This window comes from Fusarium poae (assembly GCF_019609905.1).
Source record: "Fusarium poae strain DAOMC 252244 chromosome Unknown contig_1, whole genome shotgun sequence".
NCBI lineage: Eukaryota > Fungi > Ascomycota > Sordariomycetes > Hypocreales > Nectriaceae > Fusarium > Fusarium poae.
The window spans coordinates 1,603,074-1,724,470 of NW_025408659.1; the positions used below are offsets into that span (position 1 = coordinate 1,603,074).

At 48.9% G+C, this 121,397-nt stretch overlaps 42 protein-coding genes across 42 annotated transcripts; 26 read left to right on the top strand and 16 right to left on the bottom strand.

Moving 5' to 3' along the window:
• Nucleotides 1–2,228: 2,228 nt before the first annotated feature.
• Nucleotides 2,229–4,164, bottom strand: FPOAC1_013230 (uncharacterized protein; the record flags this gene model as incomplete). The annotated part of the gene is made up of 2 exons (XM_044857571.1): nt 2,229–2,630; nt 3,391–4,164. The coding sequence occupies 2 exons, from the start codon at nt 4,162–4,164 to the stop codon at nt 2,229–2,231; spliced, it is 1,176 nt and encodes a 391-aa protein (XP_044701754.1).
• Nucleotides 4,165–4,413: 249 nt separating this feature from the next.
• FPOAC1_013231 (uncharacterized protein) lies at nt 4,414–5,414 on the bottom strand (the record flags this gene model as incomplete). Its single annotated transcript, XM_044857572.1, has 2 exons — nt 4,414–4,939; nt 4,993–5,414. The coding sequence occupies 2 exons, from the start codon at nt 5,412–5,414 to the stop codon at nt 4,414–4,416; spliced, it is 948 nt and encodes a 315-aa protein (XP_044701755.1).
• Nucleotides 5,415–12,918: 7,504 nt separating this feature from the next.
• On the bottom strand, nt 12,919–13,775 carry FPOAC1_013232 (uncharacterized protein; the record flags this gene model as incomplete). Its single annotated transcript, XM_044857573.1, has 4 exons — nt 12,919–13,253; nt 13,315–13,486; nt 13,552–13,617; nt 13,710–13,775. 4 exons carry the CDS (start codon nt 13,773–13,775, stop codon nt 12,919–12,921), a joined length of 639 nt encoding a protein of 212 aa, XP_044701756.1.
• A 4,455-nt stretch (nt 13,776–18,230) lies between these two features.
• On the bottom strand, nt 18,231–18,740 carry FPOAC1_013233 (uncharacterized protein; the record flags this gene model as incomplete). The annotated part of the gene is made up of 3 exons (XM_044857574.1): nt 18,231–18,338; nt 18,536–18,672; nt 18,725–18,740. The coding sequence occupies 3 exons, from the start codon at nt 18,738–18,740 to the stop codon at nt 18,231–18,233; spliced, it is 261 nt and encodes an 86-aa protein (XP_044701757.1).
• A 1,610-nt stretch (nt 18,741–20,350) lies between these two features.
• FPOAC1_013234 (uncharacterized protein) lies at nt 20,351–20,734 on the bottom strand (the record flags this gene model as incomplete). Its single annotated transcript, XM_044857575.1, has 1 exon — nt 20,351–20,734. One exon carries the CDS (start codon nt 20,732–20,734, stop codon nt 20,351–20,353), a length of 384 nt encoding a protein of 127 aa, XP_044701758.1.
• A 2,254-nt stretch (nt 20,735–22,988) lies between these two features.
• On the top strand, nt 22,989–24,170 carry FPOAC1_013235 (uncharacterized protein; the record flags this gene model as incomplete). The annotated part of the gene is made up of 1 exon (XM_044857576.1): nt 22,989–24,170. The coding sequence occupies one exon, from the start codon at nt 22,989–22,991 to the stop codon at nt 24,168–24,170; it is 1,182 nt and encodes a 393-aa protein (XP_044701759.1).
• A 1,597-nt stretch (nt 24,171–25,767) lies between these two features.
• On the top strand, nt 25,768–26,558 carry FPOAC1_013236 (uncharacterized protein; the record flags this gene model as incomplete). The annotated part of the gene is made up of 4 exons (XM_044857577.1): nt 25,768–26,086; nt 26,135–26,382; nt 26,431–26,487; nt 26,538–26,558. 4 exons carry the CDS (start codon nt 25,768–25,770, stop codon nt 26,556–26,558), a joined length of 645 nt encoding a protein of 214 aa, XP_044701760.1.
• A 1,892-nt stretch (nt 26,559–28,450) lies between these two features.
• Nucleotides 28,451–29,918, bottom strand: FPOAC1_013237 (uncharacterized protein; the record flags this gene model as incomplete). Its single annotated transcript, XM_044857578.1, has 4 exons — nt 28,451–28,512; nt 28,573–29,018; nt 29,414–29,449; nt 29,512–29,918. The coding sequence occupies 4 exons, from the start codon at nt 29,916–29,918 to the stop codon at nt 28,451–28,453; spliced, it is 951 nt and encodes a 316-aa protein (XP_044701761.1).
• A 1,288-nt stretch (nt 29,919–31,206) lies between these two features.
• FPOAC1_013238 (uncharacterized protein) lies at nt 31,207–32,076 on the top strand (the record flags this gene model as incomplete). The annotated part of the gene is made up of 1 exon (XM_044857579.1): nt 31,207–32,076. The coding sequence occupies one exon, from the start codon at nt 31,207–31,209 to the stop codon at nt 32,074–32,076; it is 870 nt and encodes a 289-aa protein (XP_044701762.1).
• A 4,138-nt stretch (nt 32,077–36,214) lies between these two features.
• ATP2_2 (atp2, beta subunit of the F1 sector of mitochondrial F1F0 ATP synthase) lies at nt 36,215–38,183 on the top strand (the record flags this gene model as incomplete). The annotated part of the gene is made up of 7 exons (XM_044857580.1): nt 36,215–36,237; nt 36,347–36,476; nt 36,533–36,554; nt 36,631–36,716; nt 36,769–36,811; nt 36,874–37,428; nt 37,492–38,183. The coding sequence occupies 7 exons, from the start codon at nt 36,215–36,217 to the stop codon at nt 38,181–38,183; spliced, it is 1,551 nt and encodes a 516-aa protein (XP_044701763.1).
• A 609-nt stretch (nt 38,184–38,792) lies between these two features.
• FPOAC1_013240 (uncharacterized protein) lies at nt 38,793–39,377 on the top strand (the record flags this gene model as incomplete). The annotated part of the gene is made up of 1 exon (XM_044857581.1): nt 38,793–39,377. One exon carries the CDS (start codon nt 38,793–38,795, stop codon nt 39,375–39,377), a length of 585 nt encoding a protein of 194 aa, XP_044701764.1.
• A 9,552-nt stretch (nt 39,378–48,929) lies between these two features.
• Nucleotides 48,930–49,784, bottom strand: FPOAC1_013241 (uncharacterized protein; the record flags this gene model as incomplete). Its single annotated transcript, XM_044857582.1, has 1 exon — nt 48,930–49,784. The coding sequence occupies one exon, from the start codon at nt 49,782–49,784 to the stop codon at nt 48,930–48,932; it is 855 nt and encodes a 284-aa protein (XP_044701765.1).
• Nucleotides 49,785–52,917: 3,133 nt separating this feature from the next.
• On the top strand, nt 52,918–56,139 carry FPOAC1_013242 (uncharacterized protein; the record flags this gene model as incomplete). Its single annotated transcript, XM_044857583.1, has 3 exons — nt 52,918–53,336; nt 53,388–53,594; nt 53,643–56,139. The coding sequence occupies 3 exons, from the start codon at nt 52,918–52,920 to the stop codon at nt 56,137–56,139; spliced, it is 3,123 nt and encodes a 1,040-aa protein (XP_044701766.1).
• Nucleotides 56,140–57,060: 921 nt separating this feature from the next.
• On the top strand, nt 57,061–57,576 carry FPOAC1_013243 (uncharacterized protein; the record flags this gene model as incomplete). Its single annotated transcript, XM_044857584.1, has 1 exon — nt 57,061–57,576. The coding sequence occupies one exon, from the start codon at nt 57,061–57,063 to the stop codon at nt 57,574–57,576; it is 516 nt and encodes a 171-aa protein (XP_044701767.1).
• Nucleotides 57,577–58,646: 1,070 nt separating this feature from the next.
• FPOAC1_013244 (uncharacterized protein) lies at nt 58,647–59,710 on the bottom strand (the record flags this gene model as incomplete). Its single annotated transcript, XM_044857585.1, has 5 exons — nt 58,647–58,671; nt 58,745–58,765; nt 58,848–58,868; nt 59,004–59,114; nt 59,406–59,710. The coding sequence occupies 5 exons, from the start codon at nt 59,708–59,710 to the stop codon at nt 58,647–58,649; spliced, it is 483 nt and encodes a 160-aa protein (XP_044701768.1).
• A 673-nt stretch (nt 59,711–60,383) lies between these two features.
• Nucleotides 60,384–62,225, top strand: FPOAC1_013245 (uncharacterized protein; the record flags this gene model as incomplete). The annotated part of the gene is made up of 2 exons (XM_044857586.1): nt 60,384–60,611; nt 60,687–62,225. The coding sequence occupies 2 exons, from the start codon at nt 60,384–60,386 to the stop codon at nt 62,223–62,225; spliced, it is 1,767 nt and encodes a 588-aa protein (XP_044701769.1).
• An 800-nt stretch (nt 62,226–63,025) lies between these two features.
• FPOAC1_013246 (uncharacterized protein) lies at nt 63,026–63,553 on the top strand (the record flags this gene model as incomplete). The annotated part of the gene is made up of 1 exon (XM_044857587.1): nt 63,026–63,553. One exon carries the CDS (start codon nt 63,026–63,028, stop codon nt 63,551–63,553), a length of 528 nt encoding a protein of 175 aa, XP_044701770.1.
• A 149-nt stretch (nt 63,554–63,702) lies between these two features.
• Nucleotides 63,703–64,143, top strand: FPOAC1_013247 (uncharacterized protein; the record flags this gene model as incomplete). The annotated part of the gene is made up of 1 exon (XM_044857588.1): nt 63,703–64,143. One exon carries the CDS (start codon nt 63,703–63,705, stop codon nt 64,141–64,143), a length of 441 nt encoding a protein of 146 aa, XP_044701771.1.
• A 605-nt stretch (nt 64,144–64,748) lies between these two features.
• On the top strand, nt 64,749–66,020 carry FPOAC1_013248 (uncharacterized protein; the record flags this gene model as incomplete). Its single annotated transcript, XM_044857589.1, has 1 exon — nt 64,749–66,020. The coding sequence occupies one exon, from the start codon at nt 64,749–64,751 to the stop codon at nt 66,018–66,020; it is 1,272 nt and encodes a 423-aa protein (XP_044701772.1).
• A 651-nt stretch (nt 66,021–66,671) lies between these two features.
• On the top strand, nt 66,672–67,961 carry FPOAC1_013249 (uncharacterized protein; the record flags this gene model as incomplete). The annotated part of the gene is made up of 1 exon (XM_044857590.1): nt 66,672–67,961. One exon carries the CDS (start codon nt 66,672–66,674, stop codon nt 67,959–67,961), a length of 1,290 nt encoding a protein of 429 aa, XP_044701773.1.
• Nucleotides 67,962–69,691: 1,730 nt separating this feature from the next.
• On the top strand, nt 69,692–70,819 carry FPOAC1_013250 (uncharacterized protein; the record flags this gene model as incomplete). The annotated part of the gene is made up of 3 exons (XM_044857591.1): nt 69,692–69,759; nt 69,867–70,116; nt 70,169–70,819. The coding sequence occupies 3 exons, from the start codon at nt 69,692–69,694 to the stop codon at nt 70,817–70,819; spliced, it is 969 nt and encodes a 322-aa protein (XP_044701774.1).
• An 878-nt stretch (nt 70,820–71,697) lies between these two features.
• On the bottom strand, nt 71,698–72,193 carry FPOAC1_013251 (uncharacterized protein; the record flags this gene model as incomplete). The annotated part of the gene is made up of 2 exons (XM_044857592.1): nt 71,698–72,089; nt 72,142–72,193. 2 exons carry the CDS (start codon nt 72,191–72,193, stop codon nt 71,698–71,700), a joined length of 444 nt encoding a protein of 147 aa, XP_044701775.1.
• Nucleotides 72,194–74,564: 2,371 nt separating this feature from the next.
• On the top strand, nt 74,565–75,407 carry FPOAC1_013252 (uncharacterized protein; the record flags this gene model as incomplete). Its single annotated transcript, XM_044857593.1, has 1 exon — nt 74,565–75,407. The coding sequence occupies one exon, from the start codon at nt 74,565–74,567 to the stop codon at nt 75,405–75,407; it is 843 nt and encodes a 280-aa protein (XP_044701776.1).
• Nucleotides 75,408–76,832: 1,425 nt separating this feature from the next.
• Nucleotides 76,833–77,513, top strand: FPOAC1_013253 (uncharacterized protein; the record flags this gene model as incomplete). Its single annotated transcript, XM_044857594.1, has 1 exon — nt 76,833–77,513. One exon carries the CDS (start codon nt 76,833–76,835, stop codon nt 77,511–77,513), a length of 681 nt encoding a protein of 226 aa, XP_044701777.1.
• A 2,765-nt stretch (nt 77,514–80,278) lies between these two features.
• FPOAC1_013254 (uncharacterized protein) lies at nt 80,279–82,442 on the top strand (the record flags this gene model as incomplete). Its single annotated transcript, XM_044857595.1, has 4 exons — nt 80,279–80,398; nt 80,453–81,220; nt 81,267–81,569; nt 81,795–82,442. 4 exons carry the CDS (start codon nt 80,279–80,281, stop codon nt 82,440–82,442), a joined length of 1,839 nt encoding a protein of 612 aa, XP_044701778.1.
• A 1,841-nt stretch (nt 82,443–84,283) lies between these two features.
• FPOAC1_013255 (uncharacterized protein) lies at nt 84,284–85,249 on the top strand (the record flags this gene model as incomplete). Its single annotated transcript, XM_044857596.1, has 2 exons — nt 84,284–84,686; nt 85,191–85,249. The coding sequence occupies 2 exons, from the start codon at nt 84,284–84,286 to the stop codon at nt 85,247–85,249; spliced, it is 462 nt and encodes a 153-aa protein (XP_044701779.1).
• A 370-nt stretch (nt 85,250–85,619) lies between these two features.
• FPOAC1_013256 (uncharacterized protein) lies at nt 85,620–86,618 on the top strand (the record flags this gene model as incomplete). Its single annotated transcript, XM_044857597.1, has 3 exons — nt 85,620–85,709; nt 85,788–85,923; nt 85,990–86,618. The coding sequence occupies 3 exons, from the start codon at nt 85,620–85,622 to the stop codon at nt 86,616–86,618; spliced, it is 855 nt and encodes a 284-aa protein (XP_044701780.1).
• A 2,276-nt stretch (nt 86,619–88,894) lies between these two features.
• On the top strand, nt 88,895–89,183 carry FPOAC1_013257 (uncharacterized protein; the record flags this gene model as incomplete). Its single annotated transcript, XM_044857598.1, has 3 exons — nt 88,895–88,935; nt 88,994–89,073; nt 89,125–89,183. The coding sequence occupies 3 exons, from the start codon at nt 88,895–88,897 to the stop codon at nt 89,181–89,183; spliced, it is 180 nt and encodes a 59-aa protein (XP_044701781.1).
• Nucleotides 89,184–89,256: 73 nt separating this feature from the next.
• Nucleotides 89,257–90,000, top strand: FPOAC1_013258 (uncharacterized protein; the record flags this gene model as incomplete). Its single annotated transcript, XM_044857599.1, has 1 exon — nt 89,257–90,000. One exon carries the CDS (start codon nt 89,257–89,259, stop codon nt 89,998–90,000), a length of 744 nt encoding a protein of 247 aa, XP_044701782.1.
• A 2,716-nt stretch (nt 90,001–92,716) lies between these two features.
• FPOAC1_013259 (uncharacterized protein) lies at nt 92,717–93,376 on the top strand (the record flags this gene model as incomplete). The annotated part of the gene is made up of 1 exon (XM_044857600.1): nt 92,717–93,376. The coding sequence occupies one exon, from the start codon at nt 92,717–92,719 to the stop codon at nt 93,374–93,376; it is 660 nt and encodes a 219-aa protein (XP_044701783.1).
• Nucleotides 93,377–93,725: 349 nt separating this feature from the next.
• On the bottom strand, nt 93,726–94,259 carry FPOAC1_013260 (uncharacterized protein; the record flags this gene model as incomplete). Its single annotated transcript, XM_044857601.1, has 2 exons — nt 93,726–93,731; nt 93,789–94,259. 2 exons carry the CDS (start codon nt 94,257–94,259, stop codon nt 93,726–93,728), a joined length of 477 nt encoding a protein of 158 aa, XP_044701784.1.
• A 143-nt stretch (nt 94,260–94,402) lies between these two features.
• On the top strand, nt 94,403–94,677 carry FPOAC1_013261 (uncharacterized protein; the record flags this gene model as incomplete). Its single annotated transcript, XM_044857602.1, has 2 exons — nt 94,403–94,409; nt 94,442–94,677. The coding sequence occupies 2 exons, from the start codon at nt 94,403–94,405 to the stop codon at nt 94,675–94,677; spliced, it is 243 nt and encodes an 80-aa protein (XP_044701785.1).
• An 824-nt stretch (nt 94,678–95,501) lies between these two features.
• FPOAC1_013262 (uncharacterized protein) lies at nt 95,502–96,002 on the bottom strand (the record flags this gene model as incomplete). The annotated part of the gene is made up of 1 exon (XM_044857603.1): nt 95,502–96,002. The coding sequence occupies one exon, from the start codon at nt 96,000–96,002 to the stop codon at nt 95,502–95,504; it is 501 nt and encodes a 166-aa protein (XP_044701786.1).
• Nucleotides 96,003–97,813: 1,811 nt separating this feature from the next.
• Nucleotides 97,814–98,179, bottom strand: FPOAC1_013263 (uncharacterized protein; the record flags this gene model as incomplete). Its single annotated transcript, XM_044857604.1, has 1 exon — nt 97,814–98,179. The coding sequence occupies one exon, from the start codon at nt 98,177–98,179 to the stop codon at nt 97,814–97,816; it is 366 nt and encodes a 121-aa protein (XP_044701787.1).
• A 1,156-nt stretch (nt 98,180–99,335) lies between these two features.
• Nucleotides 99,336–101,127, top strand: FPOAC1_013264 (uncharacterized protein; the record flags this gene model as incomplete). Its single annotated transcript, XM_044857605.1, has 3 exons — nt 99,336–99,456; nt 99,524–99,806; nt 99,954–101,127. 3 exons carry the CDS (start codon nt 99,336–99,338, stop codon nt 101,125–101,127), a joined length of 1,578 nt encoding a protein of 525 aa, XP_044701788.1.
• A 702-nt stretch (nt 101,128–101,829) lies between these two features.
• On the top strand, nt 101,830–102,414 carry FPOAC1_013265 (uncharacterized protein; the record flags this gene model as incomplete). The annotated part of the gene is made up of 1 exon (XM_044857606.1): nt 101,830–102,414. The coding sequence occupies one exon, from the start codon at nt 101,830–101,832 to the stop codon at nt 102,412–102,414; it is 585 nt and encodes a 194-aa protein (XP_044701789.1).
• A 1,149-nt stretch (nt 102,415–103,563) lies between these two features.
• On the bottom strand, nt 103,564–103,956 carry FPOAC1_013266 (uncharacterized protein; the record flags this gene model as incomplete). The annotated part of the gene is made up of 2 exons (XM_044857607.1): nt 103,564–103,746; nt 103,771–103,956. 2 exons carry the CDS (start codon nt 103,954–103,956, stop codon nt 103,564–103,566), a joined length of 369 nt encoding a protein of 122 aa, XP_044701790.1.
• Nucleotides 103,957–104,811: 855 nt separating this feature from the next.
• FPOAC1_013267 (uncharacterized protein) lies at nt 104,812–106,542 on the bottom strand (the record flags this gene model as incomplete). Its single annotated transcript, XM_044857608.1, has 1 exon — nt 104,812–106,542. One exon carries the CDS (start codon nt 106,540–106,542, stop codon nt 104,812–104,814), a length of 1,731 nt encoding a protein of 576 aa, XP_044701791.1.
• A 1,623-nt stretch (nt 106,543–108,165) lies between these two features.
• FPOAC1_013268 (uncharacterized protein) lies at nt 108,166–108,927 on the bottom strand (the record flags this gene model as incomplete). The annotated part of the gene is made up of 2 exons (XM_044857609.1): nt 108,166–108,522; nt 108,583–108,927. 2 exons carry the CDS (start codon nt 108,925–108,927, stop codon nt 108,166–108,168), a joined length of 702 nt encoding a protein of 233 aa, XP_044701792.1.
• Nucleotides 108,928–108,992: 65 nt separating this feature from the next.
• Nucleotides 108,993–109,661, top strand: FPOAC1_013269 (uncharacterized protein; the record flags this gene model as incomplete). Its single annotated transcript, XM_044857610.1, has 3 exons — nt 108,993–109,097; nt 109,122–109,213; nt 109,262–109,661. The coding sequence occupies 3 exons, from the start codon at nt 108,993–108,995 to the stop codon at nt 109,659–109,661; spliced, it is 597 nt and encodes a 198-aa protein (XP_044701793.1).
• Nucleotides 109,662–115,606: 5,945 nt separating this feature from the next.
• On the bottom strand, nt 115,607–117,809 carry FPOAC1_013270 (uncharacterized protein; the record flags this gene model as incomplete). The annotated part of the gene is made up of 2 exons (XM_044857611.1): nt 115,607–116,378; nt 117,223–117,809. 2 exons carry the CDS (start codon nt 117,807–117,809, stop codon nt 115,607–115,609), a joined length of 1,359 nt encoding a protein of 452 aa, XP_044701794.1.
• A 1,653-nt stretch (nt 117,810–119,462) lies between these two features.
• FPOAC1_013271 (uncharacterized protein) lies at nt 119,463–120,844 on the top strand (the record flags this gene model as incomplete). Its single annotated transcript, XM_044857612.1, has 4 exons — nt 119,463–119,648; nt 119,746–120,278; nt 120,389–120,466; nt 120,523–120,844. 4 exons carry the CDS (start codon nt 119,463–119,465, stop codon nt 120,842–120,844), a joined length of 1,119 nt encoding a protein of 372 aa, XP_044701795.1.
• Nucleotides 120,845–121,397: the final 553 nt, after the last annotated feature.

The window sequence follows — 121,397 nt, forward strand, 5'->3', positions numbered from 1 at the left end:
AAATAGGCTCAAACTGATGAAAAGGCGTAGTTTGAAGCTTCTATTGATTTACTGGCTATTTCAGAATGGGAGAAATGGCTGCGACGGCCCTGGTGATGCTCTGGCAAGGGAAACAGCTTCTCTGCCAAAATGTGCCGTATATCTGTTTCCTTAGCCAATAAGGCTATCTTCTTGTGCCGTTCTTATTCCCCTGATGATATCACGAAGTGACTCATGAAGCTGCGTGTGGTGTTGATAGGGACAAGTGTTACTGTTGAACGGATCGCGTGCGCCTTGATGTCCTTAATTGTATGTCTATTGTTCAACTTTTTTCCCCCGCCTTCCTTGGAGAGGGGTCTGCTTATTATGCTTTCCTGAATGGGTCTAGGGTCGCCGACAGCTGACCGATAGGTCACACGATACCCCGTGCGGCCATCCTACTGTTCAACACGCCCCTTCAGCGTGAGGGCCTCGCCGTCATGCTGCTCCCTTCTATAGCTCCTCTTCTAGCTCCCTTCTTCTGGTCATAACGAGCTTCTCCGATAAGTCAGCGAGACGTAGCCGCTGCATAAAGAGTTCAAATTTATCCCCCGGCAGAGCCTTCGTAAACCCATCTGCTAACAGCTGTGCTGACGATGTGTATACCACATCTATCCTTCCTTGCGTTATCTCCTGCCTTAACCAGTGGTTGTGTATATCCACGTGCCGTAATTTCGTCCGTAGCTTGATAAGTTCTTCCTTTACTAGCCGTATCGTCTGCTTATTGTCGCACTCAATGGTGACTCGCGATGGTTGAGAGGTGCGCCGCCTTGCGGTGGGTGCTGAAAGGTCGATCTTTATAGCGGAGAGGAGTCGACTCGCGAATAGAGCCTCTTTTGCCGCTTGTGAGAGCGCAAGGAGCTCTGCTTCTGTAGTTGAAGTTGTGACAGTGTCTTGTTTATTGGCTTTCCATGATGTGATCCCTCCGAATAGCCTCATTGTGAAGGCTTGAGAACTGCGGCGGTCTAGCGAGTTATCACCGAAGCTGGCGTCTGATGCTACTTGTAGTCCATCCTCCTTGCTTCCTGGCTCTGATCCGAATTCGAGGGAATGGCCTCTGGTTTGTAATAGGTACCATAGGACACGATCTGCTGCTTTGTGGTGTGAGGGACCCGGGTTCTGGTTGAATCTTGCTAGCCTGCTCGATGCAAAGGCTATGTCTGGCCGTGTCATCACCGCTGCATACATCAGTGTGCCAACCTTGCGTTGGTATGAGTTCGTGCTGCCTGGGCTTGCGATCCCTTCATAGGGCAGGAGCTCTTCTTGTGTCATCGGTATGACCTTCTTCGGTATCGGCATTGTATCGGGGAGCAGTCGCTTCATCTTGTCGATATAGACTGACTGCGAGAGCCATAAGCGGCGCGTGGGCCGGTCTCGGATAACTTCGATGCCCAGGAACCATTGGAGGGGCTGGCCTCCTTCGATATGGTATATCCTCTGTAAGTTTCCCATTAGTTTGGATGCCTCTTTCTTCATTGTCTCAGGGAAGCAGAGGACACAGTCGTCCACATAGAAGAAGAAGATAATGTCGCCGTGTAACCAGCAACAGTCTTCGCCGGGTACTCTCTGGAATCCTGTTCGTATTAGGCCTTTCTCGAAGTGCTTTTGCCACAGAAGAGGAGATCTCCGTAGGCCATAGAGTGCTTTTCGCAGCTTCAATATTCTGCCTTTCTTGCGGTAGCCCATCGGCATCTCCATATAGATATCTTCGTCGATTGTGGCGTGCACAAAGGCATTTACCGCGTCATACTGGAGCATCTCGTAATCAAATCTATTAGCAAGCGCCACAAGTGTTCGGAATGACATGCCTGCGAGCGTGGCTGCATATGTGTCTCGCTCATCCTTATCCTGTTGGTCGCCGCGGATTACAAGACGTGCCTTGATCTTGACTAGCCGCCCGTGCTTATCAAGCTTATAAGTATATACCCAATGGCAGCCGAGTATTTGACGGCCTCTCGCCGTACTCTTTGCGACTTCTTCCCATGAGTTTGATTGTTTGTGGCTTTGAAGATGTGCTTTCTCGGCCTCTAAAATCGCATCCCGGTATGGATGACTTTTTATCTGCATATGGGAGCTCGGCAGTTTCTCCAGCAAGCTCCAATGTATACCGACAATGTGCTGCTCTTTTCCCTTGTATTGTGGTGGGAGGAGAGGTTTGTTCCTGCCACCTCCTGCTCTTGATGATACGGGAGTGGCCACTCCGTCTGTCATTATTTGGCAGGTGCTCCGATGCTTGTGTTTCGGCGCTTGTATGCCGCCAGCGAGGAATGCAGCTTTGAATGAAATTCTTTGCCTTCGTGTCGCTGGGGTGGAATTTTTTCCACCGACTGATCCACTCGCCCCTTCACGCCGAGACCGAAGGCCTCGGCGTGGAAGAACGCAGTCGGTGGCGATGGGGGCGGTGTAGGTAACACCTCAAACCTTGAGGTTGTGTACTCACTCGTCGATCCATCGCCCTCTTCCCCTCTCGGAGGCAGCTTCGCGTGCTGGTCCTCCTCCGAGGTGGAGGCATCCTGCTGCGCCAACTGGTCGCTGCAGGGTATGTCTTCATCGTTTAGGACTTCCTCATGCTCCTCGTCAGGTAGCTGAGTTGTCCATTGCGATGGCTGCTCCTGTGCCATTATTAGCTCTTGGATTCGCTTTTGTATTGCTTCTAGGTCTGCCTGTAATAGGTCATCCCTGAGGCTTTCCGTGCGTCCGTCAAAATGTTGCCGCTCGTTGAATGTGACATCCCTCATTGTGAACACTTCACTCTGGAGGGGGTTCCAGATGCGAAATGAGTTACTCGAAGTATACCCAATCAGAAAACCGATCCAGGCCCTTGGGGCCTGCTTCTGCAACCGCTTGCGCCTTAGCTGTGTATCTGCAGTCAGGGCAAAAGCCTTGCAGCCGTACGAACGCAAGTGGGCTAAATCAGGCTTCGCCGTAGGGTCGCCTGGTTCTCGGCTAGCTGAGTGGAATATCTCATACGGGGTCTTCCCTATCTCGGCGGAGCGACGGTGTACGGTTGTAGAGATATGTAGCTGCTTTCATAGTTTCAGGCCATAGATACGCTGGTAACTTGGCTGCTATTCTCATGGCTCGGCTTTTCTCAATGATCACTGCTGCGACTCTTTCTGCTCCCCCGTTCTGGGCCTGTGTATTCGGCGCCGAGGGTTCACAGATAATTCCCCTTTCTCTGATATCATCTGCCACTCGAGTATGTATCTCAGTGATTTCATTGTCACACTCGATGACTTTAACTTTGATAGAGTATTGTACCTCTAACATTCTGAGGAAACTTTGGATCATTGATCGGAGAGTGGGCGTCGAGCGCTCGGTTAGGTAGTAGTCCCACGAGTAGCCTGATGCTCTGTCAGTCAGGATGCATACCGAAGTGTAGCCTGCGTATCCCAGGGTAAGTGGGTGAAAATCTATTGCGATGCGGTCTCCCGGCCTTGCTCTTGCTGTAGCTTGTCGCGGTGCTCGGCGGATAAGCCGGTGAGCTTTCGCTGTGCCACAGGCGTCGCAGTTAACCGTAGTAATCCTCTGGGGTCCTTTAGGGGTGTCTCCCTTGATTCTGACGCCCCTTGAGGCTGTTGTAAGGTATCTTAGGACCTCGGGGCCTGGATGACCGAGCCTCTTGTGCCAGGTTAAGGAGTCTCCCTTCAGCGGTCTTCTGGGAGTCCATGAGGTATACTGCTTGCGTTGCCGCGGTTTTGACGATACTTTAGCAATCAGCGCGGCTCTTAAGGTCGCGGCAGGTTCATAGCTTGTGCGATATTCCAGGACTTGTTGGCCGTTAATCTCTTTCACTTCACCTAGATAGCTCCCGTCTGCTCTTTGTAGGCAGTTGTTACCTGGTTTTGTATCCCACCAGTAGCCCCTCTTCCTCAACTTTGAGAAAGATACAAGGTTTGTAGTGAGAGCCGTACATAGGGCAACGTTGTACAGAGTGAGATAAGTCGGCGAGCCATCGCCGGATTTGAGGATAATTCGGGCCTCCCCGTAGCCATCGATCGGCACCTGTGTTGTTCCTGACCATAGGAAGTCTCCGATAGGGGCCGCTCGCAGGCTTTTCATCCGCTTCGTATCTCTGAAGATGTGGAGCGTAGCTCCCGAGTCGAGGAGCACGCTCTCCTGCAGCGGGTATTCTTCGGCGATCATTAGGGCTGCCTTGGAGTTACAGGTGCCCACCGGCCGTAGTCAGGCTGACTTCTCCATCTTAATCTTCTTAATCTTCTCAGCTACGCCATTAGCATTGTCGTCAATTCTCTGCCGCACTAAGTCAGTGGTGCGCTGAGATATCTTAAAGTTAGCTGGTCGTAGATGTGGGAAGACATGGAAACACTTGTCCAAGGGATGACTTCGTTGGCAAGCTGGGCATTCGGCCGGTCTATCGCCGCCCTCTCGGCGTTATTTCTTCTTTGGAGGTTGCTTTCTTTTATTCTCCTTTCTTGGTGTGTCCTTGTCACTATCGGCCTCTTCCTCCGTCCCTTCAGCTGTGAAGAAGGCTCCATGGGTAACACGAGGTCGTTTCGCCGGTTCTGGGTGCTCGGAGATGGCTAGGCGAATGGCCGCTAGAGCTTCTCCGACCTTAAGTGTGTTCACCTGAGCGCTGCTGCGTTGGGAAACAGCATAGGCGTTTATCCATGACTCTAGTGGGGAGGCTCGGAGAGCAGCGACTAGGTCCTTGAACCATAAGTCTGCTTCCTTGGCTTCCTGTAGGTCAACATCTCTTGCTTCGTTGATTGCATCCCTCCAAATTGTGATCCATTCTCTAGTTGACTTAAGTGTGGCCAGCCGAGACTGGTGAGGTTTCCCTAGATGCTCACGGTATTCTCGCCTTGCCTTATCCCTTCTTTCTTCACCAACTAGGGAGAACTCCTCGTGGATAGACTTGATCCAGTCTGCAAGCGACTCCTCTTCGTTGAAGTTGTGTCTCGCAAGTGGTTGATCAACTGTCTCTATGACCCAGTCTTGGAGCACCGAGACTTTTTCTTGAGGGCTTCGTGCCTCTTGGAGAGATGCTCGTAGTTGGTCCATAGTGCATTGTATACACGAAGGCCTTTCTCTGAGAGGTCGGCGACATCTTGAGCCAAGATAGCAGCATCGTCGTCTTCCCTCGCTCGATAGTCCTCGTCCATCTCCGTTGGGTCGGCGACGATCGTGTCTTGGGTCGCTGACGAAGGGGTATTCGTGTTCGATACAGTTGATCTCGTGATAGCTGAGCTTCTTTTTCGGAAGTCCTTTATATTCGGCGGAGTTGGTGCGGTGGAGATCAGTAGGGGTTTATGCGGCTTTGTGGGGTCAAGATATTCCCAAAGATCTTGGTTCTTAGCTTTTGTCTTCAGGGCCTTGAACCAGATTGTCCAGTCTTCATTGGTGACTAGTTTGATCGTCGGGGCATTAGACATGTTCGGCGGTAGTCCTGCGATCGGTCCCCGATTGGTGCTTCAAGGGTAGATAATGGATGATAGCGTATGAGACTCTTAATTGTTGAACGGATCGCGTGCGCCTTGATGTCCTTAATTGTATGTCTATTGTTCAACTTTTTTCCCCCGCCTTCCTTGGAGAGGGGTCTGCTTATTATGCTTTCCTGAATGGGTCTAGGGTCGCCGACAGCTGACCGATAGGTCACACGATACCCCGTGCGGCCATCCTACTGTTCAACACAAAAGGCATAAAAGTAGCTCTCCAGAGTCGATTCTATAAGCATTGAGGTCCTCTTCCAAGGGAACAAAGATAGTTATGCATAAGGTTGCCTTATTAGAGGCCAGGGTCCAAGATCTTGAACAGGCAAATAAGATACTAAGCCGGCGGCGGAGGGCAAAAAGAACCCGGCTACAGAAAGGAGGGGTGATGACAGTAGAGGAAGGAAGGCAAGTAATTGATCAAACGGATGTTGATGCGCAGGCGGTGGCTGGACCATCGAGAAGTGGTGGTCAAGGAGGGCCTACGCGAATGAAGGAAAGGCGCTGTGGAGCGTGCGGCAAGACAGGACATAATGCAAGGACCTGTCAGATAGTTGTCGCTATGTCTATGGAAGAATATAGCGATTAATTTTACTTAATTAATAGTCTGTTGTGTTTTTATCGCTATTTCTATCTGAGATGTTGGGATGTTGTGTTGCACTCGCTTGTCTGTTGCACCCGCTTATCATGTACGTTAAGTTATTATTTTTAAATATTTCTTCTTAACTACCCCTAAGCTAGAATAACTCTTATAAAATAAAATACTATCTCTTCTAAGTAAATAACTTAAAAACTATCTAGAAGATCTTAACTATAGAAGCGCTACTATTATATAGTATGCACTTATTAACATTTTCCTAAGTGTAACGGTTGCACCTAACCGCTAAGCCACAGGGCAAAAGATCGGGCCATAATCACTATGCTAGCGATTACAGTGGTGCTTACAGCTGCCTATAGGGGCCGATCGTAACACTAAGGTACTAGACTGAAATATAGGTCGGAACCTCTGATATCAGCTCGCTTCTATAGCTCAAGCATGGGCCAGATTTCTATTGGGTGGACACTTTACCAGTAACTCAACCACTGAAATAACTCGCTATAAGGGCGCTGTGGGCTGTCACGCCTCGTCCAGTGGGTGACTGCCTGGCAATGCAATACTATAGATCGCATCACCATGCTGTAACTGTTGCTGCCCAGCATGACGTAACTGTAAATTATCTTTAACGTACATGATAAGCGGGTGCAACAGACAAGCGAGTGCAACACAACATCACAACATCTCAGATAGAAATAGCAATAAAAACACAACAGACTATTAATTAAGTAAAATTAATCGCTATATTCTTCCATAGACATAGCGACAACTATCTGACAGGTCCTTGCATTATGTCCTGTCTTGCCGCACGCTCCACAGCGCCTTTCCTTCATTCGCGGAGGCCCTCCTTGACCACCACTTCTCGATGGTCCAGCCACCGCCTGCGCATCAACATCCGTTTGATCAATTACTTGCCTTCCTTCCTCTACTGTCATCACCCCTCCTTTCTGTAGCCGGGTTCTTTTTGCCCTCCGCCGCCGGCTTAGTATCTTATTTGCCTGTTCAAGATCTTGGACCCTGGCCTCTAATAAGGCAACCTTATGCATAACTATCTTTGTTCCCTTGGAAGAAGACCTCAATGCTTCTAGAATTGACTCTGGAGAGCTACTTTTATGCCTTTTGATTCTCTTTTCAAGATATTCAAGCTGAGAGTCGGCTTCAAGGATAGTCTTTGGGGTCTTTGAGACCCAAGGGGTCGAGGGGCTAACTACCTCCTCCACAGGCGTTGGAGTCCGCAGCTGCACATCGAGCTTCGAGATTACACTTTCTGGGTCGAGAGGAGCAAGTCCGGCTCCTCTAAAGGCTGCTTTAATATTTTTCTCTGTCATTGTGGCCTGGTAGGCGGTGTAAAAAGCCGGCAAGAACTCGGTTTTGGAAATGTGGGTTACGGAGTGTTACGACCAACAGGTCCTTATGCACGCGGAATAAGCACCCCACTTTTCGCTCCAATCATCAACTACCTACCCTGTAGAAGTCGAATGCACGCCATTCGACTTGCATATTGTCAAGCGCACGCCATTCGGCTTGCATATTGTCGAACCGACCTCGTTCGATTTGCATACCTCCAAGTATATATACATTCTCTTAGCACTAGATAGAACTTAGCTCACTAGCTATCAACAAAACTTCTTTACCTGAATACGCCTTACCCGCACTATTCATTATTAAGAGACGTGACACTTCGCTACCGCTCAGTGACAACGCCCTACGCATCTGCCAACATAAACCTAGTACGGACTAGTTTATCCCTTGGGAATCACAACCGTCACACGTTGATAGCTCTTGTTCAGACCGTACCGCGTTAACACTGAGCAATAACATACTGTCAAGATGTCCAGCAACAACACCAACAACGCTCCAGCTCCCCCTTACACAGGACCACCCCCAAGCACCGCCGAAATGATGGCTGAACTTCAGCTACTCCGGAACACCGTACGCACCCTGCAGGCACGGGTCACTGAACTACCTGCAGTGGCACCCCCGGTCAACCCTGTGGACAACCAGCGGGACCTTGGAGAAGTCATCAAGCCAACTCCCCCGGAGCCATTCAAGGGAAAGGCAGCGGACGTCATACCATTCCTGACACGAATGAAAGGATACTTCCGCCTGTTCCCACGCAAACTGGATACAGCAGCCAAGAAGATGCTATACACCGCACCACTGATCCAGGGAGACGCCAAAGACTGGTTCGAACCCATCTGGAAGGATTACCTTGAGAACGAATACAATCAGCAGGACCAGGAAACACAGAATATCTTCGCAGACTGGCTTAATTTCGAGGCACTCCTTAAGGACAACTTTGGAGTCATCAATGAAGAACGACAAGCCGCCGCTGAAATCCTGGCCCTCAAACAACACGGCTCATGCGCAGCTCACTCAGCCAAGTTTCGACAGCTCGCAGCCAAAACAGAATGGGACGACGAAGCACTCATGGAAATATACTACCGCAGCCTTAAAGAAGAAGTCAAAGATGAACTATACAAAGCCGACAGACCCGACAACCTCACGGAGTATATCACCATGGCCGTCAAAATTGACGAACGACAGTATGAACGCAGAAAGGAGAAATCCAGTGCCGGCAGGAAAGGGAGTAATTACAACCCATACTACCCTAATCAGCATAACCGCCGCAATCAAACAACTGGACCCCGAAACGGCAGCAACCAAGGAGGGACACAGCAAAATGACACCTCCTATGGCAGCCACTCCGGCCCAATGACTATTGGAGCCACTCGAGCATACAGGCCACCAACTTGCTGGAACTGTGGCAGGAAGGGACACAAAGAAACGGATTGCTATAACCCTGTGAAGACTAACCAGAAGTACCGACCGGTACCTGAAGGAAGGAACGTACGAAATACTAACTTACAGGAGAACGAAGCGCAAATGGCAATTCGCACTACACGACGAACCAATGCCACCACACAGGTAACTCGCAAGAACTGGCAACCAGTGCCTGAGCACCCAACCATGGAACAACAAGGAAGCAGGATTGCTGTGACCAGAAGAGGCAAGAGCGCCCCTGACACGGGATCGACCAAGCAAGCCCCAGGTAGCAACCTGCACGATCAAAAGATAGGCAACATTCCCGTCAGGACAACAAGACCGGGATCCAATCTGCACTACGAGGACCCTAACTTCGTTAGCGCACGACAAGCAACAAAGGAACTCGACAACGAACGAGCCATCGAAGAGTGGAGACAGAACACAAGGAGAGATCCAGACAGGAGAGACACTCCAAACCCCCAGGAACTAAGACTCATCGAGCAAGAAAACGCACGGGATAACCAACTCGCGTCAGAACATCAAGAAGTACTGAGCCGAGAACACCGATGCCCACACAACGAACAATGTCTAGACGAAGAATGCGACTTACGTCACCCTGGCCAACAGGGAAAAGACAACAGCCTGCTGTACTGGTAGAGCCACAGCACGGCGATGAGAGCAGAAGGGTTACAACAACACCCTCAAGAGCTCTACGAACGACCAAGAATGGTCAACGGACCTGCCTAGAACTGAAAGTACGAATCAGGGGAACATGGCTAACCGCTCTTGTGGATAGCGGAGCTGACGTCAATGCAATCGACCCTCGCACGGTCAATCGCTTGAAGCTACCATGGAAAGACAAGACCCATCCTTACCCGATGAGGAACTTGGAAGGTCAACTATTTGACTACGAAGGAGGACTTATCACTCGCGAGATTGATCACCTCAAAATGTTTGTCGGAACTCGAAGACAAAACATTGACCTCGACATCATCCCCACACCAGGACACGACCTGATGCTAGGATACCCATGGCTACAACGCTATAACCCCCACGTCGACTGGAGGACTGGCCAGATCAGCGGTTACGCTGACCCCTCCGACGACGAGGCCGCAGATTCAGAAACAGACGATGAATTGAGATCTCAAACTTCGACCGACACCCACGGCGAAGAACGGCGTGAACAGAGAATTCACCCACCTCCAAACGGAGTACGACACAAGCAAGCACAAGGCAGGGCGAGACGAGTCAGAAGGACCCTCGCATCATTTGGGAATCAGTTAAGAACACTGAACGAACGGCTAGAACAACAGCCAGAAACGACAGACAGGCTTAGGAACGTACCAGAGGAGTACCGCATCTACGATAGGCTATTTAAGGAGGAGCTCGATACGAAGGTGCCGCAGCATTCACGCTGGGACCACGAGATCTGCCTCACATCAGATGAACTACCCTTCCAGAAGATTTACAACCTTAACGAGATGGAACTCACCACTCTCAAGGAATACCTGGAAGAGGAACTACGAAAGGGTAACATACGAGAATCCTCATCCGCTGCAGGATTTCCTGTTATGTTCGTACCCAAGAAAAATGGAAAACTACGACTTGTTGTGGATTACAGAAGGTTGAACGCTCTCACCATCAAGGACCGGACACCACTTCCGCTCATCACGGAACTCAAGGACCGCCTGCAAGGAAAACAAGTTTTTACTGCCCTTGACCTCAAAGGAGCTTACAACCTGATCCGCATCAAGGAAGGCGACGAATGGAAGACCGCCTTTAGAACGAAATTCGGATTGTTCGAATACCTGGTCATGCCTTTTGGACTCACCAATGCTCCGGCAACATTCCAAAGGATGATCAACAATGTTCTACGACAATATCTCGACGTCTTTGTGGTATGCTACCTGGATGATATCCTAATCTTCTCAGATAACGATGAAGAACACAAGGAACACGTCCACAAGGTCCTCAAAGCACTCCAAGACGCCAATCTTCTAGTAGAACCAGAGAAGAGCCACTTCCATGTTACAGAAGTTGACTTTCTCGGACATACCATCTCACCAGGAGAAATCCGAATGGACCGAAAGAAGATCGCAGCAGTACGAGATTGGCCAATACCAACAACAGTCAAGGAAGTACAAAGCTTCTTAGGATTCGCCAACTACTACCGACGCTTTATTAGAGACTTCAGCAAGATCGCAAACCCACTTACGGAACTCACGAAGAAGGACCGCAAGTTCGTTTGGATCAAGGACGCGCAAGATGCATTCGAGAGATTACGCGACGCCATCCTCGAAGAACCAGTTTTGATCATGTTTGACCCCACGAAGGAGATTGAGTTAGAAACGGACTCATCGGACTTCGCCTTGGGAGGACAGATCGGTCAACGAGATGACAACGGAAAGCTACATCCGATAGCCTTTTACTCTCACAAACTACACGGAGCTGAACTCAATTACCCCATCTACGACAAAGAATTCCTAGCCATCGTCAATTGTTTTTAAGGAATTTCGACACTACCTTATGGGAAGCCTCCACCAGATCAAGGTCTACACCGACCATCAGAACATTTCGCACTTCGCCACCACTCAAGAGCTGAACCGACGACAACTTCGTTACGCAGAGTATCTATGCGAGTTTGATTTCACAATCATCCATCGCAAGGGATCAGACAATGGACGCGCAGACGCCATCAGCAGAAGACCAGATTACGACACTGGCATCACGAAAGCCAAGGAACAAGTCCTTGAGCTCAACGGAAAGGGAGAATACCAGTTCACCCAACCGGCACGAACAATCGCACGAACGATGCGAGGAACCCCGGATCCAGGAGATCACGAGGACCAAGAACAACGAAAACAGACAGTACGGGAAATACACGAACATCCCCTACATGGACATCAGGGTGTCACAAAGACCCTCAAGCGATTACAGAGCCATTACGATTGGCCCAACATGAGGAGACTAGTCGAAACTGTCATCAAACAATGCGACGTTTGCATGAGGACTAAGTCACAAAGGCATAAGCCTTACGGAACACTACAAGCACTCCCAGTTGCTCAGAGACCTTGGGATTCGATCACGATGGACTTCATTACCAAGTTACCCTTGTCAGAAGAACCCTCAACCGGCATCTTTTATGACAGTATCATGGTCATCGTGGATCGTCTTACGAAATTTTCTTATTATCTACCATACAGAGAAGCAACAGACGCAGAAGAGCTCGCGTACGTCTTCTATAGGCATGTTGTCAGCATACATGGCCTACCACGAGAGATCCTATCCGACAGAGGACCGACATTCGCCGCCAAGTTCTGGCAAGCACTCATGTCCCATCTAGGACTCAACCACCGACTTACCACGGCATTCCGACCACAAGCGGACGGACAGACCGAACGAATGAATCAAGTTTTGGAACAGTATCTACGATGCTATATCAACTACGAACAAAATGATTGGGTTGAAAAGCTACCAGTTGCACAACTAGCTTACAACACCGCCTACAACGAAAGCACGAGATTGACACCAGCTTACGCCAACTTTGGATTCACACCCGACAGTTATCACGCCGCCCGTGAAACCCCGACAATCAACCCTGCCGCACAAATCAAGGCAGAAGATATGAAGAATCTACACGAAGAAATGAAGAAGGAACTGGAATTTGTCAGAAAACGGATGACAAAGTACTATAACACGAAAAGGATTGAGAGACCAACCTTCAAGGAGGGAGAGATGGTCTACCTATCGACAAAAACATTACAACAAAACGGCCGACACACAAGCTCGACTTCAAGTTCATCGGACCTTACAAAATCCTACGAAAAATCTCAGAAAACAACTACGAACTGGACCTGCCACCGAAGGTCAGGATCCATCCAATCTTTCACATTTCCTTACTCGAATCAGCCGCCGACACGATTCAAGTCAAGATCGGCAACGAACCAGAAGAAATCGACGGACCGGAAACCTACGAAGCCGAAGCAATCAGAGATATGCAGAAAATCGACGGAAAAACAATGTATTTGGTGAAATGGAAAAACTACCCGGAAAACGAAAACACATGGGAACCACCAAAACACCTGATTAATGCTCAACGACTCCTGAAGAACTTCCACCAGCCCCAAGGAAGAAAGAATCGGGAACGGAACTCCAGTCAATAACATCATTACCCTCAAGCAACTGGATGTCATTCAAAGCAGAAGACTCAGCCGCCTGACGATCGGAGGATTCCTGCGCCTCTGAGGCCTCCAATTCATCCAAATCCTCACATCCCCGACGCACCATCTCGGCAGCTTTCTCACGCAAATGTTTTTCCTGACAACGTAACCTCTGGAGACGAGCCAAGGCATCCTGAAGATCTGCCTCCGCCTGCTCCTTTTGCTCATCAATACGATCCTTTTCACGAGATACTCGCGCAACTGCAAATTAGCGATATAACTACACATTCATTCGAAAACCCACAAGATTGAGACGACACACCGCCGAAGTCACAGTTAAAGTACTTTTTGGACACACAGAAATCGCAGCGCTGCTTTCCCTCAGAAACAACGCAATGAGGACGCTCCGCACGAAAACACGCCGAACAACGGGGCATCTCGAAACCGAATTTGTGAATCAAGTTGGAAATATCTTCACGGCGTTCAGCAGCCACCTTGGGACGATTAGTACGCTTGGAAACACGGCTCGACATGACAAGCAACAAGGAAAAATAATTACAGGAAGAAGTTTGGAGCCAACACAAGGCTTAGCGCTCGGTCGCTTTACAGGCCTTGAGGGCAAGACCTTGAAAGAGGGAGAGATCGTGTTACGACCAACAGGTCCTTATGCACGCGGAATAAGCACCCCACTTTTCGCTCCAATCATCAACTACCTACCCTGTAGAAGTCGAATGCACGCCATTCGACTTGCATATTGTCAAGCGCACGCCATTCGGCTTGCATATTGTCGAACCGACCTCGTTCGATTTGCATACCTCCAAGTATATATACATTCTCTTAGCACTAGATAGAACTTAGCTCACTAGCTATCAACAAAACTTCTTTACCTGAATACGCCTTACCCGCACTATTCATTATTAAGAGACGTGACACTTCGCTACCGCTCAGTGACAACGCCCTACGCATCTGCCAACATAAACCTAGTACGGACTAGTTTATCCCTTGGGAATCACAACCGTCACACGGAGCATCTGATCAAATGCTCGATTTCTCGCCCGTAAGCCTTCTTAAGCAGGCCAAAGCACCCGACATCAAGAGGCTGCAGCAGATGAGACGAATGAGGCGGTATACAAAGCGTGATGATTTTATTTGCCTTGCAATATCTCTCAAAGTCGACCGAGTGGTGACTTTGGTGTCCGTCGAGGATCAGGAGACGATAGCGATTCTTTGATTGCTTGGTAGTACACCGGTCGAAGTGCTTTAGCCACTCGAGGACTATCTCGTTATCTGTCCAGCCATTAGGACTCGTCGCAATAGCCCAATCGCCCGGGAGGTTGCTTTCTCGGTACCAGTGGGCGAGGTGATATTGGCCCGCACCTATGATGAACGGCGGGATCGCTTGGCCCTCGGCATTGATCGCCTGAATGACTGTAATCCATTCCCGGTTTCCAGGCTGCACTGATTTTGGTCTTCCACGCCTTTCAGCACCTGTGACGACCATTCCGCTCGCAATAACGCCCATCATAAAGCCAGTCTCGTCAAAGTTGTAGATTTCATCAGGTCGGATGCCATACTTCGCAATTACATTTGCTACGAGCCTAAACCAGTTGCGAATAATGGTCGGATCTTCACATTTGGCTCTCTGGTAGTCATATTTACGGGGGAAATGCGTCTTGAGGTCTTTGTGTCGCTTGACGAAGTTAGAGGCCCAGCGCTTGCCGACAGGCGGCGTCTCGCGGTCGGCGAGCAATCGGTTAGCCATCTCCTCAACACAACGCAGTCGCGGGGGAAACCCTCGCGAATCCAGATCGAGAATGAACTGAACTATGATCTGTTCTTCTAGATCAGATAGTTTGCGTGATTTTGGGATAGAATCACGCGTAGAAAGGATACCCTTCTGTCGGCGATATAAAGTCCAATAACGGACCTGGTAGATGCCTGCGGCGCGTCGGAGACTTAATTTTGGGTCATTTTGAAGGGCACGAAGTGCAAGAAGAATCCTAGCCTCAATATTTGGGTCTGGCATATTTGGTGGTTGAAAATTAATTGATTAAGTTGAGAAGATGTAAATTGCGGGATTTTTTGTTGCACTCGCTTGTCTGTTGCACCCGCTTATCATGTACGTTATCTCATTATGTCTTATCGCATCTTATCTTATCAGACAAGTGCCGTACGTAGGTCAGATTCCTGCGCAGCCAATCGGCTCAAGGTTATCCGCCCGTCTCGTCGACTACTGATATCATGATTGGCTCGTTACGCATATCCCCAGCTAGCTCTGCAGGTTTCCACCAAACTGAGGTACATACCAAGACACTAAATGGAGCCGAGTTCTAGGGTAGCGACATCAGACAAACACAAGTACCGTATTGAGTACGGAGTACATTTCCATGAAATTGAAGAGCTTGAGCGTCACGGCTGACTTATATTAGCGGACCTTCCCGTGTCACTCCCTTCTATAGATTATCTTGTTTAGATGACAAAGAGCAGTGAGGCTCTTAATAATTTGCGTGAGGCTCTGAAAATACGCCAGGCATCCATTTCACCTCATCCATAACAGATACGTACTTGTACCGATAGGCAACCATGCAGAGGATACCAAAGAAGTCCTTTTTCACTTGAATACAACTAACAAAAGCAGTCAAGTGAATTATTATTATGCTTATGATCATGAGATCTAAGGAATATTATTCACTAATATAGATAATTGCCATAACTTAACATCGATGAAAACACTAGTTGAAACGAGCGACAGCTGAGTTTAAATGTCTAATAAAGTGGCAAAGCAGAACATCACAGGGGCTGCAGCAAGACCGTTACAAAAATGATTGAAGTCTTATAATCATCAATTTGTGTTATAAGAATCCATTGTTATGTCCAGGGTTCAAATCCACGACACATCTGGGCTCAGTGTAGTGGAAACAGGGGTTGCACGTGGCGCAAAAAGATCCGTGTACTCATGCACGGATCGCTATGTGATCCTAAATCCACCAGAAGTGCTAGTGTAGTGTCGTGGATTTGAACCCTGGTTATGTCCCTCTATCACGTTTTGTTGAACTTCACGTGGACAAGATGTGGACCTAGGAGGATGACAAACATGTTGTACATAATACCCAAGCTTGTGTGCTGGTAGCTAGCCTACAGTACCGTCCTGATCCCAGATCCTGAGCGTGGTGCTACAGCGTCTGACGTCTGCAGTAACACCCTCCGCAATCTGTCGCTCAAACCCTTCCTCAACAGATAAAGGGCATGTTTGAGGACCTTTTCCTGGTATAGAGGTGGGTGATATAGTACCCTCGGCATTGGGAATATTGCATCTGCAGAAACTGAATGGATATTGAGGCTCTGCGCAGTCTCGTGAAAATTCAGAAGAATCGTTCAGAGGACCAAGAAAGCGAGAAAGCGACATAGGTAGCTTGATTAAGATTTCCAAGTATAATCAATACAAAAAGTGGGAGACGGTCAGGCAGTATTTGGGAAACAAGACCATCTTTGTGGGATCTATCGCTGGTGACTCTTCACTGGGAACCTGGTCATGGCTCGAGAAGGACGCACTTGAGCAGCATTCTATGAAACGTCACGTTGACATTTAGTCTATCACTGGCGATATTCCAGATAGCTGTTAACTGAAATCACTAGAGGTGGTCAAAAAAACTCTCTCTTATATCTTATAGGTAGGGAACAATGGGAAAGATCAACGGCCAAATTTGTACTACTACTGACTTCCCACGTATTCACGGAATCGGTAGAAGTGATATGAGAGGAGGTAGGCTGTACTACAAGTTCCATGGACAGCCTCCATATCCGCATACACCATCTAGCTCGTCTCAGTATGCACTGAGTGAATGCATGTAAGCGTTGGGGTTGGTTCACAGATGTATAGGCGGCTACAGGAGACGCCAGTATATTAAGACCAACAGGACCAGAATACACAAGTATAGCGAGACAACATGCAGTACAGAAAGCGTTCAGACAAGGCTTTTGGATGGACAAATTCTGTCTTTGTTGCACTGGATACAATTGCATATTTATCGATCCATACTCCCTAAAGTGCAGAACTGTTTTTTGAAACCATAAGTCTCGTCACATTGTTTTCATTCAAAAGGATAAATACTTCAATCGATATTCCGTATTGGCCCGCCTTAATATCTACAGTCAGTAATAGCGCCCCATCTTGTCTGGCCCTGTTCGATCCTAGATACAGAAATTCAACAAGGTGGCCTTGCTTACCTAGTACGATGCTCCCATGTCTATGAGATATGTGAAGTTCATAAGCGCCATGCGATGTGAATGATATTACAAGTGACAAATCAACACATGTTCTGCCTACACAAGGTCTAACATAACAGACCAAAGATATCAGGCATGAATAGGGGTGGTGAAGTCTGAGCGCGCATTTGACGGCCATGTAAACTGAACATGGTAGCTTCACAACTTGTTTCTGGGTTCATTCTCGTCTCCTCCGCTACTGAATGCGAGTGCGCTGATGCTTGGATTGCTGCTGTAGGGATTTCGACATGCCACGGTCACATATATAACGAGATGTAGTTCCCCAAGATGTCTCAAGCGAAATGGACATAGGTTTCAAGTCGCAAAGGGCATCTGGTCTGGTGCGTTAGCTGAGATAAATACGACGGGCTCGTGGACACAATGTTCAACGACGAAGAACTGCTTTTTATCTTGGTACGGGTAGTTTATGGCATTTGTTGCTCTCGTGGAGAAAGGAGAAACATGGCGCAGTGGGCAGCGCTTATTGAGTTGCCGTGGTGGCTACTATTCGAGGCTGGTGGTTGTCGTAGAGGCCAGTCAAAGTTGTTCGAATCCAGAGTGGAAAGAGAACCGACCTATACTATCGACGTCGAAGCGATTAGATGTAGTCGGAAAGTGGGCAGTCATGCTTTCATGTTGAATATCGGACGACGTAGAGTTGCAAAGTCTGCTTGTGGCCTCGTGCGCCAGCCGCAGCAGCTATGATCCGGCTTCCTGCCAGAGCGATGAGATAATTGTTGATGTATGTATCGCAGAGTGTGCATGCAACAGAGAGTACAATACCATGGAGTGGTTGAGATAAAAGCTGTGTGAATTGTGCGTTGAAAAAGGTCTTGACGGCCTGTGTGGCTTTCATAGCTTTATGCAACACCTGTGCGCTCTGCATCGACCTTTTACACTTTTAATTTCCTCTACAGCCTTTTCTAATATCTCTGACTTCTCAATTACCTTCACTGTCGCTGCATCTTACTCTTAGTCCATCTGGTCCTTGAGATATGCCAGCTCGTTACCCTGCCACTGCGCTCTTCCCCATATGACAGCGCGATCAGAATTTGTATCACGCTGGAGGCAATAGTTGAGCTTCGTTATGGTGCGTCAGATGTGGTTGCGTATCTCGTCGCGCATACTGATCTTGCCTTATACGCTCTCAAGTCCGCAACGCTGGTCGTTCAAGAGCGCTTTGTGACGAGTCCTGGCAGTGGCGAGATGGCTCCAGAATATCCATTGAGACATTTACAGTACGCTGTTAACCGATGGGGGTGAAAAGTAAGACGAACGCGGAGTAGTTTAGGGACCAAGGATGTTGGAATTGTTTGTTGTGTCGATATCGGATTGCAGGTCCAGATCGTTCCAGTGCCGAGTGAGTCGAGCGAGGGGTGGTCTTGTTGGGAGTGATATCGATAGGCGTAAGTGCCTATAAAACAGAGTCAGGGCAAGATTCGCACAAGACAATATGAGGAACATACCAAAGTCTTTGCGCATGTGATTTTAATGACCTGCCCTCATGCGTTGAACGAAGCCCCTTGGGGTGATGAGAGAAAAGGGCGGCTGCTGTGTGTGCATCTTTTGTGTGCTGTTATGGCGGAGCCGACAACTTGCGCATGGCAAATCTTGATAATAAGGGAGGGAAAGATGTTTGAAGGACAAGGCAGAAAGAGGAAATTAGTGAGTGAGCCGTGGTACACAGTACGTTCTATGTACTCGACTCTTCTCTTTACTACGCAGTCTCGGGTTAATGTGCATAATATGAAGATAAGCACCAAAACAATATGGCCGATATTCACCACACGGTGTTTGACTACCTACCATATGCATCATACGTGCCAGTAAGTCGGAGCCATCAATTATTTGTTTCCCCCACCAGAAGAGAATGTCCCTTTTCTTTTCCTTTTACTACGCGCCGACTTAACCAGGCATCCTGTCTTTTATTCCTGACCAACTGATGTTTTCTCTTTCTCTTGTGCGAATATTTTTCTTCTCATATCGCGACCGCGCCACCCTGCGAACACCAACAAACAAGACTCGAGTGCACCGACGCTACGTTCCTCCATCTGCTTTAAAGTGGACCAGTTTGGACCCTCGTCGATATTCCAAGATTGTTTTCAGTCTCAGAAACATCATTCGACTCCTACTCAATAATAACGTCGCGCGCTTCTCAATCAAGGGCACCCAGCATGTTTTCTGTATTGCAGTTATTGCAGATGGCGCTGCCCAATCTGTCTGCCCTAGAAATTCTCTGGCACCGCTACGCCTGACCAACGCTACAGCCAAGTATCGAACCGAATCTCTACTGAGACGATATCACGTATTAGTAAGGTTCCTCGAAACTCTTGCGCAGGAAAGTTCCGACCTCTAGCCCGGCCTCGCCTCGCTTCGTCACTTGAGACCCCAGTCCATCCACAGCACCGAGCTTGTCCGACTTCGAACTGGCACTCGCTCGCCATCAACGACAACGCGACTAGCTACCTGAAGGCTACAGATTGCCCGATGCCCAGTGGTCGACGCCCTCTCCTAATGTTATTCTGTTCTTCCTCCACATCTATTAAACTGAGACATATGTCAACACTGTGTACGGCCATTAATACCTACGTCAGAGGAACGCTACGACTCGCTTGTCCAGTCATACCTTTTGGATCTTGCATACTTGTTGGAAAAAGCAACTAGGGTTGAACTCGATCAGTGGAACGGTGTGGAGAGAAAGAATTCGCGATGATCGGGGGGCAGGGCCAGGCTGGAAGTAAAGGACATTCCTCGGCCAGCGTTTGCCCCATATTCAATCAGGATAGGAAAATGAGACGAAAGTGTCTTACTGACTTGCATGGCTGCATCTGTACCGTCTCTTTTCCATTCTACTACCAGCCTCCACAGTTGGCACAAAGCACAATTTGCAACTCGCCATAGATATTCGACAAGCATGTCCAACATGTACTTCGCTTCCCTTCACTTCATTCCAAGACCCAACCGAGCCTAATAGGCCTTTTGTTACAAGTCTACGCAGTAAAATCAACATATTGTCTTATCAGTCGGTCATGCGACTCTTCTTATACTTCCATAACCCTTTCTCTTGATACTGACAGATGACATGCATCAGATCAAGACTTCGGAGACCCCGACTCGACCGTAACGTCACAGGTTACCATTATGGCAACACCACGAATGATACGCCTTTGCGCTTCTATTATTACTCTCTCCTTTCTCATCTGTGCTACTGTCTCTTCCTGTAGTGCTCCATCTAAAGTCGTTCTCACGGCTTCTACCATCTCCACCTGTATCGCATTTACGTCCCCTGGTACTGCCCCTGCGTCGTTCATTTTAGGCGCCGCGGTCTGCTGCCTTCTAGAGGACATGGATCCTAGGTTTGTGTGTGCTGTCGGCGAGTAGCTTGTCGAGAAGTAGTGAGTCATGAGAAAAACGGATTGTAGTACCTCGAAGTTCATGGTCTCGAGTGGAATGAGTTCCTGAACCTTGGTGGTCATCTTGAGCCGTCTCAAAGGCCGCACTCTATCTCAATCTCCTAGACGTCTTGATCAGCCATCTTTTATCTATCAGTCGTCTGGCCGTCGAAGCTTTCTTCATGCTCCCATGCCAGCATCAAGATCTCAGTCCCAATGCCATTATCTAGGTGCAGATCAACTTCATAGACGGCCTCATCAATTTAAGCGACGACAATGTCATTCTTGCAAAAATGTAGCAAGTCAACTTTGCTTTATGAGGTGACTCAGACACAAGGCAAAGAAGTTAACTATGGTTCCACTGGTGCTCTCTTTTTGCTGGTAAGATTCGTATGGGAGCTTTCGCTAAAATAAACTATCTCTGTCCTGGTGTCATTATTTGCGCCTTTAAGAAGTTTAGCCGCATTTAAGATCAGCAAGTTGGCTATGGTACTACCTATTATTGTCGTAAGCTATGGAGTATGAGTCTCTTGCAATGTCTGGTTGAGCATTCCACTGGTATCCTTTGTCTCAGCTCCAATAATACTTACTACATCGTCACCTACAAGCCTCGAAACGATATCTATACATGCTAGTAATAGGTAGTCCCTAAGATATTAGTAGTAGATGATGCCCTGGTCGCCCATTCTAGTTCACAATGCCCGGCGCGTCAAGTGTCAATACAGTGAGGCCGCAGCGCGTTTAGACATATTTTATTGGGAGCGTCTTAGCTTCATTTTCGGATAGTCAGCTATTGATAATTTGTGGTCTAGGCCAAATTTAGTGCAGAGCCATGAGATAAAGGGCCTTTAAAAGACCAAGTGACAGCATGTAATGAGCCACTGGACCCAGGTACCAGCAAATCATATTTCCCTGAGCCTTGTTTTTTTTTTCGGATTCTTCTATCTCGTAGCAAAACGAATGCAAACTCCGTGAGGAGGAATGTGGGACGTTGTGATCTTGAGGTCATGCTGATACACACGTAAGTCAACCATAGGTTTTACTTCATGGGCTTATCTAAGGAAACCCTTCGTATTGTGTCTCCCGTACCTTCCCAGATCCAGATCCAGATCCAAGCTGTGATGATGTGAGTGATATCAACCCTACGTCGTCTAGTCTGTCCACTTCCACTTTTGGGCAGTTCCCATACTTGCCACCATTACCCTGTTTCACACTTGTTTATTGACTTTGCTTGTCTCCATCTCTTCCATATTCAATTCAACAACAACATCCTCAATATGTTAAGTCAATTGTTTTACAGCGTCTTCGATTCTGCGTATCCTATAGTCATGTTCTGATTCAACGCGACGAAGCCTCATCTTGCATTGCCTTTACTCCCAGTTTTCCGTCGACGCCGTCGTTTGCCAAGTCCCCTCTTATATGGTGCCAATCCATCAACAGAACAGAATACTTCCAACTAGACCATGTTTTATCGAAACCAGCAAGTTAATCCTATATTCTTTGCAGCCAGAGGTCTCTGCTGCGATGGTCGCAAGATTGCCAAACCTGCAAGCAAGACAAATCGAATAACATGACATCCATTTCGCCACTCAACATCGCTACCGATTCTATGCGACTTCGCCAAACGTCCAAAAGTTGCTGTGATCAGAAGCCATTATTGCCAAGATAGAGCATGCCAAAGGGGAATTAACGAGACTTATTTTTCTATCTAAAAGAGGGTATCTCGATGACCTGTTTTGTTCAATCGAGCATCGTTGCACATGGGTGACAGCTCGGCAAATCAGGGTGTCTCATTGGATGACCCATGTCTTATCGAGCATGGCATGGCATGGCATGGCTTATCTTATCTTATCGAGATCAATGCTAATTCACGCGCTATCACGTGATAGCGCCAATTTCCCAGCGACTCAGTAATTTCTCCTCTTTTATCCTCCCTCTCCATTATCATCATCATCAACATGCATGCTATGCTCTACCACACCGCAACGGACCGAACACCGACCTCCAGCGTTCCGAAAAGGAAGCCCGTCAATAGCTGCTACACCGTTGTAAATTTCCGGCTTATACCCACTGAACGAGCAAACGAAAGCGCGCGCCCGCGCGTCGCTGCTACTTTTGTGGAATAACCGGGGTGTAGAAGGGACCAGCGCTTTGGACTTGCAGTTTATCTGGAGTCTGAGCTTGACCTCGCAGTTTATCTGGAGGTCACTGGTCGCCTGTCGGCAATACTGGTTTTTCCTTTGAGGTTACGGTAGATGGGGTGTTTTGCATGTCAAGTCCAGGTGCGTATGTGTCTTCCTTATTTGGTTTGCTAAACAATCAGTAGCGCGTCTTTGCCATGTCGTTAGATGAGGCGTCAGTCGAATTGAATGAGGTAAAGGCAGCGCTTCGGTGGCACAGCAATGATACGCCGCGATACCTCTCTGAGCCAGACCCTAAAAGCTCATTTATCCGATTCACATTACATCTCGACACAACATCGGCCCTATTTGCAGTACAAATTCCCATTAGCTATAAGCAACACACCAAAATCTCGACCATCTACATACACATTCACCCTCGATCTATCCTCTCCCTCACGCACTCCATTCAACAAGAGCTCCCCGATGCCGTCAAGCCCATCTTTGACTCTGCGTCTCCATCTGCGATATGTCTTGATTTAAAGCTCAGCGACCCTGTTGCCATTCTTATTCCGACCTTCATCAGCGAGCCAGTTACGGCAGCCCGGTTGCGCTCGGGTATCATACTTGATTCAGTCCATGATCTGGTACAAACAACAACAACCTCTCTTCGGATTTACATGCCAAATGATGCATTATCTCCACATCAGCTCCAGGTTGTTTGCGATGCAAATACCTTACGTCTGTTTTCTAACTCGGACTATGGCGACCATTCTCGATGGTTCTCGGACCGTGGCGCTAAGATTACAACACTTTTAAAGCCTTCGCCACCTTCTTACAATGCAAGCACGGATGCTCAAGAGAACACTCCCTTGTATAACGAATCAGCAATCTTCGCCCCCCCTGCGACTTCCCACAAGCGTAAACGAAGCCAAGACCTTGTCGACAAGCCTGACCGTGTCCCTAGTGCGGCCGTAATCTGGGACAGGTTACTAGAACTCGAGGCTGTGGTCCAGCATCGCCCACAATCAATTATCTCAAAGGATCAATCACAACACGTCCAAAAGCTACATGACGCCATCGCCGACCTGCAAACACAACTTACGCAATGCGAGAACAAGGTTACAGATCGAGATGCCGTCATCGCCAAACTGCAAACACAGCTCGCTCAATGCGAAAAGAAAGTTGAAGTGTTAGACACCGAAATTGCATCTTTGCGAGAAGCCCAAGACGAAGCCAATAACGAAGAGAGTGTGGCAATGATCGACATTCACGACAGCCTCCGCGACTTTGAGCAAAAGTTGGACTTTATCACAAGGGGGAAGGATGACGATGAGTTTAAACACACTCTGAAAGAGGACCTGTTCGAGGAACTAATAGCAAGACTATCCCGCGGCTGAGGTTTTTCCATGCCTGTCATACACCCTCAATAAATACCCATACGACGAAAGCTTGTGGTGTCAGACCACACATGTCTCGAGAGGTATTACGCGTGTTGTCTACAAATTTGATGCATTCCCCTGCTAATCACGATACCTTCAGTCCACATTGAATTGTCCATGCTGTGCCAAGGGCATCTTGTCTCCATTGAGCAATCGACTCCAGCTCACGATATGTGCTTAGTCCGGGACCAGTTGCTCGCCCTGTGTCATCTTTCATCGGCTATCAAGAAGGCCGGTGGCACTGGATCTACACTTGGGCTGCGACAATGACTTTTTCATTGTCAGGTCCATCCATCCGCCGCCCGTTTTATCTATCAAGATTGTCTCAGTTGTCATCCCAAACTCCATCAGATGTCCAGTCGTTGATTTCGAGTTGTACGTATGACGAGAGGGACCCATGACTTTTGCGCAACGCGTTTAGTTCCTTTTCATTATAGGATGTGTTCAGGCGGTCCAAATCGTGCTATTTTAAGCTTTGCTCGCCGACAACGAATAGTAGCAAAGAGAGGGTCATGTTACAGCTGATTGATAGGGAGATTTTGGAGGCTCTTGCATCTGAAGGTCTTGAGATGAATCTTAGGAAGCGGAATATTTGCCCTGATTCTGGTATGAGTAATAATGCTGCTCTGCACTACTTGCACTTGCACTACACTGCGTTGCTTGCACTCGCACTGCTTTGCACTGCTCATATAGACTGGCACTTCTAACTAGCATTAACTTCTGCAACCTCCCGGAATTTACATCTGCATTACTGTCATACATTACATCATTATATTTATTGTTTCCTCTTCTCCAAACCCAAAAGTAGAGCAATTTCCTTTTCCCTAAATCATCCGCCCAAGAATAAAGCCTCCGTACAGCAACCATTCCTCCCTCACTCCTCCTTTATTACCAATCTGCATCTCTTCCCTTTGACCATGTCTCAGAAGACTAAATCTATCGGCCAAACTTGCAAAGCCCCAGACTGCACCCGGACTGTGCTCTTGGGGCGTTTAGGTCTCTGCGCACTTCACGACCCGCCCAAGCCCATTCATCCGCCTGTTCCCCGTTTGGAGGATACGTCTTGGATCCCTACCATCATCCGAGATCAGGGGCGAGCGGCCCTTTAAGTATCGCAGAGGCACTCATGTCTCACTGGCAACCGTCTTGCTAAGAAACATAATGACAAGGAAAAGGAGTGGCACAGGTACGTGCTTGGTCGGCTTTCCCAAAAGCTTCATCGTCCACGATCAATCTGACCGTAATGATAGCATTGCCAAGTATTAACACGGCAATCGATCCGGTAATGAGGCAGGACGATCCAGAATGCCCAGATCGACCAAAAGCTTCATTTCGCATATTTCTGTTCGAGGCCTCAGTTATCAGGAAATAGCGAAAAAGTCGTTGGAGCATCTTCATAAACTGCTAGTAATGTCTCGGTGCTGGAGAGCCATACTTTCACATAATCAGTAGGCGAGGGTCTGAATTGCTGCACGATCGGTTACGCCTAGGGTTCGAAAGAACAAAGACAGAGTTCTCTCTATAAGTTATTCATTACCGTACACGAGAGCGCTCTATGGATCGTGTCAACAGCGGAGACTTCAGTCCCGAGATTTTCATTGGCCGAATCGGCTCGGGTAATACAGTCATGAAGAGCGGGGAAGATCGAGACTGCATCGCGGATGAACATGACCTCATTGCCTTCGAGATGGAGGGCGCTGGATCATGGGATGAGGTTCCGTGCATCGTTGTCAAGGGCATTTATAACTATGCGGACAGTCACAAGAACAAAGGCTGGCAAGACTTTGCAGCCGCTACGGCAGCGTCTGTGGCGAAGGCTATTCTCGGACGATACGCGATCCATGATGGAGATCGGGATACACCCTCAAGGAATTGTACAGATTGGTCTCCCGTTCGAGATTCTTGAGCTAACGTGCGGGCAGATCACGTGCCCTCAATCACACACACTGTTTCAGGCAATTCCTTTGGAAATGGGACCTGGATCAATCAGGGTGCCGTGCTGGGTAGCCTGGCTTATTCAGACCCTGCCAGATTTCTGGAAAGAACTGAGGACATAGGTGAACAAAAGTGGGAGAAAATAATCAACCGTTGGAAACGGACAAACGGTTGTCTCAACTGCGGATCGGGAGAGCATTGGGAGCGAGAATGCCAAGAGTTCTGTGGTAAATGTGTGGCCGCATGCTCTTTTTCACAAGGGCCCTGCTAATAATGCTGCCAGGTCTTTATCAGGGGCACAAGGCGACCTGGTGTAATCATCCAGTCCGTTGCCTCAAGTGTGCGTCTCTAGCCTACTCTATTGTGAAGAGGCCCACTGACAATGCTTAGGTGGAGAACAAGGTCACATAGGAGAAGATTGCTCGGATGACGCATAATCAAGCGTCTTGCTGGGTTCGGTTCACCAGAGCACCCTGCCCCAGAGAACTTTGGGGAAGCAACAACGTTGCAGAAGAGAACTCTAGAGGAACGACAAAAGATGCCAGGAGATGAACACCTACGTACGATCTCAGAAATGATCAATCTGTGGCCAGCAATGCTGCAGAGGTTGCACACGTTTGTGGTCTTGACATTCGTCGAGCATCCGCAGCGCGGTGATTGGTCTACCTCGGCCTCAACCTGCCTGTGTGAAATTAGCGCGTTCTTTCATTTGAGGATCAAAGACAAGCTTCATCCACTGTACTGTAAGTTGAGAAAAGAGTCGGTATACTCTTTATCGGAGTACGCATAGTGCCACCCAGGAGTAGGGTGCGTGATCCAATTAGCTTGATGTGTCGATGCGGGCCAGATGATCATTGGATTCAGATGCTTGCCGTCGCCACTCACACATTCGATAGCCGTGACTGTGGTCCGCTTGACAAGGCTGAGGCTTGACACGTGCGACTCGATAGCCTTGTGGATTGTCCTTGGTGACAAGGACTTGAATAGAGTTCGGGTTGGACAGCATGACTCCAGTCTCATCCATATTGTACACGTTCTCTTGCAACACATCCGGATCCTCAAGCACTTTGCTGATCGCCTCAAACCAGTGTATCACCTTATCGCGAATGTCATAACGCTTCCAGTCCAGGGCTTTGCTTTGTTTCGCTTGAAGTTCTGGATGGCGCTTGCAGAAGGACCGAGGCCAGTTCTTACCAGGCGGCTTGCCTGGTCTGTCTGTCAGTGTCCGTCTTTGTCTGGCAAGACTGAACGCGATCGAGGCTACATGTTTGATGCGAATCAAACGCCCGAGGGCATCTTGTTGCGCTAAGAACTTGACGGGAGCCTTTTCCTCCCACGGATGGAGATAATGTTGGCTTTGGGCTTTCTCTTGGTTCGATCGTCGTCCAAGTGCATGATGCTGTAGGGCAGTGCGCGCGACATCACTATGGTCAGCCAAAGCACGAAATGATTTGCGCACACCATCGGGACTACCTTGAGCTAGTACCTGACTGGCCTTGTCCATGATATCTGAGATTTTGCAAAGATCAACTACGGGCGCCAACTTCTGGGGTCCATGAAGCGGAACTAGGCACCAGTGCTTGCGGAATGGGTGGAACCCGCACCTCCATGTCGTCCCCAACTTACGTCTGTGGAGGCAGAATGTAACGATGCGATCTCACTTGGTAAGACCTAACGTAGGTTTTCTGTTATCGGATAAGCTAGGCTTATTCTCACTTCGTATGAGGAAGTGTTATCACTTGTCGAGCAGTAGTAACAATGATCTTGATCGTCAGGAAATGAATCCCATTCAATTGCAGCGCTCATCATATGTCAATCAAATCAACTTTGGCCCCGAAGTTGATTTGATTGACAGCCCTCGAGCTCAAAGTTGATTTGTTTGATTTGATTGATACCCTTTTCAATTCCGTGAGTGGGGGCCCCGACCCGAAGTCATCCCCCTCGTGTACACCAACACTCAGCTACCCACCCAACTACCTAACCTTACTCCGCCTTGCCTGACCCAGTTCTTGAGGCATTGAACATGTTCCAATGTATCTGCGCCCATCGAGGGCCTCTGAGAAGTCAACGTCAGCTTCGCTAGGCTGAATTGTCTCTCACAATCGCTCGCCATCGCTGGAATAGCAAAGACATCCAGGGCAAAGCTGCTCAGTGAAGGAAACGAAGCCCTGTGGTCTCTCCACCATTCGATAGCATCCTGCGTATCCTGTGGCTCGAGACGGAGGTACCTTTCGAGCTCGCCGACACTGTCACCCGTCGCAAACGCTTTCTTTGTCTTGCTATTAATCCACTGAGTGTACTGATCATCCTCTTGACCCGTCGTCGTTGGCGCTGCGTCGTACTTCGTTGTTTCCTCGCACAGTCCCTGGTTCGCGTCGTACCAACGGGTGAAGTAATCCTTGATTCCAGCCTTGGCATCACGAACCCAAGCGAGTTTGCTCCTCAGACACCCAAGTCGCCTCTAACCAGCTGATCCCGAACCTCGGGTGAAGAATGATTGCTGCCGCAAACAAGGGAGATTCTCCGAGCTTGTCATAATACTCATTCAGCTTCTTCCACCCGTTGTTGATTGATGCCCGGATGTAGGCTCGATGGTCCGCTCGTAATGTGCTCTTTTGCGACGTCTCGGACGCCGATCGTTTCTCCGCCGTAGAATAATCAGCCCGAGAATGCAACGGTAAGGCAGATTCTACGAATCTCGGAGGTTGACTCCGCTGTGGTAGCGCGTAAACCTCATCCTCCTCAAAGCGGGCAGGGAGACGGCGAACGCGGCTTGGCCGACCGTTGGACTCTCGGAAATTTGCCGACGCCGTTGCAATCTGCTCCGCAGCATCCACTTGAGTTTCTCCCATCGTCTCCTCTGTAACCTCACTATAGAAGACCTTCCAGTCCTCAAAATGCTCCAACAGATATTCCATTCCTATCACCACCTCCCACAGGCGTCCATGGCTGTCACCTTTACCCCAGCCTTGCGTCCGCATCGTCTGAAGGTATATGGGTTTGAGAATCTCGTTGACTTCGCCAAGAACCCGCCAGTCTTCGCTGGACAATATGTCCTCCGCCGGGATCCGTCTTGCCCCGTCTTCCTCTTCTTGAGTTGCAAAGATAAATGCTCTGATATCTGTCTGCTTTCGCAAAGCCCTCTCAATCATCATGTAAGTGGAGTTCCACCGCGTTTCGTTGTTCATGACGACCTCGAGCTCGGCCGTGGATTCCTCGCAGAGCCGGTATTCCTCGTGATCCTGCTCTCGGGCAACTCGCTTGACTCGCTAGACTGGCTAGCTGGGGTGATCCGGTGAGCTCTACGCAGGTCTGTCAGCTGCTGGATATCTTGTCAATGAGATTGAACGGGATAAGCACAGACTTTCGAAGATGGTCCGCTGCGGAAGACGTGGCTTGCACCGAAAAGAACTCCGCTGCGCCTCTCATATCACATCGATTGCAGCACCAGACGTGACCTATCGGTAGATCCTGATAGTTCAGCTCAACTAGGAAGGTCCCGTGCGACCTAATCCAGCTCTTCCTGCCCTTTGCACCTTTTCGAGCTAACAAATCCTCCTGGACGAAGCGACGGTTCTTCCAGGTAATCTTGGACAGATTCTCAATGGTCGGGTTGGGAGGTAAAGCTCCAACGGCTGCTTCTTCCAACTGCTTGGCGACCGTTTTAGGCTGAGACAATCGTGAGAAGACGGAAGAAGGAGGTGTAGGGCAAGGTGTCAATGTTGTTGGCGGAAAGCCAGCTGGCGACGGGGAGAGTGGCGAGTTCGACATCCTACTGGTGAAATGGAATAAAAACCACGTGTAGAAGGGATTATTTTGATGGCGCGACATGGTTGGAAAACGCGTTCCACATTGCATACGCGCGGTGGGGTCATGCGTTAGATCACGATAGCAGATACTTAGCTTTGCCGCTAACCTCCCCGCCATTTGAGAGTAGACTTCCATCTGCGACTATCTAGTGTAGGGTAGTGGCTCGGGAAGATCTGGATTTTCCCTCGAGATTAGACGATCACATGATGCATATGTAATATGTCAATTATTTCAACTTTAGAAATGTGTGATTTGATTTGATTGAAAGGAAGAATTCGACGATTTGATTGATTTGATTGGGGTGATTGATTGATTGAGTTGACATATGATGAGCGCTGACAATCATCCTATGCGCCGAGGCGCTTGGCAAGCTATTGCTTGGACCTTCTTACTGGGTGTAGTGCTAGTAAACAGCTTCCTCCTACAGCTACATGGCCAGCCGGCCTGGGACTGTTACACGAACCAGAAGAAGTGGAGGGAATGCCTCTACAACGACTTCCACTCGGCAAGCCAATCAAGGCAGCTTTTTCGAGCTGGAGACGAATTCACGCCTGCTACACAACATAAACATGTCCGAAGAGGAAAAAAGTCAAACTGCCACGCTTGCCAGGGACTTCAATTAGGGCAGCCAAGGTCAAGAAGCTCAAGAAGGCCGTTGGAGCCGGTCAGTCGCAATAAAAGGAGGCGTCAGACCGTTTGGGGGTGTCAGCAGTGTAATGTAGCGATTTGTCACTCGAGGGATTGCTGGTACTTCTATCATGGGCTAAAATAGGTGGGATGCTAGGTATCTATGATTTGGCTCATTTTAATTGGTTGCACCACTCTGCCGTGACCTGGCCGGAGCTCCTCCACAATTGAAGGGATGAGATTCGTTCCCCCGGGCGTAATAAACTCCATCTACCTATCAGGCTCCAACGTGTAGAATAGGTTAGGCAAAGGGGGGGGTCGGTCTCAAGATCCTACCCGAGTACTGCCACATTGTCACAGGCTGACAGCACAATCAGATGTTCAATGAAACCTACTCGGATTAGCCTTTGCCCAATGGCTTCTGTGAAAGCTTCTGTTCCGCGATGACAGCTGATGTGGCGTGATGGCCAGGCAGCGATTTTGGTGATCGTGTCCATCAGATTATCTCGCTGGCCCAGCCGGATACATGATACCACGCTCTATACCCCAGTCTTTACAAGACATCTATAACTAACTATAAATTCAAGAATTTATCTAGAAAACCCTCCACGACGCACAGATCATGGATTTCGAAAGGACCACCACAGAATTCATTCCCTCCACCGCGGGTCCTTTTTTCGAACCTGACGAGTTTATTGATACCCAGTATTTCTTTAATCTTGCTTCGCAGGATATCCCTGAATACGCTGTGCCATGGCATTGGATGGCTTCATCAATTGAGTCACTTCCAACAGATCCATGTAACACGAAAGTCAAGTTTCTGCCGGCTCCAGCTTCGGAGTATCCTCCTGATTGTCAGTTCGATGAGACGGGCTTCAGTACGGCTCAACCACCACCCGCCCTTCACACATTCCAACAGCCTGCTGAATTTAATCTTCCCACATCACAAACTTCTCCATACAAGGACATTATACAAATCTCTACCAGAAACCGACATAGCGGTCAAGGAACAGCGACTTGGATCAATGCACCAGATTTGAGCAACTATCAATCGGCACCAGAGCCGCCCAAAAAGAAGGCTAGGAGGAAGTCTACAAACGGTCAGTTACTAGGCAACAAAAAAGATTCCCGGGGGAGATATAACAAACTTCTGGAACGAAACCGACGTGCCGCTGCTAAATGCCGTGATCGCAAACAACAAGAAGCAGACGCACTAATCTCCGAGGTAGAAGAATTGCAAGATCAGCACCAACAACTTTTATTCACCTATGTCGATTTAAGAGAGCAGATTTTTCATCTCAAGTCAGAGATCCTGAAGCATGGCGACTGCGACTATGTTTTGATTCAACAGTACATTAGTAAGGAGGCACATAAAACTGTGGATAACTTGGCAAGAAAAGGGTCATCCTCTAAAGACAAAAATTGGATTATGACTTCGCGGCAAGATGGTAGCGGAAACGGTAATGGTCTACAGGGTATGATTTTCGGGTGACCAGGTTTTTGTTAGATACGCACGAATACGATGGGGTGAGTGTATTAAAGTGTGGACCAGAATATGGTTGTTTTTTATTGATTGTGTCCTTGATTCTTTTTGATCAGTCTGTCAGGGAGGGGTTGATTCGATTCCCACCCTTTTCTGGATACAAGAATAATATGGAAAGTGGAGCCCATTCCCAGCTGCCAATCTAACAGTTTTTTGACCCGCCAGAGGGTAATAAGGCTGTATTACCAGACGCATCTTAAGCCCCAAGACATTAATGGTATCAAATAGCTGTCTTGATATATTCGGCTACGTGAATCAAGTGTTTTAATTCGTCTTTTCTTGCGTTGATAGACCCATGTTGGTTGACTAAAGTCCTACTTTACGGAGAAAGAATGCCGGAAGGGGAAATGTGGATCTGTCCTTTCAACCGGGTGAGACCAAGCGCTTATCTCCCCTTGATTCCTCATGTGTGCGACGATCGACCAAGCATTATCGCCTTTGCTTGTGATTGTGACACCACTATGACCTTTCCAACAAGTCAAGGATCCAGGGTTCAGAATGACGGAAATAACGCAGCTTAGGTACATGAAGCTGGAAAATGTTGAAGTCGGTATAAGAAGCACCATTTGTCAATTATCAATTACCATACCATAAGACTGCTGTACGTCAATCCCTGGTTATTATACCACCTATAGTGACCGGATACGCCTCCAAATAGTCAATCACAGCACGGCTACCAGTACCGTGGCTACCAGTTCTCTTGGATTGTGTTTGAGAAACAATAAACGCCAACCTGAGGTAAGTGAACGGGACCGACGACCCTTGGGCCCCTTCGTTCAATTGATTTCCATGTGGACAAGTCTTTACATCTCTGGTCTCCTGCTGTGCCCCAGCATGCTCACACCTTCCAGACACCATCTTCGTTGATCCTTCATGTGGAATAGCACCATACTGTGACGGTTGGGTTTTCCAAGGGATAAACTAGTCCGTACTAGGTTTATGTTGGCAGAGTCGTAGGGCGTGTGATACTGAGCAGGGCGAAGTGTCACGTCTCTTAATAGTGAATAAGGCGGGTAAGGCGTATTCAGGTAAAGATGTTTTATTGATAGCTGGTGAGCTAAGTTCTATCTAGTGCTAAAAGAGTGTTCTATATATAATAGTCTGAGGATACAAGGCAATAGGTATTGTCTTGTATCTACCGTGGACCGAGAAGTGAATGTGTCGGTCCTGGACCGTGGTGTAAGTCGTTCGGTCCATAGTTGATTGGTTCGTTGTGAAATGTTGAAGTGGGGCTTCGTGAGGACCGAAGGTTGACGATTCGGTCCTGTGGTGATTGGCGTAAATGAGGAGTAAAAGTGGGGCCTGTAAAAGTGAAAATGTGGGGTACACATGACTTCGTCATTTGGGTCGTAACACATACGACCTTCCAACCAATGTCTCTGTTCCAGACTTTCCATCATCATTCCAAGCATCACTATACCCCTCTCCCGCTGATCTTTTCACATCAAACTTCAGTCTCCCCTTTCTACTTCCACCTGCAGATCGAGAGTTTATGGCACATTCCAAACACCCGGCGGGGTTCCAGAGTTCCCAGTTGAATACTGTTACGTCCTGGCCTGAAATAAATCATACAACGATCTTGGCTAGGCCAAACGAAACCAATAGTCCCGAAAGCAACGGCAATGTTAATAAATATCCTGGCGACAACCAGAAAAAACAGCGAAGAGGACAAAAACAAACGACTTTCAGTTCAGATCCAAGAGTTCGAAGACATAGTCGTTAGTCAACAGAGGCAATTCTAGATGGGAACTTGAAAACATCGCCAACTCGATTTGAGTGGGCTTTTAAGTATTAAATGCAATTTGGACATTCACGGCATTGTATCTTATGATGTCATGAACAAAGAGGTAATAAAGCTACCACCAGCGTTGGTTTTAAGCAAAACCTTAATTCCCCCGAAAAAGCCAATCGACGAAGAGGGAAATGGCCCCAAGCGTCACACGCAGCTGAGATTAGTTTATTGCATAGCGCCGGACCAATAGAACTGACCTGACGGTGCGCCTGATGATCCGGTTTATAATAACAATTTGCTCTCGGCCGAAGCTGTGTGCCTCGAAAATAATCTGATTGGACACCCAGGCAGTTTGCGCCACTGCCGAGGCATGGCACAATCATGACGTTTGATTGCCAGCTCATTGAAGAAAACATGTTTTTTATAACTATCCTTTTTCAAAATTTATACATTGCATAGAATTGGGCTTATTGGAGACCCCCATGTGTAAAACATATGTTCTTTACTATTATGGCTAGTTACCTTTACATCGCGTTATATTATCCCATCTGATATCATCATGTGAGATGGGCTTTCGAGGCATTTCCTGATACACATTCAGGTGCTCTTGGTCACATTATATTCAAATCTGGCCAATAAATATTGGTTTGACCAAGTTATACGATTTTACTTCATCAATCAACTAGTCACCAAGGCAGAGGTCAAGCCATTTATTCTTTACACATATGTCGCGCCCATTGTAGACGCGGTTCCCCCCTAGCCTAGGGCGGTCGAAAAGCAAATATACCTACAGGGCGACGATAAAGGGTGCAAAATTGTTAGATTTTACCAACTACACCACACGCCACCAAAATGGGAATCCCCACTTAGAGCAATGCATGAGTGGTTTTTAGATCTGACAAAAATATGGAAAAGGATAAGTGGGGAATTTTTATTCGGCACTATCTATCCGGCGTTTTGTTGTTATGATGCGCAGTCATGCCGGGTGCATTTGTGTGGAAGAATTCAGTTGTTAATTGTTGTTCTTCTATTCAAGAATCATCAAGGTCTTTTATACTTGAGTTATCCTTGAGTTCTCGAATCTTCTATGTATTATTAACTTTGATCATGATGTGAGGGGAAACCCTGGTACTTCCAACACGTTTCCGTACAGTGTTTGTGCTGGATATAACAGGCGGTCCAGATTAGGCAAATCACCTTTAACGTCCTTGGTGCCGGTCCTGGGACAGCGATATATAGGCCCAGCTTGTATAAGCTCAGGGTCCATGTGAAATTAATGGCTACGCTTAACATATTGGAATGCCACGAATTGATATAGTAGGCTGGCTATTTAGACATAAATCGCTGCTTTGGAAGGACTTCGCTTCGAATAAAGAGGACGTATTCATTACTTGCAGCCGCCATGCAATCCAATGCTGCAGCCGGGAATGTTTAGGGCATAATCACGAGCTAGCTCAAGCTTCTTGGAGATCTTATACTACTCGGGTTAGGAATGACACTGATTCTAGATGCTGATAAGAACTCAAGCTGCCGTTTTCCACAGAATGACATGATTTTGCGTTTTAAAGACCCACACATGAGAACACTCCGACACCAACCAAGCCCCGCGAGCCAGGCCGAAAGTATCAAAAACGACTTCTTGATCCTGTCTGCCTTATTTACTAGTCGCACGGAATTTGCGACATCTGTATTCTTACCGTGTTGCAGAAGAGTCCGATATGCGTTGCTGTTGCGACACCACAGAACAGACAGACTGGTCCCCTGTCGCCAGCCATAAAAGGCCTGCTCCATCTTCAACACACGACAATGTCTGCAAGCTTCGCGCAGAAGCTCTCACGCCTAGTAATCTAATGACCCTAACCGGGGGTGGAGCATTGCCCCCTGCGGCTAAACTAATGCTATAAGTGGTTACGGTGGTCGACAAGCAAGGAACGTCCAGCTAGAGGTAACAAGAACACACCAACACGGCCCATGAAACCCAAAAGTCCTGGGGGAAACGGACAGATAAACAAACGAAGCCGAGGCTGGAGGGATACTGTGGGTGTGGGTATATAGAACCAGAAATAGCACTTTGCACAAACCACCGATTGAGCTTAATACAAAGCTACGGAAAGAGGAAGTCTAAAGGGAGAGCACAAGGAGACTCCATGTACAGGACACAGAAGTAAACTATTCTTTAACCGGAGGTACGCACATAGGTAGATTAGACAGAGCATCAGGCAGTCTGGTTAAGACAGTGTGTGGCATCACTCAATGCACGACGACGGAAGATACAGGGAGTCTAGGTAACATGGGAGGGGAAGTTGTGGCTGGCCCATGACGACGTTATTTTAAGTATAACTAACATCTCCCATCATGTCACCCCATCCCCGCCGTTCGTCTCCCTCTCATCCCAAACGCTTTCTGCCATTTAGCATGTTGAAGAGGCGAGTTACGGCACCTGGATATCACAAGCTGAGCTAGCTGACCCGGTTTCCTCTGGAATAGCATTCAATCCTTTGGCAGTCGCTCCTCCGTGGCCGTGGCCTCTCAACGCCCCACCCGCCTTGCTCCTCTCCGGACCGTCAACTTCCGGCTGGCTAGCACTGGTACTGTTGGTACCGGTAAGATTTACCAGGTGAGATTCAGTTCTACTTCCCTCGAAGAGCTCGGCATCGGCTAAATCTTAAACAGATTATTGGTGCTGTTGTCGATGGTGAGCCCCTCATGACTAGGCTCTATCTAGCGAGCTTAATGGGTCATTAGATATAGTTAACTTAACAGCTTTGAAGTCAAGTTCAATGGCGCCACGCTTCCTGCTATCCTAAACTCCCTCGAAACCGCCAACAATGGCCAGAAGCTGGTCCTCGAAGTTGCGGTATGTACGAGCTAATCTAAAGCACAGTAGCATCTCCATTGACTTTGGGCAGCAACATCTCGGTGAGCATGTTGTCCGGTGCATTGCTATGGATGGTGAGTCACTCATCGCGTTGCTCGGTCCAGTCTGCAATCGTCACTGAAAAATGCCAAAACAGGAACCGAGGGTCTCGTCCGAGGCACGAAGGTGGTTGACACTGGTGCTCCTATCACAATCCCTGTTGGCACTGCAACCCTTGGCCGCATATTGAACGTGACTGGTGACCCGATTGACGAGCGCGGACCTATTAAAACGGACAAGTATTTACCCATTCATGCCGACCCCCCCGAGTTCATTGACCAGTCCACCTCTGCTGAGATTCTGGCGACTGGTATTAAGGTTGTCGATCTCCTCGCCCCCTACGCTCGTGGTGGAAAGATTGGTCTCTTCGGTGGTGCCGGGGTCGGCAAGACTGTGTTTATTCAGGAGCTCATCAACAATATCGCCAAGGCTCACGGCGGCTACTCCGTCTTTACTGGTGTCGGTGAGCGAACACGTGAGGGCAACGACCTGTACCACGAAATGCAGGAGACTTCCGTCATTCAGCTCGACGGCGAGTCCAAGGTCGCCCTAGTGTTTGGCCAGATGAACGAGCCGCCAGGAGCCCGCGCGCGCGTTGCTCTTACCGGCCTAACTATTGCTGAGTACTTCCGTGATGAGGAGGGTCAGGATGGTGAGTAAAATCTAGAGAAGGGAAGCAAGGCAAGGCGAGAAAGTTAACGGATATCTATGATAGTGCTTCTCTTTATTGACAACATCTTCCGATTCACGCAAGCTGGTTCCGAGGTCTCTGCTCTACTCGGCCGCATCCCGTCTGCAGTTGGATATCAGCCGACTCTCGCCTTAGACATGGGCCTCCTCCAGGAGCGCATCACCACTACCAAGAAGGGCTCTATTACTTCCGTTCAGGCTGTCTATGTCCCTGCGGATGATCTGACTGATCCTGCCCCTGCCACTACTTTTGCTCACTTGGATGCCACCACTGTTTTATCCCGAAGCATCTCTGAGTTGGGTATCTACCCGGCTGTCGACCCTCTTGACTCGACATCCCGTATGCTTGACCCCAGAGTTCTCGGCCAGGACCACTACGATACAGCCACCCGCGTCCAGCAGATTCTCCAGGAGTACAAGGGCCTACAGGACATTATCGCTATCCTGGGCATGGATGAGCTATCGGAAGCTGACAGACTTACCGTCGAGCGTGCTCGTAAAATTCAGCGGTTCCTCAGCCAGCCCTTTACCGTTGCACAGGTCTTTACTGGTATCGACGGCGTTCTTGTTGATATTAAAGACACTGTCGCCTCCTTTAAAGCCATCCTGGACGGCGAGGGTGATTCCCTACCTGAGGGTGCCTTCTATATGGTCGGCGACTTTAACTCAGCTAGAGAAAAGGGCAAGAATATTCTTGCGGACCTGGAGAAGAATTAGAAAATACTGGTTCTTGGCTGGGCTGCTGTTACGGATTAGCGGCTATTTTAATATCGCCTCTATCTACAGGACAAAAGTATAAGGTCTTTCTCGATTATTATTGTTAATAGGTGCTGGAGTGTTACGTGCAAGTAGGGGTACTTTAAGATTGCGCACTAAAATGGTAATAGAACCTTTTAAGATTTTAACAGAACAGAACGTGAATAACGTACTTGATAAGCGAGTGAGTCAGACAAGCGTGTCACGGCCAAGGGTGTGCACCACTCAATTCAATCAACTGAATGGCTCGGTGGCGGTGAGTTGATCTGGTCAACCACTCTCTCCAGTGGCGTTGATCAATTATCCATCAAATTGAGTTGAATGGACACTGGTTGAAGTCGTTGATCTCCAAGCCGAGCTATTTCACTCCCACTCCAGGCTGGCGAATCTATCTACCGATGTAGATGAAATGTAGATGTAGATAGATGTAGATCTACATCTATCTATCTACCAGAGGGCATGTGGGTCATCTATCTATCTACCTGGAGGTCCGGTAGATAGACGAAATGTAGATAGATGCCAAGACGGCTGGTGAAAATTGGGTAAGGTAGCTGTACTTTCTCGGTACTAATGGCATCCTCCTACTCCGAAGTATTGATACCTCTGACGATCCCTTCCCCAACCGTCCTCCCATTTCCCGATTTCCCCACGCCCTCCCCCTTTTTCGATTGGGTCTTGGTTTGGCAGATTCTCATTGCCCTTGATGCCACCCAGAACATTGCCCAAATGGCATCTCAAAGCGATTTATTTAGTTACGCAACTGATGCTAACATATCGGAAATATCCTATCCAGGAGATCCAACCTTGCCGATGCACGATTCCGCGTCTCGCAGCAGCCGTTCAATCATCAAAGACTGGGATGCAGTATCGCAGGCTGTCCGCAGCCATTGGGTCCTCTCAGCTCGAACTGGACAAGCTACCGGCTGGTTTTGGGCTCACGGCTATGACGTTCAAGCTAGGTCCAAAGGCAATGAGTCTGGCCCCCATACGTGGTTCTGTTGTCACTGTGTCCAGCATGGCGTTCCCCGGCCAAAGGCTTACGTCTCGTCCAATACTCGGAACATTGAAGGTCATCTCAGCAAGGCCCACAATATTTTTCATCCAGATCCATCAAAAGCAACACGATATATGCAGGAGCGCCCCCTAATCAATTAACCCTTCATGATTTGGCAGCCAAGAAACGGAAGAGGGACGACTTTCACGACGAGTTGGTTACTCGATTTGACAAGACCACGTTCCAGCGCCACATTGTCCAGTGGATCACCGATGTAAATCTGTCATTTCGCGTACCGGAGCATAAAGGCCTCCAAAAGGTCTTTCAGTACCTGAACCCCTTGGTTCACGAGACTTCCGCCAATCTAACCCATGAAACGGTTCGAGTTAGGATCAGTGTGTCCAACAACCAAGTAAAGCAAAATTTGGACCCTTTTTTTTACTTGGTTGACAGAACCCCTTGCTTGACTTGGTTTACTCGGCAACAGCGGCTTGATTTACTTGGTTGGTTGACATTACTCGACTATTTTTCATGCCCTGTATAGCTACGGTGGTAGATCTAGGCTAATATTCCGCTTCGAAGCAAGTGCTTCTGGCATTCAATCGCTGCTACCGTGTCCGAACTGAGCCGGTTCCGTTCATCCGTAATGACCTTCTTTGTCTGTGAGAAGACGCGCTCACATTCAGCGCTCATTGCTGGGCAACTGAACAAGTCAAACGCCATCTTCGACAGGATAGGATAGTCAGATGCATGGCGAACCCACCACTCCAGAGGATCCTCAACATCCAGATCAGCCTTGTTAGTCCTCGCCATAAACTCATCCAGCTCAGACGTCAACTTTACCCGCTTCTTTCCTCGTGTAGCTGACATCGCAGTGACAGCAAGCCTCTGCCGACGCTTACGAGCTTGCTGAAGTGGATCAAGAGCGATACTGTTGTCAGCAATTGCTTCCTCCTCCAGCTCCTCCGGCTCCTCCTCTTGTCCTACTCCGTCCATTCGGTCCGCTTCCGCAGCTGCTGCCTCGTATTGTGCAAAAACCTCCTGTACCACTCTCTTTGCGCCGCTGATCCATTGCCTGTTGTGACTCCATTCAAGCTCGAAATAGGTAAATTTGTTAGCCGGATGTAGGGCAACTGCACACCGGTATGCAGGGGTGGCATCAGTGAGGCCAAAATATTCCTCAAGCTTGATACGAGCGGCATCAATAGCATGGGAATAGTATGTTGACACCACGTCAGGGTGATCATCTGCGAACTTCCCAGCCTCTTGGAGCTTCTTGAAGAGCACATCCAGCGACTCGAGAGTCTCGTGAAGTGAGCCATGTGATCCTTCCGAGCCAGATTTGTTAGCCCGGCCCTCCATGCGTTTTGTTAGATCCTTGAAAGGTTTGAGGATATTGAGGAAGTGATCGAGATCAACCCAATCCTGCGGAGTTAGGATATCTTGTGAGATATCGTATCCTTCGGCGACGATGCGGCGATAGTTGAGAAAGAAGAGATCAATGGCGTGGCGGAGTTTCAGAGCTCTCTCAATCATGGAATATACAGAGTTCCAGCGGATACCACCATCGACCAGGACCCTGGTGTAGAGGTGTTCGATACTGCCTTCGTCATAAGCCCGCAGGATGTACTGTTTCAGCCGCTCCCGTCTCTGGTCGCTTCTGTTGATCCACACGCAGAAGTTATGGAGCTTGCCAATACAGCTTTGCTTCCTCCATATCTCAAACCGCTCGTCATCGGATGCAGCGCGCAGCTGTTTCTCCAGCTTGCTAACGCCCTTGCCAAAGAGAAGAGCTTTGACGATGATGTTCAGCATATGGCCGACGCACCGAAGGCGGCTTTCGCGGTTGATTGTCGGGTACTGCTCTGCTAGCTCTTGGATGCATACATCGTTGCTTGCAGCGTTGTCCATCATGAAGAAGCCAATGATTGGCGAGACGTCGTAAAAGTCGATGACGGTCGACAACACTTTGGCAATGTTCTCACCGGAATGAGGACCCTTTAGAGGTGGGAGGTCTAGAAGAGCTGTTTGTAACTTGTGGCGCTCATCCAGGAAGTGAGCGACAACGGCAAGATAGTTTGTCCCTTCTTCAGATGTCCATGCATCCATCGATACATGGACCTTGCTTTCGGCGGATTGCAGCTTTGTCCTTGGCCAAACGCGTCTCCCACCATCGCCAAGCCACTTCTCTTTGACCCAACTGCCAAGAGTAAATGGGCTTCTGGGAAGGATCTTATCGATATCCTCCAGATAATTGATAAACATCTCATTCGTCCGCTGATGAGTCGCCTGACGAAATGTGAGGCCAAGGTCAATCACCCAGTCAGTAAAATCGTCCTTGAATTTCAGGTCGTTGAACACCGCGCGCCGGCTTCCGAGGTATGGCGTAAGGCTTGCTGTCCTCTTGGCTATGCTGAAAGGATCGGCTCCTATGGCTTTGTAACCGAATTCTTCCAGTCTGTGCTGCTGTTTAAGGTGATAATTGATGCTGGTCGTGCTCTCACTGGCAAAAAGCGCAGCATCGTGATGGCCGCTACTATGGCAATACTTGCAGAGCCAGAACTTATTGTTCCCATCTGTGGTAAGCTGTGCGCCGTGCCTGTAGATTGCTGAAGGCTGGGATTTGGAGTTGATGGCGCGCTTGTGGGGCTGGCGGTATCGAATAGATGGTACTGGCTTCCTGTTGTAGCGGATTTTGTCCCAGTCGATAGGGAAAGGGCACTGAGAGGCGTCCGGCGCACCTCTTTCGTCAGAAAGCCTTGAAGGGGAGGGCTTATCGTTAGGCACATGGGTTTGAGTTGAGGCGGAGCTAGGAGTGCTCGGCTGGGCGGGGCCGAGCGACTCAGAAGGGGTCCTAGGAGGAGTGGTTTTTTCGAGCCTTCCATGAGGCTTAAAGAATGGGCGCGAAGACATATTTGGTTTGTTCTTCAAGTTATTGGACCAAATCGGCAGCCTTGGCTCTGTGGAAAGGTTGGAGGAGAAAGAAAAGGAGATCCTCACTCATTTCATTTAAAGACTGGGCCAATCAGGGTGCGCTGTCTTCCTAGCCTGCCCTATTAAGGTTAGACTTTGTTGGCCACTTTCCCAATCCGGTAACTTAGTCGAGTAACTTCAAGTTAACTCGAGTAAGCCAAAAAGGCTTGCTTGTGGTTGGTCGGAGGGGGTCTTACTTGTGGTTGGTTGTTACGTAATCAACCAACCACAACCAAGCAAATCAAATAACTTGGTTATTGGACACACTGGTTAGGATCATCGACGAGTTCAACACATACAAATCGCGCGTCATCCACGCACTGTCACGAAGCCCAAGCCAGGTTCATATTGCATTTGATGGCTGGACGTCCCGGAACAGACATTCATTCTTCTCCATAAATGCCTTCTTCCTCGATGAAGATACATTCCAGCCACGGAAGATCGTCCTTGGCCTCCCAAACGTCGCCATAGCGCACACGGGAGAAAATATCTGAGCCGCTATTATGGAGGTGTTGGATGACTTCGGGTTGATTGCAAGCAACAAGGTTGGATGCATTATTCTCGATAACGCCGCAAGCAATGAAGGAGCAGTCGAAGCGATAGGCCACAAGCTTCAGTGGCAGAATCCGGCCAGCAGAAGGATTCGGTGTTTCGGGCATATTCTTCATCTCGTCGCCAAAGCGCTCCTCTTCATTAAAGACAGCAATACACTCGAGGACCTTGATGCGGACGATTTTACAGAGTGGACAAAAAGAGGTCCAGTAGGTAAACTCCACAACCTTGTCGTCTGGGTCAATCGGTCGAATAAGGCGACAGCAATTCTGCGGAAAATACAATATGAGGACCCTGACAAGTCCTATCCAGGCACTCTTGATGTCGTGCTTGACAACGGCACACGCTGGCTGTCTCAATATTATATGATCGAGCGAGCAATTAAGCTCCGACGCTATCTGACTCGAATGGCTTCTAGAAAGTGGCCATGACTGACTGCATTCAACGGTTTAGTGAGTCCGTCTGCTACCTGCTCGTGTGTGCTAACGTATTGCACATCAATGTTCCCGGCTTCAACTTCTTCTCGGATATGGTGCTCGGTTAACGGAATGTGCTTTGTCCTTTGGTGGAGCTCAGGGTTTCTGCATAGCTTTAGGGAACCCTGGTTGTCGCCGTTCAGTAGGATGGGCATATGTAGCGGAAGGAGCAGTTCAGAAAAGAGGTTCCTAACCCAGGCCAATTCTCTGGCACACTGGGAGAGTGCTGTATATTCAGCCTCAGTGGTCGATAGTGCTACTGTTTCGTGCCGTTTGGCCCTCCATGAGACTGTAGACCCTTCAAGTTGAACGAGCCACCCGAACGTCGATCTTCCCGTAACGGTGTCGCCTTTCCAATCTGAGTCGGCCCAAGCTGTGATGCTCCAAGCGGATTCAGGATCTTTCTTGACGCCCCCAAGCACTAGGCCGTGGTCTCTTGTCTGCTGTAGATAGCGAAGACTTCTTTTGATCAGTCGTGAATGTGCTGGTGATGGATTCGACATGTATCTCGAGAGTACCGAGAGAAGAAAAAGCTAAATCGGGTCTGGTTTGGGTCATTCCATACATCAACGAGCCGGTTTTCGAGCTATAGTCTTCTCGTTCTTCTGGAGAAGCCGAGTCGCCATTGTCTCTTGGTTGCAGTGTCGAGAGTGAATTTCGCTCCATCGGGGTCTTGACCGGTCGGCAATCCTCTAAGCCGAATTTCTTCAGTATTCTGGTAAAATATGCATCCTGGGAAAGGTAGATCAGCCTTGAGTTCCTGTCTCGGGTTATTCTTACTCCAAGAAAATGGCTAGCGGGACCAAGATCAGTCATGGTAAAGATCTCTCCCAGGCGGGCTTTGTACCCTTGGATTGCTTCCTTGTTGCTGCCCATGATGAGGAAGTCATCCACATATGTGATGATGATCACTCCCGTTGTGGGATTGTGATATACGGCCGTGTCAGACGTTGCTTGTCTGAAGTCAAGGGATTCCAAGGTCTCCTTCAGCTTCTTTTGCCATTGCCGAGGCGCCTGCTTGAGCCCATAGAGGGATTTGATCAATTTGCAGATCTTCTCAGTTGAAAATCCTGGCGGACGGTCTTCTGGGTGTTGGTCAAAATACTCGACAAGTCCTTCCGGCATTTCGATGAAGACTTCTTCGTCGAGGTCCCCTTCCAAGAACGCCGTCGACACGTCCATCTGCTCAATTTCCCAGTCAAGACAGGCAGCAACGGTGAGGAGGATTCTCCAGGTCGCCGATTTGGCAACAGAGGCAAAGGTCTGGTTGTAGTCAAAGCCGAACTGTTGTTCAAAGCCTCTGACCACCAGCCGCGCCTTGAACTTGTCCAGGTTGCCGTCCTCTTTTTCTTGACCTTGAATACCCACTTGACTGTAAGTGGCCTATTGTGAGCTTGGTTGCGGTCCAGCATGCGCCAAGTTCCTTTCGTGAGGAGACTGCGCAGCTCACTGTGTATTGCTCTGAGCCAATGCTCCCTTTGCGGACCTTGAAGCGCTTCAGTCATTGTTTTGGGCTCAGTGATCACCTCTTTTCGGGGATCTGGCAGCTTAGCTGATGTCATGGATGTTGTCGTCTGTCCATGCTGAGGATTATGCACCTCGGCATGCTGAAGATTGTTCACTTCAGACCTTCGTGGGCTCGGAGTTTCTGTCTGCTCCGTGACTGACTGTGGCCGGCTTGAGATGGGAGCTCCGTTCTTGCGGATTTCCGGCTCAACATCATGCTCAGTTTCGGTCAGGAGTTCTTTCTCCCCGACCTTTTCGTAGAATTTCACATTTGCAGAGCGGACGATCTGATGTCCCTTTCTGCGAGAGGGCACCCAGCAGGTGTAGATCTGTGAACCTTCCATGCATAGGTAGATTCCAGCCTCTCCTCTTGGACCAAACTTGTGTGATCTCAATCTTCGTTCTTTTGGTATGTGTATCGTGACTTGTGAGCCACAAATTCGTTCTCCGGATAGATCCGGCTTGTTGTCTTGTCCGGGGAAGGCCTCGTTGAGAAAGCTTTCCATGGGAGTGAGGCCATCAATTGCCCTGGTGGCTGTCACGTTTGTCTTGCGCACCATATCTTCCAGGACCAATGGCCAGAGCTCTATCGGGATTCTTTCCGATTCCATGGTTGCTCTGACTTTGTCAAAGATGATGCGGTTAGAGCGCTCAGCAACTCCGTTAAATTCAGGAGTATATGGTGTCGTCTTGATGATTTTGACGCCGTGGGTGTACTCGAGGTTCTTGAGAGACGCACCATAGAGCTCAGAGCCGCCATCCATCTGGATTGCGTACACTCGGATGCCATACTGAGTTCGTATCTTCGAGATGAGCTGGCCTAGAAGTTCCGAAGCCATTCCCTTCCTCGTGAATGTGTAGGCCCATCTCATTCGATGTTTATCATCTGTGGCAATCATTCCCCATCGTTCGCCTCTAATACCCGGTGGATTGACTTTGAAGGTGTCAACATGGATGAAACCGGCCTTGGAGGCTCGCTTCCGTTTGTTTCGTGGAGTCCATCGTAGGGCCTTTGCGATATCGCAGGCGAGGCAGTAATTGAAAGGCTCATGATTGTGGTGGCTGTCGCAGAACATTCCTCTCGTCATTTTGGCAGTCTGCGATACCTGATATACGTTGACGTGGCCGAGTCTTCGGTGCCAAAGATCGACATCCAGGCATTGCTTTGATGAAACAATGTGGTGATTGCATGGTTCTGGCTGGAGTTCGGAGACGGCCTGGTTTGAAACGGCTGTCTCTCTGACCTCAGTGTTGACGTACAGACCGTCCCTTCCTATACGGAGGAGACCAAAGACGTCTCCTGTTGGGTCGTATATGTCGTTACCGTCAATCCAGCCGCCGTTCTTGTACAGCCTGAGCCCTGACATGACGTTTACCGGAAACTCAGGGATGAATAGCGTGTCTTTGAGGTTGACTGTGACCTGATCGCCCCATTTGTTTATGAAGCAAATTTTGACTGTCCCTCGACCGGATGGGTACACCTTCCCACCGCCCGTAACGAGGACCGTTCGGGTTGCAGGCTGCAGCACTGTGAATAGTCTTTGGTCGTTGCAAATGTGGACTGACGAACCCGTGTCGAACAGCCATTCTGCGGTTGAAGAGATGCTATCAAGGGAGACCTTACACGTTTCTGTATTGTCCATAGGCGGCTCGTCTGAGACGCTGTCTTCAAGAATCAGAAAAGATCGCTCGACTGTCATGTGATTTGATTCCTTAATATGGAGATTCTTGCTGTTGTCGCGTTGACGATCATGCTCCATGAGTTCCTTGGCGAGACGGACTGCCCAGTCGGGCCGCTTACCCTTATGGGCGAACCAACAATCATTTTCGTGATGTCCTCTCTTCTTGCAGTTTGTGCAGGTATAATCCTTGTGCTTGCCGACTCGATGATTGGTCTCCTGGTTAAACTTGTTCGCGGCTCGCTGGTTCTTTGAAGAGCCTCTCCTCCGTCCACTTGCCTCTTGCTTTCTTGTGGTTAGGCCCTTCCTCCCGGTCTTTTTACCGTGGGCCCAGTACGTAGAGGCAGTACCATGACTGTCATCGTCATCTGATGACCTGTTTTCATCAATGAGATCTTGCTGCATTGATCGTAGTGTTGGCGGATGCTCAGAGCGAAGGAGAGCCCGTTGTCTGGCAGTCCAGTCGGGGTACTCGTTCTCACAGGCAGTCAGATAGACCACCTTTTGAGGGTATCTGAGATTGGTTCCTTTTGCTCGAGGAGAAGTTTGACGAGTCGTTCGAAATCGACATTGAATTGTGGAATTGTCTCGTAAGAGCTTGATTTGATCCGGATAAACTGGTAAAGTGTTGTCTGCAGGAGAACTGGGCCTGTGCCAATACAGTAGGCCTGGAGAAGGTTGAACATCTCCTGGGGGTTTTCAATCCCGACCAGTTGACTGAGTGCTTCTCCAGTGCAGTTACCTCGGATGGAGACGGCAGCTTTCGCCGCCCTGATCTTTTGATCCATTGTCTGCTGTTCCTCGGGAGGGTAATCACCAAAGACAGCATCTTCGAGACCATTGATCCGAAGAATGGCCTTCTGAGCTGGGCAATATTGCTCCCAATTGGAGGGGCCGCCTAGCTTGAGCTCTTGCGGAAGGAAAAGAGTATTCTTTTCGGAGATGACCGTGGTACTGTCATAGGTTGAAGATGGTGTGTGGTCTTGACCTGAAGCACCAGATCGCGACGATTCGGATGCAGGCGACACTCTGATGGTGTTGCGAGTTTGCATAGTGAAAGGTGGGGCTCGACGTGAGGCCATTTTGGGATGAGGTTAAAGTTCGGTTCTTTGATTCAGAAGAGAAACCCGGTGTTTGCTAACCCGGGCTCATAACCTAATGTTTATATTGCGCAGTAGTGCTGGGTGAAAATGTATTTTATAAAACTTGATTGTTCATTATTGATATGAGAGTTCTTCTCGGGTTTATATCTCTAGATGATTTCATCTAGGACTTTGAACTCTAAATCTAGGACTTTCAGTCTGACAGTCTAAACCCTGAAAGGAAGGGGGATCCCCGGATTTTCCAACAGTCTTTTGCCATTTAGTGCAGCGGTAAGACCCTGAATGCATCCAGGGACCCTGGCCGTGACAATATATAAGTCCTAAAATAAGCTTGATTAGATTTTTTAAAACTTAAAAATAATTCTATAAGGTCAGTATAACTATTAAATAGCTACTTATACTATATATATGTTACGATTGGTTACCGTAACAGCGCTATAAGGCTCTATAAGCAGCTGTAAGCACTACCGTAATTGCTACAATAGCAGTTATGGCCCGATCTTTTGCCCTGTGGCTTAACGGTTAGGTGCAACCGTTACACTGATAGAGCAATCGAACAACGATTGGAAACAGAATATACAGGCCCTTGAGTCGTGAGCCGCTACGTCAGATGGCTGGCGACTGATACGTGGGCGCCTGGGCGCGCCCACTGACTAATCACCACACAATACCTTCTCCCATTGGTGCTTATGGGTCGCGCTCTGCAGCAGCAATAATCAGTCATCAAACTGCATGTTAGAAATGGCCCAAACGTTCGTGGAGGATGCCCTCCCCCCGGAAGGTACCTACTCAGCACTATACGGCACAACTTCCGCAAGTAATAGTGTCGGGACCACAAGACATGCTTGCTGAAGTCGAAGACTTCTATAGACTGTCATTGTGTCCGCAACAAGAGCAGTGGACGCGTTACGGCCCTCCGGTCGAGGGTACAACCACTGGATAACTACCTGTACATGAGAGATGCAGCATACCAACCACTTTGAAATAAATTCTGGTGTCTGCATCGTTTACTCTCCTTGCATGACATTCGTCGATACGCCAGGAAGCGCGATGTGGTTATCGGATTTCATCCGAGCTTTTGACATCATCACCAGTACAGTTCACCAATTGCGATACTTGTAGCGCTAGGATGAAGGGCATAGTACCGACACTAATCGAGCCTTGACGAAGAAAAACAGAATTGCAAATTAGAAGTAGCCCATGGATAGAATACTGCTTGTTCGCTGATCGCGGTTTCCTACAACAAGGCTTCCCACACATGAAGTGCTACGATGTGGAGGTTGATCTATGCCACATTTCGCGCGTCGGCACCGTGGGCGCTATCCACTGAACGTCAGCAATGTTGTTGGCGGGTCGGAACGTAAAGACTCCATAAGAAAAGAGCCTATAGGGGTGCGAACTGAAATACTGTTTAATTCTATGATTCAGTAGAAATAGAGTGCCCAAGGCTGTCCCGTGTTTACTCCAGCCTCTAAGGAAGACCCACTTCGGTCAACCAAAAGCTTTATCTTTGGTCTTTTGTCTCCGGCATAATACTTCCTCGCCATTGAACTTTCCAAGTAATTGCATAGCACCCATCCCATGTAGGTGCGATGATGCCACTCGCCGTCTGGTGCGGGCGCGTCTACCAATTTACTCATTCGGCTGAGCATTTCCTCATCATGCCGTATCGTTTCCTGCCAATTTATAGCCTGGTGCTCTTCGACAGTATCTGATGGTATAATGATGATTATGGTCTGTAGAGAAGGAAGTCTTGCTAGTGCTTCAAAAAGGGGGAAAAGATCAGGGCTGTCCGCAACATTGATGGCGACGTGCTCTATAGGTAGCATGAGATGCTCCAGCTGCGAGTCTGTGACTGCGGACGGAGGAACTAGAAAGAGGGTCCGCGGGACAAATAGATACTCCGGAGCTCGATCAGGTCCTTCGCAAATGCTAATGGAGCGAAACCATTCGCTTCTAGCCTCCTTACACGCATGTGCGATTGGTGGCGATCGACCATGCGCGGAGCGAGGATGGCTTACCGTGATTTCACACCAATCGTGCGCGAAGGTGCAGACTCCAACGGCCGGGTCTATGCTTGCAAAAGCCGCCCGCCAGATTGCGAGACGAAGCTCAGTTGGTAGGTATTTGAAACGGGGAAATTTCGCTATACCTCCGTGTCTTTGTGTGCTTGTGCATTCCTCTCTATATTTGTTTGAACATTGATCCTCATACCGGCTAATCTCCTGCGTGCAATTAGTAGGCTCTTGCCACGTAAGTCCTACGTAAGGAAGCAGCATTTAGACATCGACACACAAAGGTCCGTAACAGAAACACGATGCTGGTTTTGAAAAGGCAGGAAGCCTTATCTTAAGTATCCGGGATGCATTGAGATCCTTGCCTGGACAGTCTACCATGTCAACAACGTTGGAAGTCCATTATCAGAGTTTACAGATATAGGATAATCGCTTGATTTGTCTTGGAGAAGCCAGTACCGGCCGACTTCATCTATTTTGAGACCCTGTGTGTTAGTCGCTTTGCGTAACCCAGCCTGGCAAATGAAGAAGGGATTCGGTGCAATCCGAATCGCGTATCGTCCCAGCCTTGAAATTCTACATGATTTCCTTCGCAATCCTGAACCCGCCTGACAGGTCTAATTTTCCAACAAACACGCACCGGATAATGTCAGGAGACACAGAACGGAAGAGGATAGATCTCGTACTTAAAGTAAGCACAGTCGAATACTGTACTATAGCTAATCACATCCTGAGTTGCCAAGACGAAATACCTTGTCAACCCAATGAAGCCACAGACATAAAATGTCGAGTAAGCGTCGATGTTGTAAATACAATACAATACAATACAATACAATACAATACAATACAATACAATACAATACAATACAATACAATACAATACAATACAATACAATACAATACAATACAATACAATACAATACAATACAATACAATACAATACAATACAATACAATACAATACAATACAATACAATACAATACAATACAATACAATACAATACAATACAATACAATACAATACAATTTATTACGCCCGGCGGCCTGTTCTGGCCGAAAGGGCACTAGTCGCTAATGCTTACATACAACGCCTGCTTTCCGTCCTCGTTTCCCTAAATATTATACAGGGTGGTGCGGGTTCAGCGTCAGTAGTTTATTATTGATGTTTTATTGAGAATGTCCCAAAACGGACTAAGCGCGGCGCACGCCATATGCACAGCCAGAGCGGATATCAACCCCGCCATGTCTCAGTCATAATAGGATCTGAATATTTCGGCGTCCGGGCTTCGAAGACATGTACTGTAATCGACTTACAGTTATGTACTTAATTCTTATATACAGTATTGAACACCGATAGCTTCCTCTCCTACAACAATCGTTCTCAATGAAGGATGTTTCCACATCTGAAGTATATGTACCCTAGACACGCTGTACGCGCTGTGACTTAGTTTATCTTTTGTTTCTCAAAGTACCTACCGAGTCTGTACCTGGAGAGAGTACTTCTATCTCGCACTGCTGACTTGTCCCCACTCCCCCAGATTTTTTAGGCAGCAGCGATATTTCTGGGTACTTCTTTCACGCATTCAAAAATTGCTTACGCACGCATAATGCAGCCAAATTCAGACAAAATAATTGCTTACTAGGTAGATCTATGTACCGAAGTGTCTCCACTCTGGATTTTATAAAGAGAATGTTGTTTTGAAGCGGAAGGTGGAGGTGTTCAGCACTGTAGTACTGAGCATTGACAGCTTCCGCTCCAAAAATAACATGCTTGTATCAAGTCTAGGGTGGGGGCCATTAGGTACATGACTCTACCCAGGAAGCAGATGTTGTGTCAGAATCAGGCCCTTAAACCGGCCTACAATCAATTTCTGGCTGGTTGAGGGAAGTATCCACAAGTATCGCGGATGCCTAAAGACTGGGGCTCGAACGCGGGGGAGTGGAGACCGTTTAACAGTGCGAGTAAAGGGTACTTTGACCTTCCGTAAGCCATTGAAGTACTTCAATTCACTCACTGATTTCTGCCCATACCATATTCACAGTGAATATAGCTACATATTGTGCACTGTGTGGAAATTGTCGGTGCTCAATACTGTAAGGCACACAACAGATTATTTTCTTCATTTTGGCTGGCCCTGCATGGAGTCTAAAACTGGTGCCCAGCTAAATGCTGTTAGTGAGTACGAAAGGCAGGGATCATACTTAGCGTCGTTAGTACAAGGGGCGTGCGCCACGTTTAGTCCATTTTGGGGCGATCTCAAAAAAACATCAATAATAAAATACTGACGCTGGACTCGCATCACCCTGTACATATAGACGCAAAGTTCGTAATATTCACCGACTAACATGGCGCAAAATGTTCTACTAAGAGCCCGAGATTCCTTTTGCCCACTCCCCAACTAGTATCAACGCCGTCTGCGGGTGTGTTTTGCTTTTCTTGCTTTGCTTCTCTTATGCTAACCTGATGGTGCAGCCCAATTCAGCTTCCAATGGGAATTTTATAATACGGCTTGTAACTCAAACTCTGTAGCACAGGGAGTACGAGGCAACGACAGCTCTGAAATATTTAGAATTCCATTAGGGAAAAGCGTCCGGCGTAGGGTAACGTCTCGTAACGCATCATGCATGTCGGAGCCACTTAACCTTTCTAGAGACGCAATTGTTGTATCAAATTTACTTCAGCTCGTGGTAGCCGTCATTTCGAAGATTGAGATTGTATGATGTGAAGTGGAAACTTGGGAAAGAATCCACAATCAGTTTTGTAACTATACAGTGAGGTGCAGGTCCAGCGTCAGTAAGCTGCCATTGTAATTTTACCAAAAATGCCCAAAAGTGGATTAAGCGTGGCGCATGCACAGTGCACCACTAGCTCTAACATGATCCCTGCCCTTTCCAAGCACTAACAGCATGTAAGCGCCTGAATATTCAGAAAGCAAGAGCCATGGACGACCAACTAAAGATGGACCTGCAATATTCTAATGTCCGTTTCTGACCAAAAATCTATACAACATTTATCAGCAGTTACGCATACACATCCCACTGACGAAGACGTAAAAACGTCGATTACTGTGGCCCTCATGTGGCCTAGCCCAAGGGTAGGTGCGAAGAACGAACTTCCTGCGTACAACATACAGCTGATCGGCCAATATGCCAACTACAACGCCGGACAATTCCTCGTTTGGCGCTCTTGTACTGAGGAAGCCTGCCTCATGGATTATCAAGTTGCTGTTGGGGCACCAGCCAGTCGCCATCACCATCATCGCCTACCAATCATGATCAACGAATGCTCAGCTGCGCCTACCCCTCCCCGCAGATGGAGGCCTCACAGAAATGAGGGGTATTCCAACTTTCCCACGTCATTCCACGGTATCGATCATTAGATGTGAGCCGGAACGGTCATGGAAGGACTCGGAGTCGCCGCCAACATAATCGCTGTCATCGACCTCTCCGCCAAGGTCGCGACGCTGTGCTTCCAGTATTCCAAAGATGTCTCTAGCGCCCGAGCGGATATCGAGCGTCTCCGCAACCAGGTCGAACACCTGGGGACTGCTCTGCGGGCTACGCAGTGCCTGGTAGAAGGGACCAAAAGCTTGTCGCTTTCGATATCCAAGGGACTTGTTGGCTCATTCCGCAGCTGCATCGCCGACCTGGAGCGATTGGAGAAAAAGCTTGATCCAAATCCTGTACGTACCGCTATGCGGCGCTATGGCATTCGAGCACTCAAATGGCCATTTAACAGCAAAGAGGTCGACCAACTTCTGGCCGGTCTTGACCGTCACGAGAAAACCATCTTACTCGGACTCCAGGTTGATCAGACGTACGAGCACAGACAAATTCCCTGTCGCTACCAAGACTAACATATTACCAGGGCCATACTCGTCGACATGCATGAAAGGGTCAAACGACTGGGGCTTCAGCCGACCGAGGATGCCTCGGTTTCCCGCAAGCCCCATTTCATGATGCCGTTCACTCCTGACCCAGACTTTGTCCACCGTCCTATGATCGAGAAATGGATGCAAGACAAATACAGCCAACCCAGCCAGCGGATGGCTTTGGTCGGCATGGGCGGCTTCGGGTAATGAATCCTCGCTATTTCTCCATGCTGGCACTAACAGGGTAATAGGAAATCCCAGCTGGCCATCCAGTTTGCACACCACGTCTATGCGGCTGAGCCCGGAACCAGTGTATTCTGGGTGCATGGCCGCAGCAAGGCGACGTTCGAGGAGTCGTACCGCGCTCTTGCAGATGTTCTCGCCTTGCCTCGTCGGCACGAACCAGAGGTCAACGTGCTGGCACTCGTGCGTGACTGGCTGCAGAGGGATGACATCAATCCGTGGCTGATGGTCGTCGACAATGCCGATGATATCAAGCTATTCTTTCTTGACAAGGGACACGATGACGCCTTACAAGATCGAGTTGCCTCGTATTTGCCCAAATCAACCAAGGGCAAGATTCTCGTCACATCGCGCAGCCTTGACGCAGCAGAAAAGCTAGTCGGTAGTAGCCAAGCAACGTTGCGAATCCCCACCATGGGAGAGGAGCAAGCTCTGGAACTTTTGCAGAGGAGGCTGGAAAACAAGACAGACGAAGCTGCAGCAAAGGATCTTGTCCGCACACTTGATTGCATCCCGCTAGCAGTAAACCAGGCAGCAGCATACATCAATCGACGCAGCCCACGAGTGACTACCAAGTCATATCTGAATGAATTTTACAGAAGTGAAAAGCGAAGAGATAGCCTTCTTCGCAGCGATAAAGGAGATCTTGGTCGGCAAGATGGGGTTTCCAACTCTGTTGTGGTGACGTGGCAGGTGACGTTCGAGCAGATCAGGCGGGAGCAACCGCGCGCCGCCAATCTTCTATCGTTGATGAGCCAATTTCAGGCTCAAAACATACCTGAGATCATGCTTCATAGCTACAACGACGACGACGAAGACACCACGGCGGACGAGGGGAATGATGTAGACGGCATAGACATTGGAAGCGAAAGCGACGGTGAAAGCGAACGAACAGGCTTTGAGAACGATATGGACGTGCTGCGAGGCTACTCTCTTGTTCATATTTCGACGGTGGGACTCTGTGAGATGCATTCGCTGGTCCAGTTCTGCACTCGCTCGTGGATCTCGGAATATGGTGACCCAGCAAAGTGGAGTCGGCTGTTCATGAAGCTAGCAGCCGACCATTTCCCCTCTGGCGCGTTCGAGACATGGGCCGTCTGTCAAAGTCTTCTTCCTCACGTCGAACCTTTAGTTGAGAGAAAGCCAAGAGAGGAGAGCATTGTTGCAAATTGGGCTAAAGTACTGACAAATATATCTTGGTACATGCTGATGATTGGCGAATACACACGAGCAGAGACGCTGGCAAAGGCAGCTGTTCAGGCAAGAATTTGCATCAATGGTCTCGATCATCCCTCGACGCTGACCAGTATGGCCAACTTAGCTTCGACGTTTTGGAACCAGGGTCGATGGGAGGAGGCAAAGAAGCTATTTGTGGAAGTGATGGAGACTCGCAAGGCGAAGCTTGGGGTCGATCATCCCGACACGCTGACCAGTATGGCCAACTTAGCTTCGACGTACAGGAACCAGGGTCGATGGGAGGAGGCAGAGAAGCTTGAGGTGGAAGTGATGGAGACGAGCAAGGCGAAGCTTGGGGTCGATCATCCCTCGACGCTGACCAGTATGGCCAACTTAGCTTCGACGTTTTGGAACCAGGGTCGATGGGAGGAGGCAAAGAAGCTATTTGTGGAAGTGATGGAGACTCGCAAGGCGAAGCTTGGGGTCGATCATCCCGACACGCTGACCAGTATGGCCAACTTAGCTTCAACGTACAGCAACCAGGGTCGATGGGAGGAGGCAGAGAAGCTATTTGTGGAAGTGATGGAGACTCGCAAGGCGAAGCTTGGGGTCGATCATCCCGACACGCTGACCAGTATGGCCAACTTAGCTTCAACGTACAGCAACCAGGGTCGATGGGAGGAGGCAGAGAAGCTATTTGTGGAAGTGATGGAGACTCGCAAGGCGAAGCTTGGGGTCGATCATCCCTCGACGCTGACCAGTATGGCCAGCTTAGCTTCGACGTACAGGAACCAGGGTCGATGGGAGGAGGCAGAGAAGCTTGAGGTGGAAGTGATGGAGACTCGCAAGGCGAAGCTTGGGGTCGATCATCCCGACACGCTGTCCAGTATGGCCAACTTAGCTTCAACGTACAGCAACCAGGGTCGATGGGAGGAGGCAGAGAAGCTTGACGTGGAAGTGATGGAGACTCGCAAGGCGAAGCTTGGGGTCGATCATCCCTCGACGCTGACCAGTATGGCCAACTTAGCTTCAACGTACAGCAACCAGGGTCGATGGGAGGAGGCAAAGAAGCTATTTGTGGAAGTGATGGAGACGAGCAAGGCGAAGCTTGGGGTCGATCATCCCGACACGCTGACCAGTATGGCCAACCTAGCATTCACTTGGCACAGTCAAGGCCGGCTTGAAGATTCTCTTACTTTGATGCAAGGCTGCGCTCATCTACGTCAAAAGAAGTTGGGCCACACCCATCCGCACACTCAGTCATCAGTCGCAACGCTGCATTCATGGCAGGCTAGTCGTCTCGCGCTGGAAGGTGCCTCCAGTTATTAAATTCGTTTCCTAGCGTAATTATATATTTATTCTTTTTTTTATTAGTGCTTTCTCAGTAAGCTCATTGCTTAGCCACGGCGACGGCCTTCACAATTTCTACTTCATCGAATGTCGCATTTTCTACATGATTGACGGCGATGGGAAGAGAGGGAGCCGGTCAACTGGAGGGCAGATCGAAACCCCACAAGAGTAGAAACCTCGATTCAAGTCCACCTCCACCCAAAGGTCCATATCCTCCATAGTAGATATTAACTAGCTTAGCTGGCAAAGTAATCGATACGAATTTTACAGTTTTTTCAACGGAATTTCAATGATTGTAGCTTTCATGCAGAAACATATGGCCATTGGAGTGTTGTAATCATAGACGATCTTCAAAGTTGGTCGTGGGCAGGGTCATTTAAGGTCTTATTTTCCAGGCACCAGGTTGTAGTTGGTCTAGGAAGAGGTCATATAGGCACTAGTGGCACACTGTGCATGCACCACGCTTAGTCCACTTTTGGGCATTTTTGGTAAAATTACAATGTCAACTTACTGACGCTGGACCCGCACCCTACTGTACGTATTGGATAACCAAGGTATTACGCTATACTGGGTGGAGCTTCATGCAATCAGTGACAAAGGACCGTCACTCGGGCGTCCGGGCCAAATTGGTCTTGAAGTTGTCCTAAATAACCGCTAGCATTATTGAGTCGAGGACAAAACGAACTTGAAAACAGCAGAAGAAAACAGCCTTTTATATGACAAGACAACGAATCGAAAACATAAATAGTCCTCGTCACGGTACACTGAACTACATATTATATTGTATATGAGTGTGAATGTAATGCCAGACGTCATTCTTATCATTGGGGCCTTGTATTAAGATAGCCTCATCGAAACTTTCTTTTGGCTATTGAAGTATTACGAAGCCAACCGATTAAAATGAGTTCACCCCCTAGCGTCCCTTCGCCACGCCGCATTCTGCAGCCTCATACAATGACTGTTGAGCAGTTACCCCATTTCCTACAAGAGATGAATCAAATGCTTGCACTAGAAAACGAAAAGCTGCACCAACAATGCGCTTCCCTCAACACATCAGTCGACCAAATGGAGGCTGTACTGGATTTGCAACAGCGCCTTATCCGTTTGGGAGAGGAACATATAACCTTGCTCGAGGAAATACTCCAGAGGCCGTCAACTGAGGCAACGAAGGCGACCCCACCAACGAATTTGCTGCCTCATGTCGTTGAGCATCAGTTCCAGCAACAGATCTGCAGCTCACCTCTAGACACGCCGCCCAGCTTGAGACTTGACTCCAATCAATTCGAAGACAGTAGGTCGTTTGCGGCTGTCGTGCCCGGGGATCACTACAGACTAGACCTTGCTCAGGACCATTCGGAGATGTTGCAACGGTGCACTGAGTCGGAGGCTTTGGCATACTTAGCATCTTACTGTTAGTTGTGTTTGAATTGAATGAGGGGGGGGAGACAGATCTATCCTTTTTTATCGCTTCTGCAATAACAGCCTGTGACGTATATCTCAACGGTCTCTGTCGTGAGGTGACTCAGTACAGCCTGTACATATGTTTCAGCACGTGGATGTGATTCGCGATCCTAGTTAGCCCAACCTTTGGTATAAAGTATATTCTTTTATTTAGTGTGACGTGATCTCCCTTTTCCGGTCCACTTGATTAACTTTCACAGCGCGTTGTGTCACCAATCCATCCCTCCCATATATGTCCACATATTCATTCATTCACTGGCTCTTACTCGCACAAAAACATGTATGAAGATTTACTTGAAATACCTGTGCCTATTCATTTCCATCGTTTTCGGTGCTAGTTGTCAACCCTCCAACATTCATCAACACTATCCCTGTACCCCATTGTTCCCTTGTCCTGCCCGGTTGTTGTTCGTCAAGTTGGAAGGATCGACAGAGTCCAATCCCATGTGAAAAGCTGTCTGATTTGTGGATCCTTGCGTAAGAAGGTTGGGCTGCTCCTGAGCTAAGTGTACTATGCTACTGGAGAGCTTAAGTGGTAGTTGGTCCATGCTTTGGATCCTGTTAGTGATCTAGAGAAAACGGATGGACGGGTTGGCAAGAGTCAGGATGTGACCAAAACTTACCGGCTGTCCACTTGATGCGTACTTGTGAAAGACGTTAGTCAGAGGGAACATAGCAGAAAAGCAGGAAAGCAGGAAAGAAAGGTACAAAAGTGATGAGAAACTAAAATAAAGTAAAAGGGAAAGAAGAGAAAAAGAAGCGAGCTAAGAGAAACACTGGCTCAATAGCTCTGATAACTCACGTTGTCACGAGTTCTTCCAGTCTGCGGTATGGGAAAGCCGTCAGCATCCGGCCATCCGTCGGCGTAAAAGCAGCTTTGGAAGTGCTACAAGGCGTCCATCTACTCACGTCTGAAGGTTCTCACCCGACCTAATCGATAGTGAAGGCATACGTCAACCAACGAACATTCCCCGACCACAGGGGAAGGGGTCAGAAGCACCAAGCATGCTCGGACCCTATGTAACTCACTGGCGAGATAGATGTTTCAACCTGTACATGAACACGGTGTTAGAGATGGACGTCCGCCAGCAGTAATGACCGTGATACTTTGGAGGATACTTACACGGCGTCAGCCTTTACTTGTCTGCCACACAAGATCAGAAAGGTTAGTTTCCAACATGTTCACAGCGATTATCGATCGCCGAAAGGCTTGGGAGACCGCTTACCTTTTCTTTTGTTCCTCGAACCTGCAGAATTCAAACCAGTTTCGTCAGCAACACTCTTGGAAGGATGTCAACGCGGAAGCAAACGTAGTCCTACACGCGCCCAACGTCTGTCCAAAAAAAGAACAATTGGGCTACATTGGTGCAGGGCTAACTCACCCATGAGATAGGGATGTTAACTGAGACTGGACATCAGATAGGATTTCCATAATGGCGCCAATGGTTTGCGGCATTGGCTCCTCATCATAGGAATATTGACCGAAGCTACCTCTATGGTATTAGTCAGCCTATGTCGGGGCAAGCTGAAGTTGGAGAGGCAACGGGGAGGAACAGGAATAGTCAAATCAAGCAGATTAGGGACATGATCGCCGGAGATGGATGGAATGGGAAAAGGCACGACGAATTTGGCTTCGAGAATACACAATTGGCCAAAACAGGTGGACAAGCAAGTAGGGGTGAAAAGTGAAAAGTGAAAAGTGAAAAAGTGAAAAAGTGAAAACAATGAAAAGAAAAGGGAAGAGGGTGAGTAGGTATGTAAGGGAAAGCAGAAACAGGACAAACTCTTCATCAGGATAAAGCAAATCATCATCTTCGACGTCTTCGGGAGTACCAACAAACTGTGGCTGCCGATCATAATGGTGGTGAGCTGGAATCTTTCTTTTTTGAGGAACTCCGTTGAAAGACTGCTGGTAGGGCCTCTGCGAGCTAGGTTGAACACCCTGAGGCACCAGGGCAGCAGTCGATTTGTGCTTTCCTCGGGTGCGGCTCGTGGGCATACGCAGCTGGCCCGGGGCCGAGGACGGCGCTAGCGCCATATGGCGCTGCCGGGCGTGGGCTTGGGCTTGTCTGGTCTTTGAAGGGTCCATGGAATGTGAGATGAAGAGATGGACTCGCGAGGAGCGTGACAAGATGGAGACAAAGTGGAAAAGGAAAAAAATAGGCAGGTCAAATGATAAGTCCGTAGACAAATCACCAGACAGATGAGTTGACGAGTGAACAAGTTGACGAGTGGACAAGTGGCCGAATTAAGATGCCAAAGCCTCTATGCCGGAGTCAATTCAACTTGCAACAGGCAAACGCACAACGAAGGATGTGCCAAACGTCCAATTCTCTTCTCCACCACACTTTTATATATGAACAAAGTGGCCGTTACCGACAGTCTGGTACCGTGAAGTAGCGGTTGAATTTGGACGGAAACCCGTTGGATGACTGTTTTTTTTTTCCAATTCTTTCTTGGTTCTAGGATCGACTATGGATGGAGTAACACCGACATCACCGCTCGTCTGCGCAGCGACGGACCAACAGCCCTTACGGACGAAATGGGCCATTCTGTTGCAAGAAACCTGCGAGTCCAGTTCAGGACCCGACACTCGACCCATTCGATCTCGTCGTTCGCTCAAAAGCCCGGCCTGCTAGGTCCCGATAAGGGTTCGGGAAGATGACGGCCGGGGATCGATCGATGATGGCCCTTCTTCGTCTCTGCCTCCATTTCGACTCCAGAGACTGTCATACAAACAGGTCAAAAGAATCCTCCAAAACATGGCGCCCAAGAAGACTCGATCCAGGTCGCCCGACCCAAATGACCGAGCACGGGTCAGCTCGGCGATGCGCAAGAGAGGGAACACGGCGATCAAGAAGAACTACAAGTTCGGCAAGGACTGCGGTACGATCGCGGTGCTGTTGTTCTACAACAAGATCCACGGATTCTGGGACGGGTCAGTGTACACCCCCCCGGGGGAATCACTACCAGAAAACACGGACGAGCTGGTAAGTTCACCAATACAGGAACCCCGGAGAAGCCGACTGGGCAAGCTGCTGACTGGGGGATGATGGCGATTGCAGATACGAGACGTCGAGCGCAGGCAGGTCGTGTCCAACCACAATCTTGTTCTGAGGCCAGCAAGACAACGGAAGCAGCAGGATAGGGCAAAGCCGTGCAAGGTCACAAAGTCCTACAAGGCCACGAAACCGGCACCGAGGCCGTCGCCCCGCGTACGCAGCCTTCGCAGTAGAAGACGACCCGGTGATGGATCACCTGTGCCTGGAGCCTCGCCGGCTCAACCCCAGATTACCGTTGCTGGCGATGAGTCGGAGTCCGAAGATGAAGATGAAGACGAAGACGAAGACGAAGGCGGAGATGGAGACGACGGCGCGAGTGTCTGGGACGTCCCCAGAAGTCCAGCGCCGAGGGAGACGCAACGTCGGAGTCGTCGGGGTCGTCGTAGTGTTCGCTCTGATGCGGATAAGCCCGTAGCTCGACGCCAGAACGATGCCGCCCCAGGCACCTATGCAGTTGATCCTGTTCGCGTCGCTGAGCGTACCAACGATCATGTCAGCGACGACGATGAAGGTGGCGACTATAAACAAAAGCACCGAGGCCAAGCCCGCCGAGCCCGCGGCCGCAATCGTCGTCGTGGGTTTGACGATCAAGGCGAACCGGCAGAACCAAACAGGAATGCCGCCTCGCACCACCTTGGCGACCATGAGGTGGCACACGAGCAGAGCGCTGCGATACCGTACACTTCTATGGAGGACGGAGATGCGGAAGGTGAGCCGTGGGGCGAACCGACGGCACCTCTCGCTCCTATGGGTACGGCTGGTCCGATGGATGCTGCAGTTGACATGGCCCACTGTGATGAGGTAAGGTCCATGGATATGACGACGGGGACGGAAGACGATGCCTGGATGCACTCGGCTATCATGGAGTTTGGTGACATGGCGGATATGCCAGGTGCGCAGCACTGGGGTGACATGCTGGAGTTTGATGCCGACAACATAGATATGCACATGGATGTGGACTTGGACATGGGCCTGATGGATCAGTTTGGCAACGGGCAGCTAGCCATCGACATGATGGGTCTTCCCTCAGCCGGCCCTGGTGTCGTTCCTGCGGTGTCCACAGAAGTCGGAGGAAACCAGGACGACCTTGGACTGGTGCAAGGCGACGGCGGCGACGCTAACGGTGATGGTGATGCGGATGGTGATGCGGATGTTAATGCCGATGCCGATGCTGGCAATGGCACCATCAAAATGTTACAGCCCAGTGCTGTTACTGCCAGTGGCAGCCGCGTATTCTCCACCCAGTCCAGTGATGGTGCCCTTGGAGTACAGGCGCAGCGTCTGCTGGACGAGACGCATCCTAGCCCGCGGTCGATCGGCGTTCCAGGCTGGCCCGACACTCTGGAACATACCACAACTGCGGTTAAGGACGGAGAACGGCCGGCTCGTTTTGCTGGAAACCAGCTGTTGGCGATCATCGCTAAAGCATTGTCCCAGATGGACAGCTACGGAGATGTTGAGCCAGATATCGGCGATAAAAGTTGTTGGCCAATGCAAAGTCGAGACATGATCGGTATGCCGTTCGCGATGCCGGCTTGTTGAGTACGGACTACCTCCGGCTTGCATCGTCCTTCACTCGCTTGCCCATCACTGTGCTTCTTTCGCCTCTGTTTTTCCGTCAGTCGTCCATTCGGGAATCGAGAAAGAAGAGGAGCAGAGACGAAGGGGGCAAGACAGGTATCGGAGTGTCTCTCTCTGTCTCTCTCGACAGTACGACATGATGGATGGAGGAAACAAGGATAGAATTAGAATAGAAGAAATGAACAGAATGAAGATACCGTACTCGTTGCATTACTTGTTGGTTGAGTGATTTATCAAGCAAGGCAAAACTCTTGCCGTGGTGGCTTGTCTCCTTCCACTGATCTACGCGGTCAGGCACGCGGTCAGGGGCAATTGATTTCACCTAATCAAACGATGGGATGGCTCGTGCACATATTGAGTGGGGGGCCCGGGGGACCGGCTTACCATAATTTCGCGTCAGTCAGCAATAAAAAGAGATGGACTATTACAACAATGCTTGCTACATGGGAAATTGATCGCCAAGTCATTACACGGATCGAGATGACAGAATATACTACAATTACTTCCTTCCTTCCATCCATCTCAAGCTACACGTGGCATGTAGCGACAGCATGTCGACAGCAATGTCCAGATGGGCATAATAGAGCCTGCGGTGTATTTGATGTGACTGGCAGAATGTTACTCAAGATGACCAATAAAGTTTGATTACCGGTATGTCGAGTCGACATTGTCGACGATGATAGCTAGCCAACAGATTGTGGAGCATGCATGGCTTGCTCGAGCAGAGTGAGAGAGAGAGAAGAGGCCAGAACCAGACAATCATGACTACGTTTACAGCAGAAACCATACAAAACTCATGGCCACCAAAGGAAGCACAGAAGTCCATCATCCACGTCTCGTCCCATGCGGCCAAAAAAAGAGTTGTTCGTTCGATGTTTAAGTATTGGTTACTGCGCCGCAGTAGAATGTCTCACTGCTGCACCATATACGTCCGCTCTCAAGCCACCATGAACGTCAGAGGCTTGGCGCACAAACAAAACGTAAGACCACCGCCTATCTTGCGTTCAATTTTTCTGCGCAGATCGAACTCGCAAAAGCATCATCATCAGCAGGATCGGGCTCTTGAGACTGGAGCTGATCGAGGACATGGTCCGCAAGCGGCCGGAAAAACAATGGACGCTAATTCTTGGTTTGAGCGGATGGACATAGATCAGGAGGAGGCGCCGAGAGACACAGAGATGGTTATACCGACGATTGTGATACATCCGCCATCAGACGATGATTGTGATATGCAGGAGGAGACAATGGATGTGGAGATGGTCTGTACTGAGGATGAGTCGCAGCTATAGGGTAGGCAACTCAATTGGAACACAGCATCTGGACATATTCTGGCGCGTCAAAGAAGGGTGTTTGCGGCCCGGATGGACTGACAGGTTTGGCAAAAGCCCAAAGAGCCGTCTGGGGTGTGCATAAAACTGCACTACCGCCATGTTCGGAGATGTCTGCATCGCGAGCTCCTTTGGATCCGATGGCTCGTGGTGAATACATGAAACTGGACGAAAAGAGAGCCTTGCAACGCAGTGTACTGGACAGGGATAGGGAGCATGGCACCGGGAAAGAAGCCAAACCGTGGGAGAGACTCAAGAGGCTAGCGAAGACGCCATACAAAAGAACAAATCGTTACCTTCAGGTACCAGATTCCAGACCAGCTCAATCGGTCGTGCACTCTGCAGCAAGCCATCCTCTCGATACACCATCACGTGTTACGGAGGACAGAACCAGGTCGACAACTGAAGACCATCGCAAGGAGGATGGCCGCATATTTATCCACTTCACCCACAATCATCCATGTAGAGAAGACGGAGAGGATGAGGATCTCCGCTGCCTGTGGATTGATTCCAGCGATGATGAAGCCGATGGCCAAGTGATCCGCACATGAAGACACCGCCCCAGTGATGATTCGACCGAGGCCAGCTTGAATAGTATGTACCAGGTATAGCCATGAAGGGCCTTGGCTAGTGTAGCTGAGGCCAGCGTGTCTAGGCTTTGTAGATATTGTAATATGCCGCCTCATCACCTCGTGAGGAGCTGCTGTTGTCGGTTTACTAGCCTGGTATCAATGAATGTAGATCTGACCAGCACATCATTGCCCGTAGGGCGTCGCGTCGAGAGTTGTCATAGATGAACCGTTACTGAATTCTCTCCAGCCATAGACTCGTAGAGATAAAAGACATCGCTGCCCAACTCCTGAACGCTCTGTTTGCTTTGGCAAGGTTGGCACGGCTTGACGCGACGTGAAAACGGGTCTCGTTCGCGTTCAGCCATTGTAAGATAGATGTCACAGTACAGAGGCGTGATTATTCCAACTGCATTGTATTGCATACAAGCCACAGCTTGGTTTACATGCGGCCCTTCCTCATAACAATGCAGAGGACCCACCCACCAAGGCACTAGATCCTTTGACCTGGGAACTTCTTTTCAATCTCCCGTCCCCGTGTGGACTTTGTATCAACAACGCATCGCATCAGCTACACATACTTCATAATGGAAACGTATCGTGGTTATGTACAAACACCAGCCGATGCCATTCGACTTTTGGAAGCCTGCCGATTAGGCGTTTTGCCCCGTTTGCAACGACGACTTTCGGGAAAAGAGCGGCAATCGATTCGATCTGGTTCTGTTTTTGTCTGGGATGAGCGGGAAACTGGTATGAGAAGATGGACTGATGGCAAGTCATGGAGTGCCAGTCGGATTGCAGGAGGCTTCCTCATATACCGTGAACTGAAAGCCAAGCGAGGCGGATTCTTCTCTACTAATCGAAGAGGTGCGGATAAAACTGCAGACTCCGATCGCGGTTGTGATGGGTACCAGGACTATGGAGAGTCTGGGAGGCAACGATACAAGGCAGACGGTCTTGTGAAGCAGTCGTTCAGCATCACCACCTCCTGTGGCAACCACTTTCACCTCATCTCGTACTACTCCTGGCTTCAGCATGGCCAATCTGGTCTTCAGCGACCGACAAACGACCCTGAATTGCGAAACATCGTTCCCCCCAAACACATTTACACCAAGTCCAGTATGGACAAGTTCAACACCACACCCGCTCTCACTCGCGAGCCGATGCAGCAGCCTCCTTACGTCGCTCCTCAGCCTCGTCAACAACCTCATGCTGTCGACGGTCAGCCTGGATATAGCCGGACTCCTTCTCCTGCAGCTACTCCTCCTTACACGCGTCGCGTCTCCCACTACCCTCCCACTGCTCTCCAACAATACCCTCCACATGTCAGCTATCCAGACCTGCCTCTCCCAAACTACGCCAACACAGCTGTTTACGAACAGCCTGGGCTTCTTTCTGTCCTGCCGGCCAAACCTTACACAGAAAACGCTTCACAGCACTACTCGCATCCTACTCTTCCCGGAACGCACGAACGCTCTCGCGACCAGCATCTTAAGTCAGTCGGCCAGAGCGCCGTAGGTGATGCTCCATCGAGTACTTCCCACACTTACCAAGTAGCACTACCAAGTCCCGGCGCTTTGGCCAACGGTCCTACCGGTGCTTCCTTGGCGGCAATTGGCACACCTTCTGGTAGAACCGTGAGTGTTGGGCCCCCCGGAAACTCTCACTTCTATGTATCGCGACCGTCTGCCCTTGATGCTGTGCTGCACCACACCCCCACTGCTGGCGAGAGTGGCAGCGTCAAGCCTGGCAACGTTACGAGCAGTCCTCGGGCGTCCAGTGCAAGCGTACTGGAGACGGGTGGTTCTAGCGAGGACGCGAAAGCGTTGAAGTTGTTGGACCGCAGGTTTTGTATCTGATCTAGCAGAAGGAACGGCCCGCAGTTTTTGAAGACCCATCTTAGAATGATTCAAGCTGGTCTGGTCACTTTCATCTGGGGCTGTATCAGATTGGGAGGGAGGGGGGTGTTGTTTCTACACATCATGCGACTGAAACACGTTGTGGAAATTGGGGAACACAAATTTCAAGATAACGTATTGTGTCTGTCTACCGGCATGTCCGAGCCAACATATCGTTTGGCCCATCCGGGGGGTATTTCAGAGAACCCCACCACAATGTCAGACGTGCGGAGTCGCTAACCGTTGGCGACGGATTTTGGTGGTGACGCGATTCTTCTCTTGCCCCCACCCCCCCTGCGTATGTAATTGGTATCCAGGGAACTTTAAGAACAGGCTCATCTCCCACCTGGACATTCTGCGTTTTCACCTGCTTCCCTAGCTTTGCTCTATTTCATCTATCCTCACCGTTTTAAAGTACTTTTCGTCTCCTCCTCCTCCTTCTTCTTTCCCCTTTGGTACTGTTACGTCTCTATTAGAGACCCCATCCGTTGTGTTTGCGGCAAGTACCATAAAAACCTACCAAGGATACCAGAACTTATATCTCTCCTCACACAACGGTACATCTTCCTGATCCCAGATCCACTGTTTCGCGAATCATTCCGCTCTGCAGAAATGTCAACCACTTCGAGGCGAGAGAATGAAGGTCCCGCATGTGATAAACGTTCTGCTGTCGACCCTTCAGGACCGCATCGGGAACGCCTCCATCAATACCCCAAGAACTCTCTCCGTGATCTTCTTCAGATAAACCTCGACAAAGGGCTATTCAGACAACCCGTACAGTGGGTAGATTTGCACGCTCGACTACTCGGTACGCAATGGGAGGAATTACCGCCATGTGATACACCTGGCCCTATAGTGGTCAAAGGCACGCAACCTTCGCGAAGTCATCTTGACCCGTCAGAACCCGCCCAGGCTCTCTGCAACGCGCTTACAGACATTATCCAGCCTGATCTGGACCCTGCTCGCTTATCCAATGCTATCAAAACCGGCCTAGGGACACTATGGCCGGCGGTCTTCAGCAACTCAGGCCACCTCCCCGAACTCGATCTGTACTTTGGCGACCACGTTTACTTGAGTGCGGTGCAAGTGAAGGCCATATGGCATCTCCCCTGTGACGGGGCAAAGTCTCACTACTCTTCACCCGCACCAGCTTCAACACAACCTGCAGGTTGTTCCGACACGTCAACACAATCCCCATCCAGTGATAACTACACTACCGGTCCCGCGATTGCCTACATCAGCAAGGAAGAACTGGCGTTCAGGCGAAGCAGACCGTTCGAAGTCCACGAGCATCCGGAAACAAAACAGAACGAGCCTGTCATCCACCTTGGGGAATTAATAGCTCGCAAGCTTGTCCCTTCAAACATGGACCGCGATGCGTATCTTGTCGCCGTATTTCTCGGGATGGCGCAGGCGCACTTCTACAGTCCGCCACCTGCTGCTAACAAAGGTAGACCGACGATTAAACTAAAGGAAGGCATTCCGCCATGTCCGGACTTTCGTGATCTCAAATTAAGGATCGTCACCCACAATACCGAGACATCAAGCTTTATCGTCTACACCGGACATGTGACGAGCAGATTTCTGCAAAAGTTCCACGATCCTTCTTACGCTTGCCCCAATGATGACAATGCTTCCTCGTCTGGCATCAAGATCGAATACACCCGAGTTCCTGTATGGCCAATCCTGGGCCTACGCGAAAGGCTCGGCAAAGCTTTGGGCGACGAGATTGTCGGGGCTTTCAACCAAGATGAGATGAAAACGTGGGAGAAAGATCCTGGGGAGAAGCGTGGGGAGAAGCGAAAGCGGGATCTGTGTCCAAAACTTCCCATCGGCGACAAGAATGTCTCGAGTGAGAGAGACAAACGCCGGCGTGGCCCGCAAAAGGGAGGTCAAGCATGAAGTCCATCATAGGTGGTAATGATGGCTTGTAGCCGGCATTGGACTGTCGCATCTGCTATCAGGTACATCTCTCCATGACGAGACGGTAACAAGAGGTCGTACGTGGCACATCACCGCATTTCCCTTTGTCTAGGAAGAGCTATGGGACCTGCAAGATATCGTCCAGGAGAGGATTATTTAAAGGGGATTTAGAGTGATTGTTGAGCTATGTTTCTTCCTTTCTTGGATGTATATATACACTTAGAGACCGATTACTATATATTTCCTTACGTTTATTTAGAGTAAAAATACCGGTTGATAGTCACCGTAAGAACGCTTGCTCATACCCAAATCTCGTGATGTGCATGAACATGGCAGCATACATAGTTCGAGAAACGCAGTTGACGCTAGCTCACCCCAAGTGTGGAGTCAGATTTATTTTTAGATAATTAACTAACGTTACCGAATGTTGGAAAATCCGGGGATCCCCCTTCCTTTCAGGGTTTAGACTGTCAGACTGAAAGTCCTAGATTTAGAGTTCAAAGTCCTAGATGAAATCATCTAGAGATATAAACCCGAGAAGAACTCTCATATCAATAATGAACAATCAAGTTTTATAAAATACATTTTCACCCAGCACTACTGCGCAATATAAACATTACCGAATCGGACCACCCCGCAAACCCGTGTTAGTGGCCGATTGGACTCAAATCGCCCGCTAATAACCTCTTTAGGAAACTAAAACATTTGCTGTCCTTTTACCCACGAGACTCCAGGTCTCTCAGTATTTCGCAGTGCAGCATTGAGCAGCCGCACCTTCCGGTTGAAAATTACACAATGTTATTAAAGTCCGTAACGAGACAGCTGGTGTACATGGCTCTACCTCAGCGTTCTCCTCTCCATGTATGGCGTTGCTGGTGTAAAGCATGACGAGACCGGCACCATTGTCGACCCTGATGTCGTCGCCGAGACTTGGACTCTCCTACTGCTGCTCAGGCTGAGTGGTACAGTCGCAGCCCAATTGATAGACAAATAGACCAAGTCTACCATTCTGATAAACGTTCACTATACCATTCATCCCTTAAAAGAAAGAAGGAAGGAAGAGCGGAGAGTGCTTACAGGAGATGCACTTTGATGGCTAACGAGACAATCACGCAGAGATTGGTTGTTCGATATGTGATTCTGTTTGGCAATCTCACAAACACTCTCCTCATCAAATCGGTTGATACGTTGACGAAGCACCTAAAGGAGGCATACAGCCTTTCCACAGGTTAGCTCTGGAATAGCATGCCCGATGCCAAAATGGCTACGTAATAGTTTGCGTTCGCAGCAAGTATTAGCGTGTGTTGCGGATGACCTGCAAGTATGGCTCTTTCTTCATTCGCATTGTCTATGTGGAGTGCGATCGAAAACCTGGAAGAAGCTCATGTCTTCTCGGTCGGGACAAAACGCTCTCCCTCAACCTAGCAACAGCAGTACCAGTGGGTGTCGTGTTTATCCTCACCAATCGCGTGGCCTCGGCTCGACGGCCAAGAGCGCGGCGTAATCGCTAATAGTAAGCTGCTCTCCTATCCTGAGATGCGATATCCGGGAACCTTTGTAATCTATGTATCACATGGCGAAAGTCGATCGTGGAGCAAGGGGATTCAACGTGACACTGACTACCTCTGATCGCATTATAAATATGGCCAGCGGCACATTCTATTCGAGAGGTTTGACAGAGCATTCCTCTTTTCCTCTTCACACATAAAATGTCTTTTCACGCGAACGCGGCAAAATCGACCCCATCCGCCATGCCCCATGATGATGGCCTAACAGAGTAGGTATAGGCTGAGGAAATCGGAGTAAGTACCATAGACGCTCTATATTTGACTCTCTTTCACTAACTTCAATCGTTTCCTTTGGCAGAATCTTATGCTTACCAAGCCAGCGAAAAATCGAGTTCCTAGTTGGTGAACACGAGACGCTGTATACCTTTCCATTAGAACTCTTTACCGAAGAATCCACCAAACTCGCCGCAAAAGCAGAGAAGGAGGCGGGTGATCTCAAGGATACATTGAGACATTGTACTGAGAAGACTTTCGGTCGTCATTTTCAAGCCCTCACGATCCTTGACTATCGCGAAGAGGTGCCGGCCGACATCCTTACGAAGGAAACAACAGACGCCCAAGAAAAGGTTGGACATCGCACCTGTCTCAGGATGTAGCTCTTTTGTTCATGTTTCTCAGCCCGTCTTGGTTAAAGAAGAAGACAACCGCCGTGATGGTTCGACTGTCAACAAAGACCACCTCAAGCTAGTCGTTCCTGATAAACTCCCGTATTCCATGGCATCATACAAGGAGCGATGGAAATCTTTCGAAACTACAGGATCAGAGCCTTGGTCCCTCGATGCGTACAAGCACGGACTCAGAGTTACCGCCATCAACTCCTTTCTTCGGCCACTGCGGAGCTCAGGTTACCCTGGTGGCATGGTATGGGAGCCCGATGCATGTGAAGATGTTGGCAAGTCGTATTTTCCCGTATTCATGAGTCATTTTGAGCTATTCAAAATCGCAAATGAATTAGGACCCGGACTGATCAGTGAAATGGCCTTATATCGTCTCAGAGTCAGACTGAGTACATATGTGGTGCATGAGGCTGCGTTTCCTGACTTGATCCGATTTACCGTCGAAGTATACAAGACCACGGCACCAGGCAACCCGGCAAGAGCCATCATATCGAACTTTGTTGCATGTTTTCATCAACACATGTTTCATTATAAGGGCTTCATCGCGGCCTTGAGGGAGGTGGACGATCTTTTACTGGATGTCCATGGTTACTTTGATGAGAAGTATTCTCCATCCACTGCCCTGCGCGCGAAGAGGCAGAGAACCAAGTAGACGTTCTTGGGCGGTGTCGTTCCAGCAGGAAGATCGCCATCGTTTCACAGAAATACTCATTGCGGAGGGTCCGTTCAGTGTAACTAGGACGTTTAGGAAGATTCTACCAAATAGAATTGCGTCACAGGTAGAGCTGAGACACCGGCCGTGATTTTCCGAAGTGAACGTATAGCACGTGGGACTAGGATCTAACCAACTATGCCGGACGCCACTTGCTAATGATACCAAGATCGCACACCTCCGTGGTCTAGTACGCAGGGTTATTATCCGAGTGTCGGAAGACATGAGAAGCACAGTTGTGGGAAATGGCATGGTAATGAACATGCATGCTAACAGAAACGTATGGGGAGGTGCTAAACTGGATGGTGTCCTTGCCGACCGAAACTACGATACTTATCGATCTAGTCTACTGAGAGGGTTAGCTTTATGAACCTGCTCCAGGGTTCCTCTTAGCTCCAATTGTCCGATACTGCCAAATATATGCTACGAGGATAGAGAGCTTCTGAGCACTGGACTTTAGCGCCCGGGAATAGGCTTGGTTTTGATACTCTCTACTGACATTCGCCGACTTCTTTGGTCACCCCTAACAGAGCCTTCTCAGACGCAGTCTCAAATATGGGACAGGATGGGGGGAAGATGACTACGTCGGGACAGCTTTCGCCGATAAACTAAACAGCGTAGACAAAGGATACATTGTTGTAGCGGAAAGGGGATGGCATGAAGAGGAGCCATAGGGAGAAAAGTATTTTGTATAGCAAAAAGAAGTTCACTAATTGTGTAGGTGTGACCCATGCGAGCTCGAAGATGGCTTCTCCCGCAGCTCTAGTCTGTCTCAGTCTAGCTAGCAACGTAGCCTACAACGAGACCAGCAAGCTTACTCAGCGCCTCTTATCCTGTAGAACCCCCCCCAGTATATCATAGATCTCGTACTTTATGTCTTCGATATCAGCTGCCATATCTTCTATTGCCTCTGCCAACGCCTCGAGTCTGCTACTTAGAAAGTGGAGGCGGTGCTGGCCTCGCGAGCCGCTGTCGACGTCTCGATGGCGCGTGTAGGGCGTCGGAGACTCGTCTGAGCCGGAGAATCTGTCGTCCTCGACCTCCGAGAACGCGCTGCGTTCAACAGGCCTTATGCGTCTGTACCTCTGACTCAGAGTTGATTGGGGAACTGTAGGTGTTTGCGGAAGTGAGTTTCCATCATCCCCTTCAGAGTCGGGGACGATGAAGCTATCGGAATCACTGCTATGGCTCGAACCATCGTCGCTATACTCTACAGGATATTAAGAACTAACACTACGCAATTTTGTAGCTCATACCCATACCTAAAGCTTCGTGGTTGTGAGGTTGGTGATGCATCATCAGACGGTGTGCCATGGTTATATGGCTACTGGTAAGACACAGGTGCTACTCTTAGCCTAACGAGAGCTTTACGATATCGAGGGGACTTCTGTCAACTATATACCCCAAGTACATTGCATGTATTGTTGCGCTGTTTGCCTGCAAGGCGATATAGTCGTACTACCCCAAAGTCAATTGGTGGTTCAGGCAAAAACTGGCGCTTACTTTCGCTGAGATATCGTGTGTCTGTGTTATGTGAGGCATAGTAGGTATGGAATGGCGCTTATGATGCTGTGTCCACTTCCAGCCCGGCAACAGTCATCTAATTCACGTCGCAGTAGCATGCACAGGTTTAGAGGCTCTTCTATGCCTGTCTTTCGTGTCGAAGAGCTAATTGCAACCCCCTTTGTGTTTGGGAGTTGTTGAGGAGAAGACAATGCAGTGACCAGAAACAGGCTTTTGTTAACCTGAGCTTGTGTGAACTCATCACGAGTGCTCGAGGTCCTGTTTTTTTTCCGCCAGCCCAATAATGACAACTACTGTGAGATATCCATAGTTAGATGGGCTGGAAATGTGCAAAATCGCCAGGTTTATTTTGAAGTCTTCATTGCCGTAGAGAGCAGTCTATGAAGGGGAAGTAAAGGAGTTGAAGCTGCATGCCCTATATGGGAAGGTCACATTTCCCGAGTCTTTTGGATCTTGAACAATCGTGTTCATCGAGCGCCTTGGTGAGAGTTGTGGAGCGTGGAGGGATTCCTCTCAAATCCTGAATACTGACGTAGACTGGTATATTATGCCGCAGGATAGGCTACCCGCAGTCGTTATCTCTGCAACGAAGATACTGTCCCTTTCACAAGTCGCAGAGAGACCATTCAACCGGGCAAGTGGCCATCATGATCACGGCCAGATTCGTCCTTCACCAGGGCCCAGCAAAGCCACTGATACTGACCAGCGAAATCAAGAGTCCAACTCCTACCGATGTAAGTTGACGGTCGGCTTTCTGGTTTGATCATACATTTATTGACCTTGAATCGTTCTCATAGGTATTCGTCTTTTTTTTCTTCTTTTTTTTGTTTTGCTTTTGTTGAGGTTTAAGTCCTGATGCAACGAATGAAACTTCGTGAGGGACTACAGTACCATAAGCTGCTCTAATCGCATTGCTTTCGTGCCGTCACATCCGGCATAAGAGGCACTATGGATGGTGTCCATGCCACTTCCCGAGGTTGTATTGCCGTCCTAAACATTGTAATCTACCTGTGTACGTGGCTAACATGCCATGTCGATAGGTAGTGGTTTCTCGAAATCTAATTTTACCCCTTATCAAAAACCAAGCCTACCCTGTAAAGCGGGGTAAAGAAAATCAATCACATAATAACTAATTGATTTTGGATTGTAGGACTAGGCCACTAGCCTTTCCCTTCTTTTTCATATACCTTATCATCCTACGCTATGAGTATTAACGCACAGGGCTTTACCACAAAGGAAAGACCGACACATTGTGGGTACTTCGAGGTCGTAATGCTCCATCACTTACAATACGCATCAGGCGTGAAAGATGATGATGTGCTTTGTGGCTGCGGTAGTTGAGTTACAGGGGCGTCTATTTACCAATGGGGGGCTGGGCATACAGCAGTACATCGCAAACCTGCGTACACTACACGCACCAGCCGATATTGGTAAATATTCCAACAAGCAATTTTTTGACTATCGGTACATGATGTCAGTCACCTGCCCTACAAGCTCTTTCTGGATTGTCCAGAGATATAAGAAAAAAATAGTTTCTCTCGGCATGGAGTTTGTTTCGTTTCGAGTTCGGGCAGGAGAGAGCGCTGATATCTGTTTCTGTCCTCAATTATCCCTCCTTCAGCTCCTGCTTTCATTATCAATGGGGGAACATGTCAGACACGGGTCTTGTCCCAACCACAGCACTGAAGCCTTGCAAGGAGTTCGTAGAATAGATTACGAAGTGCAGCGGCTCGGCGGTAGAACCAGTGTTTCCCACCCTTCAATCACTTTTGTGGAACGGCCTGACGATCAGGTATCACTTCGGAGGGGAATCGTAGAACTCAACCGGGAGAACGGGACCTTGCAGCATGAAGATGAATATTTTACTGCGTTGGCTAACGATGTACTAGTAGCCCTCAAAGCCTCCATTCACTCTCATCTACCTAGCGTGCTAGAATCCCTTCCATGTGATAACACTATTGTCTCTCATAACAGCGAAATGGGTAGCAGCTCCTCACAGACTCTTGTGCATCACCGCCCACGTACTGACGGCTTCTTGGGCTCCAAGTCGCGCAAGGATTCAAGTCGAGGTTTGTCTGATCCCCAAGGGCCTCAGGTAATTTTAATGTCTTCCTGGAGTCAAAGTGCAAGACACCGTCCCTTGCCGCCAACTCCACATCCAATGACGAACTCTATGCTCGAGAAGTTGGAGATTGATCTCATAAGGCAGAATGGGATGATGAGGCAATCGATCTCGCTGAATAGGAAACTTTACTACAGAGTGTTACTGGGTTTAGTTTCTCAGATACGACAATTAGCATCGGCCCTTCGATCGGTTATCGAAGAGGCAAACCTCGTGATAGAGCAAGCGAATAAGGATTGGCGACAGTATGTAGAAGGTGTTATGAAAGAAGAAGAACAAGAACAAGAAGAACAAGAAGAAGTGGAGCCAGGAAGGAGGTGTACGGGGCCTGAACTGGTTGACTGGTTCGAGTCCGAAGGCCAGGTCTGCAGCATCGTAGACGGGCTAGGGTCGAGACTCAGAGACTCGGACATCAGTTTGAGTACCAAGACTGCGCCAACGGTGCCTGGTGACAAGCCAAGTGACTGTATACGCAGTCCCGCAGCACAGTCCCTTTGCAGAGATCCCAATCCGCTGAACAGCGCACCTATGGATCCAGTAGATTCGGACATGGGACAAGACAAAGATGTGCAAGGCCATACCTGGCCCTATGTAGAACCTCTTCGAATTACTCGTCAGCGATGTGAGCCAGTCCGCGATGGTGATACTGTGTACTCCGGATCAAACATGAGACGACGCCTCGCTATGCTTCATTATGAGCGGCGGTACTACGAGAGACTCGTCAACGAGGCACATGTTCGATTCTTACCTACAATAAGGCATCAGATTCGCGAGCTCCAGTGTGTTTTACACGACTCTGGTGTCGAGGAGGATAGATTGAGGGATTTACTCCAGGAGCAGATCAGACTCCGAACGCCGGAGGATCCAGGTGGTTGCGGATGAGATCTACATGACCACCGTCCATCATTCAGATGGTGCTGGTTGCTTACTCGTCTCCCGTTATCCCGTCGTCATTTTCTTTCTTAATTTGCGTTTTTCCAATTTTCCATTTTTTCTCTCGAATGTCTCTCACGTTCTATTCCCACATCTTCGTGCTGCTTTTCTTTTCCCGCTTGTGTGACGCTCTCCATGGTGCTACATTTTCAATAGATAAGTAAGAAAAATCCCAACATGGCTTGTGCATATATACGTAGCAAGGGAAAAAGGCAGGAACGACAGCCCTGAAACATATCTTGAAGCCCGTCAGGTGTAGGGTAGGGTGTCGTGGCATATCTCCATGCTCGGGTCGATGCTTGGGTCGATACTCGGGTTAGTAGGGTCATGACGTCATAGCGGCTTATGCTTAGTAGTCGAGGCATAAAACAGGGCGGCCAATACATGGGCACCTAGGTGCCCAAATAAAGTTAACGCACCCAGGTGCGCCACCTGACTAAGCGTGGCACCAATACATAGCCTACAACAGGACGGTTAGGGCTACTTTGGAGAGCTGTTGCTGGACAAATAGGCGGGGGATGAGCTCAAAGATACAGCTGTAGCCTAACTGTGGGTTAATGGGTGATTAAAGTCTTGAACACATTATTTTGCGGTGAACACGATTCTATAGGTCCACGGAGCGTTGCAGAGTCGACACTGTCGACTCGACAGCATGAAAACTGATCCAAAGGCCGCCCTGTGAGGAGTAAGAGCACAGCACACATGTCAATTCAGCGCGCAAAACGACTTGATTATTAGATAGGAAGTGACTATATTCTTTGGTCCATATACGTTTAATTCCAATGAAATATCATCTCCAGGTATCAATGACGGTGTTGTAGTTGAGTCGATGAAGCAAATGTCTTAACACAATCTCAGGTGTTAGTGGCTTTAGTGCTTTGTCAAAGTGTGGGGAATTTTGAGCCAATAATATTGCGTGCCCTAGGGGGGGTGCCCATGTATTGGCCGCCATAAAACAAGTCAAGATGAGTCACTCTAATCGGGTTTAGTCAAGCGGCTGATCGTTATCGATCCTTTATCGATAAGAGCTGCCACTACTCCCGATCAGGCGAATGTGCAGACGCGGAACCCACCATTATTGCTATAAACGCGTCGCGCTAGAATGACCGACCCATAATCTGACACATACCTAAACCCCCTCCTCGGAACGTTGTATAGCGGTTTCTAACGAAATGCACCTCTCTCGACCGTAGCGGCGACTCAGCCCTCCTGCCTGGCGGTTTCGAATACGCACTTGCTATGGCTTCTGCAGCGTCGCTGATTGGTGTAAGTCACGTGTGTTATATGCAGTGTTGGGAGGACGGAGACTGAGCCTTGCTAACCCCGCACAATGGTCTGGCCACCCATCGCCAACAAATGCGGTAATCAGATCCAATGGCGGAAGCGCTCGGCGTCGCATCCGGCGTTATCGCTGTTGTCGATATGTCGGCTAAAGTGGTTAATTGGTGCGTACGATACGCTCAGGATGTATCGCATGCCAAAGAGGACAAGACGAGGCTGGTAGAGGAGGTCACGCGTCTGAACCTAGCGTCAGTAAACGCTCGCAACTTGCTAGATGGGCCAGGTGGCTCGAAGCTCAAAGCATCTCACGCCCTCCTTCTGGCAACAGACAAAAGTCGACCTCAGCTTCAACGTATTGAGAGCCAGCTTGCCGCGGGAACTGGGCAGGGTAAAGGCAGATTGGAGGCTTTGAGATGGCCGTTCAAGAGCAAGGATGTTCAGGTAGCGATTCGGGACATTCGCCAATGTACCGAGGCTATTTACTCAGCCTTGGAAATCGATCAGACGTTGGTGTTTCTATTGCAGCTTACGATGGATCTAACTAATGATAACTCGGCCTCACCTCCGGATCTTCTTGACGAGCAGACCAGAGCTTCCGATCCGACTAGGGTTCAGCGAGGTTCAAAGTTCCTACCAAGACCTAGTTCTGCACAGGCTGGCGATCAATTCAATTCCATCAATTTCGCCCTCGCGTGGCGTTGCGTTGACAGCTTACTCAGCATTTGGCCCGTGGAGTTGAACCACCGCATCTGCAAATTGAATTGGTGGCGTTGAATTGAACATGTTGAACCTCATACGCCCCCCGAGATGCCCAACACGTTATTCGCCATCGTCTCGGCCATCTTCCTCTGTCTCCCATATAATGCTACTCCCAACCTCATCTGATACGTCAACCAACGTATCCACCGCGTCGATTAGGCCATTCCGCACCCATGACCTTAGCGTCTGTGTCATCCCTATCGTGCTAGCCTCCAGTCGAGTCCGCAGCGGTGAGACCATTTGCCCAGCAACACTAAACAAACGCTCGCACTCTGCCGACATAGGCGGTACCGAAAGCAGGTCAAGAGCCATTCGCGACAGTCGAGGGTAATCTTTCCGTCTCTCCCACCAATATTGGATGGGATCCGTGACAAGAGGGTCGCTCTTAACGTCCGGACTCGACAGCCAGTGGTCATATTCATCATGGTCTGCGTTCACTGACCTATCCAAAGGACATCTGCCTGCTAGAGACGAAGTTCTGTGTGCTCGGTGTCTTTCGAGAGCACTCATTGCCTTTAAACGCTTGAATGGAGGTTCCTCATCTGAATTCGAAACATTCGGTAGTGATTTATACTCTTCCTCCCATAGAGTCTTCACCATTCTTTTTGCCTCCTGAAGCCATGGCAGCTGTGCTTTGTCGGTCCACGTATTCTCGAAATATCCCCAACGTGAGGCCGGATTTAGAATGGCGGAAGCATAGCAAGCTGGCGTCTCGTCCAGTTTCGTACAGTACTCGTTCAACTTATCCCACCCCAGGTTGATGTTTATCCTGAAGTGCTCAGGATCCAGGTAATTCTCTGCTGCTGCTTTCCACTCCTCCAGACGTTCCATCAGAAATTCATACGTTGAAGCAACATCCCACATATTGCCATATGCCTCAATACGGCCACCTTTACGTACCTGGCTCTGAGCATCTCCTTCAAGCATCCGGAGTGCCTCCTCGAAACCAAGCAGCACCTTGTCCATCAACTCAATTACTTTCCAGTCCTTCTCCCCAAGAAGACTCTCCTCCCGGAGACAGAGCGGTATCTCTTCCCTCCGTCTAGCCCCGTTGCGGCATTCCTTGTTGAATTCAAGCGTGACCTTCTCAACTAGGTCCTCCAGAAAAGGACGCAACAAGAGACCGCGTCGCATCATATACAGGGTCGACAACCACCGCGTCTGGTTATCGCGAACAACGTCGACAGGCTTCCTTGCTCGAATCTTGGGGTTGTCAGAATGCTGAAAAAGTTCTTCCTGCAGCGCACGGAGACGATAGGTCAACTTGTCAGACCGATGGATCCAATGGACCAGGTTATGGAGCTTCCCAATGGGACCTTTCTTTCGCCAGGTCTCGTGCTGGGCAGCGCCAGAAACAGATTCTCCATCAATTTCTGCTTCAAAAGCCTCAGCTTTGTACCCAAACAACAGGGCTTTCACCACCAAGTTGAGCACATGGCCGAAGCATCGCACTCTCCGTTTCTTCGGATCGAATCCCAGCGCCTCCGCAATGTCCTCCATTGCTGTATCCATATTCCCGGCGTTGTCAAGCGTGATGTACCCCACCCTATCGAGTATCTCATAGCTCTCCAAGATCTCGAGGATCTGGGCTGCAATATTTCCCCCCGAATGGCAATTCTTCAACTCCGGTAGGCCAAGGACCAACTTCGACGGGATTCCATTTTTGTCAACATAAAAGCAGACAATCCCATACAGAGCATGCCGATTCCTTGAACGCCAGCCATCGAACGCAATATGAATTTGACCTGGAACACTCCTCAGGTGGTCGATTATGCGTGTCTTTTGTTGGAGATGAAGGTCGATGATTCGCCTTCGAACCGTGTCATGAGAGATATGAGCATTCGTCGCTGCGACTGATGGGTTCAGGTATTCGAATATACGTCGAAGCCGCCCATGCTCGGGCTGGCGAAAAGAGATATTGGCGTCGATCACCCACTCAAGGAGCAGTCTCTGGAAGTGGTCCCTGTCGAAACGCTGTATGAGGGCGTTCGCGATGGCTTGCTCTTTAGGGTCTGAGGTGTCAAGATTCAGCATCTCCACAATGTTCCTTGAGGGAGTCTTCTCCTGCTTTCCCTTCCAAAGAGCGGGTGGCTTCCTCCTCCCGGACTTATCGACAAGTCCGTGCTCCCTGAACAGATGTTTCTCGATATTCTGGGTGCCAACAGCAGAGAAGTCTGTCATCTTGGGCTTAGCTTTCCGAAGACAATGCTTGCAAACCCATTTCCTCTTCGTGGGAGAATCGCGGGCTTGAATGTCAAAGCCGTGCTGCCAAACCCACGAAGTCTGCCTGCCAACGCGTTCCGAAATCGAGAAACCCGGAAACTTGTGCCATGGGAAGGCTTTCCAATCTCCTGGCGAAGCATCCAAGTTATTAGGTGAAGCACTAGGTGCGCTGCAGTCGGGACTCTGGCACTTGACAGGTACGTTGGCGTCCATTTGAAGATTAGGAAAGGAATAGAATGCACGCAATGATCTTTCTGCAAGGGTCATGGGGCGCGACGACAGCTGAGACGCGTTCATAAACCCCTAATGCTAGGTGCAGTTGGCACGTGCATCAAAAATACGGGGCAAAAGTATTAGCAGGGGTCCTGTGGATGCGACTTATGGGACTACACGGACTGGGCGCTACCCTGAACCACTGCCATTAACGACAGTTTCAACCGATGGTCAACGTTGAAAGCATCTAGGTGGAATTGAAACAATCAATGGGAGTGTCAAATGGAATTGATTGAATTGATGCACGTGACTTCAACTTCCATAAAATTGACGGGATTGAGTTGATGGTTGAATTGATCGCCAGCCTGGTTCTGCACGAAATCCCGGCAGACATCGTCAAGCACGGCATAGCTGTCTTTTTGCATAAAGAGTTCGAGAGGATTCGCCATGATTACAACTTGACTGTGGGCGACGAACGGAAGCTGCCACCAGATTGACCAGGTTGCTCGACGGTGCAGAGGCTCACCCAACTGGCTGTTCCGCTCTTTATCTTTGCTGCAACCGTTTGTCACTTCATTGATGATCGGAATCGCAACAGCCCTCGGGTCCAGTTGCGTAAGGTTCTCGACTACGGGAGTAAAGGTCACGTATCTCAGTTGGACCGAACTTATGGGCCCGTTCTAGACTCGCTGATCGCTGATGTTTCAGAAGATGGCAAAGAGGAGATCATCAAAGACTTTAAGATGATAGTTGGCAGTATAGTCATGCTTGCCAATCCTCTTTCAGTTTCGGCCTTGTCGCAGCTGCTCGAGGTCGATCCCGAAGTGGTAGACAACAGACTTGACACACTCCATTCGGTTCTCAGCGTGCCACCAAGACGCAAAGAGCCTGTGCGGTTGCTGCAATTGTCATTTCTAGACTATCCCATCACAAAAGAAAGCGAGTTCCGGGTAGACAAAAGACATGCCCACCAAACCTTGGCGAAACACTGCTTGCGCGTCATGTGGGGTGGTTTGCGTGAGAACATATGCGGCCTATCTTTCCCGGGAATGCGCAGATCTACGGTAGACAGCTCAGAGCTTGAGGAACACATTCCTGCACAAGTTCAATATGCTTGCATGTACTGGGTTTATCATCAGATGGAGGGTGATCCCGGATTGAACGACAGCGAGAAAGTTTATGATTTCTTAACGACACATTTTCTGCATTGGCTGGAAGCGATGAGTTTACTGGGCCGAGTCAAGGAATGTCTCGACTCACTTAGGTCACTGGCAAGATGGCTAGAGGTTTGTCTTCGTGTCTTGGCGCTTCAACCTTGCTAACAAGGGTTAGAACCGCGAAGACTCAAGCCTATTGGCTTTTGTAGCTGACGCAGTGCGATTTGTTCAGCTCAATTTCTCCGTGATTGCCGAAGCACCGCTACAGGTTTATTGTTGTCTAGCTTTCGCACCAAGCAAGAGTATCGCGAGAAAGATATTTGAGAACGCTATTCCAAAGTGGGTAAGTAATCTGCCGAAGGTTGAGGAAAACTGGGACTCATGCTTGTTGACTCTAGAGGGCCACAGCGACTGGGTCGACTCGGTGGTGTTCTCGTACGACTCGAAAAAGGTGGCGTCGGGCTCTTCTGACATAACGGTACGGATCTGGGATGCAGAGACTGGAAAGTGTGAGAAAGTGCTGGAGGGCCATATCAGTACGGTCTTCTCAGTGGCATTCTCGCACGACTCAAAAAAGATATGATCGGGCTCTTATAATGAGGCGATACGGATCTGGAATGCAGAGACAGGCGAGTGCCAGCGAGTGCTAGAGGGTCATAGCCAGATAGTTCACTCCTTGGTGTTCTCGCACGACTCGAAAAAGATCGCATCGGGCTCTGAGACGGTACGGATCTGGGATACAGAGACGGGCGAGTGCAAGCAAGTGCTGCAGGGCCATAGTGACGAAGTCAACTCGGTGGTGTTCTCGCATGACTCGAAAAAGATCGCAGCGGCCTCGAAAAACATGACAGTGCGAATCTGGGACGCAAAGATGGGCGCGTGTGAGCGAGTACTAGAGGGCCATGACGACTATAGTCACTCCTTGGTGGTCTCCCACGACTCAAAAAAGGTGGCATCGGGCTCCTCTGACGAGACGGTACGGATCTGGGACGCAGAGACGGGCGAGTGCAAGCAAGTGCTGCAGGGCCAGGATGACGAGGTTGACTCGGTGGTGTTCTCGCACGACTCGAAAAAAGTTGTATCGAGCTCTAGTGACAAGAAGATACGGATCTGGGATGTCGAGACAGGTCGCTGTAAAAACGGCTTTTCATTGGATCGATATGCAGGCGTTCTTTCTTTTACGCCCGACGAACGTGGTATTGTTACCAATCGTGGCACGTTTGCTTTGCCAGATGGCTCGCAGGCTTCTGCTGAGTTTGCCACGGCATGGCGATGCTCGAAGGCTGCGATACTGACCTGTATCGACGATACTTGGGTCGTGGTGGTAGGGAAAGACCAGTGTGGGAAATAGCCATATTGTTAGGTGAGTAAATAGTGCAATCTGATTGGTTGAGCTTGGTGGAAACTATGATTATTTGACCGGCCTACATACCTTCGAAATCTATAAAGCAGATATTGCAGAGTAAAAAGTTGGCCGTACGGCAGGCTGGCTGCGCAGGCGGCTGCTGAAGCATAACTAGGCACAACAACACCGAAACTTGATCGCCATATCAAATTTTGGTCCGACCTTGGCACCAGTCCAGTTAAGGCAGGCGGTTCAGTCCAAGCCCTTTGGACTGCTGGGCGGTCCAGTCCAGTGCTTCCTGTTACATAGGCGGTCCAGTCCAGGGTGTCTGGACTGGACTGAACCGCCTATTTCTCACACTGGGAAAGACTTACTTTGGCCCCCTCTTGAATGCCGTAGTGGACAAGTAGCTGTCTTGGGAAGTACAGTTGTTGGCTGTCCATCAGGAAGAGTCGTGTTCTTGGGGATTTCCATACAAGATGTACAATTATCAATGGACACATGACCACTGAGAACATAACGTGGAACGAACTAGACGACCGTCCTTGTTGGTCATCCAGCTGTGGGCCTCGACGTCTGTCTCTGCATGATCATCAATTCATGCTTTTCTCGGTGCGTCGGCATATGATATCGATGGCGACGTGGCTGGTTATAAGTGAATTCAATGGAGATGCGATCATCGTCTCTACGGTGATTGTTAGTTTTCAGTTTGAGGAGTCTTCAGCCCGAGGGAGCCACCAGAATGGCCGAAGTAATCGGAACCGAATGATAGAGCTCCCGTGCTGGCAGACAGCATGTGTTGAAGACGAGAGGTGCTTGAGAGGAACCAGTGCAGTATGGCGTCACTCGCGTCGACTTTATCGTCAGCGGGGCCAATATGACCGGACCGAGCAGCTCCATCGGACAGCCCTAGACCTCTACCGACAAATTGTCGGAGAAAGGTTATCCTAATGCGATACAGAATATAGGGCGTCTCATTTCCACACAGAGGGCATTACAGCAACTCATCTCTTGCCGAACCAGTCCGTTATTTTGCGGTCACACAAGCTGTTGAGTCGAAGGAAGATCAGAAACGTGTCGCAGATTGCTATGGAAGGTTACATACACATGATAAGGTTGACAAGCTCCGTAAGTCCAGATCGGCCGACATTGTTCAGGGGGGCCTTCGAACGACGCTCTGAGTACTATAATGTCTGAGACCAGTCTCGTCGGCCATGGTCTAAAAATGAGCGGTACGGACGACGAAGAGTAATAGGTGCCATGCATAAGCTCGAAGGTGACGTCCGCATCCGTCCTCGCGCTGCATGTGAGCGAGTCCCTGGAGCCGTTTCCTAGAAAGGGTGATATATCAAGTCGACTTCGAGCAGCAGTTCGCGAACTACGAGTATTGCAAACTTTTGGACCATGTATCCCTTACTCTGGTTGTTGATCTACGCGCTGTTGTGCGCCGCTTGCGATGTCAGTAACGGTCACTCTGTGTTGACCTCTCGTCTAGAAGAAACAACAGTTCGGGAGGTTACCCTGTTACTTACAGACAGCACCACGGAAGCACCTGAAAGACCGACCAGAGGGTCCTCCGCCGCTAAGCCCCTTTGTTACTGTCAGTTTCATTCAGGTCCTCCATACGGCCCCGATATGACAATGTCCTCACAAACGACCATGTCGCGTGATCTTCCCAGTACCTCACCAATAGACGGGGAACAGGAAACACAAATCACCCCAAGACTCACGCAGCAGACGGCGTCGTCTGCGACTTTTGGAAGTAGCTCCGACGAGACCACAACCAGTCCTATCACTGCACCCGGTGATAAAATGACTGACCCCCACCAACAGACAGAACGACAGACATGGATTCTGGCAGCAGCGCATCCAACCCGACTTCCGCAGAGAATACATCTCCCTTGGAAACTCGCACAACTATGGCGGCAAATGGAAACAAGCCGGCTAGCGATGTCACAGAGACGCTAGTTGACGCTGCCTCTACATCGGAAATTGAGTGGAAAGGAAAAGCTAGTTCAGTCACGACTACAAGTACAAAACAGCCTCCTCCTACGACGCTGATGCGCAGTACCACTAGCTCGTCCGAAGAGGCAGTGCCCAGCCAGAACACCGAGCCAGAAGAAGGTGAAGTCCAACAATGGCCGGTTTGTAACGGCCGGAACAGCGGCCCCACCATGGCAGTGGCTTCGCGAATGATATCCGCAAAGTCGTTTTGCGACCAGTTCAGGGAGGCCCCGCTGACTCTCGAAGGTTGGAGAAAAAAGTCCAGGGTAGACGGGATACTGTTTGGTGTGAACTTTAGCAAAAGCAGCAGCCAGAGCTGTGACGAGTACAGAGTGGATGACGTGGTGTGCCGGAAGCACCTAGTAAAAAGTCGAACGCTTATGTGGTAAGTTCGGGGGCTTTGTGATTGGCGAATGCGTTCTCGTGTGGTCTGATCCAGATTTGGGTACAACGGCTTGATACAGCGTAGCTTTGCGTATTCCGCTTACTGGTGGACGAGTGGAAAATAGACTATCTGAACTGCATACCAAAAACATCCTGCGCATGACCCTGCTGTTGTTATTGCTTAACCTCCGTTAGAGGAGGAGGAGGATCTGTGTGCAAAAAGCCATCCATCGGACCCCTTTTATTGCCAATAGACTTCTTCAATAGGATCTCTGTGCTAAGATCGATCGAAGAGGGTTGGGGTTGATGGACAACCGATTCCTATCTTTACTGTACAGCACAAGGCTAACTGACACAGTGCTACAGCCCGTACTACACATGCTTATCTTATTACACATCAGCTGGTTGATGTCAAGGCCGTTTAAAGTACAAATCAGGCCCGCCTCAGTTTTATAGCTTGTGTCTGGCGCTTTCAAGGACACAAACCTCAAGGATAGGGTAGACACGCGTTTGAAGTAGAAAGCCCCAGCCCCGCAAGGTAAAAGGCCTTCGATTTCAGCCTGAAAAGTACCTGCCAGACGTTCTCAGTCGATTAATCTAGAACGGGCTGTCTCCTGTAGGAGCTGGTTTTGGTATGAACCGATTTTAGTTCATCACAAGAGATGTTGTAATCTATCATAAACACGATTCGCTCACACTTGTCCTTGTGCTGAAAACATCGTCTGTCCCGATCACTTGCCAACCTACGAAGAAATACCGGAGAACTTTGCGACGTGAAGAACATAACACGAGAGCATGCCACGAATTGCCCTCGATCTGCCCACACATCTTATCGATGTGCCAGCTGGTCTCAGCAGCGAGCGTTACTATGTTCCTATATATAATGTAAACAAACCTCGCCATCTCCCACAGTCACAGCCACTCATGTCACTCATGCCAGTCCGTCGCTTACATTCCTTTTAGATCCCTTTTGGGGGTGCACGGGAGCTCCTGAGCCACTGGCTGCAGGACTGCGGCGTTGCGGATTGGCAATTTCACAATGACGCTAAATCAGGATGGGTCTGCCTCGAGGGCAAGAAGGACTTTGAAGCTTCACTTGGTTTGTCTTCACGTCGCCACACATGTCTCTCGACAGGATTGTGATGTCTAATTTGGGCGATGACAGACAGGTTACGGGAGATGAAGCGACTTCACCCAAAGCTCGAATACTCGGCCGTCAACAAGTTGGCAAGTATCAAACTCGAGGTCATCGATCACACCTCAACCCGGCCCAGGTTTGTCAGATTATATCCCAGCCACGCCAAAAAGGCACTGGGGCGTAGTGATGACCTGATCGACTGGATCAGATTGGACCTGCCTAACATTGACGTAAGCAGAACGCAGAGAGCCTTGCTAACAGGGCTCTCGTCCCGCCCGAACATCCACGAGTTGAACACATGGATCCGTTCGAGGCTTGGGTCAGATTGTCTGCTCGTTGTCGCCTCACGTATCGCTCACATAAGCTCTTCGCGTGTGTTGGTCTTCATCTGCACCCTAGCCACGGCAAACGGTTTATCTGTGGACAAGATAGAAAAGTTCCTTGATGGAGCAGCGTTTGGCAGCGAAGTCGTCAGTGTCCTCGTTGAGCAGGGCGACAGCCACATTGCTGCATCGGAGCGCCGACAAGATGCAGCGCCTCTTGTCGCGTTGGGATCGTCGAGATTGCCGCCTCGCTGGCCTCGCATAGTCTCGCGATGGAATCGCTGTCTTGCTGAAGAAAGACAGAAGCGTCAGTTAGAAACGGTCCACGAGTAGCATGCTGCCTGCCTGCTGAGTACAAGTTCTCGAACGAAGCCTTGCAGACGTGGGGGTCTTAGCCATGACAAGGGGGGGGGGGCTGCTCTGCGGCTATGGCCGTGTCAGACGCAGGGGTTTGACAGCTGGATCGACAGTCGCTTCTGCCTCTCCACATTATGTGCAAGGGCCCAGCCCGATAGCCTGCGATTCTGAAACTGCCTGTTTAGGAAGTTGAGGAAGGCGAACGAAAACCATCCATGATGGTTCAGCCAAGCAAATCTATCGGACAGGTGGCTTAGGTTAAACGAACGAAAAAAGAAAGAAAGAAAGAAAGAAAAAACGATAGAAATAAAATAGATATTAAAAAAACTGGATCGACTTTGGAGAACATCCAAAATTACCTGTTCTTCAGCGGTGGTGCCAGACCGAAGAACGCAGTACAAATGTTCTCGGCGTGGATGAACCCACCCCTTTTTACAGTTTCACTTACGTCCATGCTAGTCCTCTCTACATTTATGTCTCATAGTGGTGCTAGACTAAGGTTCAAGTGCACATTCACCTGCAGATCGTTATACGATATTGCACATACTCTTGTACCCAGAACTGGATGTAAGAACAAGAGTTGCCCCTTTTAAGTAAGTGCAAGTTTCTCTAGTCAGACACTTATACTGGCATATCTGGCGTACAAGAGATCAATATACAGGAAGAAGGAGAAAGTGATGGACAGGGTCAAGCGTCTCCAAGTAATGCTACAGGGTGTTTACTGAGACTGACATGCCATGACATTTGACAATATTGCTTGGAGGGACGTTGGAGTCGTCACTCATGGAGTCGTCACTCATGGAGTCGGAATGTCAGACGTATTAGGGACTGGTGAACAAACCTGATGTTCCCTGTGTGACTAGACATGACCCATTGAAGCCCACTGTTGCAGACAGGAATCCCCTGACTTCTCTGATCTCCTGCGTGGCTCATCGTTAGCCCCGGTGGATGGATATGGATATGCATGTATGTAGCTATATAGATACCATGCCGTGCTCGCCGTACACCTACCAAACAGGTCAGCTTTGCGAGGGCCCATCTTTGCAGCTCGAGGTGGCTACTGTCCTCATCCTGGTATCTAGCATCCGCATGGCCCTGGATACTGTACCGATATGGTACTCGGTTCTTCACGACCTTGCCTTGCGTTAACTACACACCCCTTCTCTGAAATCCGTCACCCTTACCTAGCGGGACCAGACCAGTGCAGAGCCTGGTGGTCTTTCGTTGACATCTGTCGCCCTCCCCCTATTATTGTTATTATCTCGTATGGAGCTTTATCAAATATCCAGTCTACCTGACTCGAGCCCAACTCAACCAGACGCTGCATGGTCTGTTCTAACGACTCGGTATTCGGAGCCAACTTGGTGGGACTACGTTACGTTGTTGGTCGTACAATCGAAGTTCCGTCGTTCAGAATCCGACCAGCCATTACCCCTATACTCCCTTGTCCTTCCTTCTGAGCCTGTTCCATCATCCCCCAAGAAGCAACGGTCCATAGCGACATTCCTCCTTTCTGGCGTATAGCCCTCCTCCGGCCCCGATTAAAGTTCTTGTTTCCGGTCCACTGGACAAGCCTGGATTAGGTCTTACATGAGCGCGAGACATTTCAGTACTGAGGTCCCACTCAACCTGGACCCTTGTCTTCGCCGATTTTCTATAGCCCACCTTTGACCATTCCTTCTCAACCATCGCCAATATTATATATATATATACATACATTGTCACCCAGCTGATTCAAGTCTTTTGTATTTTAGAAACCTCTTGGTTCTCAGATCGAGCTTAGTCACGACATATTACGATCTCTGCTTTATGTACAATCTAATCTCAACGCCTCATACTACCCATCGATCTTTCTCAGCCTGTCAGCGATCTACCCAACTCTTGTCTATCCAACTCTTATTTACTGCTTACCCTTTTCACCATTTTCAACATATTTGCCTCAAAGACACGTCGACACTTGCCAAAGACAAACATGGAACCAATGAAATCGGTCGGGAACGAGCCTTTTACCCATAGATATCAGTGTGACTGGCAGTTGTGCACAAAGGTTTGTTGCTTAAAAGTCCGCAGTCCGGAATTTTCTTGCTAACCTCTAATGCAGAGCTTTCGCCGAAAGTGTGATTTAAAAAGACATTATTGTACACATACTAATCACCGGCGTTATGAATGCTCTGTTAATGGATGCGGGAAAAGATTTATTCAGCGAAGTGCGTTGACTATTCATTTTCGAACGCACACAGGGGAAAAGCCGTATGAGTGTCAGCACATCGGTTGTGGCAAACGATTCTGTGATGTGAGTGCAGAACAACTCCAGTGACTGATACGTAACTGTAGCTAATCAACAAACGCAGGGTTCTTCTCTCGGGCGGCACCAGAAAGTACACAACAAAAAGCGAACGTATAGATGCGCCCTCGATGGCTGCTCTGAGAGGTAAGTCACGATAACCTCATCAACAGAATCCTTTGCTGACAGGCAACCTAGGTTTCGGGGAAAGGCTACTATGGTCAAGTATCAACGGGGATTGCACAGGCAAGGCATGAACCGAGATGATGTCGACCACTGCCCCTCGGGTTCTGATGATGACGAGTCTCCTTCCCTCTCCAGCACTCTTCCATGGCCTGTTTGCCTCGCGACGTGGCTTCCATGGGTCAAGCAGCAACTCCAAACGGCACGCTCCATCGTGCACCCTCTGACGCCGACTCCGAGACGCAGGTTTGTGGGTACCGTATGCCATACCGTTATGAGGACTGTCATGAAATTCCCACCGCTGTGCCTCATGAGTATCATGGGCCTACAGTGCACGAACAACACATCGACGCTCAACTTGGTCATCCATCCGGAGCCATGCCACACCAGGCGTACTACGTAACCGAGCAAGGGATCCCTGGCGTTTCCACGATGGCAAGCTCATTGCCTACTCATTACCACTTATCGCAACAAGTGGAGCCACTTGCCTTGGAGACGCCGAAGTCGGCTCCAGGAATTTCGGCGTCGATCCAGAGCAGCCCCAGCACCTTTTATCCAACCTCTGTTCCTGGCCCTATCGTCGAGGACGGCTTCTATACGTACCAAACTGCATACGCAACAGCGGAGTATCAAGCGGCTACGATTCAATACCATCAGCATGCCCAGCAACACACGGTACAGCCTCAGCAGCCGGCGGTGTCGGAACCACAGCATACACCTGATACGACTGAACAATACTATCCACCATCAGTACACCCGCAACAAGAGCAATGGACTCACTACGACCCTTCAATCGAAGTTACAACCATCGGACAGCAACCCGCGCACGGGAGTGTAGCATATCACAACTGGACCACGCTCCCCAAACATAATCCTTGTTGGTATTTTTGAAGAGTATATACCCATCGGAACTTTTATCGGAAGAGAGCTGGATGCAATATCGCCCAAAATTATCAGTCTTTCTTTAGGGCTTATAGGAGACGTCATCCACGATTCGAAACGCCGTCATTGCGTGTTTTGCGATACCTTGTGCGATTCGAGTCCAGCAATATTCTTTCCCCCTTGTTGTCAACCGTTGCTGCCGCAGCATCTGCAACTTAGGACCATAGGCGTTACGGTGGCTCAGTCTTACTATTCGGATCCTATAGCTTAGATTCTTCAAGTGACAGCCCATCATGCTTGAGCAGTATCCCTGATTTTGTCTAATTTGTTTTCTTGTTTTTCAGAGCAATAAATAGAACCACTACCTTGCATAAGTTTTGAGCATAATCCACATGTATAATACGACTAACTTGTTTGCTGTCACGGCAAGTGCTAATGAATAGTTTTTGCTGAGCCTGTCTTCCGGAAGCCCCTATGCCACAATGCCATGAGAGGAGCGATATCATGTCATGAAAACCCTCAGCCTCGCAACTTTCATTGCTCACTGGGAAAAGGCAAAGGCGGAAAAAAAAAACCATCCAAAATTGTCTGTTCTTCGACGGCGGGTCCGGACCGGGGATGAAGTCGCCCCCACTTTTACACTTGCGCTTGTGTCCAAAATAGACCTTTCTACCTATCTGTCTCCAATGGTACAATACCGAGATTGAAGTGCATACATATGTGCAGGTCGTTGTACAATGTTGCACACAAATTATTGTATACAGAGGTTCATGCCACGACCAGAGCTGATCGAATTTCTTTGCAAACCTCAACCGACAAAAAAAATCCTCTCTGTTGAAAAACTTCACAAGATGACGCTATTGGACACTTCTGCGCCTCCCAGCGCGTACTGGCCTTGCACTGTCAGCCCTCAGAACACGGCTCGGCCTGATGGGAGTCATGGGTCAATGGCTTTCAGTAACGCTCCAGAGCAGCAACACGGCTCGATACTTGACACGAGTATCTACGTCAACCCTGCCGCCTTACAGTTGACGACCACGGCACCTCCCCAAGACGGGCACATAAAACCAGATACACTCCAATGGGTTATGAAAGAACAGGAAGAACACGATCAGAGGCGTCAAGAACCCAGACAGCTGATGCCCGCTCCTATCCCCTCTCCAACGGTGGTTCAGGGGCCTCCCCCGGCCTCGACCGGAAGCGTCGAGCACCGGTCTGGGCAGTTACGAGGGTTACCCGCACCACTGAGGCATCGAAGACCGAGAACGTGCCAGCAGCAATTACAGATGATGACCACCTGGCGCTTCCCACATTATCAACACGCTCAACCACGGGGAGGTTTGGCAGGACATCCAAACAGGCAAAGCACCGGCGGAACCATTATCCCGCACCACGCGGGCCTGCAGAGAGGCGTAATGGTTCAGACAATAAATGGCCAAATAAGCCACTATCCGTCGAGTATTCGAAATCCATTGAATCGAAGGTCTACAATGCCGCGAGTTACTTTACCTCCCATCAGAAAGCAGTTGCCCGACATGTTTCCGGCACAAACAGAGCAGCTAGAGACGGATTCAACGATAGTGCAAGGAAAAGAGTAGAGAACATGACGTACCGTGTATACAATGGCCGATCGTCTCTGTAAAGAACTGTTGAAACCCTAGTCAGACGTGAAAATGGAAAGTGAAAAAGTGAAAACGTGGGAATATAAGATAAGAAAGTAAAAAAGTAAAAAAGTAAAACAGTAAAAAAGTAAAAAAGTAAAAAAGTAAAAAAGTAAAAAAGTAAAAAAGTAAAAAAGTAAAAAGTAAAAAAAGTAAAAAGTAAAAAGTAAAAAGTAAAAAGTAAAAAGTAAACGTCACCATCATCGTCACTACCAGCCTCACCGCCACCAGAGGCAAGCCCAGGTTCGGGGCCGCATAAGAAACGCAAAGTAGGTAGCTCGCGACGAATGGATTGACGTCACCACTCAATTATCAACAGATGACGAGGAACTGCAACGAAAAAGCACACTAAATTCAGTGACTGAGCAAGCCGATAAAATTAACTCACAGCTGACAAAAAACGAAAGATTGTGTGACAATACTATATGTATCGTCAGTGAAGTCTTCAAGCTTGGCCTCCCGTCATCAAAGACCCCGATACAGATTCTGGATCCCGTGCGGTTTGACGTCGATGGAGAAAAGATCCCGTCCAAACTAAAGAACATCCCGAAGCCGGGCGATGAGATATATATCCCCTTACATCACAAGAGTTCCAGCCACTGGACGCTCTGCGTTTTGGTATCCGAATCTGACTATGAAGCTGATTCCGGATCCAAGTCTGTTCGCTTAGACTTCTACGACTCTTTGGAAGATGCAGCACGTTCGGAGCAAGTAAAGGTCTTTTTCATACGGTGGATCAAAGAGCACTACCCTCATTACACAACTGCGTTCTATAGGAAGGTAGAACTCCAACCTCCTCACTTTTCACTACTCGGCGCGTCTGACCTGAATAGAAATCTGCACAGCAAAAGGATGGCACAAGTTGCGGAATATTCGTTCTAGAGACAATGAGGCGCTTTATTACACCACAAGACGTGACGCGAACTATAAAGCCGATGAATGTGAGGGAGAATTTCCTGGGCATGATCACTTCACTCGATACAAACTCACCATCGCTTTCGACGACATTACCGGTGGTAGAGAGGATCAAAGCATTGCATGGAAAATCCAACAAACCGACGATCATGGCCAGCTCACCTCTTCCCGCCCAGCAACCATCAAGCATCCTACCTTGTCAATATATCATCACCCAGATCAGGACACTGATCGTGTCAGAGGAACATCCATCACAGATCAGCTGTCTTGTGCCCAAAGAGAGTGCCAGCGGATCGCCGAAGAAGAAAAAGCGTGTCGGAAGTGAGCTTAGAGACGCCGAAAAGGAGTTGGACACTGCGATCATCGAAGCGGGGGCTACTGAGAAAGCGTTCAACACGATCTCAGAATCCACCAGAGCGGACGAGACAGTGAATCCTTTGTTGGCCGGCACGAGAAGACAAGCAGCAGAAGACGAAAATAGGCGGATCGCCAATGACGAGCGGAATACCCATGCCGGGAAAGCTCGATTGAGTCAGACCCTTGTATTGCTGAACCAGATTCACAGTGCAGCATCGAACCTTGTGCAAGCAGATCGAGATGATCGTGACGAGAGGATTGCAGAAGCGATGAATAACGCTCGACGTGTATCTTCGGAAGGAGTTGAGAGGGCGAAAAGAGAAGTAGAGGAGCTAAGAAAGCAAGTGGCGGATCTCAAGACAAGAAGGTTTGACATGGAAGCACTTGCCCTTGTTTGTCGCGGATTGTCAAATCTTCAACAGAAAGATGGAGGGGAGGTTGGCATGCCGTGATCTCGACGATATTCGTACATCCAGGGTGATATGGGAACAGCGACGAGAAATCTCGAAGAGGGTGTGGATCAAGCCGGTTTTGATCTGCTATCTTCTCGAAAATTTCTGTTCTTTGATAGAATACATGTTTGCCGCGCCGGAAGTGAATTGGCTGTTCTTCTGTTCTTTGAACAAGCTTGCACTCTGAGTTGCAGGGTACGGCGGTCAAACCGAAGACTCCCATTCACCATACAGCCTGATGAATCAGGACGAACCCAACTCGTTAAACGACTCATTTACTCAAGCGCCTTCCAGATATATATATATATATATATCATCCGCATAGGTGGCCAAAAAACCAGACCGCTCGCTAGAACTGCCAAGAATGTTCACTCCCTCCTGGGCATCCCGGTGTGCCATACACGCCACCTACCATCCATAACACAACGTCGACGAACCACCAGATCCCACCAGCACCGAGAGTCAAGAGCTTGAACACGGCTAGAGGCCAGTGGTGGGCGTAGAACTGATCGATACCAAGCGATCCCAAGAGAAAAGCAAGAAGCATTGCCGTTCGCTCCTGCCGGTAGCACGTGGCGGTCGATGGACGCTCATCAAAACCCCCCCAAGACCTCCCTTTCAGATCCAAAGGTTTCTCAATGGTGCCTGTTTGTTTGTCATTGGTTGTAAGACGATGACGCATAGCGAGGCTGGAAGGTGAAGTTGACATACCGGTTATCCCACAAGTGATGACTCCCAGTACGATCACAGAATAGACCGTCAAGAGCAACCTCCAATGCCTTTGCACTAGGCACATTCGCTCTCCTAGCCAGGAAGTGCTCCTGACATGTTCGGAACGATCTCGATCATCTCGGGTAGTACTCATGACAGCAGGAAGAGCCATTCGAAAGGCACAGCAATTACTACGGGTGGGGTGTTTCGTGAAGATATGAAGATGATAGCAGGGATTCGATTGTCTGGTAGCTTATTAGACTGGGCTAGGCCGTAAAGTATAGGTAGAGTTGAGAGTTGACCAACCTATAAGTGATGCTCCGTAGACTGCCTCTGATTTAATTCCTTGATGAGAAGAAGAAGGGAGAGAAGAAGAAGAGGAGGAAGAGGAAGAGGAAGAGGAAGAGGAAGAGGAAGAGGAAGAGGAAGAGGAAGAGGAAGAGGAAGAGGAAGAGGAAGAGGAAGAGGAAGAGGAAGAGGAAGAGGAAGAGGAAGAGGAAGAGGAAGAGGAAGAGGAAGAGGAAGAGGAAGAGGAAGAGGGGGAGGGGGAGGAGGGGGAGGAAGATGGAGGAGACGAAGTCCTGTGTTGAATTTTGCCGGAGCTGTTTCTGGCCGGAATACTTGCTAGACTTTTCATACTTTCACCTACAGCTGTCCAAACTATTGCCGATTCAGGATGGGATTATCGACTTTGGCATTCAGGCCATAGATGGCTGTCTTGGGAAGGGTAATTAAGGTGATGTTAACGATCCGGCGTGATCCCTAAGTGCCTGCAAGAACCCAAAGACTGTATGTAACCATTACTCTCATTGTCCTCGGATTAGGTGTCAGTAAAACCTGCTGATTGGTTCTAGGGTTAGTATTTGTAGCTTCTAGTTGTAAAACAATAATAGGTTCTTCTTTGCTCTTATGGTTTCTCATAAGCAGTCTTGTTGCTCAGTCGGATGTTTGAACCTTAAGTCTCATATGGATGAAACCTTGTAGTATAGCCCATTTTTGGAAGACTACACGGCACTGCGTTGTTGACATGATGGCCAATGATGAGCCCCAAGACCATATAGAGAGACCAGGCTGGACCAAGGCATAGGCTTGTGAAATGTAAAACTCGGTACTCGATACTGCCGTGACAGGTTTACGCTGGCGTCGACCGACACTGGTGTTCTCTACAGGGCTTTGGGAGAAACGAATGTCTGCATGACAGATATCGTTCAGAAGTTAACAACGTAAAGAAAGATCTCAGACCCAGCTAGTTAGACGCAGCTACAGCAGTAAATGTTTACTACTTGTGCATGTCACTGATACAAGCACCATGAGACTCACATCGGTACAGGCAAGTCCAGATCCCTTTCTACTGAATATAACATATCGATTCCCGTCCAACATGGCTCATAACGTACCCCCATTTCCAAACAGTTCACTTGCATATCACGCGATTTCGTACCCGACGGGGCTCGGTGGAGCGCGAGAACCTGTTCTCTCTTGTGATGCCGAGCCCGTCCTCCCGGTCGTGTACTTGATCGTAATAAGGACCTTCGGCTTCATCGTCATCCAAACAGCACATGGCAACCAAGGTTTTGATCTTTCGCCTAGCCCACAAAGATAACACGGTCAAAATGATGAGCAAGACGAGTATTTCTGAAGCGAATAAAACGATGAGCTCATTCGGGAAATTGTTGGTGTACCATAGTAATACGCCAGCTATGGCTTCCAGCATGGCGATATCAAATAAGAACAAAGGCACCCAAGACATGATGACGTCTGACCTCTCGTATCGACCGTTTACGGACCCGCAGTTGAATTGAAGGAAGCCAATGATGACGACGGCGGCGACGGCTGTGATGGCGGCACTAGCCAGTAGAGCCGCTGCCGTGAGCGCCGGGCCGCTCAGTCCGTCTGCTTGCGATAGACCAAACATTGTGAAGCCCAGAGATAGTACCGCTAGTGAAGCCACGAGAAGTAGAAAGCCATTGTAAAAACGCACGACTAAGCCAGCAATGGATGTTGGAGGGTCGAATTCTGTATTTACCGTGGGCGTTAAATCATCTTACGTCATCCAGTCAAGCAATCCGACATCTTTGGAAGACTCACCTCTAAACCTGTTCATTTTGTAGGAAGGAATCTGTGGGTTCGTATTCAGAGACCAAGTTGCACCAGATATTGGCGCTCATTCGTGGTGATATAATGCAGCTGATATACATACACGACCATTCTCGAAGCGATTGAGGTGATAATGGGGTACGACTTGCTTCATATTTCCATTCACTTGTCTTTTCGTTCCATATTCCGTCCATATTCAGTTGGTTTTTTTGCCGACTAGCCAAGAAATGTCTACAGTATAATCCGTCTGGGGTGAAATCGGTCTATACATCTGCTTCAGGCCTAGGCGTCTGCCATATATGGACGAATGATACCTTGCTTTGACTTCCCTAAGAATGAAGTGCCCCCTTTAAGCAAAACGAGTCAAGTACAGGCCACCTCCCCTAAGACCGATGTTAAGATCTGTGGCCGTGGTACAGTACTGAGCATCTGTACAGTAAAGGGCGAAATCGGTTGTCCCTTTTCCTCTGTCTTTGGTTCATACCCCACCGGACATTTTAGCCGATGGTGTGTTGATCAAACAGTTACTTTTCAATATTCATACAATATTAAAGTACTTTTCACCTCTCTTATCACATTGATACCCCTAACCATCTCTGGGAAAGATTTCTCTCCGTTGTCCGCTGTTGGCGAAACACTGATCCGACGGACGAAAGTCTGTCCGATGGAGATAAGGGTCACTAGGGAGCTGTGCGTGGTCGTGAGACATTGTGTACCCAGGCAGAACGTAGGCAGCAATATACTAACTTAAGCATAATTCAAACTATTGTATGTAATCTCAGCACAAGAAAGCCCACAACATTGAAGTACCTAAATGGCCCAACAATTCAACGACAGAAACAACTAACCTCTTCTCATGTTACACTTGCAACATCAATAAAACTCCCATATAACATAAGATGGCTCAAGACCAAGACATGTCTGACAGTCCCAAGCTGCCATCGTCGGGAACAAAAACCACCATCAGGTCTACAGAGACCCTCGCAGACAATGCGGACATCCCCAACATCGAGATGGGTAGTTTCGTTACCAGGGACTCAGGATCCAAACAGCGCCCAAACTACGGGTCAACGGCTCATGTTCATACTAAGGATGGTGGGAAAGCGCATGCCTTAGCTATGATCTGGTCGTTGGTGTACGGTTCGACAAACCTTGACATGAATAGGGCGATAAAAGAATTTCTCGTGGGTAATGACCGCTTGGTTTTCATTCCTTGCTAGTGCCAGGATCGCTCTTGCCATTCATGTTCACTCAGTTTTGTTCTCCACTTGGACTTCCACAACTTCAGAATAGTGGGAAAGCGTTTGAATATGAGGCTGCCAACTTTGGCCACACCCCACGGCACCGCTCCGTGCCTGCCATGTGCTTATTTATTTTTTTCTACCCATGTTAATTGAGAGGGGGGGGCGCATATCCAGGTAAATAAGTGCCATTAACAGTTGTCGAGTTAAACGTTCTATCTAATGATAAATGAATGTGCATATACATGAAAGATCTTGCCACATATGTCGCTCTTAGGTGAACATATTCACTTGATAGAATATTAACCCATGTCTCCCTGTTGACCATCTAGAGTGGATACCATCTAGACTAGATTCCGACGTCCGCTCTTCGAAAATTCTTCTCTCTTTAGAAACGTCTTTGACATGCCAACAATCTCCCTATCGTCGTGTTCTGCGCATCCTGTACACCTTGCATGTAGTGGATGGTATCGTGCAATGCATCCAAATCTCTGCCCATCTCATTCATCTTGACCTGCATGCTCAAAGTCAGACCTAGAGGACCGTATCCTATCACAGCCTTCGTCTTCTCGCCAGCCATCCCAGTTGGGGTGCCGGGTTGCCCAGTCTCGGCTGGCGTTGACGCCGGTATCATCTTGGGCAAAGTAGAGGATGTAACTACAGAAGGGCCCGGGTAGTCAGGTAAGTCTCGTGGAAGACATAGGACCGGTGATCCATCCTTAGATGGAACTTTGTTCAAATCGGTCGATGGCATTCTGGTCGCAGGACCTTGTACGATATAAAATAGATGGTCACTTCGTCGACCGAGGTCGATTCGTATCGCCTGAATTTATAGTTTGTTAAGCTGGGAAAAGGCGCATGCACAGGGACGAAGTTTCGGATTTCTGCATTGATTAACTAACTCTATGATCTATCGGATGAGATGCTTGTTTTTGGCTGCCCCCGACCCTTGGAAGGCTTGTCCAGCAACACGATGATAAAGAGTAAGTCTCTGGCAATTTCCTTATCAAGGCAAGGACGAGACCACAACTTGATATGAAAAGGGCAGGGAGAAGATGAGTGAGTAGTCAGTTCTTCCACGCAGGCAAGTAATGGGCTAACAGTATGGTGGTTTCCATAACTGGTTCACATGAACGTTGTTCAGCGACGAACACCTCAGCACCCCGATACATCTCATTCAATTTGCGTTGTCTCATGCCTACTTAGGGACGGCATCGTCCAAAGTTATCGTCCAAAATAACGAACTATCTGAATCAGCCAGGACTGAACGCATCGATGACCCCCGATAAAATGCTTGATTGGTTCCCGGACACCCGATTTCAGCCGCTCAGTATCAAAGCCGTTTGTCGAGCTAACAGAAAACCACAGGACTGCATCGGACGCACACATACGTAGTCCATCATTATAATTTTGTCAAAAATGCCCAAAATGGACCAACCGTGGCGCATACACGGTATGTATCACTGGAGCCGCTGTGACCCCGGCTCTCTCCAATCACTAACACCATCCGGATGGATGCCTTAGCATTTCGGCAATCATTAGCCTGTCCCATGGTCGCTCACTATTTAAAGGGTCAGCCTCAATTACTCTAATCCGGACCTAGCCATAGTTTATATTCAATAACGGTCGCCAACGCACGTTCCAGGCATTTTTGTGCTGTTTGTGCTGGGGGAGGGCAGGGGTCGTATTGGGGCCGATGGTATACTGTGCATGCGCCACGATTAGTCCATTTTTGGCTATTCTCAGTAAATTTACAATGACAGATGGCTGACGCTGAACCCGCACCCCACTGTATAAGAAAGTGGCATCATTGTAAACTTGATACTTCTTTCTCTTGTTATTCTGAAACCCAGAAGCTGTTCCAAAGAGGTTTAGTAAACATCACATCACCGCCAAGGGTTCACATCAATATGAAGAGAGTACCGGGTTCCGTTCTTCCGCAAACACCACCACCACCATCACCACCACCATATCAAACTGGAATAGGGTTAGGAACCATCGTTACCATCTACCTAACCTGCATTATCAATGGTGCGTTGCTGAAAAGTTTCGTCAAGGAAATCAGCTTCGTTGGCAATACTAACCAACATCGTATCAGGGTTCGACGTAAGTAACGTTGCCAACATCCAACCACAGCTTTATGAAGCTTTTGGCCATATCGAGTTTCTCCCTTGGATTGGACTTTCTTACTCTCTTGCAAACTTTGCCACACTGGCGTTTGCTCGTAAGATCATCGATTTCTTCAATATCCGTTACGTGTACATCGTCAGCATCGTCGTCTTTTTCGTTGGTGCGACTCTAGCGGGCGTAGCGAACAACATCTCCACGGTCATCGCTGGCCGAGCGATCATGGGGATTGGAGGTTCTATTTGTCAAAACTGGTGAGTATTGTCCTGTTCCTCCCTTTCATTCATTCCTTCTTTTCTTATTGTTTCTCGTTTTTCTTCTTCTTTTTCTTTTGTTCTTTCTCGTTCTGTCGCTCCCCGTTCTTTCGATATGGTGCATACTAAGGTGACCGGTGATCGCAGTGCGATATCATACTTTGCCATGTATGCAACGGATAGTCAAAGCCCTCTTCTATACGGCATAATGAGCGGGTTATGGGCCATTGGCCTTGTGGTAGGAGGCCCGGTAGGTAGCGCGTTTGCGGAGGGCTCGACCACGTCTTGGAGGTGGGCTTTCTTCATCAATTTACCCTTCTTGGGTCTTGCCATCATCTGCGCTCTGATCTTTGTACCAAGCAGACCGGCTTCTGATGGTCTTCCTCTGCGAGATCACCTTGCTGATACTGACATCCTTGGGATTGTCCTCCAAATTACTACAACTATCTTATTCGCTATCGCCGCCACCTTTTCTGGTCCTGTATGGGAATGGAACTCGGCCCCCTGTATCGCCATCTGGGCTCTCTTCGCCGTCGTTCTCGCTGCCTGGGGTTTTCAGCAACTTAGAAGCTACCAGAGTCGACCTGGCTATCAAGTGATCCCTATCACAGTCATGACACAGCGTCACATGCTACCTCTCTGGGTAGCTTCAGGCTGCGCTGGTGCCACATACGCCATCATGCTTTACTACATGCCGCTCTTTTATGCTTTCTCGAAGGGGCTGGGCGCGCTACAGCAAACAGTGCGGCTCTTGCCTTTCATCCTCACCTTCATCCTCACCGTGGTCATCATCGCTGCTTCTTTACCGAGACTGAAGCAGTACGGTGTAATCTACCTCGCTGGCGGTGCCATCACACTCTCATCGGCAACAGCCCTTGCGACTACGATCGCGCCAGGCGTCCCTGAAAGCAAGGTCATGGGCCTCACAGCTCTCGTGGCCGTGGGACTTGGCCTACACTTCCAACACAGCAATGCCATCTCCAACAGGATCAACAAAGATCTTCGAGATCGGGTTGAATGCGCTGCGCTCTTGAACATGAGCCTCATGGGAGGTATATCCATGGCACTGATCATTGCAGGCGCTATCTACGAAAATCGCGGCATGTCCTTGTTAAAGTCTGCGCTCGGGTCCGTAGACCGTCCTGAAGCAGACCTTCGCGAGGCGCTGGCAGGAGTTTCGCGTGGTACTTTGGGAGGGGGTGAGGCCCAATTGATGACTTATGGTGCGAAAGCGACGTGTAAAGCCATTTCGCTCCTGCTCTATATTGTCTCCTCCAGCGGCGCTCTTTTGCTTCGCGTGTGGAGCACTTGCTGTATTTGATCATGTGGCGGCTAGCAGGTCTGGGCCGAAGATGCATGCTAAGTAATCGCAAGCCGGCTGATTATGGTGGAAAGATGGAATGCGGCAAGACTAGACTAGTAACAGTGGCATCAACCAGAATGGAGCTCTTGACCAGCGGAAGCTGCGAGAAACGCTTGTTTCTGGATGTACTTCGTGCTGCCGTGACTGGGTTCTTGTATTGGATCTGGTTCGTTATGATCGATAATAGGAAACCTGATTCCAACGGCCAACCATCTATCACGTTCCTGAAACTCTCATCTCATATGCTTCCATTCAAATTCCATTGCGCCGTGCGTAGGGAGACCAGTATGGCCTACCCTGAATAATTAAATGAAAACAAGATGGCAAGGTATGGTATGGGATGTTGAAGCCGCACCCGGCTACATAAAGACGTACCGTTGACTATTACATAACATAACATGAGCTTGCTTGCCGCGTTGAGCTTTTCTCCTCTTTGTGCCATTCGTAATTTGCCAGTACTGTAACTTGCAAGATTACTTTTCACTACTTAACCGGCTGGGCCCCGGACGCAACCCAGCTCAGTGTACATGTGCCTTTCCAACAAGATTCAAATCACCGTTCGACTATCCACGTGATCAGATCGCTATCATATCTGTATATTATCAGTTTTATTTGACATTCTTCAACTGTAGCCACAAGGCTACCCGCACCAACACGAACATGGCCCAACCACCCGGAAATTACCCTCTCAACTTCTTCTATGAAGACGACTTGCCATGTCGAAGAATTGCTGAGAGCCTAGCTTCTTTCCATGGAGAAGCGATGAAACGTTCTGATACGTATCATGATATGGTACATGCAGTCTTTCAATCGGGCAACATAGACGTTTACATCCGTGATCAACTCGAACATGGTTCACTGCGAGTGATTTGGTCCTTTGACCCGAGATCTGGCACATACCCTACAAGAGTAGACATATCTCGCAGAGACATCGAGGCCCAAGCCTGCAAGGCATCCAAAGAGGAGTACTCAAAGGTTACTAGGATGTTAGCCATCAGTTTCCTTATCGGCGGCGTTCGCAAAGCCTTTCGATTTAGTATGCCGGGGAGCCCAGCGGATACTGCAGAGCGACACGAGCCCGAAGACGATATAGCCGTTACACGCGAGCATAACTTGATGTTGCAAGGTGAACCAAACGACATCACCTTCCTAGACGCTGGAGGAGTAGATGTATTGAGGGCTTCGTCCATGGACGTGATTAGTCGTATTTGTCAAGAGATTCGAGAACACCATATACTTTTATGATAGGACGGGAACATTTCACAGTGGCGAGGTACTGTATTTGGGACGAGTGTTTAGCAGCATCAAATCATAGGAGCATAGCATATTCTAGTGAGGAGTAATTCCATCTGGTCTCCTTCTCTGGCCGTGAGTTCTTTGAGTTGAACAAATGTAGAGCTCCTCAAATGATTTTCATCCATTTCTCTCCCTCGAAGAATCCTTTCCAAAGGCTCTAGATGATGACGTTGTGTGACGCGCGTTGTTATGATGCGCAGTCATGCCGGATGCACTTGTGTGTAAGAATTCAGTTGTTCATTGTTGTTCTTCTATTCAAGAATCATCAAGGTCTTTTATACTTGAGTTATCCTTGAGTTCTCGAATCTTCTATGTAGTATTAACTTTGATCATGATGTGAGGGGAAACCTTGGTACTTCCAACACTTTATCAACCTGAAGCCATTGAACTAGATGACTTGACAATATTGTTCGACACGTCTCAGGGACTTCGCACATCCGTTCGCTACTTGGGACATAGAAAAGTTCATACTCTCGATTCCGATAGGATCATAGGCCTCTGCGAGGGTCGGAGTCGATCATTGAACGATATCAAGAGAACATTCTTGCTCGATCTGGAATTAAGGGAGGAGGAAATTTTGCCTCAGTGTTTTTCGGTCCCTGGAGGTCCAGGAACTGTTCGCCATGGAAATTCTCTTCGACTCCACCAAGCTTGAATCAAACCATGTTCACGCAAAATGGGCAAAAGAAGATATACGAGACAGCGGTGTGTACAGGTAGCCTACGTAGGCATCTATCTAGGATAATGCCACGTCTCGGCAGAAAATTGACTCTTACTTCTCAATCAAATTCCAACATATGGTGGTGACGTCCAGAAGTTGACGTTCAATCACTACGTAACTCATGTTCTTAGGCCAGAACTTAATTCCGATTATGGAAAGTGGTCGATCGTACCTTGGCCTCTGTTTGGTGTCGTTTCGTTTCGTTTCATTTTGCACATTACCTCTTTGTACCATAGTGTTCGCTCATGATGTAAGCGCTCTGGTTGAAACACCATTCAATTGAACCGGTTTTTCATTACATTCATGATCATTATCCCCGTCTTTGTGGGTGCTGTCCCTGAGGTCTATATATGACCCAGTTCCCTTCCTATGAGGATCTATGCGCGGCCCTTCTCGTAAATTTTCCACGACGTTTTCTTGATCAGGTCTGCACCGTGTAGTCTTTTCTCTGTAATCTTCTGCAATTTGTCTCGAACGCGCTTCGTAGTCGTGACTATTGGCATGTTTTCATCGTCCCTTTGTTGATCTTCATCGATTGCTGCCAAATCTCGGCGTGATCTCTTGTAGCATGTCTAGAAGGCTACGACCATGCCTTGGAGGATTTCTTGCATCATCTTCAACTCTTTGTCCTCTAGATATTCCTCAAAGGGCTTCTCGCCATGAGCGCGTGCACCCCATCGTGCCAGGCGACACTGGATAATAGCAAGCTTCAGGGGAAGTCCCTTGTGGCACAGCTCGTGGAATTGATCAATTGTAAAAGTCTCGTCCATGTTGAAGAATATTTTGATGTCTACGTATACCACGGTGCCTCTATTACCAAAGCGGGCCTTGTCAGCAGAGCCAGGTATCGGGGAACCCGACGTTGAGTCCGCTATCGCTGAAAGGATTCCTCTTGTCGCTTGGGCCGCATTTTAGATTACCTCGCCTGAGGCATATTTCCATAACCCCACGTGTATCTACACATGTACTTAACTAGTCTTCATTACGTAGCCTACCAGCCTAGATGCCAGTTTGCCAATCATGTCACGCACCACAATATAAGACAATCCCTGTTCGTGCTTGCCCCCTCGTTTTTCTTCTGGGCCCAGTCACGTGCCGAATTTGAAGTAATTATGACCTTCTGAGACGTGAGTGTGGGTCGAGTGTATAGAGAATTGGGGAGTTTATCACGACAAGACCACTCGCATCAATATACTATTAGGAGCCTCTGCCATTGTGGCAAGACCGCTAAGTATAGGTATAGCCTGATGTGGTGCTGACAGTTGTCAGGTTTTTCCGTCCTCCTACTGCGGCTGGCCTTGGCACACGGAGCCGTTACACAATACAACCGGAAGGAGAATTACACAATATAGAATTACTTCAATTAGACCGTTCCTCGTTTATAAACTATGGTACAAGGGTGTATCGCCATGAGTCCGGTACGACGATCCGCCACTCCCCTATTTCTATCTTCGTACACTATGTCGTCTATCAATATAACCGAGTCAAAGGTGACATAGCATACGGACGTTGTTGACTATGTCGCCAGACACACTAGTAGACTACGGCGTCTTTCTAGTCCGTGAGCAGGGCGCCACCGCCTTCAGCCAGCTGCCGCATGTATCTCACCGCGACAAAGCCCTCGGTCATCGCAGGGGCGAGTGTCGTTCCCACCCCTGGGTTCCAAGAAGCGCAACTGATGCGTTGCCCCCAGCAAACAAACCAGAAATCACGCTCCCGTCTGCCCTGAGCACTCTTGTGTGCTGGTCAGTCCGCAGGCCGCCTCGCGTGCCAGCATCACCGGGAAAGATTCTGATGGCGTAAAACGGGCTTTCCTTGACAGGACCCATGCATGGGTTTGGTACCACAGTTGGATCGCCGATGAACTGCTGGTACCTGTCCTCACCTCTGTGGAAATGTTTATCTATACCTTGATGACACATTGTATTCCACTCGCTTACTGTCGCCTGCAGGCTGTGCTTCGGCACCCCTATCTGCTCAGCTAGGCCGTCAATAGTATCCGAGTGCAAGAGCAAGCCTCGTTCGATAGCCTGATCAATCTGCCAGACGGTCTTGAGGCTCCCGATGGGATATCTTTTCCGGTATCTCTGGTCAAAGACAAGCCAGAATGCGGCCGCTTCTGCGTCCTCATTTGCTCTCTCATACATGGACCTAACGGCCTCGCCGTAGGGCTGGGACTCGGAGAAGAAGCGGCGGCCCCAGCCATCGACTACTATGGAGAAGGGCTTGGATATGGCAAACATGGCTTCCGTCACTTTTCCCGTCCTAGGATCGACCATGGTGGGAATACCCCAGACTTGACCAAGCTGTGCACTACCAGCGCCAATCTTCAGCCCGGCTTGCAGTGCGATGCCAGCGTCCCCGTTAGATGCTAGACTCCATTCAGCCCTGGTTGACATGACCGAAGTTGCCCCCTTGGCGGTTGTTCTCCCTAGATATGCATCCCTCATTTTCTGGTTCTGGGAGAAACCTCCTGTGGTTAAGATCACACCCAATGATGCGTGTATGTCAACGTGTTCCTCACCGCCTCTGCGGTGAACTCTTACTCCTATCACGCCTCCATCGTGATCGGATAGCAAGAGTTCGCTCAGCTCCAAGCCAGTCCAAATCTCTACGTTGTCGTGTTCCATGCACATCTTGAGAAGCTGGGCAATGAGCGATCGCCCCATGGACATAGGCCTCACCATTCCTTTCGGAAGAGCCGAGGCTTCCGCAGGATAAAGGCTGGAAGAACGCAACCTTGTCAAGACCCGGAAGTCCTCAAACCTAGGGACCACAGGCACGCCGTCTGGCTTCGGGAGGTATTTCTGGTAATGGCCCAGGCTTGCCGCATCGAAAACCGCTGGGTCCAAGGTGCGGCCATGCTCGACCGCACCGTCAACGTGCGGGTGATAGTCTGGGAACTGGGACGGTTTGGCCATCCATCGGAAGCCCTGGTCTCTAAGGTATCTCATCATCTCGGGCCCCTGCGTCAAGAAAGCGTCGAGGCGCTCATAGCGCAGGTCCACATTAACGGCTTGTTCCTCAAGGACCGGGCTTCCAAGTTTTGCCACAGCATTGATGTAGCGCGCGGCTTGTTCTTTGCTATCTTTGATGTCATTTTCCTGCATGAGAAAATTGTTGGGCATCCACATGCAGCCACCGGACCTGAAAGTTGTGCCGCCAACATGATCTTCCTTCTCTACCAGGATGACTCTGAGGCGCCGACCATCCGCCGCTGCCGCCGCTACCGCCGCAGTCAAGCCGCCGGCGCCGGCGCCCATTATGATGATGTCGCATTTGGTAACTGCTGTTCGTTGATGGTTGGCCGTTTGGTGATGACGACCAAAGTCTTCATGTGCTGCGGCGCATGCCATCACTTGGTCATGCGGGGATATGGCTTGGTTCATTTGTTTGTTCGTCGACAAGTTAGATGGAAATGCGGTTCTTTCATAGGCTGATTCTCTTCCTATATCGAATTGAAGTTATTGAGATGCCTTGGCTTCATCTTATACAAACTATACGCACAGTTCCTGCGTCACCATTCACATACGTTCAGCTCGATCTACGGTGGTTATTGAGGCTGTTCAAAATTGGATCTCAGTCGTCAATATCGGGAGGAACTACTCTTGCACACTTTAGGCCGCACGACCGCAGGTCTCCCGTAACATCGAAGAAAGAGTGTAGACAAAATTGGCCGAGATTTATGTCAGGTTTAGCAGGGTACATATGGTAAGCACCAGTAGCAGTTGACCCTCGTCCACAGATGCGTCCGAGTTAAGCTGTCTTGTTACGATCGAATGCGCGGCAGCCCGTTCGAGAGGTACGTCTCTGTGGTAAGGGCATCGATCCAAAAATGCTCTCGGTCCTGAAACAGACAGGAAAGCTTGTCATCCCATCATATTCACACTTCCTGTCTCTACCGAACGCGTACACATGTAGTTTTCATCCGGATCACGATTGCTTGCTTGCTTGCTTGCTTGCTTGCTTGCTTGCTTGCTTGCCAGTATTCGTTCTTCTATTGTAAAGAAGATGTGAAAATATGTTTTGATTGATAACGCACGAGCTTACTAATGCTTGTTCACGATGTTGACCAATTACATGTGTTGGTGAGAAGTATTACTGTACTCGCAGTGAGGGGGGAGCAGTTAAAGCGAAGACCACAATTCTCAATCGATTGAGAGCAGATCTGCAAAGTAAGAGAAAGTTGCCGGAGGGAGTTGGCAAGCATTCTAGGAAGGTCGACTCAGCTCTGCCTGGTAAACACACGCGTATGCTCTACGACAAGTTGTCGTGGAAGGAAGCCAGTGTAGTGGCGCAGCTTAGAACCGGAATGGCGCGACTAAACGGATATCTATATCAGATCAGGGCAGCACCAACAGATGAGTGTCCATGTGGGCGGGCAAAGGAAACGGTAGAGCATTTTCTCTTCCGATGCGTGAAATGGACGCCAAACATGGACGCAGTACGAGCCACAATCAGATTCGCGATCGCCACAGGTCGCCTAGAACAGAGATGACAGGAATACCAGTAACCCCGCAACACTTTATCAACACTAACCGATAACCCCCGACACCCTCAAGTAGTCAACAGCAGCCATCGCTTCAGCCCGCCGACGATAGGAAGCTGAACACTTGGAGGAAATAGGCTTCAAGTTGACTTGCTACTACTAACATCTAGAAGGGCCAAGGAGAAATGCGATAACTGGACTGGAAAGGATAAGGCTAAATTCTCATCGGCTTGGCGAGAGCAAGGCAATAATGAGGGAGATGTATGTATTCTTAGCTTCAGAGCCCTCTGGGGGCTGGCCTGCCGGGCGTAATAGACTTGTGTGTGTGTGTGTGTGTGTGTGTGTGCTCGCAGTTGTAGATACAGTCTAAAAGCTAGACTCACAGGTGTCCGAACCATCACATAGATCGGTTGGTCGAATCACCCGTCAAGATTAGGGGTGTTTCCTCCTCTCTTTCTCTTTCTCCCTCTCTCTCTCCTTCCCTCCCTCTTTACACCTTGAGAACTAGTCGAGATATTGGGTCGGCCACCTCCCGATACGTGTTGCGCTTTCCATCTTGCTTCACGGGACAAGCGACTTTCACACTGTTTAGGCTTCGTAAGCAGCTGTGAGGTTTGGTGTTCCATTTCAGGTCTATACTCACTGCGCGTTCCCAATCCTGAGAATCCATGAGCCAGCCGGCGGGCGCCCCGATGGTGACAAGCCATTGTTCCTTGAAAGGGTCGAAACATTTGAACCGACAAGGGACACCATATGCTTCGACGTATTTGGCGATTCCATTATGTAGAGAGCGCAACCATTTTCGGAATATCGCTCTCCCATCCTCGATCCCACTCCCACCCTCGAACTTTAGGGCATAGTCAGTTATCGGGCAGTGTGGGGTAAAGCGGCCACGACCCAGACGTACCTCTCTAATGTTGCGGCTTATCGCGCCAGAAGGTCGAGGCTCCACACCAACCCATGACGAGCAGCCCAGGTCCCAAAAGCACAAGTCTACAGCAATGTCGTCGAACCTCGCAAGCCTGGCCGCTTTTCGTAGCAGGGCGGTTCCGTCAACGAAAGCCTCTCTCATGCTGAAGCGTTTGCCGGGATTCCACTTCTTGACTCTCCGCCGCCTTGTTCGTCGCACGGCCGAATGAACAGCCCGTTCCTCCTGTGGTGAGGTAGTATCGAGGCCAGGATGCTCAAGCTGTTGTTTCGTGGCATGCTGCACAGTATTGCAGTGAGTCTGCGCCAGGTCATGAGTGCTCATTGTGTCAAGGCTCGATTGCTCGCAGCTATGAGCAGATCCCAAGATAAAAATTGACTCGAGCACAAATGGAATCGTTTTGTACGTTTTTGGACGACAGGCCCCAGTCGCCTCCAGAAACACTCAATGCCGGCGACTTTTGGATTTTTGGACTTGGTGTTCACGTGCAGTTGGTTGGTTACCTAGTTGACATATAGCAAAAGGAGCCCAATTTGGCTGCTCCTCGTCAAAATCTAGCGTGGGCAGCCATGGCCGTCCTAAAATTGCCGATATACCCTGTGGAATCATCGTGTCTAATGGTCAATCCTCGGGATAGTATACATACGTGAGCATTCAGGTCGAAACCGGACGGAGTACCACGCGTTCAAGAACGTCGCCAAATCGCACATATTCGGCCACACAACCTTGTTGTGGAAGCCGAGATTGGCCGCCTCCAGTTTTGGATACTCACCCACGCATACAGCGGACGCTACAGGCCTTATTGTCACAGTGGCAATCAGGAGCATGTCGAACTAACGGCTGAAACTGGACAAACGCCAAAAGCTACCGTTGCCGATTTGGGACGGCATGAGCCTGCTTATGGCCAAATTTATCCGTCAGAGCCGAAGCCCGCACGTCGCTACGAGTCTACAACGCGGACCGATCAACCCTACCTACACGGAGCGCTCGCGCCTCAACGCATCTCCTCAATCGTCTTACGGCACGACCCAGACCTACGCATGGGAACTACATCATAGATATATGGAAAAGACAGTAACAAAAAAAACTACGAAAAAAAAAACTAAGAAAAAAAAACTAAGAAAAAAAAAACTAAGAAAAAAAAACTAAGAAAAAAAAACTAAGAAAAAAAAAACTAAGAAAAAAAACTATCTCTGACCGGCTTGGGTGGTGGGAGCTTTGCTCTACCGATCTTCACCTGCGGGAATCTCCGATCGACTTAGAGTGTCGGGAGCTCTGCTTCGACCGACTTTCACCTGCGATGAAGTGGAAAAGAAAAAGGAACTAAACAAGATTGCTGATAAGAAAGTGCTTTAAAGAAACAGAAAAAAGTAGTGGCGCTAAATCGAATCCAGTTAGAATGATTATGTGATGAGCACAAAAGCTGTCAAGAATCGGCCGCTTCTACGGATACTCGTCTAGCCGCTTTAGGCTATCCTGGGCCGCATATTCAATCGTGCTGCACTTTTTGGACTTTTCACACAAGATGTCATTTACTATAACGCCACCGATCAAACAATCGCCAGTAACCGGGAACTATCTGGCTTGTCGTCCCATTTTGTCCAGTTCAATCAAAGAAGCCGATTTTGGAGAGAATGGCATGCGGGCGACAGCTCGTCTTTCCCAGTTGTCATGTTTCCTAAGCCCGTGAAGATCATGCCTGGCGGCAACATGTAACGTAACGTAAAGAGCTATTCCACGAAGTCGCACGGCGATTATGAATGCTAAAAGCTTATCCGGAAATGCCATTTACTTGTTATGGAGCTGATTATGGGGGGAGATACCTGCCGCACGTCATGGGATCCCGACATGATCGTAAATCACTTGCTCCTACCCATACTCCACGATAGATCATAACTTAGAAGAGTGCAAGGAGATGTCACAACTCTGGCTAACAGTGCGACTGGCTATTGCTGTCTCGTTGCTACAGTAGGGTGCGGGTTCACCGTCAGTAGCCCTTCATCATAATTTTGTTGAATTGACTCAAAGCAGACTAGCTGCGGCGCTAATCCTAGTGACAGATGACGCTAGTGGGGTCATTGTTCTGTTGTTTACTAACAGCACTCTGATCAGCATCAAGGAATTAAAGCGAGGATGGAAATCACCTCGAGTCGGATGAAGGGATAGTTACTAACGAAAAGATCTATCACATGATTGAAGCTATAATAGGCTGGTCTGAATATTGGTACCCTATCCCGGACCGCCGACAAAGCAAGAGACAATTATGGCTGAGAGATGGTGGGGTACATTCTGGCTCGGGCTATGCATGGGTCGTTCGTCACACTAGTCAGTCCATCTTGGGACACTTTTCATAAAAGCACGATAAAAAAACAGCTGACGGTGAACCCGCACCTCACTGTACTGTCCCTTTCACAAGTCGCAGAGAGACCATTCAACCGGGCAAGTGGCCATCATGATCACGGCCAGATTCGTCCTTCTCCAGACCCAGCGAGCAATCTGGGAAGAACGCATACAGAAGGCTCCCTATTGCCCCCCCGCCACCACGAAGTCACAAGGAGGAGAAGGCTCTCGTAGACGTCCAAAATGCCTTCAACAAAGGCGGAAGGCTTGCTCGCTTTAGTACATACCTAGATAAGCGTGTCTTATGGTCAGGGATTCAGGGGCGCTTCCGTCAACAAAAGCCCCTCTCATGCTGAAGCGTTTGCCGGGATTCCGCTTCTTGGCTCTCCGCGGCCTTCTGCGTCGCACGGCCGGACGAACAGCCCGTTCCTCCTGTGGTGACAGGCCCCAGTCTCCTCCAGAAAAAAAAGAAGAAAAAAAAGACGGTGATTTTTGGACTTTTGGAACTTGGTGTTCCCCTACAGTTGGTTACCTAGTTGGTTACCTAGTTGGCATAAAGCAAAAAGGAGCCCAAATTAGCCGTTCTTCGTCAGGATCTAGCGTGGGCAGCCACGGCCGTCCTAAAGTTGCCGATATGCCCTGTAGAATCATCATATCCAATGGTCAATCCTCGGGAAACCCATGATAGAGGTGGGTCCAATGTTTGCTAGAGCCAACACCTCTTTCGAATCCCTGGTTGTGAATTCGATTTCACGATGCCGTTGTCAATCTTGTTGTTCAGCGTCCTATTTCTGCCTTCCGTTCTTCCGTAAATTGCTTGCCCCCACCTAGTGTCGACCGCTCAGCGCTGAGGTTACATCGGTAATGGCGATCGACTTATCATGTATTGAACCCATATCACGTGATACAGGAACGGCCCAAACGGACTTTTGATCGCCGATCTAGTGGCCAGGTAGCCGGGCCTTGAGCTCTTGGCGGCACATTTCTGCCGCTGCAGGATGCTAGCTTGTATAGGGTAGTCTGTAGTTTCATAGCCAAATGACCCAGTTCGATGCGCGACTAGATTTTCTACAACTTATCGTGGTTGCCAACAGCAATGGCTGCCTTGAAAACCCTATAGGAGGGAATTGCTGGGCGACTGTTTTGCGTTTTACTGTATCGCACGGCTCCACTCTGTCGCCATGAATTTCACCCCCAAGAGTAGCCAAAGCGGCTTGTAGGTCCACTTTTCCTTTTCCTTTTTATTTTTTTCCTTTTTATTTTTATTTTTATTTTTTATTTTTTATTTTTTAAGCTCTCACTGATCAAAGAAGCAGAAAATAGACGCGGCGGAGGCGGACGTTGTCCTTCGCAGATTGAGTTTTGATGCTCTTCATCTCTGCGTCTGTGCTTTCTGGTTTGTCTATCCACTTTCATGCTTTCATGGATCCATGATGTGTTTCACTTGGATGAATTGCATGCGTGTGACCCCCAGTGACCGAGGTCGAACGAAGCGAGGCGCTGAAGAACTGGCGCCAGACCATGTAGATCGTCCAAGCTAGACTGAAGCTAGGCAAGTTACCCGGAATGACAGCACGCGCACCAGCACAGGGGTATTAAGGCAGCCAGAATCTGTGTCAACAAGCAAAACCAAGCGGCCCAGCTGCTGAACTAAGAATGGCCTTGGCGAAGAGCTACCGAGGCTGTCGCTGGTTCTATGCTAGGCCTGTCAGCGGTCGCTGGTGGCATACCGGCTTATCTTGGCCGGTAGGGGTAGAGTGGCACAGTATGTAGCCTGTTATAATTGGACAGGTGCTGGGGTGTCGCATGCAAACAGGGGATATTTCAAGATTACGCACCGGAATGGCAGTACCTTCAAGGGGGCAGGATTTGGACAAAACACAACATGAATACACCAATGTGCATCAATGGACCGAATGCAGGCAGGGTCTGACAGTTATGAGCTTCAGGAAACGGGTCACAATTTGGACGATGCAAGGCAAGGAACAGCATGAGCATGGACTTGGGGAGACGAGGACGAAAAAAGTAGGCAAGGTATGTAAGCATGGATTAGAGACTAGTGTCCTTTCGGCTAAACTAAGCCGCTGGCGTACAGTATTGGCATGGTGTCAAGACACTCACGGGTGTGGGTGGGTAGGTCTTAAGGCAAAGTCGACTCGAACGCGAGTGGAATTAAATCGTACGGTTTTGGACGAAAGGCCTTAACTGCCTCTAGGATATGCTCCGTCGATGGCGATTTTTTGACTTTTCGAACTTGGGGTTCATGTGTAGTTGGTTGATGTATGGGTAAGGCGAGCCTAATTTGGCCGTTTCTTGTTAAAATTTTAAGTGGGTGCTCAGAGTCTCAAAATCGCCGATCCGTCCTACAGAACCGACCGCATATGTGCACGCTTGGGCCGAAACCGGACGGAGTGTCACCCATTCAGGAACCCAGGCTAATTTGTCCATACCCCAGTCCTGTGAAAGCTGAGATTGGCCGCTTTTCGTTTTGGATATTTGCCTACCTATACTACTACAGACGATACGGGCAATTAAGAGTTCATCCCACGGCAGAGGCTTGGTTAGGGACTAAAACCGCCGCCGCCAATCAGGGACACTAGAAGATAACTTGCCGTCAAATTTGTCCGCCTAGGAGCACGGTGCCGGTAGTTTCTACGAGACGGACTGATCGAGCCTACACGAGATGCTTACCAGTCCAAAGGGTCCTATAACGGACATACGACATGACCTACTGGTAAAAAAAAGAAAAAAGAAGAAAAAAAAGAAAACAGAAGAAAACAGAAACAGAAAAAAATTGAAGGAGCGTATATCTCTAACTGTCTTACAACGGCAGGAGGCTTTGCACTCTGACTGACTTATGTTCGCAGGAGCTTTGTGGAACGTCCTGGAGGAAAAGGAACAGAAGATGGGAAGAAAAAAAAGAATTTAAATGAGTACAGCCGGCGTAAAAATAGACTAGATCAAATTGAGTTAGAATTGATTACGTGATGCCCATGAGAAATCGTCAAATTTTGGCCTTTCAATGGGACTGTTTTGATTACGCAATCGACTCACTGACCCATCTTTTCTATTACGAGACGTCCAATGCTCACACACTATGATGCTCCCTGCCCTATGAGGCGTATCCTCCCGGGCGGAATAAATTCATTCATACACTATGATGCCACCATTCCGAAAGCAATCTTGATAGCCAAACACTGATGGTGGATTATCGTCCGAAAGGGTATCTTTGTATGTTGCCCCACCCTTTGCAATAATGAAGGTAAATATCAAGTCGAGGTCTCGTCGCCGATTTCGTCCGTTCATATCCGCTGCACAATAATGCCAACAGGATTTGCGTCTCATGGCTTGACTGCAGGGTAACCTACAACCTCAAGAGGAAGCCCCTTTCAATGTAGCTATGTAAAGATCTTTCACGAGGATGCACTGCGGCGTTCATTACAGAGAGCATACTTAGAAAGGCCGCTACGTATGACTTTAGTTATGCCGGTTGCCTATCTTGAGTGAAAGAGGCCGAGAAAGCCGGGCAGTCTTCTGATCAACTGATTCCCACCCTTACCCCTTAATAAATCATCGACTATCAAGCGTGTCAGATATTCGGAAACAGTGTGAGTGACCGGGCTGTCTACCCTCGCATACCCTACAACTATGAAAGCTATCCACTCCGCAACAAGACGTGTTCAGGTACGATCTCTTGAGGTAACAGACGAAGATGTATGCGGCACGCGTTACGAGACAGATGCCTCCCAAAACGGGCTTTATAGATCATTCTGTCTAATGTCCCTCTCCATTGTCCTGCATAAATTCACTGGTGGTAGTCGTGCTCTGCTCGTGCACTTTAGCTTTACCATGCAGTACCCACCCCCCGTACGTACCCATCACTCGTACACCAAAAATATTTCCTCCCCATACAAAATGCAACTTTTCAACGTCGTACTAAAAAATTACCAAAAATGGCAACAACGTGACGTTTCATATTAATATGTTTCAATTTGCTCAAAGTTCAATATCTTCTAGGTTTCTTGACTTTACGGCCCCTGCGAGTGTGCATGACGGGTAATTCTTCCACCGCAGAATTTGAGCTTTCGCCCTCCTGCACCCCGCCAACCTCGATCACGTCCTCAACAGCCTCTGTCTCTTGAGTTGCCCGAGACGGGCTGCCACTAGTCCGCCTGACCTAGCCCTACAGTCCAAAAAATCAATTGCTGTACGATTGATTGATTTTACCTCAATTTACAGAGGGTAGACTTGATTTTTGGAAAACAGACTAACGTTAAGTTAACATGCTTAGTACTTTATAGTGACAGCGACCTTCCAGGTGGTCCATACTTGTGCGACTGATATGAACATACTTAGACTTTTGAAACAATTCAGTCCTGAATCCAATGTTGAAAAAAAGAAATGAAAACCAAAACAGTTTTCACCACAACATTTTCCATAAGTGTAATTTCTATGTAGCATTTATGTAAACCTCATCTCGTAAGTACATCACGGAAACTTCCTCTCCGTTCCTATCAGCCATACGAATGCGACGAAAGATGCAGACACAAATCATGTTCTCAACTTGCCTGCATCTGTTCAGGCACATAACGTCGTAGCTGGGAAGAGACATGATTAGGAAGGAGAATAGAGAAAATAACAGCGAGCCCACACCGATGAGGGATTATCTGTTCCACACGATGTCGTCTCGTTTCACAAAATAGTACAACAAGCAAGATGTACTATACACTCCGCCAGAGTCGGGACATTTGTGGTCGATATACTTCATGACTTCGTGGCATGAAGCAACTTCTCGGGTACCGAAGTGGTACTTTGGGCAAGACAGCAAATTGATCCCAATCAACGTGTCTTGATATGGATATTCCCTTAACGGGCTCTGGGGGTTGAGGCTGACCTCCTTCAGCCTATTGCAGAACGTTGTGATGAATTCGAGCCTCAGGTCTTGGCTTGAATCAAACTTTTCTGTGGGGTGGGTTTCCTTCCAGCAGGACAATGCATTGGCTGTTCCCATTGTCTTCGGAGCTGCCTTTGTGCTTGAGTAAGTCGTAGAAGGCGTTTTTGTCCCCTTGGAGTTATCGCTGGCGCCAATAGACCTTGCCTTGATATTATTCTGAGCAGGTTCCTCTGCGTTGGTGCTGGCACGCGCGACTATATGTTCCAGCTGTTCTGAAGATTGGGCCTCTGCCTTCCTCTCTCTACTGTCAAGCACTAGGGTTTTGGGACAACCGCCGGCCCAAGAAGCTGGTGGGACGATGGTCATACTTTCGTCGTAAGGGATTTTGTATATCCTCCCTGGAACAGTAATGCCGGGACTGTACCAGGGGTTTAGTGCCTCGAGTTTTTCAAGGTCGAGTCCGGGCAGGGCTCGACCTAGGGACTGCTCCAATGGAGTCCTGTCTTGCGAAACCCATACCGCGTGATCAGTGCAAGTGGCGCTGACAAAGGTAAGTAGGGAAGACCAAACAAATGCCTTCATATTCTACAATATCTATATCTGTGCTGAGAGAGGCAGCGAAACTGAACGCGGAACCCGCCGAGCAACATGCTTTTGTAGCTCGGCAATGTTTATATCTGGACTCCAGACCTTACGCCCAAAAATGGCTGGTATGATGTTCAAAAACGTTTGTCGCTGGTTTCGTCCCCCGACGCCGTTGGCGCCGCTTCCCGTTATCTCTGCAACGGCCAGTCCTCCCGCTTACGCGATACCAAAAGCGAAAACAAATAACGCTATGGCTTGGAGGGGTTTGATCCAACACGGAAGGTGATCCTTTACAGCCTAGTACTCACTAGCTGTAGGGTAGGGGGTACGAAGAACAAATCAAAAGCCACTTCTTTCTTGATCTCGGTTGATAAACTTTTAAGAGACATGCCAATGTTATCCACATGCATAACGTCCTTCTAGCACATGCATTGTATCTGTTACAACATCGTGGCCTAGGGAATATCCGACCTGAAATGGGAGGGTGAAAGAGCAAAACTAGGAGGAATTATACTCTGGGTTACACCTCCAGCAGAGCGGTCGTTCCGCGTCAACCTTGAGCCCCTATCACTCCCTGCAATGGTGAATAGACCTTTTCAACTTTTATTTGTATACGAGCGAAGACATTTAGGTTTAGAATATTGATTCACGAGTTTCTACAGTGCTAATTACCTCTAAAATCCACATCTCATCTTCATTCGTGTGGTTTTTAAATATTTTCACAGGCTAGGATCTTGATGCTCATGGTTCGTCTGGTAGCCTCTAGACTTGAGGTAAATATAAGAATGTGAGATACCAACAGTCGGAGCTTTGTCACAAAGGCGAGAAAGTCGCTGACAGTGTAGGGATCACCCTCTGCGACCACCTCATCCCACCGCAGCTGCTCCGGCGAAAGTACATTCTCATCCAACAACACCTCTATAAGTCGAAAATTATCTGTTTCGAAGACCTTGGGCTCCGGTCCCTTGACTTCGCTTTTCGATGAAACCCAATGCTTTCGTTTGATCCGGTAGTTTATGAGCCATAGCGTCTCCAGTCCCCCGAGCCTCACGCCGTATACAATATATGAGCACAAAGAGTCAAGGCTTCCAATCCATGGAGAGTCTTGTAAGCTCGAGGCCCAGATTGGATGGTACTGCCACCCTACATGCCGTATTTGCATCGGGCTCGGGATGGTGTCGAAGGGAACGATATCCTCTGACAAAGACCAGCTGAGCATGTCAGGATTGTCGAACTGCAGAATGAACAGATCCAGGCTAGGCGATACGACGATTGTGCGCTTCTGGGATGGTAGAATCCCTGACGCGCCTACCTTCGCTTCGCGACTGCCACATTCCACCTTTGTCTGAACGACCATGGGTTCGGTAGGCTCAATGATGTCCCTCATAACGCGATGAGAATGTCTGCAGGCATTCCAGAGACCCGAGTCGACCAGATAAGTTGAAGGGTTGTTTTTGGTCCATGAAGCTATGGTTTCGTCAAATGTATTGACTGTGCTGGATATTGGACCGAAGGTCCACTTTGGGAAGCCGTTAGGTAATAAGCAGCGGCCCAAGGGGCTTTTTGTGTGTTCTCTCCATGTGGCTGTCCCCTTGGATCACTGCTCAAGCTGAAGACCTGTACACCGGGCTTAGTAGGGCGAACTGCGAAGCTCCAAATCTCAGCTTGAAGCTCAACGGGAAGGCTTCCAAAAGATCAAATGACTCGAGCATCCTCTTCTCCCATCAAACAGGTGAAGACGTAGATCATGAGAACGGTTTCACTTGTAGTATTATCTCGTTGTTCGGGGACACCAAAATTTGTGACACCAGTTTTAGAGAGAAATTTGAGTCATATTTGATTAATGCTCGCTACAGATGAACAATGTAACAGAGGCATCTGGAACCGCCAATATACGGCGGTGGACGGTTGTCAATAACGTCGAATATTGCCGACGCCATATGAAGCCCAGCTACTGGTTGGTCTTTCCCCGCGCATCTGAACATTCTACTCTGACCAAGTACGAAGCTCGCTCAAGACTGGCCGATTTCCTATACACATGGACTGGTCCAAATAGGTCCACTCAAAAGGATAGTACAGTATTACACCACTACTGTGTCTGGACAAGACGTACAGTATTGAGCACTTGCACCTTCCCGTCAAAAAAACATACTCTTTGTAAAGTCTAGGGTGGGGCTATCCGGGTACATAGCTCTACTTCATAAGCAGATGTTTGGTCAGAATTTGGCCGCCTTATGGGTGTGTAAGCAATTTCTGGCTGAGCAAACGAAGTACTTAGAAGTACCGCTGCTGCCTGGAGTTCTGGGTCGCGAATCTGGGGAAGTGGAGACAGGCCCACAGTATGAACAATAAGTACCATAGCTTGCATCAATCAGGTAAGTACATCAAGACTCGCCCTTTTTGTTCCGGGGGAAGAGTGTACACAGTGTGAAAATATACTTGGGCTACATATATGGGGCTTTGTTTATAAACGACAGTTATTTTTGGAGAGGAAGCTGCAAGTGCTCAATACTGTATTCCAAATCGATAACAAAGGCACCTAATCTCCCTCATCCTTAGATAGTGCACACATCAGCATGTGTTATGACTGGCGTCTTTGTGGTTATTCTGAAAATTCGAAAGAATAAAATAATTCGCCCTACTCATTCATATAGTACCAGGTCGTAGCTGAGACCGCGAGAAGCTGTACTGATTCTCACCGTGCTTACTCACACCAAAATAACAGCAGAAACTTAAGGTGACAGAGGTTGAAACGGCGAATAAGGGACGATGCAACTCCGTTAAGATTGTTGTCCTGTATTCGACGGGGCCTGCAGGAGAGCTATAAGATCATGGTATTGAAGCTGGCAGAAACGTAACCTTGCCTTATAAGAATTTCGAAATCAAACTTTATTTCTGTGGTAATTCAACCTTCTGATACATAATTGCAAGCGTAATGCAAGGAAAACCGAACTTCCATCCATTAGTCATATACTGAAAGTCAGACCGGGATTGATATCATAAGACCTGCGTATAGCTGCTATCTATCTCGGCCTAAAAGATGACTTGGAATACCAGCGAAAAGGCCCTGGAGCTATTCATAATTCAGATTTGCAGTACGGTACTCGTGTGCCTCTCAGCGTGTTTACGGTTCTGGGCGCAGTATATCAATGGAAAAAAGAAAAAGAGGGTTGCAGTAGTTGAGAAGCCGCATACACTGGGTGACAAGTTGATGTATATGTCGGTGGTAAGCTTACGTTCCGTGTTCAACTGTAATCCTCTACATGAGCTCTCTTATCCCTGGAGCATGTTCAGGATACCACTGACAGTGATCACTCTCGCAGCTTATATACATCGCTCAGGCTACCATCATAGTACAAGGGATAGTCGGAGGCGGAATCGGGCAGCATGCGGATAACTTGACCGAGGCGGAAATTGTCAAAGGCTTCCAAACATGGTATTTCGGGGAAATACTATACGCCGCACTTTCATGCACCGTCAAAACGTCGTTAGTCCTGTATCTCCGCCGCGTTTACGTCGTCAACAGTCCCTCGCTTAAAACCACTTTGAATTTATGCCTTGTCTGCATCTGGGCTACGTCGACTGCGTTTTTCTTTGCCAGCATTTTCCAGTGCTCCCCTGTTGGTTATTACTGGGGTCAATTCAGGCGCCCCACGGTGCCTGAGGAATCTGACAAAAACATTGTGCGTGAGAAATGTCACAAAAACATTGTGCCGATTGCTGGGATAGTCCTTAGCATCGTTTTGGCTATCACCGACTGGGTCTTGGCTCTGGTACCTATAACGAGCCTATGGAACGGGTCGTTGCCTTGGAAGACTAAGTTTGGAATTCAAGCCCTGACTAGTTTAGGGGTGCTGTGAGTACCATTTAAATTCCTATCTGCTGTCTTTCACAGTGCAAGGATAAACATCCTGATGGGCGGCATCTTGCCTTTTAATGCGTGGCTGACGAACCCGGATATGGTAGAGCCGGTGTGGCGATGATTGTCCGCATCCCCTATATCAAGATGTTGGAACTCACTGACGACTTCCTTTACGAAACAGTGTAAGCTACCCAATTTGTTTAGCTTCCCCTTTGCTTGACCACTTACTTCTATGCAGAGATGTCGCCAAATGGACTGTGATAGAGGCGACTTTGGGAATCATGGCGGGATGTTTGCCAAATATTTGGTCATTGGTAAAACTCGCGAGATCGAGACGTTCCTCACCGAGCCTTGGACGGGCAGGCGACGAGAAAGCAAGCCATCGAGTCGATATCGAGGGAGGCTTTAAACAAAAAAACACCGCCCATCACAATCGCGACACTATTCTCGTCGAAACAACTGTCTGGCAGTTTACTGGCAATTCCGACGATCATGCGATATATAGTAGGACGAACGATTTCGAGTTTGATTGGCAGCAGAATCGGGGTATAAAGACGTAGGAAATGTCAAGGTGCCTTTTTATTAACCAAGTCTTTTTTGCAACCTTTGGAATTAGAGGCGAAGAAAGTTAGATTGAAGCACGGAAAGGGAAGTTAAGAGAGAATAAAATACTAATTTCAAAAAATCGAAAGATGCAGTGTATGCTTTTATGATATCCGGAACGCCGATAGAGAACGATGATCAAACTAGAAAACCGACAGGTCGAGGGAAACACTTGCGTTGAACGCTCTATGAGACTGCCAAATCACCCATTCGGTCATGCAGAGAACAAGTGCTGAAAGCATATCAGCTTTACAGGGATCGAAGAAATACCTCTATTGTTTCTTTTTCATGAGGTTCCATAAGTATGATCTTTGTCGCTTTGCATCTAGCACGTAGCCTCACATATAATTACACAGCACACAAGAAAGTTTAGATATGGAACTTTACAGCTTTGTTACGCTTCCGAATAGCTATCTGCGTTTTGCAGTGACCGCAGAGACCCACCTTGGTGCTTTCAGGTTTTCAGACAGTGTTGCGAATAATATGGCAATAAAGTAGTATATTGCAATA